This window comes from Lytechinus pictus, chromosome 6 (assembly GCF_037042905.1).
Source record: "Lytechinus pictus isolate F3 Inbred chromosome 6, Lp3.0, whole genome shotgun sequence".
Lineage (NCBI taxonomy): Eukaryota > Metazoa > Echinodermata > Echinoidea > Temnopleuroida > Toxopneustidae > Lytechinus > Lytechinus pictus.
The window spans coordinates 5,455,061-5,585,018 of record NC_087250.1 but is presented as its reverse complement, the minus strand read 5'-3'; the positions used below and the strand labels follow the sequence as shown (position 1 = coordinate 5,585,018).

General features: G+C 37.6%; 1 protein-coding gene across 1 annotated transcript; it reads left to right on the top strand.

The window, feature by feature from the left end:
* The first annotated feature begins 32,070 nt into the window (after nucleotides 1-32,070).
* Nucleotides 32,071-71,480, top strand: LOC135154478 (C4b-binding protein alpha chain-like). The gene is made up of 14 exons (XM_064100658.1): nucleotides 32,071-32,098; nucleotides 33,062-33,088; nucleotides 35,039-35,221; nucleotides 37,682-37,870; nucleotides 42,673-42,846; nucleotides 43,987-44,163; nucleotides 46,303-46,479; nucleotides 47,174-47,350; nucleotides 48,806-48,982; nucleotides 54,462-54,638; nucleotides 56,413-56,592; nucleotides 65,353-65,529; nucleotides 66,198-66,374; nucleotides 71,407-71,480. Exons 1-14 carry the CDS (start codon nucleotides 32,071-32,073, stop codon nucleotides 71,478-71,480), a joined length of 2,094 nt encoding a protein of 697 aa, XP_063956728.1.
* Nucleotides 71,481-129,958: the final 58,478 nt, after the last annotated feature.

The window sequence follows — 129,958 nt, the reverse complement described above, 5'->3', positions numbered from 1 at the left end:
ATTCTGATATAATTTTACAATTGATAGATTTCAACTGCAGCAAATGAGATTACACTCCTTGTGTCAAGAAGCAGATAATCAATGAATTGCAAATTTCGCACATATTTGCAAGACACAAGCTTGATTACGAGATCTAATCAGAAAGTAATAATGCCAATTACGATGTTTGAGTGTGATTGTTTAAAATATCAGGAAAATATAATTAAAATTCGGTTATTTTCGCGCCCCATTGGACCCTACTATCTATTAACTTAATTTCAAATATTGTAAGGTCAATTTGTTACTGACTGATAACTATCAGATAATTTTTGTTATACTTGAACCCTGCTTCCAGCTAATCACGGCAAGGATTCATTACAGTGCTTACTTAACAAAATGTCAAGTTATCAGTAAAACACTGCGTCTTCTACTTGTCACATGGACCAGTTGTCGTATTCTAAAGCTTTCGAATTCTTTATTAAAGTAAACACATTATTTCAGATTCCAAAGTTGAATCATTAAAAATCCTAATTTTTATTTAAAAAAGTACGCAAGCTTTCTTTCTTTTTCTTATTTCTTTCGGGGCGCTGCGAGAGGCGGGGGGGGGGGGGGGGGGGAAGTAGAGGGGGGGGGGCGGGGCGAAGCATTCGTTCTGGATCACCCTATTATATCTACAATGAATCCTTATTCATCTTTGATTTCTGTATTTTTTCATATTTTTTCTTTCTTCGGTTATTACAAGACAAATTATTTTCGTAAGGAGAGGAATGAAGTTCATTTCTGTTTGAAAATAGTTGTGTGTGTCTTGTTACGAGACTATCTAATGCTGCCATTTTTTCAAGGTGAAAGATGATGTAGATGAAATAATATAAAATCTCGTAATCCCGATAAAGTAGTTTGAGGCACTCAATACCTTCGAATAATTTATTTTCTGTTTTTTGATGAGAATTTTTTTTTTATCTGAATAGTGGAAAACGGTTTTTGTTTATATAGTTTTACAGCTTTCATGGCTTTAGTATAGGATGCTTATGACATGACAGCATTTACAAAACATTTTTTTCTTCAAATTTCAGGGGAGGGGGGCATAAATGCCCCCTTGCCGCCACTGTTTTCACAGACAGACAATTATTTTTCTTGTCCAATTTATCATCTATATCTCTTCATCGGAGATGTTCACGCTCTAATGTATGTTCTGTTATTAATTTCTGCTCTCCAAGTCATGCTTTGCAATATATGTATATATCATACCACTTGCCTTTCGTTGCCAATTATGAAAGAAAAGTATGTCGTAAGTAGTTGGTGTTAAAAAAAAAAAAAAAAAAAAACTATAAAGTCCTATAAACATGATAAACATTATAGTCCGATATACAGTGCGTCTCAGAAAAAACGAAACCGAGATTTAGCGATGATTTATCATAACTTAATCACAAATGCAATAGACAAATGACCTACCAAGGTAAAGCTTAGAATCTCCTCTTTCATGTGATATTACTTAGAATGTTCCTCATTCACGCATGAATGAGCAAAAACAATTTGAAGAAAGGATACCAAAAAGTCATTTGGAGGGGAGTATCTGAATTTCAAAAAGAAAATCACATGTCTTAAAAGTTCAATATCCGCTCTTTGATTTGATACCTCAATCACAGAAAATGGTCAAGAAATAACAAAGTTCTGGTTATTTGAAATAAGGCTTGAATTTCCATAATTTCATTAAATAAACTGTTTTCACCGGTTTCCCACATAAGCTATCGCACGGTTAACAAAAGACTTAATACATGGCTGATCGTAAACAAAACGGAGTGTCGAGTGAGTTTGAACGCTAGCCTGTAAAACCTCTTAATTTTATGAAATTATTGAAATTCAAGCCTTATTTCAAATAACCAGAACTTTGTTATTTCTTGACCATTTTCTGTAATTGAGGTATCAAATTAAAGGGCAGATATTGAATTCTTTAACAATGTGGTTTTCCTTTTGAAAGCCAGATACAACCAGCCAAATTACTTTTTGGTATCCCCTCTTCAAATTGTTTTTGCTCACTCATGCGTGAAGAAAAAATAATCTTAGTAATATCAGATGAAAGAGGAGATTCCAAGCTTTACATTGGTAGGTCATTTGTCTATTTCATTTGTGATTAAGTTATGATAAATCATCGCTAAATCTCGGTTTCGTTTTTTCTGGGACGCACTGTATAATAAAGAACTACATGTATAATTAAAACTACAGAAATCGTGTTACATGTTCGTACGTATATGCCTATAGGACCACTACAGGCCACCCCCCCCCCCCCACCAAGCCGCCATACTAATAGCGTAGACCTGTCCTTTGAGAGGTTGAAAGTTATAAGAGGTGTGAAGGAGTTTTCTTTAGAGACAAAACAAAGGAAGTATCACAACGGGTGCACCCCGTTGAATATCGATTGATAACTGATTGAAAAAGAAATGGGCTATTGTCATAAGAATTGGTGCCCCAATTTATTCATTCATGTGCCATTGATGAGTTGGGGGGGGGGGGGCATTTACAGAGTGGATATCCCTCCAAACCGTTTACATGTAAGTGTCAGAAATGGAAAAGGGTTTTTCTGTGCACCCCTTCCTCTCTCTCTGATATTTATTGGAGATTGCGCGCCTATGAATATCAATAATTTATATTTCGGATAACTATCTAATAAATAATGATTTTGTTCAGAGAAATATTTTATAAATTGACATTGCGGAACAAGGAAGGCGGAACAAACACGACTATATTAACCCGCATGTTTCAATGTATGCAGAAAGAATGCTTACTTTGAAACATCCGTGAAGATATATGGCATCTTATACATTATTATCATTATAATTATCATTATTAATATCGTTGAAAATATTATCGATAAATAATTTTTCTTTTCGATGACGCTATCACCTGATGGTGGATAAATACATGAAAAACCCATTTATTCATTTAAAAAAAAGATTTACTTGATTGTTTTAATCCAGGTGATTTGCAAAGACTGATTTTTCTGTAATAATTATGCCGTACCAACGTGATAAACGTATATATTTTTAGGCTTTCCTAACATCCGGAAAGCCCTGAATACTGTATCTCACTACCGCTTAATACGTATGTAAATAAAGAAACGTAACGTCACGATCGACCGCCCAGTGAACATTTTGAACACCTAATCAAGCAGAGCGGCATTTTGATTGGTTTTTCCACTCGAACAACGGACGTCCCCGTGTTGAGTATGGAAATGAGGACAACACATTCCGAGTTTGAGCGCAAGCTGCGCTTTGATTGGCTGATTATTCTTACATGAAACGCTGGTTACTAGGGGATGGTTTCGAGACAATTACTAGGGAAATAACATCTTTCCGAGGGCAAATTACACCTTTTGATAAAGGGACCACCTTGATTGATAATTAAAATATTTTAAATTTCGACTGATGTAAATATCATGACCAATCTCATAAGTAAGACTGTGTTAAAAATTTGTTAGAAAAAATCCTCAAAGTTATGCAACCGGTGCACGAGTTATCTCGTTCTTAGGCTGTAAGTGTGGAAAACTAGAACAAGTTATCATGTTCTTCGGGTGGAACGGGTCAAGTTAATTTAACATCCAGTTTTGATAAATTTATCAGTGTCATGTTTGTTAAATTTCAATTTTTTTTATGCATCTCAACTTTTTTGTTAAGATGGACTTGTCCTTTAAAACCCCACCCCCCAAATGCATAATTTAAGATAATACTTTTAAATGATCGTCGATTTTGTTTTGCGTTTTGATTAAAGCTTTCAAGTGAAAGCCACATACATTTAATATAAACTGTTATCTTATATTTTGAGCATTCAATATTTGTTCTGCTACAAACTGAGGGCGCTGTTTCCCTAGCGCAGAGAGCAATTTGTGTTGCTGAAATTTCTCTTCTTTCGTAGACGACTAAGAAAAGTGATTCTTTCAAGTACTAGTAAGTCTCGTTGCATGTGAATCTGTGATAATTATGAACTGACTTTTGTGCAATATTGAACTATGGCTGTTGTTGTATTTTCAAGTTTCATGAAACTCTGGATGCTTTTCATTTGTGTTGTTACCACGTATACCTGTTTGCAGTGTGTTAAACCGAAGAGTATTATCTTCTCAAACGGCTTTGAACTTGGAAGAAGATCGTTTGGTCATTGATGATAAAATGACCACTCTAATCGAGCAACGGACAATAGACTTACCTCGGCGCCTCACGTACTCAGGGAATGACCTTTATAGGTTACGTAACAAACAAAAGGTGCCGTTGCCGTCACAAACGAATTTGGTTGCTAATCAGTACGGGATTACAAGAACTCGAGGATGCAGAGGGGGCTCTCGTAAACTGCGAAAATACCCGTTCGCGTAAATTATCGAAACGATGGACTAAGAGATCTCTCCCAAAATAGATCATCTATTGATCGATCGAACTTGATATCCATAAAGAGGGGGGCCGATAACATAAATAATCATACACTCACTATAACTTACACACAATATACACCGGGAGAAAGCCTTACCTTATTCTTGTTATGCACAGCTCTCAGGACGTCTGTACCTCTCTGGGGTTGAGTATGGAGTGGAGTGTTTTAGTGGCGTGTGTACTGTATTGTGTTGTGGTTCCTCCCGCCGATGTGTCATGTGACTTGTGTCGCTTGGGTGCATGATGTCGTCTGCTTAACTATAACCCCCTTACACTATACTCCCCCCCACCCTAAAAAAATTGGGGGGCCTATTTCCAATACAACTTAACATAACTTAATATATTTAACATTCTTAACGTAAGGTATAACTCAACTTAACCTAACATAAAATATACATCAACATACATTTATTTTTCATTTATTTTTTTTTTTTTTTCTCAAGCATATCTTTTCTTTCTTTTTTCTTGTATTCTTTGATCTCTTTTTTCTTTCTGTAATATTTATTTTCTTCTTTTGTAATCTTTTTCTTTTCTTTATCTTTGATCTTTTTGTCCTTCTTTTTTTTTCTTCATCTTCTTCTGTGATCTTTTTATTTTCTTTTTTTGTGATCATTTTCTTTTCTTTATGTTCATAAACATAAATATAACACAAATACATAAATATATACATTGTACATCATTACCAATTGTAAAAAATATTCTTACCTTGTCTCTGCCTTGACATAAATTAAATAAGCTCACTGCTATGTACCTAAGTAAAAATAAACAAATTTTTAAATCAATGAATACATACATATATATATAAAATATTGTTGCTTATCTGATTTTCCAATTTCAACAAAAAGCATAACTAGTATATATAATAAGAATTGTAACTCATAGGCGTCCATTTTCTGTATGACATATATAAAGCATAATAAACACATATAAAATACAACTTTTGTATATAAAATAGCCTTACAATTAAGGTAAAAGGCAGAGACAGGTGCAAGGGAGCAGCATTGCCCCTTTATTTGAGGCAATACAGCTCCCTGGCGTTAATCGAGTAACTCTGGTAGAGGAACCCCTCGGATAGACGCCACCACCTGCCCGACATCGCCGATAAAGGCTTCTGTTTGCCAGCCGTGGCGAGGGCGGACGGGCAGGTAGGGGGCGTCTGTCTCGATCAGGAGACGATTTCCTGGAATGGACCGAATGCCAAGCCTCTTAAGCTTGGCATTCGCTCCATTGTAGTAAGAGGCACTGCCCGTGACACCAAAGTACGCATAACGGAACGCTGACGTCCATTCGTCGACGATGTCCGGCGAACCCATGAAACAGTGCAAATGGATGCGCTGAGCGGCCGGACACCGTCGGCGAATCGCGTCGCGCGCCAGCTTGTGCACAGCACGAGGGATCGGCTCATTGCCGGGACGAGAGCCATTGGCCCCCCGGAGATGGAGTACCAGGACTCTTCCGGTGGAGAGCCCTAGGAGCTGCTCAAAAAGCTGCTCCTGTGCCCCCCACTCGGAGTCATCCGTGGACCAATCGAGGCCCAACTCCGACAGGCCTCTGACTCTCGGGTCGGCGAGAGCCGATCGCAGCGCCTCAAGATAGTAACGCTTCAGGCCATAGGCCTGCTTCGGGTGGATGCCCACCGCCACTGCGTAGCCTTCAGGGAGTTCCTCGAATACCCTGTCGAGGAAGCCGGGGGCGGAGTATCTTACTGGATCACAGAAGTTCCATACCCCTCCGACTACCTCGACCGGGTGTAGAGGCTGTCCCTGAAGTTCAGTTTTTCCTTTTCTTATTTTTATGCGATCGGGATGAAAGTGTGCATCGAATGCACGCAGTGGCCGTGGGCTCTCCTCCAAAGCTTCCTCTAACATTTTTGGGGTGATTCCCCGCCCTCTTCCAATGGAGGAACACTCCACTGGATGGGGTGGTCTAGGCCAAGTGGACAGTAGTCCACGGCCACGACCAACCCCAACCGTAAGGCCTCCACTGGTCGAGGGACCGGCATTTGTTCCCGGAAGCGGGTCTTGCGCCAGCTTTTTTGTCTTTTTGGCACGCTTGGCCCGTTCTTTTCTACGCCTATTAAGCTCACGTTTTTTTTTAGCAAGCTCGGCCTCAGAGAACTCTTTCTTCCGAGCATCTGCCCCTGCTGGTGCAGGAGGCGGATTTTCGGAACGGGTCTCCGAGGCCTGCTGCATACATTCAATTTTTGTTGGTTCGGCTTCAGAGGGGGGCTCAGGAAGGGCCTCCTCTGGGGCCGAACCAACGTCTACCTCTATGTCGTTTAACTCCACCCCCGGTGGTAGCAGGATTTCCTCTCTCTCCTTTTTCTCTCTGTATGGGAAGAGAAGAATGATGCACAAATGGGGGGAGGGGGAGAGAATTTGGGGAAGGAAAAGAAATATAAACGTGGTTATTAGACGACTTATCATAGTACATGCATAATAATAGACGACACATTTGTTTCTAAATATTCTACCTCCTCTTAGTACAGGGGGGGCAAAACCATTTCACGTTTTCTAATCCTTCCGTCTCTGTGATACCAACGCACGCTCCGTGGTACCATTCATTGCATTCGTCGCAACATATCATCAGAGAGCCATCATCAGCCTTCCGGCAAAAACAATATAGTTTGTCTTTGCCAGGAGTCTCAATAACCGCCTTACTCTGATCCGTACACTTTTTCAAGCGGTCGTGATTGTAAGTGGCTATTGTTTTTCTGAAGGCCACTCTGTAAAGATATGGGGACCTCTTCTCTACGATGATCGCCGGCCCTTTCCAAGGGGGGTTTAACTTACGAGATTTCCCCTTGGCACAGGCCGTGTCTCTAATGTAGACACGATCATTTACCTCGAATTCCCGAGTGTATTGTTTGATATCGTAGTCTCGTTTCATCTTGCGCTGAGCAGATTTGATTGCAGCCCTAGCTGAAATATGAGCATTACGCATTGCACAAGTCAACTCGGCCACATATTCTTCTTTGGTCTGCTCTTGAGCGGGTTGAGGAACAGAGAATACGAGATCAGAGGGTAGATTAACCTCCCGACCCAGCATTAGCTTGTTAGGGGTAAATCCAGTTGTACGATTTACAGAGGAGCGAATAGCACCTGCGATCTGCTGGAGATGCCTGTCCCAGTCCCTTTGTGACTTTGAGACGTAGCATCGCACTGCATCCATCACGGTCCTATTCGCCCTCTCAACTTTTTGCTTGGGGGCGGAATGCGGTCGTTTTTGACTTGTGAATATCAAGGACACGGCACATGTCCTTGAAAAGTGTACTCTCAAAATTTCTGCCCTGATCCGTGAAGATTTGAAATGGATATCCAAACCGGCAGAAAAAACTGCTCACTGCTGCATGAGCTGTCATCTCTGCGGTTTGGGAAGGCAAAGGTACGCATTCCACCCATTTGGTAAATTGATCTACCATAACCAGGATGTTTTCATTACCATTTGTTGTCTTTGGTAGTGGGCCCATGAAGTCAAGATGGACACGTTCCATGGGGGCGCTCGCATGAAAACTTTTCATAGGATGCCTCCCAGGGCGGGTCGCTTTCTTGTTCTGATTGCAAGTTGTACACCTGGCTATGTAAATGCGAATATCTTCTGACATGCGATACCAATAATACTTGGACTTTAGCTTAGCCCGAGTGCGATTGATTCCAGCATGCCCTGCTGAAGGAGGGTCATGATTCAGCCGAATGATGTCATGCCGTAGTGATTCTGGAATCACTATAACATCACCTACATCCTTCTTCATCCAGATAACTCCTTCTTTGAAGTAGAAGAGTTCTCTGTTCGTCCACAAGAACTTTCCCTCTGGCGGGAGGAGAAACAGAGTCCCTTCATCCAGTTCTTTCTTGTTGGTTAACCACTCACGGAGGGGCACGAGAACCTGGTCTTTTTCTTGCTCTTGCTTGACTAAATTGTCAGAAGGCGGTTCCTCTGCCACCTCAGTTGGGTCAACTGAGATACTTCGGATCTCAAATGAGTTGGCCTTGTTGAACAATATTTCCATGTGCGTGACAGGGAAAGTTTCTTCAACAGCCACATTCGAGACCCTTTGGCTTTGACTTAATGGCACAACATCATCGACACAGTCGACAAAGTGTGCCCATTCTTTGTGTCTCTTGGTACAATATGAACACCCACCACACGGCAAATCCTGTAGTCGCACACCATGCTCATACCCTTCACACACTGATTCTGTATCAGGAATGCGCGAAAGAGAATCTGCATTAGAGTGGCGCCTACCGGGCCGGTGTTCGATTTTCATATTGTACTGCCCTAACTCCTCCAGCCAGCGAGACAGCTGTCCTGTCGGCGTTTTGAAGTTGAGCAGCCATGTTAGGCTGCCATGATCCGTTCTGACAGTAAATGGCCTACCTAAAAGGTAATGCCTATACTGTCTGCAAAATAACACCAACGCTAAGAGCTCGCGGCGAGTGACACAATAGTTCCTTTGTTGAGGAGAAAGAGACAAGCTGCCATAAGCTATGACCTTCTCCTCACCATTTTGAACCTGTAGCAGCTCTGCTCCAATCGCTGTGCTAGACGCATCCGTATCTAGGATGAACGGGTCATGTGCGTTTGGAAGTGTGAGCACAGGGGCTGAGGTTAATATAGCTTTGATTTGTTCGAATGCCTCCTGATGAAACTCTGTCCAACTGAAAGCATGATTGCCTGTAAGCTCATACAATGGCCCAGCCACCCGTGCATAATCTTTCATAAACACCCTGTGATAGTTGGCCAACCCTAAGAACTGCTCTACTTCTTTAGTGGAAGCAGGAGTAGGCCAATCCACTACCCTTTGGATGTTTTCCTCTGGTAGATGCAAGCCTGTAGCATCCACTTCCCTACCCAAGAACTCCACCTTTCGTTGAAACAAGGCACACTTCTTGGGTTTCAATTTGAGTCTGTAGTCCTTGAAACGCCTCAGGACTGCCCCTAGATTCTTGATGTGGTCTGGAAATAATTTACCCAATACCAGGATATCATCCAAGAATGCAAGAGCCACGTCCCATGTGAGACCTCTCAGGACTAAGTTCATCACACGTTGGAAGGTGGCCGGTGCATTGCACAGGCCAAATCCCATGCGGACGAACTCATACAGCCCATGTTTTGTAACGAAGGCTGTTTTGTCCCTATCTGCTTCATTTACCTTGATTTGCCAATAAGCTGCGTTGGCATCAAGTTTGGAAAACCACTTGTTGCCTGCTAAAATATCAAGGCATTCTTCAATACATGGTAAGGGGTAGACGTCCTTTTTGGTGACATTGTTTAACTTGCGGTAATCAATGCACCATCGGACTCCTCCATCTTTTTTCCTCACTAACACAGGGGGCGATGCCCATTCAGACATAGACGGCTGGATAACTCCAGCGGCGAGCATCTTGTCGAGATGTGCCTGCTCCTCCTGAATGAAATTCAGGGGGGTCCGCCTCATCTTTTGTTTTATGGGCCTCGCATCACCCGTGTCTATGCTATGAGTTACCTCGTTGAAACCACCAAGGTCAAACTCATCTTTTGCGAACACTGATTGATATTTTAGTAGCAGCCCTCTCAACTCCTCCTGTTCCTCTGGGGCCAGCCCCTCATTAGAGCGGCCCCAAAGGTCCAGAAGGTGAGGAGGTATGTCTGAGTCCGAAGCTTTTACAGTGTTAATACTCCTAACTGTGACATCCTCTGAGGGTTCTATTTCAGGTTCTATCACCGAGACTTGATAAGCTTTCCCAATCATATCACCCCTTCGTAACTTGTAGGTCATATCAGAGGAATTTATCAGGAAAACTTCTGTATCTTTCTTACTTTCATGAAGGCTCCGGGGTATAAGAACAGGTATGGGTAGGAAAGGCAAAGGTTCCACCAAGAATGGGCTAGAATTAAGTGCCACCGAACACTTAACCCTTCGAACTGAACACGGAGGAACACAGACGCCCTTATCTACACACACCTCTGCCGTACTCCCCGAATCTTCGCGTTGGATTATTGGTAGGTTTTCACCGTTCAAAGTTAGGATAGCATTTGGAATGCTAATATTGGCATTGTGTTTTCTTAATAGATCAACGCCAAACAACATCTCATCTGCTATCGGAGCTACGTGAATCTCCTCGTTGAGTATTTGGTTACCCAGCTGGAGCGTGATAGGTCCTATCACAATGCCGTCCATTGTCATGTCTCGGCCAGCCCCCTTAAGAACTACACGCTTAAGGATCGGCGGCCGAGGCTGGAGGCGATGGAAAAGCCTATCAGATATAATGGTGACAGCTGCCGCAGTGTCCAAAACGGATGTAATGGGCTCCTTGCTAACTGCCAACTCAACACTCAATGTTGAAGTAGACACAATTCTACAAATGACTTCTTCAACCTCTTGATCTTTAACATCACCAGAAATGTCTGGTGGCCATGGCGGGTTCCTCCAAGGGTGCTCAGTTACCTTAGAGAATTTCGGGCTCCCTGGGCTTGCTTGTGAGTCCGGTGCCCGTTGGTTCCCTTGGTCTTGTGGCATTAGGCTGCCCTTTAATGGAATGGGGATGGCGGGGGAGGGGATCTCTGATCGGATCGGGGACTCCCCATCTCCGCCGATCCCTGTCCATTTCCCTCCTCCTCGAAGGTTACAGCCCTTACTTGTCTACTGTTCACAGGCGATCTTCCCATGGGGCAGGCCCTGCTGAAATGGCCTTCTTCCCCACAGTTGAAACAGCCTGTGAAGTTTCGCTGACGATCAGTTGTAGTTGGCGAAGGGCCAAAAAATGGCCTTCGGCCTCCTACTGACCGATCTGGTGTCAAATTTGAGTTAAACCTCGGCCTGTCTGGCGTACCTGGAGCCCGACCATAGGTATACTTTGGTCTGTCCGGGGTACCAGGAACTCGGCCGGAGGTGTATTTCTGCCTGTCAGGTGTAACAGGGGCACGGCCTGAGGGGTACCTCGACCGGCCTCCCGACACCGACAAGAGTTCCTTTGTGCTTCTAGATAGATCCGTGATCGCAGCGACCATCGAATCCATCTTGGATGCCCATACTGCATTTTGGGCTTCCAGAGCACTTAGTCTAGCCTCAAGGCTAGAATTTCCCTTCTTGGCAGCCTCTGGGGGAGACAACTTTTGCACCCTTAGGTCACTATCGCCATCTCCCATCGAGAGCTGCCTTACCTCTTTTCTCGACCTAGGGCCATGCGTGTGCATGGTCTTCTGGGTAAACTGAAACCATTTGTACTTAGTCATGGCTTCATCTAAGGTCCCAGGCCGAGAAGTCAGGACATGATGCCCTGCATCTTTGTCTTGGGCACCTTGGCAGAACCTTGCCACTACAAGTTCTTGAACGAACTTGTCGGGAAGGCCTACAAAGGCCTGACCTGCAAGGGTCATAAGCCTATCTGCCCACTTGATGATGTCTTCATCCGAGCGTTGAAAAGCCTATTGAAATTGCATCCGAGTAACTTCCGGCTTTATCCTGGAGAGCGAACCGCTTCTCCAACTTGGTAACCAAGTCAGAGAAGGCGATATTTGGGTTGCTCTCCTGAATGAGAGCCATGAACTTACTAGCTTCGGCCTCCAACGCCAGACACAGCTGATATTTCTTGTCTGCATCAGACATGCCGTGTCTTTCGGTGTATAGTTGGAACTTTGAATAGAAGGCCGCCCAACTTCCTTTGCCGTCGAACGAAATAGTCTTCGGCAAAGAGGTTGGTCTAGAAGGGGGCCTTCTGTCGTCATACTCCGGTACCACAGGTCTTGAGGCCGAAGTAAGTCTGGTGACGCGGGGCGGCTGATTTCTTGTTGACAGCCCCCTGTATCCAGGGCTTACTGATGGCCTTGTGGTGTTTCTATGTTCACTGTATACTGGGCCTCCATGTCCATCTCCTTGAGGTCCAGCGCCTTGATACACAGGGTTGCTACCCCCATATTGCAAGTCACATGGTCCTTGGGGAGAGGTTTGCGGGGCCACAGTGTTAGGATAGTGTGGCGGATATCTGCCTCCAGCCCATGGTGGGCAATACCCACCGTAGGCGGCAGCAGGGTTGCAGTATGGAGGAGCTGGCTGTCCAGTTCCTCCGAATGGCATCATCTGCATCATCCTAAACATCACGCCATACATTTCCTCGTACTGTGCTTGTGTAAAGTGTGGAACGGCCTGTGGATAGCTATGTGGAGGTGTCTGGGTTGTTTGATTGAACATTGCTGGTCGGCCACCCTGAGTACCGGGAGCCTGACCATGCAAATCTACTTGGGCATGAGGACCAAATTGGAACTGGGGTCCTGGTGGGGTAGCTACCTGGGCACGAGGACCACATTGGAACTGGGGTCCTGGTGGGGTAACTTGGTGGGGACCCTGTGGTGGGAACAGACCATCGTTCCATCCTGAAAACCCAAATTGATTAGCCCAGAGGGACTTAGCCCTATCTTCTGGAGAGGCCGAAGGCTGCTGAGTAAAAGCGCCACCTGGCCTCCCCCCTGTGAAAAATGAGGGGGCCTCCCCGGCCTGTGTCTGAGAAGATTGGCCTACAGCACCCTGTGCGCTATGTGCATGGGTGTGCTGTGGCCAAGCCTCAAACGCCTGGCTTACGGGGGGCTCCTTAGACGGAATAAGTGGAACGCTCGTAGAAGGCTCGTCTCCTTCGGAGCGCACTTCTCTGCGGTCCACATTATGAGCCGTTGTTGTTGGCTCATAATCAAAGGCGTAAACTAACAGTTCCGCCTTCGGTATATGAGGTATCGACAAGAATGTATCCGGAGTAAGGTCGGCCGCCTCCCTCGCATGTAGAATGCGGTTGGCGGTGGCCATACCCACTCCGGGCAGACTCATCAATTCCTCAGACGAACACAAGTTGATTTTGATTCTTGGTATGTTGCTCGCCATCTTGATGTAGAAATTAATCAGTAACAAAAATTAAATTCCAAAATTGAACTGTAATTAGCCAAAAATTATCCTGCAGACTACTTTGTCTTGCGGATAAAATCAAAATAAATCTGGGACAAAATTAACTTTTTGAAAAAAAAATGAAAGAGAATTAACAGAACTAACCTCACAATATCCTGAGAATGTAATCAAATTAAAATCCAGAGGCTACTTTCCTAAAAAATAAAATTCCTGTATGATTTAATTCTTAGGAAAGAAAAGAAAAAATGCAAACAATCGAACGCTCACTTGTTCAAAGAAAGATATGAAAAATATATAGAAATAATTTCAAATAAATAAATTATTATTATTTATTTATTTTTTTTCTGTTTTTTGAACAAAAGTTAATATTTACAAGTACAATTTATCTAAATATATACAAAATTTATTTAATTATACAATTTATAATTAATTGATTGAATATGAATTTAATACAAATGTCAGCAGCACAGCTCACATCAACGGCAGCACCAGCAACAAAATATATTATACAACAGCAGCAGCAACAATTCAATTACACAACGGCAGCAGCAATAAACAACAAAATATTCAATACAGCAGCAGCAGCAACAATACAACAGCAGAGCAACAGCAGCAAAATATTCAATACAGCAGCAGCAGCAACAACACAATAATTAATACAAGACTGAATTTCATTATCTCCTGAGACGCGTGACCAAAAATAATAAATTCCTAACAATTAACAGCAGCAGCAGCAGCAGCAGCAAATGTCTGGTGTTTTCTCCAAAAAACACCCAGAAATATAATTACAAAAAAAATACTAACAACAGCAGCAGCAGCAGCAGCGCGGCGGTCAAAGGAGAAAAGCAAATTCAGGCTTGTAATAAAATAATCAACTCACAACATCAATAATATTCAGCAATCCATTCACACCACATCAGTAAACACAGTCAAACGCAATCAAAATTTCATCAAAGTCAATCACACTCCGTGGCCACAAAAATATATCCTAACGAGGGAAGATTTAAATATATGGTCAACAAAATGAGTGGATATTTACCCTAAATAGTACAACGTATAATGTTTTGTCCAAAAAAATCCGATTAGCTCCTGTCGAGCTAGCCACTGAATTCCTTCAAGGCCAGCACGGCAGTGCCGATCGGTAAAAAAATAGAGTATATTTACGGAACTAAAAATCAAACTTTTCCCACCAAAAAATGAAATCTCAAACTAAAATAATATGTTACTTTTTGTTTTATTTAATATTATGGACGAAACAGAGTCAAACAGCTCAAATTAATAAAAAGCCTAAAATTTTCAAGATGGCGGCGGCTTTTTTATATTCGGCCACGGCCAACGCAGATTCTGCAACGGCGTTGGCTGTGGCGAAGTAAAGAAAATGTTTTGCCGAAAATAAAATAAAAATCGCTTTAATCCTCGTCGCCAGTAAAGAGGGGGGCCGATAACATAAATAATCATACACTCACTATAACTTACACACAATATACACCGGGAGAAAGCCTTACCTTATTCTTGTTATGCACAGCTCTCAGGACGTCTGTACCTCTCGGGGGTTGAGTATGGAGTGGAGTGTTTTAGTGGCGTGTGTACTGTATTGTGTTGTGGTTCCTCCCGCCGATGTGTCATGTGACTTGTGTCACTTGGGTGCATGATGTCGTCTGCTTAACTATAACCCCCTTACACTATATCCATCTCACCCTTACATGTGACAAATGAGAAAGAGGTGAAACATGAAAAATAAGATTTCCCCCGTATTTTCATGTCTAATATCAGGTCTCTATCGAACAAGTTTGACGAATTTGAAACTTTTATCCAAATAAACAAACTGGAAGTGTGCGCCATTACCGAGACATGGTTCACAGCGTATACAGCAAACTCTTTCAATGTGGATGGATTCTTACATTTCTCAAAATGCCGTACTAATCGCAAAGGAGGGGGTGTCTCTCAGTACATTAGTGACGGCATGCAGCCGAGAACTGTTTCCATACCCGTCCCAGAAGACTTAGAGGTTGTGTGAGAGAATCCATGAATGCTAGATAAAAAGACAATCTGTTTGTTATGATCTGTATTATGACCTCTTCCTCAATCTTTTTTTTTCATATCTCCTCTCTCTCTCTCTCTCTCTCTCTCTTTCTTCCTTTTCTATCTCACCCTCCATTTCTTTATCTCTCTCTCTCTCTTTCCCTCGTCCATCATTCTTTCCAATTATTTCTCTATCTCACCATGCAATGTGACTTTTTATTATTATTATAGAATTAGAATAATCAGCGACTATCTGTAATGTTTCAGTAGAACGAAATAAGTATACAAAACTCTCTGGCCCGTATTCTGATAGCGTGGTTTAACTTAACCCTAGTCTAAGTGTGGTAATAAACTGCCATATTTAAACCTAGGTTTAAGTTTCGTATTCCGATAGCAAGGTTTAAGTTAACCCTGGTCTAAGTGTGGTAATAAATCCTTCTTTGGTCTGCTCTTGAGCGGGTTGAGGAACAGAGCATACGAGATCAGAGGGTAGATTAACCTCCCGACCCAGCATTAGCTTGTTAGGGGTAAATCCAGTTGTACGATTTACAGAGGAGCGAATAGCACCTGCGATCTGCTGGAGATGCCTGTCCCAGTCCCTTTGTGACTTTGAGACGTAGCATCGCACTGCATCCATCACGGTCCTATTCGCCCTCTCAACTTTTTGCTTGGGGGCGGAATGCGGTCGTTTTTGACTTGTGAATATCAAGGACACGGCACATGTCCTTGAAAAGTGTACTCTCAAAATTTCTGCCCTGATCCGTGAAGATTTGAAATGGATATCCAAACCGGCAGAAAAAACTGCTCACTGCTGCATGAGCTGTCATCTCTGCGGTTTGGGAAGGCAAAGGTACGCATTCCACCCATTTGGTAAATTGATCTACCATAACCAGGATGTTTTCATTACCATTTGTTGTCTTTGGTAGTGGGCCCATGAAGTCAAGATGGACACGTTCCATGGGGGCGCTCGCATGAAAACTTTTCATAGGATGCCTCCCAGGGCGGGTCGCTTTCTTGTTCTGATTGCAAGTTGTACACCTGGCTATGTAAATGCGAATATCTTCTGACATGCGATACCAATAATACTTGGACTTTAGCTTAGCCCGAGTGCGATTGATTCCAGCATGCCCTGCTGAAGGAGGGTCATGATTCAGCCGAATGATGTCATGCCGTAGTGATTCTGGAATCACTATAACATCACCTACATCCTTCTTCATCCAGATAACTCCTTCTTTGAAGTAGAAGAGTTCTCTGTTCGTCCACAAGAACTTTCCCTCTGGCGGGAGGAGAAACAGAGTCCCTTCATCCAGTTCTTTCTTGTTGGTTAACCACTCACGGAGGGGCACGAGAACCTGGTCTTTTTCTTGCTCTTGCTTGACTAAATTGTCAGAAGGCGGTTCCTCTGCCACCTCAGTTGGGTCAACTGAGATACTTCGGATCTCAAATGAGTTGGCCTTGTTGAACAATATTTCCATGTGCGTGACAGGGAAAGTTTCTTCAACAGCCACATTCGAGACCCTTTGGCTTTGACTTAATGGCACAACATCATCGACACAGTCGACAAAGTGTGCCCATTCTTTGTGTCTCTTGGTACAATATGAACACCCACCACACGGCAAATCCTGTAGTCGCACACCATGCTCATACCCTTCACACACTGATTCTGTATCAGGAATGCGCGAAAGAGAATCTGCATTAGAGTGGCGCCTACCGGGCCGGTGTTCGATTTTCATATTGTACTGCCCTAACTCCTCCAGCCAGCGAGACAGCTGTCCTGTCGGCGTTTTGAAGTTGAGCAGCCATGTTAGGCTGCCATGATCCGTTCTGACAGTAAATGGCCTACCTAAAAGGTAATGCCTATACTGTCTGCAAAATAACACCAACGCTAAGAGCTCGCGGCGAGTGACACAATAGTTCCTTTGTTGAGGAGAAAGAGACAAGCTGCCATAAGCTATGACCTTCTCCTCACCATTTTGAACCTGTAGCAGCTCTGCTCCAATCGCTGTGCTAGACGCATCCGTATCTAGGATGAACGGGTCATGTGCGTTTGGAAGTGTGAGCACAGGGGCTGAGGTTAATATAGCTTTGATTTGTTCGAATGCCTCCTGATGAAACTCTGTCCAACTGAAAGCATGATTGCCTGTAAGCTCATACAATGGCCCAGCCACCCGTGCATAATCTTTCATAAACACCCTGTGATAGTTGGCCAACCCTAAGAACTGCTCTACTTCTTTAGTGGAAGCAGGAGTAGGCCAATCCACTACCCTTTGGATGTTTTCCTCTGGTAGATGCAAGCCTGTAGCATCCACTTCCCTACCCAAGAACTCCACCTTTCGTTGAAACAAGGCACACTTCTTGGGTTTCAATTTGAGTCTGTAGTCCTTGAAACGCCTCAGGACTGCCCCTAGATTCTTGATGTGGTCTGGAAATAATTTACCCAATACCAGGATATCATCCAAGAATGCAAGAGCCACGTCCCATGTGAGACCTCTCAGGACTAAGTTCATCACACGTTGGAAGGTGGCCGGTGCATTGCACAGGCCAAATCCCATGCGGACGAACTCATACAGCCCATGTTTTGTAACGAAGGCTGTTTTGTCCCTATCTGCTTCATTTACCTTGATTTGCCAATAAGCTGCGTTGGCATCAAGTTTGGAAAACCACTTGTTGCCTGCTAAAATATCAAGGCATTCTTCAATACATGGTAAGGGGTAGACGTCCTTTTTGGTGACATTGTTTAACTTGCGGTAATCAATGCACCATCGGACTCCTCCATCTTTTTTCCTCACTAACACAGGGGGCGATGCCCATTCAGACATAGACGGCTGGATAACTCCAGCGGCGAGCATCTTGTCGAGATGTGCCTGCTCCTCCTGAATGAAATTCAGGGGGGTCCGCCTCATCTTTTGTTTTATGGGCCTCGCATCACCCGTGTCTATGCTATGAGTTACCTCGTTGAAACCACCAAGGTCAAACTCATCTTTTGCGAACACTGATTGATATTTTAGTAGCAGCCCTCTCAACTCCTCCTGTTCCTCTGGGGCCAGCCCCTCATTAGAGCGGCCCCAAAGGTCCAGAAGGTGAGGAGGTATGTCTGAGTCCGAAGCTTTTACAGTGTTAATACTCCTAACTGTGACATCCTCTGAGGGTTCTATTTCAGGTTCTATCACCGAGACTTGATAAGCTTTCCCAATCATATCACCCCTTCGTAACTTGTAGGTCATATCAGAGGAATTTATCAGGAAAACTTCTGTATCTTTCTTACTTTCATGAAGGCTCCGGGGTATAAGAACAGGTATGGGTAGGAAAGGCAAAGGTTCCACCAAGAATGGGCTAGAATTAAGTGCCACCGAACACTTAACCCTTCGAACCGAACACGGAGGAACACAGACGCCCTTATCTACACACACCTCTGCCGTACTCCCCGAATCTTCGCGTTGGATTATTGGTAGGTTTTCACCGTTCAAAGTTAGGATAGCATTTGGAATGCTAATATTGGCATTGTGTTTTCTTAATAGATCAACGCCAAACAACATCTCATCTGCTATCGGAGCTACGTGAATCTCCTCGTTGAGTATTTGGTTACCCAGCTGGAGCGTGATAGGTCCTATCACAATGCCGTCCATTGTCATGTCTCGGCCAGCCCCCTTAAGAACTACACGCTTAAGGATCGGCGGCCGAGGCTGGAGGCGATGGAAAAGCCTATCAGATATAATGGTGACAGCTGCCGCAGTGTCCAAAACGGATGTAATGGGCTCCTTGCTAACTGCCAACTCAACACTCAATGTTGAAGTAGACACAATTCTACAAATGACTTCTTCAACCTCTTGATCTTTAACATCACCAGAAATGTCTGGTGGCCATGGCGGGTTCCTCCAAGGGTGCTCAGTTACCTTAGAGAATTTCGGGCTCCCTGGGCTTGCTTGTGAGTCCGGTGCCCGTTGGTTCCCTTGGTCTTGTGGCATTAGGCTGCCCTTTAATGGAATGGGGATGGCGGGGGAGGGGATCTCTGATCGGATCGGGGACTCCCCATCTCCGCCGATCCCTGTCCATTTCCCTCCTCCTCGAAGGTTACAGCCCTTACTTGTCTACTGTTCACAGGCGATCTTCCCATGGGGCAGGCCCTGCTGAAATGGCCTTCTTCCCCACAGTTGAAACAGCCTGTGAAGTTTCGCTGACGATCAGTTGTAGTTGGCGAAGGGCCAAAAAATGGCCTTCGGCCTCCTACTGACCGATCTGGTGTCAAATTTGAGTTAAACCTCGGCCTGTCTGGCGTACCTGGAGCCCGACCATAGGTATACTTTGGTCTGTCCGGGGTACCAGGAACTCGGCCGGAGGTGTATTTCTGCCTGTCAGGTGTAACAGGGGCACGGCCTGAGGGGTACCTCGACCGGCCTCCCGACACCGACAAGAGTTCCTTTGTGCTTCTAGATAGATCCGTGATCGCAGCGACCATCGAATCCATCTTGGATGCCCATACTGCATTTTGGGCTTCCAGAGCACTTAGTCTAGCCTCAAGGCTAGAATTTCCCTTCTTGGCAGCCTCTGGGGGAGACAACTTTTGCACCCTTAGGTCACTATCGCCATCTCCCATCGAGAGCTGCCTTACCTCTTTTCTCGACCTAGGGCCATGCGTGTGCATGGTCTTCTGGGTAAACTGAAACCATTTGTACTTAGTCATGGCTTCATCTAAGGTCCCAGGCCGAGAAGTCAGGACATGATGCCCTGCATCTTTGTCTTGGGCACCTTGGCAGAACCTTGCCACTACAAGTTCTTGAACGAACTTGTCGGGAAGGCCTACAAAGGCCTGACCTGCAAGGGTCATAAGCCTATCTGCCCACTTGATGATGTCTTCATCCGAGCGTTGAAAAGCCTATTGAAATTGCATCCGAGTAACTTCCGGCTTTATCCTGGAGAGCGAACCGCTTCTCCAACTTGGTAACCAAGTCAGAGAAGGCGATATTTGGGTTGCTCTCCTGAATGAGAGCCATGAACTTACTAGCTTCGGCCTCCAACGCCAGACACAGCTGATATTTCTTGTCTGCATCAGACATGCCGTGTCTTTCGGTGTATAGTTGGAACTTTGAATAGAAGGCCGCCCAACTTCCTTTGCCGTCGAACGAAATAGTCTTCGGCAAAGAGGTTGGTCTAGAAGGGGGCCTTCTGTCGTCATACTCCGGTACCACAGGTCTTGAGGCCGAAGTAAGTCTGGTGACGCGGGGCGGCTGATTTCTTGTTGACAGCCCCCTGTATCCAGGGCTTACTGATGGCCTTGTGGTGTTTCTATGTTCACTGTATACTGGGCCTCCATGTCCATCTCCTTGAGGTCCAGCGCCTTGATACACAGGGTTGCTACCCCCATATTGCAAGTCACATGGTCCTTGGGGAGAGGTTTGCGGGGCCACAGTGTTAGGATAGTGTGGCGGATATCTGCCTCCAGCCCATGGTGGGCAATACCCACCGTAGGCGGCAGCAGGGTTGCAGTATGGAGGAGCTGGCTGTCCAGTTCCTCCGAATGGCATCATCTGCATCATCCTAAACATCACGCCATACATTTCCTCGTACTGTGCTTGTGTAAAGTGTGGAACGGCCTGTGGATAGCTATGTGGAGGTGTCTGGGTTGTTTGATTGAACATTGCTGGTCGGCCACCCTGAGTACCGGGAGCCTGACCATGCAAATCTACTTGGGCATGAGGACCAAATTGGAACTGGGGTCCTGGTGGGGTAGCTACCTGGGCACGAGGACCACATTGGAACTGGGGTCCTGGTGGGGTAACTTGGTGGGGACCCTGTGGTGGGAACAGACCATCGTTCCATCCTGAAAACCCAAATTGATTAGCCCAGAGGGACTTAGCCCTATCTTCTGGAGAGGCCGAAGGCTGCTGAGTAAAAGCGCCACCTGGCCTCCCCCCTGTGAAAAATGAGGGGGCCTCCCCGGCCTGTGTCTGAGAAGATTGGCCTACAGCACCCTGTGCGCTATGTGCATGGGTGTGCTGTGGCCAAGCCTCAAACGCCTGGCTTACGGGGGGCTCCTTAGACGGAATAAGTGGAACGCTCGTAGAAGGCTCGTCTCCTTCGGAGCGCACTTCTCTGCGGTCCACATTATGAGCCGTTGTTGTTGGCTCATAATCAAAGGCGTAAACTAACAGTTCCGCCTTCGGTATATGAGGTATCGACAAGAATGTATCCGGAGTAAGGTCGGCCGCCTCCCTCGCATGTAGAATGCGGTTGGCGGTGGCCATACCCACTCCGGGCAGACTCATCAATTCCTCAGACGAACACAAGTTGATTTTGATTCTTGGTATGTTGCTCGCCATCTTGATGTAGAAATTAATCAGTAACAAAAATTAAATTCCAAAATTGAACTGTAATTAGCCAAAAATTATCCTGCAGACTACTTTGTCTTGCGGATAAAATCAAAATAAATCTGGGACAAAATTAACTTTTTGAAAAAAAAATGAAAGAGAATTAACAGAACTAACCTCACAATATCCTGAGAATGTAATCAAATTAAAATCCAGAGGCTACTTTCCTAAAAAATAAAATTCCTGTATGATTTAATTCTTAGGAAAGAAAAGAAAAAATGCAAACAATCGAACGCTCACTTGTTCAAAGAAAGATATGAAAAATATATAGAAATAATTTCAAATAAATAAATTATTATTATTTATTTATTTTTTTTCTGTTTTTTGAACAAAAGTTAATATTTACAAGTACAATTTATCTAAATATATACAAAATTTATTTAATTATACAATTTATAATTAATTGATTGAATATGAATTTAATACAAATGTCAGCAGCACAGCTCACATCAACGGCAGCACCAGCAACAAAATATATTATACAACAGCAGCAGCAACAATTCAATTACACAACGGCAGCAGCAATAAACAACAAAATATTCAATACAGCAGCAGCAGCAACAATACAACAGCAGAGCAACAGCAGCAAAATATTCAATACAGCAGCAGCAGCAACAACACAATAATTAATACAAGACTGAATTTCATTATCTCCTGAGACGCGTGACCAAAAATAATAAATTCCTAACAATTAACAGCAGCAGCAGCAGCAGCAGCAAATGTCTGGTGTTTTCTCCAAAAAACACCCAGAAATATAATTACAAAAAAAATACTAACAACAGCAGCAGCAGCAGCAGCGCGGCGGTCAAAGGAGAAAAGCAAATTCAGGCTTGTAATAAAATAATCAACTCACAACATCAATAATATTCAGCAATCCATTCACACCACATCAGTAAACACAGTCAAACGCAATCAAAATTTCATCAAAGTCAATCACACTCCGTGGCCACAAAAATATATCCTAACGAGGGAAGATTTAAATATATGGTCAACAAAATGAGTGGATATTTACCCTAAATAGTACAACGTATAATGTTTTGTCCAAAAAAATCCGATTAGCTCCTGTCGAGCTAGCCACTGAATTCCTTCAAGGCCAGCACGGCAGTGCCGATCGGTAAAAAAATAGAGTATATTTACGGAACTAAAAATCAAACTTTTCCCACCAAAAAATGAAATCTCAAACTAAAATAATATGTTACTTTTTGTTTTATTTAATATTATGGACGAAACAGAGTCAAACAGCTCAAATTAATAAAAAGCCTAAAATTTTCAAGATGGCGGCGGCTTTTTTATATTCGGCCACGGCCAACGCAGATTCTGCAACGGCGTTGGCTGTGGCGAAGTAAAGAAAATGTTTTGCCGAAAATAAAATAAAAATCGCTTTAATCCTCGTCGCCAGTAAAGAGGGGGGCCGATAACATAAATAATCATACACTCACTATAACTTACACACAATATACACCGGGAGAAAGCCTTACCTTATTCTTGTTATGCACAGCTCTCAGGACGTCTGTACCTCTCGGGGGTTGAGTATGGAGTGGAGTGTTTTAGTGGCGTGTGTACTGTATTGTGTTGTGGTTCCTCCCGCCGATGTGTCATGTGACTTGTGTCACTTGGGTGCATGATGTCGTCTGCTTAACTATAACCCCCTTACACTATATCCATCTCACCCTTACATGTGACAAATGAGAAAGAGGTGAAACATGAAAAATAAGATTTCCCCCGTATTTTCATGTCTAATATCAGGTCTCTATCGAACAAGTTTGACGAATTTGAAACTTTTATCCAAATAAACAAACTGGAAGTGTGCGCCATTACCGAGACATGGTTCACAGCGTATACAGCAAACTCTTTCAATGTGGATGGATTCTTACATTTCTCAAAATGCCGTACTAATCGCAAAGGAGGGGGTGTCTCTCAGTACATTAGTGACGGCATGCAGCCGAGAACTGTTTCCATACCCGTCCCAGAAGACTTAGAGGTTGTGTGAGAGAATCCATGAATGCTAGATAAAAAGACAATCTGTTTGTTATGATCTGTATTATGACCTCTTCCTCAATCTTTTTTTTTCATATCTCCTCTCTCTCTCTCTCTCTCTCTCTCTTTCTTCCTTTTCTATCTCACCCTCCATTTCTTTATCTCTCTCTCTCTCTTTCCCTCGTCCATCATTCTTTCCAATTATTTCTCTATCTCACCATGCAATGTGACTTTTTATTATTATTATAGAATTAGAATAATCAGCGACTATCTGTAATGTTTCAGTAGAACGAAATAAGTATACAAAACTCTCTGGCCCGTATTCTGATAGCGTGGTTTAACTTAACCCTAGTCTAAGTGTGGTAATAAACTGCCATATTTAAACCTAGGTTTAAGTTTCGTATTCCGATAGCAAGGTTTAAGTTAACCCTGGTCTAAGTGTGGTAATAAATCCTCAAAAAGTTAAACTCGCGCAGGGGGTAGTTTGAGCCTGGTTTAAATCCAACAAATCATGGCCAACAATTTTTTAGAATTTATGCCTATATTGCATTACAAGCTACTTCCTCAGTTTGTAACCGATTTTCATGATATTTGGAACACACATTGGTCTCAAGGTAAGGAGGTGTAAGAATTTTTTCCCCCTTTTTTGGAAATTGTGTTGCCATGGTAACAGTATATTATGGCCAAAATTTTGCCGTTTTAATTACTTTCATCACTTTTCTACCAATTCTCAAGAAAGTTGGCTCACACATTGGTTTTGAGGTAAAGATGTGCAAGACACATTTTTTCATGTGTCGGAAATTGTGTTGCCATGGTAACGGTATATTATGGCAAAAACTATGTATAAATCTTGCTGTTCCAACTACTTCCTCAGTTTTTAACGAATTCTCATGAAATTTGGCACATACATTAGTCTTATTGTGAAGATGTGCAAAACATATTCTATGCCTAAAGTATATAATTGCGTTGCCATGATAACAACATATTAAATATCGAAAATTAGGTGAAAAAATTGTGGTATTAATTACTTTATAATTTTTAAACCATTTCTCATGATATTTGGCACATACATAAGTCTTGAGGTGAAGATTTGCAAGACGCATTTTTGCATGTGTCGGAAATTGTGTTGCCATGGTAACGGTATATTATGGCAAAAACTATTTAAAATCTTGCAATTCCAACTATTTTCTCAGTTTTAACCAATAATCATGAAATGTGGCACAAACATTAGTCTTGATGTGAAGATGTGCAAAATATATTTTATGACTTAATAAAAAAATCAAGTTGCCATGGTAACAAATCAAATATCAAAGTTAGATGAAAATCTAGTGATTTGAACTACTTTATCAATTTCCAACTGGTCGATTCTCTTTAAAAATTGGCACATACATTAATGTTGAGGTGAAGATGTCTAAGACATATTTTTGCCTGTATCAGAAATTATGTTGCCATGGCAACAACATATTAAATAACGAAAATAAGGTGAAAATTTTGTAGTTCGAACTCCTTCATCTTTTTTCAACCAATGCTCATAAAAATTGGCCCACACATTAGTCTTGAGTTGAAGATGTGCCATGGTAACAACATATTACATAAAGAAATTAGGTGAAAATCTGAACTCCGCCATTAGTTTTCAACCAATTCTTATAAAAGTTGTCTCACACATTGGTTTTGAGGTATAGATCTGCAAGACATATATTTGTGTGTGTTGGAAACTGTGTTGCCATGGTGACAGCATATTATGTGTAAATACATCTAATGGATTGAACTACTTCATTTTATGACATAGGCCTATGCTCACGAAATTTAGAACACATACATGTAGGTTTTGACTGAGGTAAACTAATCTGCAAGACACATTTTCTCATTCATCACAATATGTGTTTGTATGGTAACTACACACACCAAAATAAGATTAAGACAATGGTCAATGCTAACTTTTGTTTGGCTACACAGAGAACTACATGTAGCTGTAGGCTTAGTTCTAGTTTTAAGGGGGTGGGGGTGCTAGACCTCTAGATCTCGAACTACAGTCCCTAGCTTTAGATCTAGGCCTACATGTAGATCTAGATCCTTTAGATCTAGCAATATAAATAATCCAACGTTAGATCTCTAGCCTAACGTTACTTCCTTTAAAAGCCTAACGTTAGATGAGTAACGTTAAGATCTACTGTAGACTAGCCTACATTTACTATTTTTTTGATTTAGGAATCTACATTGAGCATGTTGAGAGTCTACAAATCTCTAGATCTAGACCTATTACATGTAGACCTAGATTGATATAGATCTAGTTCTAGGTCTAGATAGGGTCTAACTTTTAGTCTAAGTTATTTAGTCTAGATCTAGCCTAGGCCAGCGTTAGAGATTCTAGATCATACAGTAGGCTAGACTAGATCAGCCAGTCCTAACGTTAGGGCTACCGGCTAGGCTAGAAATAGAATCTAGAATGAATAGATATCACAGACTAACGTTAGGCCTAGATCTAAATTCTTACATAAATCTAGGTCAGGCCTAGTCTAGTCAAGACTGAGCCGTTGGTCTAGGTTGAGGCCTGTTTTCTAGTCCTGGACCTGGAAACCTAAATAATCGAGTCCCCAAAAATGTTTAAATAAAAAAAACTTCAAAGAAACAGATATGGACCTAAAACAGGAGTAGAGAGATGTCTAGGACTAATTCTAAATTTTGCCAGGCCTAGTTACTTGGCAAGCAATGCAGCGATAGTCAGATCTAACGGGATTTATTTTAAAAATTCTGACATTTTACTGTCACATCACATTGCCTTGGTGAGAGAGGCCAACGTAGACTGTCATAGTTCAGCGGAACAACCAATGCAGAGACTGTTCAAAGCTTTTTGTCTATGTAAGACAAATCAGATCTATTCCACTAGATCTAAGGTTAGAAAAGCAATCTATATCTATCCCTGTCCCAAGGCTAAGCCAGCCGAAGTCCTGAATGTTGTTCTTAGCCTAGACCAATATGTAGCTTCAGTCTTGGTTGCTCCACTAAATAAAATAAACTACGGTACGTTTTGCTTCAGGAAAGTAAAAAAGTCAAAACAATGTTCAATTCTCCTCCAAACAATTGACCTAGGCTAGATCTAACTATAGGCCTAATGTTAGACCCAAGACTACTCTCAAAAGTTACAAAAACAATTCCCTTACTTAAAGTTAGAATAAAGATGTCGACCATTTAACTTATTGTTTTAGATCTAGGACTAGAGTCTAGACTCTAGTCTAGAGTGGGTGAGGGGAATCTAGTCAATTTAGATTTTGAAAAACATGAAAAGCAATAAATGGGACTGATACACACAAAACTGTGCATATCACTCGGTTTGGGGTTGAAATGTTTTAGTAATTAAAAAAAATTAAGATAAAGTGAATGGAAATTTCTTACCATATATGGATGATGGATGCTTTTCTTTCACTACAATAGTTGTAATTAGTTTCCATAAAAATCCAAATTTTTAAGAAAAAACAACTTTAGTGACATTTTTTCAACTTTGTTGCAGTCATCCCTGCAGCAGTAATTTACCAAAAAAGTGCTAGTGTTGGTTAAAAGAGGGTTATTATTTCCCAAAAGAATTTTAAACCTGGGTTTAACCCAGGTTTAGTTAAACCTGGCTATCAGAATACCAAAATAATTAAACTACACTTAGACCAGAGGTGAGGTTTAGAGGAGGTTTAGTTAAACCAGGGTTAACTTTAGACTAGGGTTAAATTAAACCTGCTATCAGAATACGGGCCTCTGTATATAAATTTTTATTCTAATTATTTACCCCTTGTTACCCACTTCCATTTCTCCTTATACTCTAAATACGTCACTAATTCAAAATCTCGATATCCTCAAGTCAAATTTATCCAATCCAATTCACCTACATCATAAATCCTTCCAATCCGCTTTCTCGTATACATGTACTATATCTTAAGCACATTTTGAAACCTCTGCAATTGCTTATATTTGAAAATATTCTGTTGATTCATATTAACCCCCAAAGTATTAATGATAGTTCATTTTTTCATGCTTTGTATATTTTTATAATTCTATTTTGATACTGTTATGTTTTATGTTGTGTTTTTATGTAAAAGTTCTGTACAATTCAGCTCTTGCTTGCGAACAGTCTTTGAATAAAATACCATTATTATTATTATTATTATTATTATTATAAACTGCTTTCATCAGTAGCGTAATGACCCTTACATTGTGAGGGTGCTAGATATGACGCATCGGGCAAATTTATTTAAAAAGTTTTGAGAAAGCAAAGCGAGCAAGCAAAGATTTCAACATTTTCATTACAGATTTCCAATTTGTGATAGATTCTGACTTAATATTGAGAAAATAATATCATACTTCAACTTTCTCTCTTTCCTTTTCTGTGGTGTTCTCCTTTTGGCATAGTCGTGTTTTTTGGAGGGGGGGGGTAGGGAAAGCGCCCTCAAGCCCTCCTCCATCTGTAAGCCACTGGCTTTCATAGAATGACCACAATAACTACCCAATAATAGCTCCAAAATGAATGAATCCTGATGAGTGTTTCATGAAAGGGCTTGTCTGATTTATCCGACAGTTACTATAATAATGGTGGATCGATTGTGCCTCTACGCCAATCAAAACCAACGAATATCAAATCTTATAAAGTTTCGGTTAACAAAGGTTCATGAAATGCTTCCCAGACGGGAGTTAAACCAAAATCTAGAAGAACTGCAGTACAATATATCATAAAATACATATAATAATTACATCAATACCTTAGAATATTAATACCAACGAGAATTAAATCTAATATGCCAATATATATATATATATATATATATATATATATACGGTTTAATGCAACTTACATTGGATTACAGTATGATGTCATGGACATAATTTATCATATTCATTACAGTCATGCCTTACTTGAGATGCGACTTTGGGGATTTTTTTTTTACATCAAAAAAATTAAATGTCTCTTGACATTCAAAGCATGAACACCTGGGCCCGTATTCCATAAACGAGATAAGCTTTTTGCTTAAGTCTTAGCAATTTGTCTTAGCATTTTGCTTGTCTAAGAAATCTTCCCTAACGATATTCTATAAACTTTAAGACATTTGTCTCAAGTCAGACGATATGGCTAAGCCAAAGTCTCAAAGTCAAATTCTATGACCTTCTAAACTGCTGCAGGGGTGACTGCAACAAAATAGCAAAAATGTCATTGAAGTTGTTTTTTCTTAACAAGTTTGATTTTATTGAAACTAATTACAACTATTGTAGTAAAAGAAGAGCATTCATCACCCATATATGGTAAGAATTCTTTATTCAGATTATTCTATATTTTGTTAATTACCAAAACATTTCAATCCCAAACCGAGTGACTTGCACAGTTTTTTATGTATCAGTCCCATTCATTACTTTTCATGTATTGTTTGTCAAAATCTAAATGGGATAGGGTAGATTCCTCTCGACATCTTTATTCTACTTCAGTTGAAGTAGACCTAGGGTCTAAGGGAAAACATTTGTAACATTTGAGACAAGTCTTGGGTCTAACATTAGGCCTAGATCTAGCCTAGGCCCAAGATCTACAACTAATATCCGTCTGTTTGGAGGAGAATTGAACATTGTTTTTACTTTTTACTTTCCTGAAGGCTGAAGCAAAACGTAACTTTGTTAGTCTAGTGCCGTAGTGGAGCAACTGAGACTGAAGCTACATACTAGGCCTAGATCTAACGATAGACCTATATTAGTATTGGTCTAGGCCTAGAACATGCAGGACTTAGCCTGGCTTAGCCTTAAGACAGGGATAGATCTATCTAGATTTACATGTAGGTCTAGAAATGTAGAAATATAGATCTGACTTAGGCCTAGACCAAAAGCTTCAGTCTCCGACTGTATTTTGGTTGTTCCGCTATTTTAGTATTACGAGTACGACACTAAACAGTCTAACGTTACGTTGGCCTAGACTCACCAATGTGATATGACAGTAAATGTCAGAAACTTTTAAATAAATCCCCAGAAACGACGGTTATTCCTGTCAACAGTGCTAGATATATCACTATGCATTGCTTGCCAACTATGCCTAAAGTTAGATCTAGTCCTAGTAGTAGTCTAGACATCTATCTAGATCTACTCCTGCTTTAGGTCCATCTGTTTGTTTGGAGTTTTTATTTTATACATTTTGAGGACTTGTTTAGATCTAGGTTTCCAGGACTAGAAAACAGGCCTAAACCTAGACCAACACTGGCAACAGCTCAGTCTAGACTAGGGCCTAGATTTATATAAGAATTTAGATCTAGGGCCTAGGCGGCCTAGCCTGTGCTTTCTTCTATTCATTCTAGATTTTATTTCTAGCCTATCCGGTAGCCCTAACGTTAGGACTGGCTGATCTAGTCTACTGTTTGATCTAGAAATCTCTAACCTAGGCCTAGATCTAGACTAAATGACTTACTCACTTAGACTAAAAGTTAGACCCTATCTAGATCTAGAACTATACCAATCTAGGTGTACATAGGGTCATAGTAATAGGTGTAGATCTAGAGACTTGTAGACTCTATCTCAATGTAGATTCTAGATCTAAAAATAGTAAATGTAGGCTAGATCTAGTCTAGTTCTTCTCATCTAACGTTAGGCCTGAGAAAGGAAGTAGGCTAGGGATCTAGCATTGGGTTATTTCTAGGACTAAAGAATCTTGATCTAGGCTTAGATCTAAACTAGGGGCTGTAGTTCGAAATCTTGAGGTCTAGCCCCCCCCCCCCCAAAAAAAAAAAAAAAAAAAAAAAACTAGAACTAAGCCCTCAGCTACATGTAGTTCTCTATGTAGCCAAACAAAAGTTAGCATTGACCATTGTCTTAATCTTTTTTGGCGTATACATGTAGTTATCATACAAACACATATTTTGATGAATGAGAAAATGTGTCTTGCAGATTATTTTAGCTCAAAACCTACATTTCATGGACATATAGGCCAATGTCATAAAATGAAGAAGTAGTTCAATACACATCATGCTGTTTACACATTTATTGATCTGATATGCTGTTACCATGGCAACAAATTTTCAAATATATGTCTTGCAGATCTACACCTCAAAATCAATGTGTTAGCCAACTTGTATAAGAATTGGTAAAACTAATAAACGGATTCAAACCACAAGATTTTCACCTAATTTCTTTATATAATATGTTGTTACCATATAGCAACACGAATTCTGATACAGGCAAAAGTATATCTTAGACATCTTCAACTCAAGACTATTGTGTGCGCCAACATTTTAGGAGAATTGACCAGTTGAAAACTGATAAAGTAATTCAAATTACAAGATTTTCATCTAGTTTTTGTTATTTTATTTGTTGCCATGGCAACGCAATTTTTTATAAAGGCATAAAATATACTTTGCACATCTTTACATCAAGACTAACGTTTGTGCCACATTTCATGAGAATTGATTAAAAACTGAAGAAGTCGTTGGAAATTCTGCAAGATTTTTACATAATTTTTGCCCTAATATACCGTTACCTTGGCAACACAATTTCCGACACATGCGAAAATGTGTCTTGCACATCTTTACCTCAAGACTTATGTCTGTGGCAAACATCATGAGAAGTGGTTGAAATATTGTAAACTTGTTAAAACCACAAATTTTTCACCTAATTTTCGTTATTTAATATGTTGTTACCATGGCAACGCAATTTTTGTATATAGGCATAAAATATGTTTTGCACATCTTCACATCAAGACTAATGTTTGTGCCACATTTCAGGAGAATTGGTTAAAAACTGAGGAAGCTAGTAGTTGGAATAGCAAGATTTATACATAATTTTTGCCATAATATACTGTTACCATGGCAACACAATTTCCGACACATGCAAAATTGTGTCTTGCACATCTTTTCCTCAAATCCAATGTGTGAGCCAACTTTCATGAGAATTGGTAGAAAACCGATGAAGTAATTTAAATTTTAAATTTTGGCCATAATATACTGTTACCATGGCAACACAATTTCTGAAAAAGCAAAAAAAAAATTCTTACACCTCCTTACCTTAAGACCAATGTGTGTTCCAAATTTCATGAAAATTGGTTAAAAACTGAGGAAGTAGCTCGAAATGCAATATAGGTATGAATTCTAAAAAAAAATTGGCCATGATTTGTTGGATTTAAACGTTGTCTTAAAGCAATTAAGACAACTCACCACTGTCTAAAAGTTAGGGCAAAATTCTTAGCCATGTAGAATTTATGAAATACAGACTCTGCATATTTAAGAAAAGTTACTTAGCCATTCATCCTAAATCTGTCTTAGTCGCGCAAAAATTCTTAGCCAAATTCTTAGACAAAATTCTTAGCCAATTCTTTATGGAATACGCGTTTTGGCTAAGAATTTTGTCTTAGACAGAAAACTAAGACAAAATGCTTAGATGTTTGACTTAAGCATGCTTATCTCGTTTATGGAATACGGGCCCTGGTCTCTAAATAATGTCGAAGAAGATATTTCTTCATGACAGTGAGTTCATGAATGTTATTTTTCTATACATATTTCATATTTCGTTTGTGTCTCTGATTTATTTCACTGTTTGTCTGGCTTTCCTTCCCTTTTCCTTTCGAGGCCTTTATCAATTTTAAGCTCTAAGCTTAAATGGAGGTCTCTCACATTTCAAAATTTATTATTTCGATATATGTATTTATATATTTTTTCTGCTGTTTGTTTTAATAATTAAAAAAATAAATTTATCATGTGTAAATATATTTCAATTAGAGTGTTAGAATGTATGTATGCGTATGTTATTTATGATGTCATTTGCTTATTGTTATGTTATGCTGGGAGAAAAAAATGTATTACACTTGTATATACTTTTGTTATTGGAATGTGGAAATACACCCTCGCTCGCTCAAATTAGCTTGTAACTATGTTAAAAAAATCTATAACGAGCGTTTCACTATCTAGCCCTACATGCAGAAAGTAGCTTGTTCTCATGCAAGCTAATACACGAGCTATAACACAGGTTAAACCTTTTTGTGAGCTTGATGTAAGCTAATTTTGTATCTAAAATTATCTAAATATCTAAAATTTAAATATTTTTTGCAAACTAGCTTATCGCAAGCTAGTACGTTGCAAGATTATTATGTCCCAAGTTAGTTTTACGGTGGCAGCTATACTGCAGAACGAAGGCCTATTAGTTTCTCAACAAAACACACGCTTTATAAGACTGTGATAAGCTAGTAAATCCAGGCGCTTGTTGGAAGAAAAGTCAGGCCTACGTTATAAACGCTGGAACGGTCGCTTTTGATTAGATGAAAATTAAGTTTCGTAAAATATAGAGAGTATCGTTTAATCAGCCTTCTCTCCAACAGGTCCCGCATGTGACGAATAATAGTTAGTTTTCAAAGGCGATTATAAAAATTTCCAAGCATGAATATTAACTGATTGTATACATAAATAATTTAATTTTTTTTTTTATCTCTGCAGCATTTGCCTCACAATGTAGCCCCAATGGTAAGTGTTATTCTTTTTTTTCTCGTAATTACAATAGTTTTATATATATATATATATATATATATATATAACGCTTAGTGGGAGTTATTTATCAGAGGTTGGTCTGGCAATTTATACTTTCCCAGAGGAAAAAAAAAAGTTATATTGCCAGACCAACCGAGGATTGATAATCCCACTATGCATTCGCAGGAAACGCCTGATATATTTGTTTTATATCCCTCTTTAACTTGTTCACCTAGTCATTGCTGATGTGTAACCAATCTCGAGCAATTATAACGTTGCCGGACCTAGTCCTAACGTTAGACCTGTTGAGTTCCTGCTAACCAGTTCCCGGGGAGGCTGCGCGGAGCCTGTACCTGACACAGTTAATGCATAGAGCTATATAGCTCCATGGTTAATGAGAGGTCCGCTGCCCTGAGCAGGCCACTGTAGTTTTACTCTAGATGTAAATTGTAAACGTGAAGGCTAACTTTACTCTATAGTTTCGGATCTCGACTAACCCCTTTGGTATAAGTCACAATTATGAATCCTTCATGAATGGCCGTACGGAATTATATTTAGAGCATGATAATGTAGACCCAATTCCACACTAACTTTTCAGATTATCGGTAGGAAATTTGAGGGAGAGCTTGTCTTTTTTTTAAATTTCTTAGCGCGGATAACGATACGGTACTGGATCCGATCAAATCAGGGACTATGCGCAGTTCAACGTTGAGAGAACATATCGAGTATGAGCGTGCGCAGTTCTCATCATGAAACTATATCGAAAAATATACGGAGCTATTTTGAGCGATGTGTTTTTCTATTGAAATGATACTTTGTCACATGATTGCGTATTGACCGATCCCTCTATGGATATTGTGAAATAAATAAATGAAGAGAACAATAGTAGGCGTAGCTTAAATCAAGGTTCCCCAGAGCTATATGTCCTTTGGAAAAATTGGCGATGCCGAAAAAATGTCTCTGCCGGAAATCGAACCCGGGCCCCAGCTATGAACACCGGTGCCTTAACCACTAGACTCTTCACTCGGTAGAATACTTGCCCAATGTTCCCTCTTTTACAAAATCCACTGCCAGCATGTCTTCAAAACTCATCCACCTTTCGTCACCCCAGCAACATTTGTTTTACAAGACATGATCGCAACTTGAAGTACATTACACTTAAAGCTACAAATCGATCACTTCAAGTTCTCCTTCTATCCAAGAACAATAAGGAACTGGAACAACCTACCCAGCTAAGCTGTGAACACCAAAGGAATGTCCAGTTTCAAGAAGGCTGCTCTCCTTCAGTTGGATCCCAAATAATTTAAAGTAAAGAGATCAATTTCTTCTGGCACTCTGCATAGCATGTTTTAGTGTATATACAAACGCTTTGTCTATCTTCATGGCACTTCTGGCATTCCTTCCAGTGGCTCGTTTTATTCATCATCCCAGTATAGCTTCTTGCAAGAGCCGCAAAAGGGATGACTACATTAATTTTCAAGTATTGCCTTTCATATTTATGTTACAACATACACCGATTCAGTAATATAATGCTTTCGCTCATCGTCACTGGGAGACATCTGCGGCATCATTTTTAATACCCAAATTACGATTTCTTCAAAGAGAGGAGGTTAGAACTAAAGGTTAACAACAGCTTGTCTAGCTCGGTTCCTAGCTGACCAGGCTCTCTTTGGGGATGACATCCCTAGCTGTGAAGGGAAAACTCTGTTTCAGTCACAGGAACAAGTTGCTTCGGCCCCTGCCTATATTTGGTGTAGTCTGACTGCCCATTCCATCTAGTTACTACTTTCACATTACTTGATTATGGTTTATTATGTGGCAGTCATGGACCACTTTTCATCATTTTTCCTCAATCTTTAGAAAAGGAATTAACTTATCTCCTATAACCCCCCTGCGCGCGCACACATGACAATGTTTGACCATTATGTTTTGTCCATTTCGTTACAGAGTGCAGCTACGAAACTTTACCTGCCATCGGAGGTGACGGCCAAACCACATATGATCCAGTAAAGGAATGCTACCTAAATGGGGAACTTGTGGATATCGTGTGTTCTGGAGGTCTTATTGGGCCACCAGAGAATGTGTGTGTTTCAGGGGCTTGGCTGTATAGTTTTGGATCAACTTGTGAAGGTATGCTTTAGAGGTTCTCCTTGACAATAAATTGGTTTCAATAAAAGCAGAACAATATTTGCGAAGGTTTGAAGAAATCCATTAAAGAATTATATATATTTTTTATTGCATTGACGCTATCAATGGCGACAATGCCTTGTTGTTCTTCTGTATTCCTATTCCGTCGTCTTTTCTGTCTGCTTCTTTTTCCACAAAATCCCATTCGTTTAACACATGGTTCTCCCAAATTTGGAACACATTTTGTCCATGACCCATGATTGTTGTGCACCTCCTATTTCATTTTCTATAATCACTCATGCATGACCGTGCAGATGCCATTTTGTCCATTTCAAGTCCATTTGCATACCATTCTTTATTATTTCATATCTCCGTTATCCCGGATGCTACAGACTTCTAACAAATTGTTATAGATAGGCAAAGAGTTGCTCCGTCACCCTTCATGCCCTAAATTTAAATCCGAAATTGTCTTTCTTCTAAAACTAGATATTTATTGAAATGTAAAGTCAGAAAATCGTAAAATGGCCCTAACTTTCTTGTGTTTATTCATTTCGATCTCATATTTACATAAATTGTTTATTGCATTATATTATACATGCTAGTTAGTTTTTTACGCATCAGTAACCATTATCTTGAGAAATAGCGCCCTCTATAACAACGTTGGAAATAGTAAAATGGACATAATTTCCTTGTTTTCACTCATAATCGAATTATATTTTCGCATCAGTGACCATTGCCTTTAGAAAAAGCGCCCTCTATTGCAAAGTTGGAAAATAGTGAAATGGCCATAACTTTCTTGTTTTCATTAATTTTGGTCTCAAAATTTCAGGGTTTGCTAATGGTATCATTCCTCATATGCCAAATGTTTTTTACGCATCAGTAACGATTACCTTTAGAAATAGCGCCCTCTATGCAAAGTCGGAAAATAGTAAAATGGCCAGGACTTCCTTGTTTTCATTCATCTTGGTGTCACATTTTCAGGGTTTGCTTATGGTATCATCCCTCAAATGCCAAATGTTTTTGTACGCATCAGTGACCATTACCTTTAGAAAAAGCGCCCTCTATTGCAAAATCGGAAAATAGTAAAATAGCCATAACTTCCTTGTTTTTTGGTATTTTGGTTTCATATTTTCAGGGTTTGCCAAATGTATCATTTAACATAATCCAACAGCATTTTACGCATCAGTGACCATTACTTTAAGAAATGGCGCCCTCTAATATTTTGAAAATGTAACTCATCTATATACATTTATTTATGTATCTCCTGTCAGTTTCTTGCCCTTTATTAAATCACAATGCATGCACATCGTTCTGATACGATTCCAGTTCTATTTTAATTTGTTTTTGTTTCTGTTAAAGTAATACAGCTTTTCGCTGCATCAACCAAGCAGGGTATTACCTTGGGATGTCTAAAGTTTACCCCTATTCATTGTCGTGGCTGACTTTCGTGACGTCATAATTGAGCGGCTTTCCCATATATCATGAAACGCACATGCACTATTCAATTCAAATCATTTATTTATTTTTTGATGCTACAATAGAGAATGTACAAACATGACAAAAGTGATAACACGGATAGCACCTCGAGAAGCTAACAATTCAACATAAAATAGATAAAATAATGAATGACCGTAGATACATGAGACATGCATAATCATGATGGGAATAATAAAATCATACATACAATGAAATGCATAGGTTCATCATGTTCATACTGCGTCATATAATATGTATAAGTAAACAAAATGTACATGTATGTTTACAATTCAAACTGAAAATCAATATGAATATATACATCCATATGGTAAAAATATATTTCAAAAATTGAATGAACTACGGCAAGTATGACATCAGGAAAGATTTCTTGAGGTTTCTCTTGAATCCTGAAAATCATAAAACTTTACTCGAGTTATTAATTTATTTCCGAACGTTTATACCATTTTTAATGATCAACTGATTTCGTAAAGAGGTAAATTGAAATAGCTCAGTTCTGTATTCATTATTTTCCCTTGTGTTTATGGAATGGGTAAGATTTTGTTTTATGAAAAAGAAAATCATATAAGTTTTTGGTATAAGACCCGCGATAGCTTATACATGAATAAAACGGTGTTAAAGTACAACATTTTTTTACTTCGAGGGCATTCAATCCATTTGGAGAACTTCCTCAAATATATTGAAAATTGGGAATTCCGTGCCTGTGAATTTATCTGATTTCAGACCTTTCTCGTTTCCAAGAGGAAATGTAGGACAGTCTGTTGTTGACTGAGTGTGCGGGCGATCGAATTATGCAGCAATAAGTCGGGCGAGCATACTTCACGACGTGGAAAGAAGTGATGCGAGAACCAGTGGTAACCTAGTCTGGCCTCAAAGTCGTGAAAACGTCATGCCATTATTTATTAGAATGCCGTTCATTCAAGTCGGAATTTTATTAGTCTGTGTCATCTGTTCTTGTATCTCTTTCAGATCAAGTGACACAATGCAATACAACGGGCATCCCAGAGCATGGGAGCATGTATCCAGATAAACCTATTTTTGACTATACCGACAAGGTCTACTACTCTTGTAACGAAAACTACACCCTAGTTGGGCCATCGGAGGCAGTATGTGAGTTAGGAGGATCGTGGAATCCACCGACACCTCCAACGTGCAATGGTAAATAGGAGAAAGTTTTGATTTGAATAAAAAAATTGGTGCTAGTTGACAGTAAATGAAAATTTCATGTTCCCTTTCTTATTACAAATGGATAAAAAATAAAAAAATATTATATAACCGTGAATATATCAATGTTGAATCTTAAGAGGTATGCCATTGCGTATTCCATACATTCAATATGTTCGCTTGAAACAAGTTGTGGTCGTGAACGTCATTCTTTATTTACAACAACTTTTTGCAATATATGCAAGATTCGGGTGGAATTGTGTGTGTTGATTCAAGGGTAAGTGTGTAACCTTTAAAAGAACTCCAGGTTGCTTTGCAATGACTGAAAAAAAGTGACAAGACCCATTTTTTCTCTATGCCCATTCTTCAGATTTTTTGCGAAAACATTTTGATATTTTGATAATATATTTTTGAAATTAAGATGCATTTTTAATTGCTATGTAAACATTCATTCAAATGAAGGTTTATAACGAATTCAGGTTTTGAAAAAAAAATTAATCTGATAATCATCACCACCTCAGTATAAAATCCTAACAATGCAAAACAATTTGAAATTTAATGTCCATTTTAGGGTGAATTATCGGATGGTCTAATACCGCTTGGTCTACTTATAAGTTCGTCCGACTTCACATAGTCTAAACTCATTTCGTCTACAACCAGTTTGGCTAATATCCAATTCGTCTAATTCTCACTTGGTCTAATATCCAATTCGTCTAATTCCCCACTTGGTCTAATATCCAATTCGTCTAATGAGCAGTTTGGCTAAAACCATCAATTCTAATTTCCAGTTGGTCTAACACCACTTGGTCTAATTTCAACTTCGGGTAATTACCACTTGGTCTAATTTTCCATTTGGTCATATATCCAATTGGTCTAATGACCACTTGGCCTAATAGCCAAATGGTCTAATTCACACTTGCTCTAATCGCCAATTGGACTAATGCCCAGTTGGGATAATCGTCACTCGGTCTAATTTCTATTTGGTCTAATTCACACTTGGTCTAATGTCCATTTATTCTAATAAAATATCATTCCTTATTATTTATTTTATCTAGAATTAACAAATAAGGTACGTAATGGATAAATACCATGCATCAGTTAATACTGTCGCCAGGATCCAGAGGGGTAGAGCCGGGGGGTAGGGCTGCTGAGCGCAAAACCCCACCATGAAGGACTATCGATGACGAGATAATTCTTATAATTAGGCCTATATATCGATTATATAGATGATGATGAAAACTATATCACACTCATAATCATTACATCATTGCATGCATATTTACAAAACAAGGTGGGGACATTGTAGCTTATAATGGTCGAATTTCATCAGAGTAACATTATTATGAAGAAAGGAACGAAAATATAATATACTTGATTGTGTGGATACGTATATGGTAAACATTTTTATGTCTCGTTTAAATCATTGTTTTGCACCATTATGGACGAAAATAAGCAATAGTTATGCAGTTTGGGAATTCCAAAAGCTACAAAGCCATTAGATCATGTAATTTGTTATGAATATTTTGTTTAGCTATTTCAATAGTCAGTTTGGAGGCAAAAACAGACCAGTTCGAAATAGTTTGATAACACTATACAGGTTTTGGGGGTTAGCTGCGACATCACGTCGACCATCTTGGTAGCAGCCATGACTCATTCTGACGTGTAAGTTACGCTTGCAGACCTTATCAGCAGACCCGCACACCTTATCACCTTTATCAGCACTTTCACGCATTTTCTTTCAGAGCTATTTGGCGAATATTTCTATCCATACAAACACTTTGGTGGTACATGTAATTTCATTGAATTCTGTTCGAACTCTTTTTTATTTTGTTACCACAACTGGTATTCATTTTTAATTCCGAACTTTACGTTTACTTATGTTAAACTAATGAGAGAAAGTTAATGCCCTCGCCTACGCTTAGCCACAGCCTTGCATAGCATTTTGTCTTGTCATTTATGGCAATTCGATAAGTATTTATGAAATGGATCTAGATATAGATCTAAGCCTAAGGCCTAGTAGAAGGGTACCGGAAATTTAGTACACCATTTAGTATTCCACGCGCATGCGTACTCTGATTCCGATGAAGCAAGTCATGAATATTCATATCGGGGTCCAGAAATCGTGTGGAAAAATAATTTCACTCACGGGGTTGCTCAGTTGAGCAGTCGTACTTGAAAGGGTAAATTGCCAATCCTTCCATTGCCAACTCGTCCACTCACCATATGAACTACCTTCATTTAGTCTAATGCCATTCCGTCCATCAACACTAACTACCATTTGGTCCAATAACCATTTGGCCCAATCATCACTTCGTCTAATCACAAGTTCGTCTATTACCATTTTGTCTAATAACCAGTTGGCCTTATACCCATTTCCCCCCTTCATTTAGCACAATTAACACTTTAGTTCGACCAAATGGTATACAGACTAAATGACTATTGGACCAACTGGTTATAGACGGAATGGCATTAGACTAAATGAAAGTAGACCATATGGTGAGTGGACGAACTGATGCTAGACCAAGTGATAGTAAAAGAGATGGCAATTGACATTAGACGAATTACTTACTTTGCACAATTTGCGAAATGGTTAAGGCAAGGTGACGCTTGTGTTGATCTTCATAGCTTAAAGACATAATTTAACATTGTAGCCATGCAATAAAAAAAGAAGGGATGAAATATGTAGGTTTTTATTTCAACCTTAAAACTTTAAGACCAACCCCCCCCCCAAAAAAAAAAATCAATATGAGAGAAAGCAGTTGCCCACCCCTACAAAGTCACTGTCCCAAAGTAAAATACTTCTTTTCATCAATCTTCATACATTCCAAGGGCGGCTCGGCTGTGCAATTCACTTCCTGCCAACACATACCCTTTAGCTCCCAAAACGGACAGATTTAAGAATAGTGTTAATTCATGTTTAATTAGCTTGATGTAAAATTTAGTACTTTTCATGTAATTATGGTTTTTACGTGGCAGTCACGGACCACTTTTCATCATTTTATGATGGCAACATCAGACCCTAAGAACAATCTAAAAACAATTAAAAGTTTTTGACACGTTATAATCGCAGATTTTGTGTAATTCCTATCGCGTCGATAATATTAGAACACATACGTGCATGGGATAAAATTAAGTTTGTGTTTCCAGTCACCTTATATTTAACTTTTTGGAAGCACTAAATTATGATTTTTGGACGCAAGTTTTCTAGGCATATTTTTTTAACATATCACAGACACAGGTGACAGATGGGACCTCGCAGCTCAGATTATTTAAAAGTCAAATTAAAGTTAGCTAATGCCTTTAAATTCCGTCTGAATTTGTTCTCTCTCTTGTCATTTGCCTCCTCCTACACACATCATGTAAAAGCCATGTGCAATGTGGTTATTATATTCTAATTCCTCCCAAATTGGGGGGGGGGGGGGTGATTTCTAAATATTCGAACAGTGTTCGGAAACTGAACAGAATTGGTGAGGATTACTAGATTCTATTGATTTTCAAAACCTGAATCCATTATATAACTATATTCTGAGGAAATATGTGACCTGCCACCCCAAACCAACAATTAGTCGACCCAAATGAAAATTGAGATTTTTTTTTTAGCATGGAAATTATTTTTTAAGCTTTAAAAGGATATGTAATGTGTTAAAATTGACCAACAATAACCATTACAAGCACTTGATTGAAGCAAAGGAAATTCAGCAATTGCTCAAAAAATAGGAAGAAAAGTTTATGGTTTGGGGCTCACTCAAGCATGAGATGTGTGTACTGTTTAATCTCAGTGAAACTGAGCAGTCCGAAAAAGTAGTGTCCAAGAAACTCTTGTATCTTTTCTTTAATTCAATTTTTTTTTATTGTTGGTTTTTGGAGACTAAATTACTATTTCGGCTATTTATTATAGAGAACCTTACCTCGCGACTTATTGGTGGTTTGGGGGTGGTAGGTCACATATTGTTTGAATGGAAAAAAAATATCATTTTTGGGCATAGGTTTCCTGTACAGAGTGTAAGAATATAAAACCTATTAATGCAGGCGACTCGACTGACCATCGTTTCCATATAACAGAGGCGCTGTCGAGCTCTACGACGAGTTCCACGCATGCAAAAAATAAAATCACCCCAAATCGGAGATGGCTGTTACCATAGTAGCAACAAAAATTTTGCACAGGGATCGCAGATCTAACGCGTAACGTTCCATTGTTGTGGATGCGAAAGCTCGGATCAAATATCCAGATGCTGAATTCAGTACTAGGTCAATCCGTTATCATCCACAGTGATCCCTTCACTTTTCTTTTTTAGATGTTATTTTCAAATCTTCCCTCGGTAGTTTATTGAGGAATCCACACTCAACAAGCCCTGCTTTTAATAAGATCCCTCCATTTCCTCAACATTTATTTAAATAGTAAAGATGAATAAAAGAAGTTATATGCAAAATGCTTTATCATGAATATTCTACAGTAATTATTATCATGAATATCTAGTTCATTGTAAATATCATTATTGATATAATCATCATATTGTTTAGTGTCTTTTGTAAATATGTATTTATCTGTGTCATATTGTCATACTGTATATATTTGTATATTCATTTATATCTTTGTAATTATTTCTTTTACTGTTAAATTGGTTTGAGTTGAAATGAAAATAAACTAAACTGAAACTATCCAGAGTTTTGCCTGATTAAAAAACAGTAAAAATGTTGTTAATGTTGGTACAAATGTTATCGTTATTTCATTTGACTACCACCTACTAATGAACGTTTTCTGTATCAATATTGTTTGTTCTTTTACTTATTTTCAGCGGGTTGTATCACTCCTAACATTGAGGATGGTATCATTGTTCCTGATACCAACACCGTCACAGATGGCCAAGTGATTACTTTCGATTGCCACGAAAATTTTACTATAGGAGGACCCTCACTTATCACGTGTCGTAATGGGGTATTTGATCCAACAGAAATTACATTTTGCTACGGTGATTGTTCTCTTGTAAATTAAGGACAACTTGTTACGTTAACTCACGTAATCACGTCACGGCGTGCGATCACGCTATTGGTACATTCGTCGTAAACAAAATTCCAAAAAACATACCCCTATTCTACGAAAAGTTGGGTTATGTGGCCCAACAATTCGGTGAACTGCTACAAGCAAATACGAATTATCACGTTACGTTCACAAAGTAAATGTAAATTGTCATCGAGAGCAGACCAACACCCTCGCACGGTATATACGGGTGACCGCCGGGCAGAGGTGATTTTGTGAATCGAATCTAAGAACCGCCAGAATTTCTCTCGTTTTTATGCAAGTGCAAAAACTTACCGAAAACGAATGGCAGGTTATGATTACGGATTAAGCTGCTTCATAGGTTATTACTTTTGGAAATTGAAATGAATAGGAAAAAGTTTTTTTGAAAGGATGACACTTTCGGACTTGCATGTTCTGTTTAACACATAAATTGCAATCAGTGTGCGAGTGCATTTTGCCTTCTGACGTCATGGTTAATCTTGCTAACAAGCACTTGCAATTACAGAAAAATCGTAAAAATTGAAGTCACGCATTGAAGTCACGCATGTCACGCATTGCAGAACGGCGACTTTTCGTGATTTATTGGCGTTCAAAATAACAAAGTGTAGACGTTATATTCTGTAGATTAGAGTACGTGTTTTTTACGAAAGTACTCTAAATGTGATAGCGCGCCGTGACGGGATTACGAGAGTTCATGTTGCAAGCCACTTAAGACTAACTTCCCTACTCAGTATTCAACTGTGATTAAATTGAGATATGTCAATTTTCCACCTTCACAATCAACATAATAAATTTTAGGAATAAACAAAACAACTTCGTAAAAGTACACACAATATGTGGACAAATACGTCATAGAAGGTAAATTTAGGTTTCCAGTCCTCATTTTCTTAAACAAAGCTACAAATTTGAAAAAAAAAAACCTAGAATTTTTAAAAGGCCCCCTTGGTGTATAATGCAGCCTATTTTATTATAGCAAATTAAATGAAACAGGTAACGGAATGAAACAATAAAGCTTTGTCATTGACAAAGAGAGCAGATAATTTCATTTGTATTTCTCGAAATGAATTATTCCCAATCCTATGCTCTACAGCCAACTGTCCATTGGTCAGCGAAAGCATTGATAACGGGAATGTTTTTGGAGAAGGTCCACCATATACCAACGGTCATCAACTGCTGTACGAATGCAATGCAAACTTCACCTTAGTCGGTCCGATTAAAATCACCTGTAATGATGGGATTTGGAGTGACTCCGAACCGACCTGCAAAGGTTAGTGATGAAAATGCATAATCATTTATAGTTGGTAATCCCTTAATTGAAGATGCTGATATTCCTAGGTTTTTGTTCTTATTGTGCATTCCGCCAATACGATATTGTGAATCTTGATGTTAATTTCCAATAGTCAACGCATACCTTGCCTGAGGAATAATGCTTAGTATACTTAATGTAGAATGCGTTAGATGTGCTCTTATATAAATTTGTATACGCCCTTCTTTTACTCAGATTCCAGAGGCGTCGATCCGGGGGGGGGGGGGATTGCCCCGCAAACATAAATATTGAGGGGCAAGCAAATCGTTTTGCCCCCACTTTCTCAGTAGGTGCAAACAGAAAATAAAACTATAAAGTTACACAGACATTGGCAAATTAACCAAATACAGAATAAAATTTGGTTCTTAAATCTATAGTATAATACAAAATTATGATTTTAAAATTGTAATAACAACAAAGTAAATAAAGGGTAACAAAAGGTGCAAAACAGAATGATAACAGTAAGATAACAACAAAAGAGGGGGTTATGAATTAAACAAGATGGTTGAGTACAATAGAAAACGATTTGGTTTTCCCTATATATTTATAAATGTACAACAGCTGTGTGTGTGTGTGTGTGTGTGAGGGTGTGTGTGTGTGTAAGTGAGAGAGGGGGAGAGTTTGTTTTATGTGATAGAGTGCCTTTGGAATGTTGATTTATGATTCCCCCCCCCCCCATCTGAAAAATGGATCGACGTCCCTGAAAGATTTGGGACCTTTCGCAATCCTCACGGACGCTAATATTAGGGTCCCCTAACACAAAAGTTAACGCTTAATCATACACTTGATTTTTAAGATTGATTGTGCATTATAGTCAATAGAATCAAACGTAGAAAACTGCTCTACAATCAATGCTAAGCTTTGTGTTACAGGGGGGTTACAGGCCCTACAGATCTGCTTTTCGTGTGCAAAATCCTTTTCCGCGACACCCACCATACATGCATGTATATTACGACTGATGGCTGGAGATATTCGAAATGCAGGACCTAAAATATATTATGACATGGATAAGAAATTGGTTTTTCAAACAAATTGAGTACATATTGAGTGAGGAAAAACTTACTGAATGAAGGCTTAGATATAGATCATTACAGTCCATCGAATCGATATTACATTTAATGTGGATTATTGGTGGATCACTGGCAATTGATTTCATGGGTCAGATCAACCTCTCCAGCCGAAAATTTCGCACGCGTTGATATGTGCACAGCATATGCAATACGTTTGAACTCGTTTCTTTTGTTTCTTTTGTTTCTTTTGTTTACTCCTTCTACACAAACGATATGCCTCTCGCACACGATGTAATGGGCATTATGTTTTACTTTCCCCAGAAATGGGGGATTAGATTCAAATTCCGGGGGGACCACTTCCATTGATGAGTGGATACCAGGCACGACCATGAGGTTTCGAAAAGGACCCTAAACAAGGGAAGCAATTCTTTTCCAGATTATGAAAATGCATCTCTTAACAAGTATTTGGCTGTGAAACCCTACAAGTATTGGATATATATCCCTTTTTTTTCAGCATTTTAAACATCGTTTTGACACCCTTATTACGTTACATAGGCCTATAAGTAACGTACCTGCCCACTCTGTCCCCTTTTACGTGTGTTCGCTCCTGGTATCCACTAATCAATGGAAGTGGGCCCCCCGGGCGGCCTCTCGAGCTCTAGGAGGAGTCAAATGTGGCTTTGGAAAGTCGTCCTCAATCGGATATATCGCTGTTACCATAGTAGCAACCAGAATTTTGCACACGAAACGCATATTGAATGTTTCCGTCGCAGATGCGAAACGAAAAAAATAATCTCATGTCACACAATTTGCATTGCAGGACAGAGTTTTACGACCATGATGACGGGCCCAAAAAGTCTCTTCCAAAATCAACTACCGTCGTAAATAAGCGTGCGCGTCCTCAAACGAAAGGTCGGGAATGTCATGTAGTGAAATGTTTGATTATAAAAATGAGTTTCATCTTTATTTATCAGTTATGAGCAGTATGAAATAACAAAGTAGTGTAGAGGGGGTTCCAGATTTTGCAGTGCTTCTATAACATGATCATTTGATTGAAATTGTTGGGGTATGTCTATTATTCTGTATCCAGCCCAGTGTTGGTTCAAATCAGTTCCGAATTCTGATTCTACATCGGGTCACACGTTGCCCCATGGTGAAACTTTGCGGATCACATGCGACTACGGGTATTCGACTGGAACAAGCCGGACAACAGACGTGACTTGTTCTGAAGGCGTATTATCTCCCCCTGAGCATCCTCAATGTTTAGGTAACGTAGCAATTCATGAGATTACTGTTGCTAAAGATGATTACACCGGTTGACAATTCTCCAGCAATCGGGATAAAGCTGGATTATTTTTCCCCCGAAATACGCCTATAATAAATAGATAACATTAATTACTCCTCTTTTGGGGCCATCCCTCTTCTCTGCAATATCCGTTCTTTAACCATTGGCCATTCTCCCTCCACGTTTAGATTGTTTCGATATCATGTAACTCTCTCTAATATAGTGTATACGAATATTAATTTCTGCATCTGCTGTGTAAAATTCCATTTTTTTCAACGTTTGATTGCAAGTAATACGGGTGGTGATCATTGGCTTTTTAGCAGCCTAAGCAACTTTATAAGAGACAGAAAAGGAACCACATTACTTTGTCCAACTTAAAATACATGAAGTTCACAAAAAATTATAGGCCTACTGCTAAAGTTGTAACTCTAAAAACACCTACAAATAGTGAGGTATCTTGCTTCAAGCAGCACAGGTAATTTTGACATGATTACTTGGTAGAAATACCCAATAGTTAGTTGTTTTATCTGCCGTCTTTGTCCATATTTTCATCTTGCTTGGGCATGGAATATTTGGAATGTAGACAACTGTATACCTTGCTGTATCCTAAATTATTTAATCAAATAAATCAAATTTCATAGAACAATAAAAATGCCTTGTTTTTCCTACATTTCAGCACAGTGTAACAGGCCGACAGTTCGAGCTTCAAACGCGACGTCCCCTACTCCCTTAATCCACCATGGAGAAACGATTACTGTGACATGCAATGAGGGATATTCAAATGGCGAATCACAAAGCATGTCGGCTGTATGCAAGGAAGGAACCCTCGAACCACCGGTTTTATTTTGCTACGGTGAGCGTAAAACTAAATTGTTATGAAAAACTCCCATACAAACATAGGATTGGGTATAAAAGAAATGTGCTTGTCTTCACATTATTAAAAATATTTTCCCCACAAAATAACCTTTGTAGATCTAGCCTCTTTTGCAAACAAACTGGAGAGGACCTATACCCTTTTGAAAAAATTGGATTCACAATTTTCTTTGTCATTTTTGTTAACTTCTTAATAGGAATTTTAACTTTCCTTTTTTTTTATGTTGATGTTATTTTCAGGATTTCATGCACACTGAGGAGCATGAAATAAGGTTCAATCAGCTCAATCTTAAAGTAACACCTAACACAACTTTATATAGTGAAAATTGTCGTTATTTTTCACTTCACATATAGGTTATAAGAAGCCAATCAAAATTAAGTATCAAGGTGACGTGAACTCGTTTTAAATCATGTTCATTTTCTAATACCGTGTCCAAAAGCGTAATAAATGACCACCTGATTAGCATTTTTTTTTGGATGGTCAGCCAACACTTTTAGCTCCTCCCCCACCACTTTCAACCTCTGTTCTACAGCCCCTGTACAGCCATGCCACTCTTACACCGAGATATGAGCTGAAAGGCAACATGCTCTTTAAAGGACAAGTCCACCCCAACCATTAGTTGAATTGAATAAAAGAGAAAATCCAACAAGCATAACACTGAAAATTTCATCAAAATCGGATGTAAAATAAGAAAGCTATCACATTTTAAAGTTTTGCATAATTTCACAAAACAGTTATTTGTACATCCTGGTCAGTATGCAAATGAGGAGACTGATTACGTCATCCACTCACTATTTCATTTATATTTCATTATATGAAATATGAAATATTCTAATTTCCTCCTCATTGTCAAGTGAAAAAAAGATTAATTCCACCCTGAACATGTGGAATTAGCATTGTTTTAATACTATATGGTTCAGTCAAGTTGGTCCTTATTGTCAAATCTGTAAAAAATGAAATATTGTAGAATTCAAACAATAAAAAACAAATAAATAGCGAGTGATGGACATCATCGACTGTCTTATTTGCATGTCACTGTTTTGTAAAAAATAAGCGAAACTTTATAATGTCATAACTTTCTTATTTTACATCCGATTTTGATGAAATTTTTAGCGTTTTGCTTGTTGAACTTTTATCTATTTATTCAAATCATCATTTTCTGGGATAGACTTTACCTTTAATCATGCCAATCCAAATCCTTGTCCAAAGAAATTAAGATGACGTCTGTATTTTCCTCACAAGATATTTTTGAGTGAAATGAATTTGGGATTTTCAGTCCCTAGAAAGAGAGACCATGCATTTTGAATTTAAAAAAATACATGTAGTGGTCCAACTCCGAGCCAAATTTCTAAAAGCAGGCTTATTTCCGCCAGCCTTCTTGTCATCAATATTTCATTTCTCTGGTTTCTGATTGCGTTTTCTTACATACTGTAGCCTCATGTGATCAACCGAGTATACCGAATTCAACTACGTCTTCAAACAGTACGTTGATTCATCACGATAAAATCATTACAGTTACATGCGATACCGACTTCTCGAATGGACGATCAGAGAGCTCTTCATCTAAGTGCAGTGACGGAATTTTTATTCCAACAATTCCTTTATGCTATGGTAAGATAATATTGGAAAAGAAACACATCTATAGAAGATGTACTTCTTAAATAAATAATTGGAGCTCCCAGCGGGAAGTTATTTTTTGTGGGCTTATCTCACTGAAATGCTGAGAGGTTTAAGCGATATTTAATAAAATGATGAATACATACATAGTTCACTAAATAAATAATTTGAGCACCAAACAGTGTTTTTTTTTAATTATTATACGTAAATGAGCAAATTGTAAGAACCATTTGTTACCTTAAATGATGCACATTTGTCTAGACAATTAACGAGAGCGTGAGACGTGAGATGAAATATGTAATAGCTTGACCTGAAATGATAATTTTTAGGACGGTTTATAGGAATTTAAAAAAAGAGAAAACGCAACACACTACTAAAATGTTCAGGAGCCCGGTCTGATAATTTGTCTACATGTAGACCTCAGAAAGACGCATTTTAAAGAACCATTTTTTACCTTGAATGATGCACATTTGTCTAGACAATTAACGAGAGCGCGAGACGTGAGATGAAATATTGAATAGTTTGACCTGAAATAATATTTTTTAGGATGGTTTATAGGAATAAAAAAAAAGAAAACGCAACACACTACTCAAATGTTCAGGAGCCCGGTCTGATAATTTGTCTACATGTAGACCTCAGAAAGACGCATTAAAAAAAAAATGTGTGTATGTAATCCGTAGTTCGCTATACAAAATAATCTGCGACCTCAGGTCGTTTTTTTATTTAGAATTGGAAAAAGGATATCTAAAATACGGAATGAATTCTTGTTATGCATCATGATTATGCATCACATTGAGTAGCCAATGCGAGCACGGATCACTAATGGACTTTTCTATTAGTCTTATACTGACCTGAACGTATTTCCTATTCTTACTTTACTTTACTTTACTTTATTTACAAGCTCTTTCATTACTTCTTTCTCTTGTCCTATATCTTTCTTTTGGTCGTCCCTTCTTTCTTACTCTTGTCAAACCTTTTTTTGTTGCACATGCAGTGGGGGGGGGGGGGGGCATCCTACATTCGATTATGCAGATTGCCATATGATTCTGTATACTGCCTCTGCTAACATGAGTAGAATTATCCATTGGGCATATTTACATCGTTCTCAGATCCTTTGTCATAAACATGATAAATAAATAAAGACACACAACTTTTGGTATAGTCGCCAGGCGTGGGCCAAGGGAGTGGTGGAAGATGCGAGCACACCCTGTAAAAATTAAAATATAGTGGTGCACCCCTTAGAATGAATTCATTGCACATCCCTTAAAATAGAGCGCTAACCGTCATTTGACCTCTAGGAAGAACAGACCCATTATATAAATGGCTCTGAATTTAGTGATCCATTCGTGTCTTCTAAATTATTCATGTATTTAATCGTAACATCTTGTATTATGTATTTTGTTGTGATATTTATACGGTGAATAAAACCCAAACCAAACATTGCATAATACAAATTCATGTATATCAATTTATTTTGACAATTTCGCACCTCACAAAAGTCCGAATTGGTATGAGGCGCCGAATGTACCAATATTATATAGAACAATTATTTGTTATATAATCATTATTTATTAAATAATAACTATTATTTATATATAATTTACATTTTATTTGTAAATAACTACTATTATATAAAATATCATTTCTAATTATTTATATATAATTCCAAGTAATACTTCATTATTTGTAAATAATAATAGTTCGACATTCCATTATTTATAAATAATGATTATTTGTTTTTCATTATTTATAAATAATGATTATTTGTTTTTCATTATTTATAAATAATGATTATTTGTTTTTCATTATTTACAAATAATGATTATTTGTTTTTCATTATTTATAAATAATGATTATTTGTTTTTCATTATTTATAAATAATGATTATTTGTTTTTCATTATTTACAAATAATTATTATTTGTTTTTCATTATTTATAAATAATGATTATTTGTTTTTCATTATTTATAAATAATGATTATTTGTTTTTCATTATTTACAAATAATGATTATTTGTTTTTCATTATTTATAAATAATGATTATTTGTTTTTCATTATTTACAAATAATGATTATTTGTTTTTCATTATTCATAAATAATGATTATTTGTTTTTCATTATTTATAAATAATTTGTTGAGTTTTCCATTATTTATAAATAATGATTATTTGTTAAATAATGAAAACGTCTACTTCATTATTTATAAATAATTTTTTCGAGTGCACCATTATTCTCATTATTTATAAATAATCATTATTTAATGTTCGAGTTTTCCATTATTTATAAATAAAGATTATTTGTTAAATAATGAAATATCTACTTCATTATTTATAAATAATAATTTAGTTTCAATATCCCATTATTTATAAATAATCATTATTTATAAACAATTTTTACAGTTTGCCATTATATACAAATAATCATTATTTATATACAAATAACCATTATTTATTAAATAATGCCATTATTTATTAAATAATGGAAAACTCGCTATAACATGCAAATGTGGGACCGCCCATGATATGAATATTCATGATGCGATTTCCTTTTTCGTGATTTTTCTTCACAAATTTTTGTCCATTTCCTCTTCATAATGACATTTCTTGAAGCAATTTTCTAGGGATATGGTCTGATTGTGATATTCTTCATTTTCTATATAACTTCGTCTTCGTAGAAATATCAAAAAGTGTAATTTTATACGATTTTTCCCACAGTTCACAATCCCCATAGGCGCGCGTGTATCGTAGGGACAACCGGTGAATCGACGGAGTGCTCTTCATCGAAATACTACGTTGGTTGGTCCCCGGAAGTGGCGGGCGGAATTTAGCCCGAATCCTCGATGGAAGTCGATCAAGTGCATATGAGCTGAGAGAGTGAAATATCAGTGTACTTGTACAGGCCCTTCTACTTTTTATAAATATTTCTTGTTGCTTTTTTTGTTAAGTTAATTTTTCCTGGTGTAGAGATAAGTTTCAGTTCTAATAATGCACTTCAAATACATTTTGGAGTGTCTGTTTGAGGCGTTTGGGGCGATTTCACCTAGCTGGCCCCAAAATGCTCGCAACGACAATACGGGGGCATGATGACCCCTACATTTTTAAAAACTTATTTTTCTATTGAAAAATATCACAAAATTCACCAAAAGTGTGCACGAAAGCCTTCGTATTTCACTTTTAAAACTCCAAAAAGTGCCCAAATGACAAGCTTGGTCGCTTCGCTGTGTCGCTTTCAACTTGAGAAAGTTTACGCGTCTGCTTCTCCCCCCCCCCCCCTCCTCCGAAAGAAATTCTGTGAACGGCCATGCTCAAAAGAGCATATGGCACATTGATTTATGTATACTTTCATTTTCATTATTTTTATCTCATTATCAACATGGCCTTACGCAGAATTTTTTCCAGGGGGGCCGGGGCCGGAGCATGACGCGCGTAAAGTTTCTCAAAAAAATCTTGAAAGCGAGACAGCGACGCGACCAAGCTCAAATGACAAGCTTGGTCGCTTCGCTTTTTCAAGATTTTTATGAGAAAGTTTACGCGCGTCCTGCTCCCCCCACCCCCCCCCCCGGAAAAAATTCTGCGTAAGGCCATGATGATAATGAGATAAAAATAATGAAAATAAAGTATACATAAATCAATGTGCCAGGCTCTTTAGAGCATGGCCGTATACAGAATTTCTTTCAGAGGGGGGTGGGAAGCAGACGCGTAAACTTTCTCAAGTTGAAAGCGACACAGCGAAGCGACCAAGCTTGTCATTTGGGCACTTTTTGGAGTTTTAAAAGAGAAATACGAAGGCTTTTGTGCACACTTTTGGTGAATTTTGTGATAATTTTCAATAGAAAAATAAGTTTTTAAAAATGTAGGGGTCATCATGCCCCCGTATTGTCGTTGCGAGCATTTTGGGGCCAGGGTGAAATCGCCCCAAACGCCTCAAACAGACACTCCAAAATGTATTTGAACTGCATTAGAACTGAAACTTATCTCTACACCAGGAAAAATTAACTTAACAAAAAAAGCAACAAGAAATATTTATAAAAAGTAGAAGGGCCTGTACAAGTACACTGATATTTCACTCTCTCAGCTCATATGCACTTGATCGACTTCCATCGAGGATTCGGGCTAAATTCCGCCCGCCACTTCCGGGGACCAACCAACGTAGTATTTCGATGAAGAGCACTCCGTCGATTCACCGGTTGTCCCTACGATACACGCGCGCCTATGGGGATTGTGAACTGTGGGAAAAATCGTATAAAATTACACTTTTTGATATTTCTACGAAGACGAAGTTATATAGAAAATGAAGAATATCACAATCAGACCATATCCCTAGAAAATTGCTTCAAGAAATGTCATTATGAAGAGGAAATGGACAAAAATTTGTGAAGAAAAATCACGAAAAAGGAAATCGCATCATGAATATTCATATCATGGGCGGTCCCACTTTTGCATGTTATAGCGAGTTTTCCATTATTTAATAAATAATGGCATTATTTAATAAATAATGGTTATTTGTATATAAATAATGATTATTTGTATATAATGGCAAACTGTAAAAATTGTTTATAAATAATGATTATTTATAAATAATGGGATATTGAAACTAAATTATTATTTACAAATAATGAAGTAGATATTTCATTATTTATAAATAATGATTATTTATAAATAATGAAAATAATGGTGCACTCGAAAAAATTATTCATAAATAATGAAGTAGACTTTTTCATTATTTAACAAATAATCATTATTTATAAATAATGGAAAACTCAACAAATTATTTATAAATAATGAGAAACAAATAATCATTATTTATAAATAATGAGAAACAAATAATCATTGTTTGTATATAATGAAAAACAAATAATCATTATTTATAAATAATGAAAAACAAATAATCATTATTTGTAAATAATGAAAAACAAATAATCATTATTTATAAATAATGAAAAACAAATAATCATTATTTATAAATAATGAAAAACAAATAATCATTATTTGTAAATAATGAAAAACAAATAATCATTATTTATAAATAATGAAAAACAAATAATCATTATTTGTAAATAATGAAAAACAAATAATCATTATTTATAAATAATGAAAAACAAATAATCATTATTTATAAATAATGAAAAACAAATAATCATTATTTATAAATAATGGAATGTCGAACTATTATTATTTACAAATAATGAAGTATTACTTGGAATTATATATAAATAATTAGAAATGATATTTTATATAATAGTAGTTATTTACAAATAAAATGTAAATTATATATAAATAATAGTTATTATTTAATAAATAATGATTATATAACAAATAATTGTTCTATATAATATTGGTGCATTCGGCGCCTCATAAATTGGTCACTATGGCCATGTGCCTGGTCTAAAAGACTAAAAGTCTAAATCTTTGCAATTACTGCGATTCATAATCGTGATAAGAGTGACTTTCAGACAACCGTTGATTTTTTTTCCAGCGAACTGTAGACGAATCACTATTCCACATTCTGACGCTGCTGTACCAGGCCCTAATATTCGTCATGGACACTCCTTAACTGTAACTTGTGACCAAGGATTTTCAAACGGATTATCGTATAAATCAACATCGGTCTGTAGTCACGGAATATTCTCCCCTTCCCTGCCGTCATGCTACAGTAAGACACTCATTTTAGACTCATTTGGTATAAATGTAACCCTTGTCGGTTGGAGATGAATGGGATGGGGATGATTGCTATATATCTATAATATATATATATATATATATATATATATATATATATATATATATATATATATATATATATACATGTATATATATATATATATCATACATGTCGAACGTCTGCTAACGGCGGTTTCACGCCCAAACTTGAGGCGATCTTCAGCATGTTCAGGGCAGACTGACGTTATTGACTATTTGAGTGATGTGGCGGGTCAATTTGATGCTTCGGTGGTCTCCGGTTTGGTCTCGTTCGGTGCCTGCATTTTGAAATCAGTTCCGACCTTTTGTTTAGTGAGTTTCTGAAACAGAAACTCACTTAACAAAAGGTCGGATCTTAGATGCATATATGCCGATGAAACCGCCGGTAGCAGATGCTCAGCAGGTATGATTATGCTTTGCTATAATATAGCATTGAGCACTTTGCATAATCATCGGCATCTACACATCTAAGGATATATATATATATATGACGATATTACGTTCCGCGTGTTGGACTTAGAAGGTATTAATGAGGCAAAGTGGTAATGCATTGTACTTAGTTCCAACAGTTTATTTGGAATTTAATATAAACTGTTGGAACTAAGTACAATGCATTACCACTTTGCCTCATTAATATATATATATATATATATATATATATATATATATATATATATATATATATAGATAGATATGAAGAGCTCACTTGCAAAAGGGGTTAGGTCCATTTTTCATCAAATTTGATTTTTATGTCTTACTGTATAGATTTTTAGTAGCTCTATAAGATGATACCAAAGAAAAGTTTAAATTCCTATCAAAAAGTGAACTAAAATGGCAAAGAAAAATCACTTTTCTTTCAAAAGGGGTTAGGTCCATCTCACTTTAGTTGCAAAAGGGGTTAGGTCCACACATAATTTCTTTTTAAGAATATCTTTAAAAATATGAAGACAAATAGATTTCTCTTATACCCAATTTCATGTTCTCATGGTAGGGTATCATGAAAATTCAGATTCGCATAAGAATATTGCAATATGGGAGATTAAAAAAAATGATTTTCTTTGAGTAGACTTAACCCCTTTTGCAACTAAACTCTTCTGAAGAACTCATTTGTCAAAAGGGGTTAAGTCCATTTTTCATAAATTTTATTGTTTTCTGTCTCTTAAACCTCTAAATTTTTAGTCACTCTGATGATACCAAAGACAATTTGAAATTCAAATGAAAACGTGAATAAAAGTGGCAAAGAAAAATCTCTTTTTTAATCAAAAGAGATTGGATTCATTTCAGTTTATTTGCAAAAGGGGTTAGGTCCACAATAATAATGTTTTTTTTTTAATATATAGAAAAAAATTGAAGTCGGGTAAATTTATTTTATGCCCAATTTTATGTTCACATGATAGGGTAGTACATCATGACAGTTTAGTTTCTCATAAGAATATTGCAATAAGTGAGAATAAAAATTTTTTTTTCTAGGAATGGTCCTAAGTGGACCTTTCCCCTTTTGCAACTAAACTCTTTAAACTCTTCATATATATATGTATATATATATATACATATATATATATATACATATGTATATCATACACGTATACGTATGTGGGGATTTTTCACCATTGACCATGGCATGCATGACAAATATAATTCTATATTGTAATAACTACTCTTACACTTGTAAATGATACAATAATGATGAATTATATTCTGCAACACATTCCTTACCTTTCTCATAGACCAATGCAGCCGGCCTATACTTGCTAACTCAGATGCTACTTCGTTGGATCCGCCCATTCTCGAAGGCGAATCGCTCATTGTGAGGTGTAATGCTGGTTTTTCCAATACACAATCACAGACATTCACAACAATTTGCCAAGACGATGGAAAACTCCGTCCTAATGTTCCAAGTTGTAACGGTGAGAATGGGTTGTATCCGGGGGGGGGGGGGGGGGGTGGCAACCGATGCAAATATTTTTCTCTGTTAATTATATTTAAAGGTCAAGTCCACCCCGGAAAAAATTTTGATTTGAATAAATAGAGAAAAATAAAACTAGCAAAACGCTGAAAATCTTATGAAATAGGATGTGAAATAATAAAAGATTGTGACATTTTATAGTTTTTCTTATTTGTCACAAAATAGTGATATGTACAACTCAAATGAGACAGTCGATGATGCCCCTCACTATTTTTATATTGTTTTATTGTTTGAATTATGCAATATTTCATTTTTGTTTTTTAATTTCTTCATATTTTTTTACTTGCTTGAACCATATAATATCAAACAATACTAATTCCACATGTTCAGGGAGAAATTAATTGTTAATTCATATGATAAAATACAAAAGAAATAGTGAGTGAGTGACGGCTTTAGTCTCAACATTTGCATACCGATCAGGATGTGCTATATAACTATTTTCTGAAATTAACCAAAACTTTAAAATGTCATAACTTTCTTATTTTACATCCGATTTCGATGAAATTTTCAGTGTTCTGCTTGTTGGATATTTCCCTTTTTATTAAAAAAAATACCTTATGTTGGGCTGGACTTGTCATTTATTTTCTTTTCAGTTAAAGATGGGGGGATATTATATACATTAGTATACATTTAGTAGGAGAGTAAAGGGAAACATTAAAAAGTCACGAGCGAGCGAAAGGATCGAACAATATGTTGACTTTATACAGTGCGTATAAAAAAAAGAACGGGAGAGTTTTGAAAAGTCTATACAAAATTTGTTTTAAATTATGATATATGTATTTTGATATTCATAGATGCTCTGAAATCCTATCTTTGAAATGCCATTTAAAAAAAGCAATTTTGTTCATGCTTGAGCAAACGCGGGGCGTTTTTGTGGGGGTTTTAAAAAGAGGCTTGCGCCAAAATGGCAGAAATTAGAAATTTGATGATCAGACTTCTTGCTAATCAGCAGACTTCCTCTTAACCTTTTCATTTCTTTGCCATGATTTTCGAATTATGCTGTCAAATTTTCAAATTTCATTTACAAAATTTATTTATTCATTTGAATTATTTTGTTTTTCATTCAAAACTATTTTACCTTTGAATTTTCCTTCATAAGTAAGAAAAGAAGACTTTTGTCAACCCAAGCAAGAAGATTTGCATTATTAATTGGGAGAACTTGTGTTTATTCAAATCCTTCTTGTGTGAAACGAGTTATGTCATGGTACCTTAAAAACATGAATCCTATTTTGAAGGGGTTATTAATTCCTTGACCAAGTTTAACTATGTGCTTGACAGGACAAGCAGAAAATATTTCATGTCTTTCGATGGCAATGGTGTATTAAAGTCAATTTTGAAAAAGCTAGATATGGCAGATCGGATAAAATATATTAAAAGGATGTGAGCGAGCGAAGCGAGCAGGAAAAAATTTCAACTTTTTAAATCAAAATATCAAATGTTGTGATAGATTTTGACATAATATTCAGAAAATAAATTATATTTCACTTTGCATATTTCCTTTTATTTCTTTTCCACTTTTTTTTATTGGGGGAACACCCCGAGCCACCACCCATCTGTACTCCACTGTTCAAAGGCACCATAACCATTGTAGCACACAATGAAATGTATTAAATAACAAATACACGCTCTCCCATATACTTCGGTTGAAAATTTGGTTAAAGAAGGAATATTAAAAAATAAAAGATAACATATCAAAAAGAAACAACAGAACAATTCAGCCATTAGGATTTATACAAATTAGATGTCTTTTTACTATTAAGATTTTTCTGGACTTTCAATATGTCATTTTGGGGAGTTCAAGGAAAGGCATTGAGCATGTTGAGGTAAAAAACAATTTGCAATTAGTAAGAGCGGGTTGACCCACAAAATCATTTGTTCCTGGACCATTATCAGAATGTGCAGTCATAACGTTAAGTCAGGCATGTGTCATGATTTACCTGCTACTTCGACAAATTAGACAAGTCTGATTTTTTCACTTTTATGTGATTGGTGACATCACCTTGAACAACTTTCAACTTGGTGATACATTTCTTATGGTCATCTTGACCATGTTAGGGGTCTATGGGCTCAATATTTCAAAATGCCCTTAGATTTAGATTTATATTTATTTATTTATTTCCGTTCAAACAAAAGATATAATCCAAGTAAAGTGTAAATACATGTTCAAAATAATACATACAGTTCTATAACATTTCATAACAAATATTGAGGATAAAATTATCTGAACGGAAGGACTTGCCAAGTGACACGTCAAATCATTTGTTGTATTATACTTAACAAAAAAGTGTACAAAACCATATACCCTTGAACTCCCGTTAAAAGGTTATGATCGGAAACGTCAAAAAGGACAATGAACTGGCAAATTACACTTTAAATGTTAAGAAAGCTAATTTTTTCGTTTATATTTTTTGCTGTGTGTACATTTTTATTTTCAATTTTGATAAGTAAATCTTTAGAAGTCCTTATCCAGATAATAAAAGGGTCAAGGCAAAGTCAATGAAAGGTCAAAAGGTCAACGAACATAGATTGGAAGGCAAAATGCACTCAAAGCAATTATTATCTTAGAAATCCTAATTTTTCGTGGGTCCTTTTCTTTTTGAAAAGTCTCCCTTATCCATTTGTAAAAAAAGTAGGTCAAATAAGCTCATTTAAAGGGGAATCCAGCCTTGGCCATAAAATATTGTGTTGGGAAGGAGAAACTAAATTAAACAGAATGGTGAAAGTTTGAAAGAAATCGGTCAAGCAATAAGAAAGTTATAGCTGCTTTATATTTGAGATCACTAATAATATGTAGATTTCAAATTGGCAACTGGGTAAGTAAATTATGACAAGGGGCAAGGACAACTTTCCCATAGGCCATGTACTTTATTATCAGGGATTTGTGGTTTTCTCCTAAGTACCCATTCCCCTGGGGACAGTAATCTAAATATAACCCAGGTAGTATACTGTTTTATGTCCCCATGAAAGAAAAATATAACTTAAAATAAAACTTTTGTGAAAAATTACATTTTAGCCATAGTATGTATTGGAGTACATCCAAGAGTAGTCCTTGCCTTACATCACTATGCCATCCCATATGCGGCCAATTTGAAGTCTCCATGGGTATAGTGATTACCAATATTTACAACTTTTAAAAATGTATAACTTTCTTGTTGTTTGTCCAATATTGTTCAAACTTTCACCTATCAACTTGTCTGATTTGTCTTTTCCTTATAAAAACAAGTTTTTATTTGGGTTGGATTCCCCTTTAAGAATAAAATATATAAACAGAGATAGACGTCGAATACATGGAGTATACATTCTGTATAGCAGGAATATCTCGAAATGACTTGACACACCCTTGCAGCAAATCATGCCCTTAAAATCATACCATCTTCACGATGTTTCAAGTAAAACCAACTCTTTTCGAGTTTCCGACTTTAAGAATTTAATTCAATTTAATTTCAATTTATTAGTCTTTGAAAGAAAGACAGAGGAGCATTTTTTAAAGTTTATTCTTAAGAACAATAAACCCCTCAAAAAGTTAGGAATCTGAGTTTGGCCATTCATTTCTCCCAACTCCCAATTTTACACAATGCTTATTTGATATCATTCAAAAGATCAATTGATTTTCTTTAAAATGGAACCATGCTTGTTATGATCATGCCATCACGAAAAGAGTAGGATTCAAAAGTGTTGGATGAGGTCTGAATTGAAAAGCTGCAAAACGAGCAGAAATAGTCATAAATGGTCAATAACAAACATTATTATTTTGTCTGCGTCACTCGAGATGAAAATCCACTCAAATCAAACCCCTGCTTCTTCATTTTTGTCTCGCCTGCATAGCAGAGCGAAACTATAGGCGCCGCTTTTCCGACGGCGCACAGTGGGCCGGGGCGAAACAAAAGTGCGCCAAAAGTCATTTTGGGCAATTTCAGATTTTTAATTTTTGTTATGCCTAGCTGAAAGACAACGTTTTGAAGAATACTTCAGCAAAATATTTCATTCCGGAATTTGCATAAAGGTTGTTAATTCCCTACCTCAAATCGTAAAATGTGACATTTTGCGAAATTTCGCGTATATGATAACCTAGTTGAAAAACATGCCATTTCACAGGAGGTTTTTCATGTAGGAATCTAAAATGGCTCCAACATAATCCTGAAATATTCTTTTTTCGTAGGAAAGGGTTCAAAGTAGATAAAAGACACTTTTCAGGCGGTTTATAGGATGATTATTTCTCGAAATAGGCTGAAAATCCATGTTTTTTGCATTTACATTAGAAACGTTTAGATCTCCGTGGATTTCCGTCTACATTCTATAAGCATCATTTTTCCCGATGTCTAAGCTTTAAGTCGATACCAAATTTAGCTGCCCGTTTTTGCCCGTTGTCATGTTAGAGCCGATTTTAATTGACACAACACCCCAAAAACCTGTTAAAAAACGGTCATTTTTATACCGCGCAGTCATTGTAGCGCACCCTATGGGTGTACATTGCCGTTCGCTTTTGCACGGCGAGGACAATTCCCCTTCTATTCCATGAAAATGACATGAATTCCGGGCATAATAAACAAAATAAAGGTTGCTAACGCAAATAAGGGCTATATCCACAACTCTTCTAGAGTTAAACTTACTTGTAGAATAATTTCAGCCAAAAACCCTCGTCATAGTGATACATTCGTGGTGTTATATACTCTGCGTTTTACACAAGTCAACACAGCTTGATTAAGCGCGGTTAATATTTTTCAGATTTTAAAGTTTTTTTTTATAAATCTAATTAATGATCATTTTGATGCCATATAATTATTTTCGGCATATCATACACACCTTTTAGGCATGTGAAAAGCATAAACCAACATTCACTCTGGTCAATCATAAAGTAGCACATAACACAAAATTTATATACCACATATTGTTTAGCGTAATTTGTCTTTTCACAAATAGGTTTTAAGCAGCCAATCCAAATTTTGTATCAAGGTGACGTCATATCGGCTTTAGATTATGTTCAGTCGATTCTACGCCAAAAATTACCCAAAAACAACATGTTAAAGTAAAAATCTAACACGGAATATAATTTTGGCGCACTTTCAACTCATTCTGGCCCACTGTGCGGCGGCGGCGGCGGCGGCGACGGCGGCGTCGTCAACATTGAAATCTTAACAAAGGTTAAAGTTTTAAAATGTCATCATAACTTAAAAAGTATATGGACCTAGTTCATGAAACTTGGACAGAAGGGTAATCAAGTATTACTGAACACACTGCCTTAGTTTCAGGACACATGACTAAGGTCAAGGGTCATTTAGGGTCAATGAACTTAGACCATGTTTGGGGAATCAATATCGAAATCTTGACCAAGGTTAAGTTTTTGAAATGTCATCATAACTTCTAAAGTATATAGACCTAGTTCATGGAACTTGAACATAAAGTTGATAGTGTATCACTGAGGATGCTGCCTGAGTTTCAGGTCACATGACCAAGGTCAAAGGTCACTTAGGGTCAACGAACTTTGACCATGTTGTGGGTATTTGTAGAATTGTCATCATAACTTTGACATTTTATGGATCTAGTTCATGAAACTTAGACCTAAGAGCAATTAAGTATCCCTGAACATCTTGCGCAAGTTTCATGTCACATGATTTAGGTCAAAGGTCATTTAGGGTCAACGAAATTAGATAATGTTGGGGGTATTGGTGGAATTATCATAACTTTTATAGATCTAGTTCATAAAACTTGAGCCATAAGATTAACCATGTATCCCTGAATATCTTGTGCTTGCTTCTGGTCACATGACCAAAATCAAAGGTAATTTAGGGTCAATGAACTTTGGTCATGTTTGGGGTATTTGTTGAATTTGCATCAAAACTTGGAAAGTGTATGGATCTACACATGTAGTTCATGAAACATAGACATAAGGGTAATCAAGTATAAATGATTGTTTTGCACTTGTCTTAGGTCACATGATCATGGTCAAAGGTCATGTTGGGTCTATGGACATAGTATTCTTTTGTGAATAATTATGTAATAGCTGTTTTCAAAGCCAGCACTGCCGCTATATCGAATCGCCTAATGCAGGCGAGACTGCCAGAGGCGTTCCACTTGTTTATGTTTTGTTGTGGTTTATGTAGTGATGGTTCTGTGAGATAACATGGTTTGAAATGCCCATGCATGTTTGTTTGTTATGTGTTTGATTCCATGCCATTTTTTATGTTTAAGGTGCATTAAAACAAAATTAACCGATGAGATACTCACTCATCACCATGGAAAAAAATGAACAGTGACTTTCAATATTGTGTCATTTTGCAACTTTTGAATTTTGACCTTGCCCCACTTTTCAGGGCAATGCACCTCCATGTGAACCATAATCATATCATGTAGGCTATCATGTTAAAGGGTATTAAATTATATATCTTGTTTTATCAATCACATATTAATATTCACTAATATCGAGGAGGGATTATCGGTCAAAGTCAGATTTCCAAACTTTTTTGAGGAGTTTATTATATTTCAGGATAATACTATCCAATTGTATCTGTCGCTTTTAGCGTGCCTCTGGTTGCTTGCTTACGAGCATTCATGCTTTCTCTGTCTTGTAGCTGTATGTCCCCTCTCCCTCTCTATAGTCATCTCCCTTTTTTCTCCATGTTCACCCTTGGCTTTGGTCATAGGCCCAACATCATCATGATCATGGCGTGTTTACTTTACTTTGCGAGTTTCGTTTTGTTTTCAATACTTGTTAAGGGGTGCATTTTCAAAATATGGAAAATACATCGCTGAACTTGTTTAGGGGCTCAGTTCTGGGAATACTTATGATTCCAATACTTGTTAAGGGAAGGGTTTCACACTCCAATACTTGTTAAGGGGTGCATTTTCAGGATATGGAAATACGTGTTTAGGTTACTTTTCAAGACCCCGTGGTCACGCATGGTATCCAATCGTCAATGGAAGTGCCCCCTCCCCCCGGGCAAGAATCCTAGATATTACAAAGACTGGTGCCGAAGATTGTAAACTGAGAATGCAAGATTATTGTTAAGTCTACCATAAGCAATGGCGCAGATAAACGATGCCAACAGCATCAAACGAGTATACTTTGATGCACCTAGATGACCAACCTTACATATGCTCATGCCACATGTTTGACAAACCTCATGCCAACAACAATAATAACAATCATTTGACAAGATCTGACTCCTGATGACTGACATTACGTTTCTGACTCTGCGTAAGCTACTACACCTATCCATCATGTGTTTGCAACAATTCAGATATTACAAACCACAATAATCAAGCGTAGAGTTGGCCAGATAACAAGCAATCAAGCAACTTCATATTTGCACAATGTAAGATTGGTTTTAACCCCCCAAAATATCCTGTAAACTTATTATGTCCTGTTACACGTATACTGTGGGCATATACACCTAAAATAAAACAATACACATCGCCCTTATTCATCAATATTAACCCCAAAAAGCTCAATCCCCCCCCCCCCCCCATTACCTTGGCCCGACCGTTTATCTCTTCTGGATAAGGATCTCTGGTGATGACACTTAAAAAAAAAAAAAATACTATGCAAAAAGGGGGGCAGAAACAAAATAGATTTTTAACATATTAATTTAAAAGACAAGTCCACCCCAACAAAAGAATGTTTCGAATAAAAGAAAAAATCAAAAAGCTTAGCACAGAAAATTTTATCAAAATCGGACGTAAAATAAGAACTATGTAAGAAATCAAACAGAATACAATTCAAACAATAAACATGATACCAAAAAAAGAGAAAATAAATAGTAAGTGATGGACATCATCACCACTCCCATTTGCATATCCCTGAGATGTGCATATAACTGGTTTGAAAAAAATAAGCCAAAGGTTTAAAATGCCATGACTTTCTTATTTCGCATCCGACTTTGATGAAATTTTGGCCTGATTGATTATTGATTCAAATCAACAATTTTCCTGAGTGGACTTGACCTTTAATGGAAGTTCGTTTACCTTATGACCTTCCGGGCAAAACCTTTTAAGGGGAGGTCAAGAGTATACTGTTTTGTATGGGTTTTTGTTTAGTGTCACAAGACAAACAATTTGAGGTATCACTCGACAAAATCGGGGCATTTTCAGAAATTCAACCTTATGATCCGATTTTGATCCCTCACATGGTCATGGTGACCATTAGAAATTTGTCACCAAGTTGGAAGCTGTTCCTTGTTATGGTCTTCAATCACATAAAAATGAAAAAAAAAATGACTTGACCAATTTTTCGAAGTAGATGGTATATGCTGCCTACAAACTTTTGGCAATATGAGCATTTTGGTAACAAATTAAAAACGAGATTTAATAATGGAGTGAAATGATAATTATGGTACTGGTTTGAAATAAAATCAGGGGTATTATTTGTCTGTGTACGTGGGGATGACTTGCCTCTACGTCCATTGCAATTTCGTCCTATGACTATGTCATTTCATAGAGTTTGGTCCAATACAATTTCGTTCAATAGTCATTTTCGTCCTATAGCCACTTCCTCGAGTAGCCATTTCGTCCAATAGCATGTACGTCTAATTTTGTTGCCTGTATGTCCAATTGCCATTTTGGTCCAACACCCACTTGGTCCAATTGACAGTTGGTCGAATACCTACTGTAACATTGTTCAACAAGCACGATGAAAATCTTATTAATATATTTTCCAATGTGCAATCGTAATGTGGTTCTTCCGTGTCTCTTATACCAAGAACAGCTCAGTGCAGCAGACCAATAATTCAAAACTCAGATGCAACATCATCCTACCCAGCTATCAAACATGGTGAAATTGTTTTTGTTACGTGTAACAATGGATATTCAATTGGAAGTCCAGGACCAACCAAATCAGTCTGCGAACACGGAGCTCTGGATCCGACCCCACGTTTTTGTTATGGTAAGACAATAGAACAGATAAATAGACGGAAAAATATACACAGCAAAAAAAGTAAGTCCCCCTTTAACAAGCATCTATAATAACGGAACCAATGCGAGTTTTGAATATGAATTTTACATGAGCGTGTGGGTAATTTTATACGCTATCCTCTGAGTAAATGTTATGGACATATTTTACGTCATGCTTCAGTGAGCACTCTCAGAAGGCAAAAATGTCACTTTTCAAAAGTCAAAAGCCAAATATCATTACTTTGATTCCATTTTATTGGAACTAATTCCACATTCTCATCATGAAAAATAGTTAGAAGGCTTGTAAAAGGTACTTTCTAAAAGACGATACAATTTTTTTGGTTAAATTTCACGGTTGAATAAATACAAGTCCAAATTTGCAAATAAGTCTAACTTAATAAGTCATAGTGGTAGGCCGTTATAAACGACATAAATTACTCTATTACGTTTGTTGGGTAAAGGTGAGACATACGCCGATCTGAGATTCGATCTTTCAACCTTTCAACAATCAATCCAATGTTTTGTCCACTAGAGAAGACCCTTATTCCACCTACAACACCTGCTTATTTTTACTCTTTTGCTGTTTATTCAGCATTTCATGCACAATTTGACTAAAGTATTTTGCCTTCGACTCCTATTTGTTTGATCTTATTTGAACAGCCGACTGTTACAGACCGGTGATTTCCAACTCTGATTCCACCTCTCCCTATCCTGTTCTCCATCACGGCAGGACACTGCCTATTAATTGTGACGCAGGGTATTCCAATGGACAATCGACCAGTATGACAGCAATATGCATGGATGGAATCATTAACCTACCGATGCCCTATTGTAATGGTGAGATTATAAGTTTTCGCACTAATAGTTATAGTATAGAGCTCATACCAATTTGACCTTTGACCCGGTCATGACCTTTGACAACATGACCTTTGACCCGGTCATGACCTTTGACCACATGACCTTTAGTCCGGTCACCCACGCCCTTTGACCACATGACCTTTAGCCGGTCAGCCTTTGACCACATGACTTTTAGTCCGGTCACCCACGCCCTTTGACCACATGACCTTTACCCCGTTCAGCCTTTGACCAAATGACCCGACGGCAATAACCCAGACTTCCGGTCAGCCATGACGTCACCATGAAATGGTATTACGACACAGTTATGCAACCACCATGATGTCATCCCAGGGAATTACCCTTATTGCACCATCGATATTGCACCACCGTTGCGTCATTGCCACGTATTGGTGACTTTCGGTCGACCTTATCACACGATGCAGCGACGTTGCACGGGTATTTTTAGCATATGATACGATGCACAAAAAGACATCTATGCAGTTTCCTATTTAAAAGGTTATCTTTTTCCGCCTACCGGACACCGGTAGATATGTCAAGTGCCTCGCATGACGTCACCATGAAATGGTGTTAGCGACGCAAGCACCGTGATGTCATCCCAGGGAATTACCCTTATCGCACCGTATCGGTATTGCACCACCGTGGCGCAATCATCACGTATAGGATACGATGCACAAAACAGACGTATGATTTCTTCACAGTTTCCTATTAAAACAGTTATCTTTCTCTGCCTACCAGCAGATATGTCAAGTGCCTCGCGGTTCACGAATCGATCACCCCATGCACGGCCAACGCGCGTCATTGAACTTGGGATATCCTATTGGAAAGGAGAAAGCCGACCCTCTCTCTGCATCTTATTACAACAATTATTGGTAATCCAACATGTGATTATAATCATGATAATAGTGACATCTCAGGTTCTACTCATTCCAGACTTTTCCCCATCAAAACTTTATGACTTTTTCATACTGTTTCGTCATATTTCCATACTTTTTATTTTAACTCACATGACCTGCCCGGCTCTCTGACTCGCAAAAAGTATATTATATTGAAACCAGTAGATGACTCCTTTAAATCAACTTAATTCATCCGCAGTACAGATGGTGATAACATGAAACACTATACAGTCAAGGATGATTTTTTATTCTTATCATTTATTTTATTCCATTTCTATATAGATAGGTTCAGATATTGTATAAACAGCAGATTTTGATACAAAGGTAATGAAAGTTATGTTCTCAAATTATGTTGTAATAACAAAGTAATTGTTAACTGTTCATTGTTATTATTAAAGTGAAGTTCTCGTTTTTCTATTTCTTCGCTTAACTTAATGGATTGTAACACATGTCTTTGGATGGCATTCCGAAAATATGAACACAATGAAATTCAAACTGTAATTTATGTTGACGGCGTTTCCTTGGATTATTATTATTTGACAAGCTGATGTTTGTGCCTTTAGTTGTAGACTCCATCTTCACCCTCCGTTTCTTCTTCACCATCATCATTGTCGTCATCGTCACCTTGATACTGGAATAAACCATCGAATTGTGAACCATGGCTGGCTAACACTCTCTGTACGGCTTTCCGGAACTCCATGCCATTCTCTAATCTTTCCGTGAGATCGGACACGATTTCATGATTGATGTCAGCGTCTTCGAGGTACACGTTCTTCTGCAAGAACTGAGAGTAAAGATCGAAAAAGATGCGTTTGACTGCCCACAGTAGTTTCACGTGAGCCTTTGCTTTAGCGTATGCTTCTTCTATTCGTTCTGAGATGTATTTCTGATATTTTTCGTCTCTCAAGTCCTTGGTGGCTGGCATGGCTTGCTCTAATCATCCTCGATAAGCAATGTTGTCTTCAGTTTCTTCCATGTTTGCTGTCATTGACGAATCGTGTCCATCGCTTTCTGATAGGCTCGTTTCGGAATCATCGTTGGATTCTTCAACTCTTTGCATTTGAGAGGGTGGGTCGGAGTATTGGATACATTTGTATTAGACGTTGGCATGCAGATATTGAGCCTCAAGAGTGAGATTCCTAATTTCGCCTACCAATTTCAAATTGATAGATTGTGAATGGCTAAGTTCTACTTATTTGCTTTCTAGTATTCTGAGCTGATTGTTTTGAACTTCCTGAGTGGTTTTGGTCGTCATTTGAGACCTATTCAACTCTCTGCAAAGCTTTTCATTTTCTGCTAGCAAGACTACATTGGAGCTTGATAGAGTTTTGGGATCAGCCTTCAGCATGTTCAGCTTGTTTATTTCACATATCTTCTTTTTGCAAGAAACACACTCCTCGTTTTTTACATGAAGGTCAGTCTGTGTTTGTTTTTCTTCAGTATTAATACAGACATCATACTTCAATGATTCCCTGGGTTGAGGCTCTATTGGTAACACATTGAAAGATTTTCATTGCAAGCTGAGCTGATGGTAACATGTGAAGAGGGTGACAAGGGAGTACAGAATTCTTGCATGTCAGCTTTCCATTTCCTTATCTACACTTGGCTTAGATGCAGTCCCTGCTCCCAACCCTGAGCAAGATAGGCAGAGGAAGGGCGAATCATCTTCTACATCTTTGTTTGTGTTATCCAGATCCTTTACATACAGTGTAACACTTTTTGTGATACCAACATTCGCATAAATGGCATTTAGTAGGGGAGAGAGATAGGGTTCCCATGCACCCGAATGATATATTTTTTTAACCTACATTTTTGTAATCCGTAAGATATGTAGTGAATGAATTTTGATGTTCCCAAAACGAAATATTGTCCCATGGGGTTCAAATTCAAGATGGCGTCCAAAATGGCCGCCATATTCATGGGATTTGGTTTTTCGTACATAGATTCCGACACAAACATTCATTTGCCACAAAATTAGTGTCATATGAAAGATAAATAAATGTTCTACAAGTTGATACTATTCATGGGTGATGAAAAGCTAATTCGGCTGTGATTTTGATAAGAAAAGTGCAATTTTGAGAATTTTTTCCAAAAAATTGAAAATTTGCGAAATACATGATCTACCATAAAGCTAAAGAAAATAAAGGAATCGCCTCAAACATTTCTAGAAAACTTTTCTAATATACAACTATTAAGTGGACGAAATTCCAAATTGATATCGTTTTTAGTCGCAAACTTATAATGTCTCAAACTTGAAAATTCAATTTTCAGAAATTTAGCTTTCTTACTGCATATCGGAGACTTGGATACACTAATGTATATTATCACATTTTCAACCCAGAAAATTGAGATAGGCCTTAATTAAATGCGAAATTATCTATTATTTTGTTGGTAGAATTAACTACAATCCCTTTATTCTTCGATTTCAAGTCGGTTGATATAGTTTTTGAAAGAATTAAGACTTTTGGCCAAAATTTGTATGTTTTTGGTAAAAAAAATGCACATGCACTGTTATTGATCAGATTTATCATGAATGTTAGTAATAAATTCACAATCTCAACATTCGATATGAAAGAGGATGTATCAACGAGAATATTGGCAGGCTTCATGCCACCATAAGTATCTTCATTTGCTTCAGATAAAAGGAAAATATGCTGAATGTATTAAGCGATTTTGCGCTAAAGTGATGCCAAAAAGCAACCTCAGTGTGGCAGTCACACCCATGAAAACGATTGCAAAGTGATGAATGGTATGTCATTCAAATAATACAATAGCTTGGATCAGCCTCTCGCATCGATTGAGTTGGTATGACTAACACACCTTAATGTACAGTATGTAATGTGAATGGTAATAGAAATGTGATTCAGAAGGATGTAAAGGCAAAAAAGGTGTTTCTGTTACATTATATATACATTTATTTAATGAAGTCTCTTGGAAACAGTTATAAGATACACTTGCACTGCAGGTAATAGAGATGAAGTTCTTACACATCAATACACAACTCAAAGGAATATGTCGAAGCTACCCCCACTTTATCTGTATTTTGAATCTATGGCCTGTATTCCTAAATCAGGTTTATCTTCGAACACAAAATTAGTGTCATATGAAAGATGAATAAATTTTCTACAAGTTGATATTATTCATAAGTGATGAAAAGGTAATTCGGCTGAGATCTTAATAAGAAAAGTGCATTTTGAAATTGTTTCCCCCAGAAATGAAAATGTGCAAAATACTTGATTTACCATATATCTAAGGAAAATAAAGGAATTGTTTTGAAACTTTCTAGAAAATTTTCCTATATAATAATATACAATTAAGAAATTGAGTTGTTTTTTTTACTGCATTTTACAGACTTAAATGTACTATATTGTCATTATCTTGACCACCCTTTTCAACATATTGATTAGTTTTTCTAACCTACACCTTTTCAATCCTGGAGTCGTATACTGAATGAATTTATTTTGATCAACTGAAAACTTGAATATTGTCCCTTGGCCGCCACCTTGACGGCCATCTTGGATTCTGACAAAAAACTCTTAACAGAACTTTTCAATTCGACGTCATAGGAAAACAAATTACAAATGTTTTGAGGGTATTTTGATTATGAGAAATTAATTGAGTGGGTTATCTTTATTCTTTACGATTTGAATTAAACAATTCTGATACATTAAAGTGTCAAAAATGACAAAAACCTCTGTTGACCAATGTAAAGAAGGGGAAGGTCTTTTTGGAACATTGAGATATGTATGGTTGTGTTATTAATCTATTTAATATTTTCAAAAGTAGAAAATGTGGTGACGAATCAGTACCACGGAAAAGGCCTCCTGTAAATTGCATTTTGCAACTTGCAACAATTAACTTATAATATGTCAAAATGTAAGCTTTATGGTTCTTAGGGAGGACTTTGACAGACAGGCAGTCAATCTTAGAAGTCATTGGCAGGCTCATGTGCTAGATTTGGCGATCTTTTTTAACTAAAACTTTGTGCCAATGTGATCTTGGAAGATATATTCCTGATCCAAAAGTTGTAAACTTTGGACTGGAAAAGCAATTTTGCTTGCTGCAAAATTCAAGAGATTTTTATTCTCTTTGAGAAAAAAACCACGGAATTTTCTTAGTTGCCATCCGGGCAACCATGATGGCAGTTTTGGTTGCCAACGTCACCCCGGCAACCGCTAATTTCGAGCCCTAAGTTTGGAGTGGGGATGGTGGATGGAATTTCCCTCACGTGTGATCTGTTCCTTCTCAAGATTCCTCCGCTCGGCTTTGATACTTCGTAAGACCTGGGTTCCTCACAGACTTTGGATGCTTTAGCTGGTATCCAAGTGTGTGTCATCTTGGATGTATAACTCTCACTGGCTGTCCTACATGCAGAGGTGGTAGATTAGAACTTGCATGTCGATAATGCACTTCCTTCACCTTGTCTTGCCTATTCAAGAGAAAATCAGTGGTAGTAGAATCTCTCGAGAAATAGTAACTTGATAATGTGGTTCTGATGGGTCTACCAAATAACATTTCTGCTGGTGATCTCAAGTTACTTTCGACTGGTGTTGCTCTCAGGTTCATCATTGCTAGTTGACTGTCTTGGCCAGTCTGAGAACATTTTGTCAAATGATTCTTGACTGTACGAACCATCCTCTGGGCTAATCCGTTTGATCTTGGATAGTGTGGAGAAGAAGTAATGTGCTTGATATTCCACTTCTTCTCTTCTGCTGCCTTGCTTGATGTTTCTGGCATGTTTCACTCTGCTTTATCAACTGGTCGATGTCCTCGTTGATGTTTGACAAGAACTCTGTCTCACGAGCAAGTCGTCTGGTCCTTTCGATTCCCATGTGTCCTAGGTGAAGCTGTCCAAGGATATCATTCCTCAGTGACTTCGGTACGATGACTTGACTTCCCGTGAAGAGTACTCCATGTGATAATCCGATGTTATCTCTATACGACCAATACTGCCTAAGGGATTTTAATAACTCTTGGATTGTTTCAGGCCAACTCAGGCTAAATCTGCCATAATGATCTGGGAATTGGATCACTAGCCATTTTTTTTTTTTTCAGAACTTGTGTTTTTCGAAGAGTAATAAGTTGATCGCATATGCGAATATTTTTTCCTCAGAGCAGATGGATTTAACTCTGACACCTAACGGTACATCGCATGCTTCCTTGGGATTAGGAAGTCGACTCAACGAATCGGAAAGAATCATGTCGTTTCCAGGTCGGTAATTGATTTGACACCTGTTTCCTTGGACTTTGATTATAAGCGATCGCTGTAGATGCGGCGTTGCACTTGGAAGAGTTTTTTTTTCATATAATTTCCAGTGGTCTGTGATTGATTATGACTGTGAATTCTTTCGCGAACAGATATTATAGCAGCGTTTGATACCAAACATTAGGACTAAGATTTTCCTCTATGTTTGAGTAGTTGGAATGTGCAGTGGAAAGACTTCGGATGCAAACGCAACAGGTTACCTTCCTGAAGCAGGCATGCTCCTAGATCTTTCATTGATGTATCTATCTCGACAGTTCTCTCTCTCTCTGGGTCATAGAGCTGTAGACATGCACCTGATGATACTGCACATTTCAGGCTGTTCAAGGAATGTTCATGATCATCGTCCCAGATAAACGGTACTTCCTTGTGGAGAAGTTATCGAAGTGGTGCTGACTTTTCCCACAAATTAGAAACATATGCTGCTAGGTATTTGAACAATACTAGGCATTTCTGAACATCCTCTTTGTCCTTGGGTAATAGTACTTGGGTAATGTGTTGGCTTCTACCTTGCTAGGATCTGGGTAGATATCTGATCTAGTGCACTTGTAGCCAAAGAAGTTGATAGCTTCTTTCTTGATTGTGCACTTGGAGCTGTTGAACACCGAGTCTTCTTGCTTTGCCGTCTCCATGAACAAGTACATATTCTTGTTGTGTTCCACGTTGATCTTGATCTTGTCCTTCAATTAGTATGCTGCACTTGCGTGTTGCGTCTATGGTAGGTTTAGCGATGTCCTTGACATGAAGCATCGCTTTTCCTTTGAAACTACCAATAGCATCGAAGTGCTCTGGAAATGCTTGTTCGAGATTCTTATCACTCGTGATAGGTGTTTGTTTAGGTTTAGGGTTAGGTGTAGGTGTGTCATAATTGTACATTGAGTGAATTGTGATAATTACAGAGTCAGTGCAACCTAACAACCCAAGGATAGCTGAAACCTTGACATCTGGTACATATAATGTCTGTGTTGACCATTTCAGACTGTAACATTTTATGTCAAGTGTACCTTTACATTTAATTGGAATCTCACCATAAGCTTCAAGTTTTACTGGTGTTTGTTTCACTAGTGATTCCCACTTTTAATCAGGTCGTGTGGTCCAGTGGTTAGAGCATTGGACTCATAATCGCAAGGTTGTGAGTTCGAATCCCAACTCTGCCATTGTCTCCACTTTGATAAAAAGGCCCAAGAGTGATATCTGTCGTCTATAACGTCAGCCACTATGACTGATAAACCTAGACGTAAAATGTTTCATAGGCAATTGGTTACAAACCAGCCTGGCGTTTACCCGCAAAAATGCTGTCCTGCCGAGTTCCTACGGGAGTTACCACAAACAGAAACTTTGAACTTTATATTTCCTTGGCGTACGTACTATGATAGTCTTAGTACTTGCACGTGAGTCAACTCTTAGGTAGAGCTTATGTTAACCGACTCTGTGGGCATATGTAAATGTTAGCAAATGCTACTGTACCTTCTGAATTTACAACTCTGTGTGGCCCATTGGTGTGTATTGTGTCAAATCACTGGCGTAAATCCCGGGGGGGATATATCCCCCCCACTTTTCGAGGAGGGGGGGATGGCCTGTACAAACATCCCCCCCACTTTTTACGAAAGAAATGAAGAAAAAAATCACAAGAGATGATTGTTTTATTGGTGAAAATTCTTCCTGAAATACCGCTTAACCCAAATAAAACAATATTATTGAATCATAAAATGCAAATAAAGAGCCAGTTCACCATTTCCAAACGAAATACTTATGTCCTTATTATAACATTGAAGAGAAATCCCCGTTTCTTCCAATTCATCAATGTTGGGGTCTTTGGAAAGGAATTAAGATGGAATGTCACAAATGTTTGAATGTAATCTCTAATAAAACCATTAAACCATCATGGGGTAAAAAAGATAATAATATTGGAGGGGTATTTGCCATATGGACATACAGTGGCGTAACTACGGGGGGGGGGGCATGGGGGGCACGTGCCCCCCCCCCCCCCCCCCAATCGGCTGACAAAAAAAAACCGGGGAAAAGGAGAAAAAGGGGGAGAAAGGAAGAGAAACGTAGTGGGAAAGAAGTAATATTATTCATTATAATGTTATAATATATTATAACTATGTTATGTTACATTACATAAGAAACATTTTGATCATAACTTTATGAAACATAATTTGCCCAGGGCCTACGTCTTCATTGTTCCTGGTGCTCGCATTGTCTGTTTAACGAGATATATAATCCTGTTGTACTAAAACATCCCGTTTTCAAGTCAATATAAACCAAATATATTTCCTAGCACTTGAGTTATCATTGTTTTATGTAGTGACATATGCTTCTTTTTCATGAATCAATAAGTGATTGCCCCATGTTAAGGTCTTCCTATATATATGAAACATTTACTGTCCGTGATTACGTTCGCATTAGTGGATTGGTGAGATATGTCTGCTCAACACGAATTCCTAAAATCAGTCCTTAAAATGTCCCTTCTTCTGATCTGATTATCAAAAATTTTCAGCTTGCGCTTCGCGCTCGCATCATTTGGTTAATGAAATACGTAGGGTCCTAGTTAATTCCTACAAAGAAACCTAAGAATGCCCCACTTCAGGTCTGAATTATCTAAATTTTCAGCTCGCGCTTCGCGCTCGCAATATTTGATTAGTGAGATGCGTCATGATAATCATTATTGTAATGACTACAAAAAGTGTTTCATGTGTTTTTAGGTGTGAATATAAACAAATTTCAGCTCGCGCTTCGCGCTCGCATTATTTGATCAGTGAGATACATACCTGTTTAATGACATTGTCCTTAAAATGTCTCTATTAGGTCAGAATAACTGGCAACTGAGCGCGCTCACTCAGTGATTAAAAATTTTTGCTGGTGCCCCCCCCCCATGCCGTGACCCACGGTACGCCACTGTGGACATATCAATGACAATTCCTTGCATATCTAAAAACATGATTGCAAAAAAAATGCCAAAATATTTCAGTCATCCCCCCCACCCATCAACACGGATTTACGCCAGTGTGTCAAATTATGCAAAGTTGGATAGACTGTCTTTAGACTGATAATGATCATGATCTGTGATAGTATCGTGTGCTGTGTCCATTACGCTGATTGGTTAGTTCTTTCGACATTTTGATTTTGATCGTGATTTCTTTTGTTTTGGTAAACGATCATCAGATATCATGTCAGATCTTCAGTCATCTGAACTAAGTTATGGTTTTCTAATTATGATCACTTTTTGACTGGCGACAGAATTACCCCCAATTACTTTTACTGACGCGGAGAGCCAATTTCATTAATATTGACCCCCAAACGGTTCATAGTTGTCTGAGAATGATAATTGAGGTTTTTTCCTTCATTATGAAAGCAAACGGAACAGAGTTGTAAACATAAGAGATATACAATAAACATAATTTTGGCTCTTCATAAATTTAGAAAAGAGTTAGAACGTGTTGGAAAATAAACCTGATTTTGGAATACAGGCCATAAATTCAAAATACAGATAAGGTGGAGGTAGCTTGGACATGTTCCTTTCAGTTGTGTATTGATGTGTCAGAACTTCATCTTTATTACCTGCAGTGCTAGTGTATCTTATAACTGTTTTCAAAAGACTCAATTAAATGAATTCTTTATGATGTAACAGAAACACTTTTTTTGCCTTTACATCCTTCTGAATCAGATACATTTCTATTACGATGCACACTACATACTGTACATTAAGGTGAGGTATAGTGTATGATTGGTTGATCTCAGACAAGGTCAGTGAATCAATTGTAAAGATATTATTTTCATTAAATATCTATATCAATGCTCTACTTTATCACTCAAAATAAATTGGTATAACTCTTCTGTTTTCATGATATTGAGGGGTGAAATATATATTATAATATATCGTTTAACCGATATATTTTGTTTCCGCCCTCTCGAGTTAACAAATAAATTGATATTAGAACACCGTTCGAATCATGCATATTCATTACAACCTCATGCATATTGATGAAATACGTCATGGCGCATGCGCCGTATCAAGAAATCCCCGTATCAACAAAGTGCAGCGCTGTGTGCAGAAGTAGCTGAGTAGAAGCAAACACCGAACGTTGCGTGCAAGCTCAATGAGCCCATGCTAGCCGGCTAGCGATTAGTCCACGTCCTGGACGATTTTTATTGATTGGGCAAACCAGGGGCAAACCATACTACCGTACCGGTACCCCCACGCGCACACATAACCAACACACACACGCCCTCCACTGATTCACTTACCCCCAGTGATTCACCTAACCCACTGATTCACTTTCCCCGAAAAAAAATGTTGTTTCGTGTGACTATTCAGGGGGTGTGTGTATGCGTGTTATGGGGATGTAGTGTGTTGTGTTTGGTAGTCGTATCGTACAAAATACCAACAGTCCAGGAGGTGGACTAGCTAGCGATATGCTTGCGCTCTGCATGCACGTTTACTTTAGACATAATCCACTATTAGCGATAACACACACTGGACAAGCATATTATATGGAGCTATAGCTCCATGATTGTATCGTACGTGAATAAGGATTCAGACACTTGGATTATCGAACGTGAATGACGAAGCAAAGGATTGCCCAATACGGCTTACTTTCGGAATCTAATGTCATGAATCTGAAAGTACTCTAAGACTAAAAGAGATACGAGAATCCCAAAGAAGGGCAAGGGCCGAGTTTGATTTGATGGCCACCTCGCTCTTTGCGCTCGCATCAATATTGTTAGGTAGATGACAATCAGAGATATCTATGATGACAATCCATTTTCATGATTACCAAAAGTGCTTAGAATGTCAGAATTTTAGTTCAGAATATCAATCACTTTTTAAGCCCAAGTGATTGATATTCTGACCTAAAATTTTGACATTCTAAGCACATGTGGTAATCATGAACAGGATTGTCATCTAATTTTAACTAAACAATATTGAAGCGAGCGCAAAGAGCGAGATGAAAATTTTTCATATGTATATATATATATATAGACATCCCCATTCTGTCTAGGGCCGAGTATGAAGAAAGGGAAGGGCAAAGACAGTCAGACGGCAGGTCCCAAGAAAGTGGCTTCTTTCATCCAAGTGATATTCATGACTTGAGATGTTTTGCATATTTAATGAGCCTGATGCGGACCAAAACACCTCTTTTCATTCGGTCATTGCTGCTCTAATTGTGCATCGAATTTCATGAATTTGGTGTCATTGTAAAGAAGAAGAATCATTCTTTCAGGTCATGTGTTTGAATTTATTCAAAGATTTTGTAATATAGGTTAAAATTTTGATCTAAAATATGCTACAAAATTATTATTTTCACCTGACAAAAGCTGTTTTTTTCACACTTTATTTTTGTTTGAGCCCAAATGATTTTTAGATCATGATAAAGCTGAATATGTATGCTTTAAAATGATATAGGTTTCAAAATAAGAATTGGTTTAATCGGGTCAAGATCACACTTTTCATTTGCCAAGTACATAAAGCAGCTTGAAAACAAGAATACTGCACTCTGATTGGTCAAAGAGACCACACAGTGGCAAATTCCAACGGTTCCAGTGCCTGTGTTCATGGGAAGGTCAAACTTCCCATGTGGTAATCTCCTCAAATACCCTGCGCCTGTTGTTCTGTGAACCTTATCCAGCCAATCAGAACTCTGGATTTTATGCAAGTACAAAATTTCAGAAATCTCGTCTTGTACCTTGGTGGGAAAAGTGTGATCTTGACCCGATTAAAAGGTGCCGCATATCAAGAGTGGCATTGTGAGAAAGTACAGAAGTTCAGCTTTATGGTGATATAGATATCATTGAGGCTCAAAATAAAAAGTTTTGCACAATTTGCAAAAGAAAACAGAGGAAGAAAATTCAGTTTTGAGGCACATTTTCAGGCCAGAAATTTACTTTTTTAACGAAATATTGTATACAAAATAAATGACCAATATGAAAGAGTAACATTTACTCTATCTGATGGTGCAATAATATTTCATTTAACTTGAGGTTAAAACAGGTAAATTCTTAGAGAAAGAAAATCTCACGAATCACGAGATTTTGCAAGGAGGAGGATTCAGCCACGAGATGATTTGGATGAATCTGGCCTTTTTGCTCATTAGCATAGGGACCTGCGGTCTGCCTGAAGAGAAAAACGATTATTTTCAGGGATACAAAATAGTAAAACATAAAAGGAAGATAAAAGTTTATGGGACCATGGAGGACACACAGTATTGACATGAAAGTAGGATTATTCTTCGTTGTTTAGACTGAACTTGCGAGGTCAAAAGGTGAGCTGAGAAACCTGTTGATGCGAAGTATGTAGCGTAGTCTACATCGTGTAGACCGTGACAGTGTGTGTATGCGACCATAATGCATCAAATTGCAAATTTAGAATAGTGTTATTTGGTCAATCTTTACAAGCAGAGCAGAGGCGTCATGAGCGAAAGCAAAAAAAATTAGGGGGGGGTAGACGTAAGGGGCAAGATTTCTCAGAAAACTCTTATTCTTGCAGCCACACAAGAAAGCTTGTAGCTAGATGTGGAGTAATGAGAAGTTGAGTATATTCAATATTGCGCGGCGCTATGGTCTATGGTAGAACCGTTGCGCTCTAGGTATGCAGAGGGGTGAATTTCGGAGCCGACCCCGGGGGCCGACCGGCATGTTTTACAACAGAACTTTACAAGTCATGCCGTTTGAAACATGGCAACGAAGTACGTGAAAGAAGACTAAGCAAACTTGGAGAAGCAACGTCCGAGGGGATAGTAATTTACGTCTGCTTTGAAACGTGTATCAATAAGGATTTCCAGATAATGGGTCGCAGAGTATTTCTCCAGTATGGGGAGGGTGGGGGTAGCCTATAGGCCTAATCAATCCATCAGTGGATGGATGGATGGATGACTGAAATAATGAATAGATGGATGAATAGGCATATATATGAATGGATCATCCGATGAATGTATAGGCCTAACCCCAAGAATGGATGGACAAAGACAAATGGATACCAATGACGAATAATAGATAGGGGCGCCCCATGGGAGCTGTTGTTGAATGGGCCACCCCTTATTAAATAAACAATAAACAATTAAAAATAGATGGAAAGATGAACTTTCATTGCAACAAATGAGAGGAAGATAGGCCTCCGGGATACACGCATACAGTGTGTGCACGAGCAGTTCAACTGTTGAAAAAATGTGAATGGTGCGTGGCGACGTGAGCAGGACAAAGACATCACTCACATCTTGATTGGCATAACGTAGACTTATTTAGCAATGAAAATGGAACCGGGAATTGGGACTCCCATTTTCCTGCTATAAATATAGGAAAAATGAATGATAACTGTTGTTTTATAGCCGAGGAAATGTATTCTTCATATTGGGATTGGGACCAAGGAGATCCCGGCGTGTCAAAATTTCACAACTCATGGGGAAAATAATATAATAATCATTTTTTATGATTGAAAAAAAATGTGCTCAGTTCACACTGTCACGATTTTTTTTTGGTGGGGTTACCTGCAGAAAAAAATTTGACAAAGCAAAAGAAAAACATCGTTGGTCATTCCATACATTTCTCAAATTTGACACCTATCAGAATTCCAGGGGGTGCTGCCATGGAAAATAATACATGCCGCATCCCCAGCTCCCCCCCCCCCCCCCCGCTTCCAAGAGGCATATAATCGCGGAATAATTAATCGTATCAGAAAGTATCAGATCAGTCAAGGCGATCGTATTGATCGTAGAAAGTGTTGGAATATGGTTCAACTATTTTGGAGATCAGTTATGAAAGGCCAATCGTGCATGGTGTTCGTGACGGATTGCACTATTGTAGGAATAAGAATATTTTGGGGCGGGAAAGTCGCCTACTTCCGAGCGGTGATGACTTTCGGGGAAAAAAAGAAATTTGTGTTTGAAATTTTTGGGCAAGCCCATTCTGGCGAGGTTCAATGGGTATACGCCTATTCTGATGTATTTAATTTATGGTGATGTGATGCAAATATGTTGCCGATAAAAATATAATGTTTTGCCTTTATGGGTGTTTTACCCGGGTGTTTTACAACTCACAGGGGGGGGGGGGGGGTCAAGGAGAATACAGTAATAGCTCTGAATACTGATTGAGAGACACCCCGATCTGCAAAAGTGAAGGCAAAGCTGTCATGGGGCAAGCAAACAAGTAATACTTTCTTGAATAGGCATACCATAATAAAGTTTGTGAGAATAATATTGAAATAAAGAGAAAATAACATTGAGAATGCGAACATAAGGAATACACACAACCTAAGGTTAGGAATTGTATAAACAGCGAAAAATACAGAAAGATGTTATGAACATGCTTTCACTATTCATGAATGTATAATGCAATGATAAAGGGAAAATGTTTTAAGTTAAATTTAATTTTAACCAGTGGCGTAAATAATGAACATAACAAATATGAAGGGGCCAGATATACATATAGGGCACAAATCTTGATTTTTTTGGTAATCTATGATAGATTTTGACATGATATTCAGATAATAGTTTCCCTTCTCTCTTTCCTTTTTTTCTTGGCCGTGACAAATTTGGGAATCCATACAGCCCCAAGCCTTATTTTGAACGCCACTGATTTCAACTGAATATCATCAGAAAAATATTTACAAGGTAGTCAATTGGCAGCCGACGCAGCGTGTAAAAACAGTATGAATTTCATTGCATGATAATAATAAAATGATAAATAATGTCATGTGTGGTTAGCGGAAACGAGGATAGGACGTTTTGTAATTCGCTATGCAGTAAAATAATGAGAATGACTGAAACGATATATATTCAAAATATAAATTTCATGAGAGAGAAACGATTCAAACAATAACAGAGTATAATATTATGTTGCGTTCAAATTCCCTTTTGATCGTTCTTTTGATTCCCTTTCAACAATCTATTTCTTTCTTCCTTTCTTCTCTCTCCTCCTTCCCTTTAGGATGGAGGGGGTATCGGATATAAGGAAGCAGTTTAGGTGTTATGGCACATGACAAGTTCAATTCAGTGGCCTAGTACTAGTAGGTCCATTGGTAAATTGCCAATTCGTCAACTGCCAACTCATCCATTCACCACATGGTCTACTTTCATTTAGTCCATGCAATGCCAATCCGTCCATCAACATTTCATCGAACAACCATTTGGTCCAGTTAGTCCAGTATCCAATTCATTTTCATTCATTTTGCACAAACACGTCCAATAACCAAATTGTATATGGACTAAATGACTATTGGATCAGATGGTTATTAGACGGAATGCATGCATGTGGATAGTGAACGAACTGATGGTAGACCAAATAATGATAGTAGACGAGTTGGCATCATGACGAAATGGAAGTAAACCGATCCGATCCATGGACTAGCGCCTAGTATCACGCCGGTATAGATAAGGAGGTACAATGTTGGAAACGATGCCCAACGGACATGCGCGTATCCAGGATCCATGATTGAGCCCGACTATTTTGGCGCCCCTGTGAACTTTTCGGAAAATGGCACCCCGACCCGCCCAGCACGGCAATCATAGGTGCCTTAAATGCAGTTTGAATTATCGTATTTCATAATCACGTGAAAAAGGCATCGAACACCACTTTTTAATGTGTTCATGAAAAAAAAACATCCATGAATATGTTTTAACCACCTTTTGAAAAAAATAAATGCGACCAGAAAGCACAGAATTTTAAGCATTTTTGGGTTTCAATTTAGTTCAACTTCTCATCAGAGTGGTAGACCATACTAAAATTATGTGCGGGAGCTGTAATTTCTTAACCGGGGGCGGATCCAGCTTTCGCCAATAGGGGAGGGGATATTTTCATCTCTTTTCCGATCGAACATTCTGAGTTTTATTGCAACCGTGAACATGATGGGTATATGTATTATCTAAACAATATTGATGCGAGCGAAAAGAGCGATATGAAAATTGTTCATATTCTTACCTAGAATTTGGAAAAATCTATGAGCACTTTTGGTAATCAAGAACAGGGTGGGTATCTATCAACATTTTATGCGATCGCGAAGTGGAAGCTGACAATTTTTGAATTTCCAACCCAACACTGGACATTATAAGCACTTTTCACATTTGTTTTATAATCATGAACAGGATGGGTATCTAACTAAATAATTAATGCGAGCGCGAAGCGCGAGTTGAAATTTTTTGATTTTCTGACATAAAATTTGGACATTCTAAGCACTATTGGGTAATCATGAACAGGATGGGTATCTAACAAATCATCTAATACGAGCGCGAGGCGCGAGCTTAATTTTTTTGATATTCCAACACAAAACTGGACATTCTAATTTGTAATCATGGAAAGGATGGGTATCTATTTAAACAATTGTTTGTGCGAGCGCGAGGCGCGAGCTTAAAAGTGATTGATATTCTGAACTAAAATTTTGACATTGACTAAGCACTTTTGGTAATCATGAACAGGATTGTCATCTAACTAAACAATATTGATGCGAGCGCAAAGAGCGAGATGAAAATTTTTCATATTCTTACCTAAAATTTTGAAAAATCTATAAGCACTTTTGGTAATCAAGAACAGGGTGGGTATCTGTCAACATTTTATGCGATCGCGAAGTGCGAGCTGACAATTTTTGAATTTCCAACCCAACACTGGACATGATAAGCACTTTTTATAACCATGAACAGAATAGGTATCTAGCTAAATAATTAATGCGAGCGCGAAGTGTGCGTTAACTTTTTTTTGATATTCTGACCTAAAATTTGGACATTCTAAGCATTATTGGGTAATCATGAAAAGGATGGGTATCTAACAAATCATTTAATGCGAGCGAGAGGCGCGAGCGTAAAATTTTTGGTATTCCGACCCAAAACTGGAAATTCTAAGCATATTTTATAGCTATGGAAAGGATGGGTATCTATTTAAACAATTGTGCGAGCGCGGAGCGCGAGCTTAAAAAGTTATTGATATTCTGGCCTAAAATTTTGACATCGACTAAGCACTTTCGGTAATCATGAACAGGATTGTCATCTAACTAAACAATATTGATGAGAGCGCAAAGAGCGAGATGAAAATTTTTCATATTCTTACCTAATATTTGGACATTCGAGTAAGCATTTTCGATTATCATGAACAAGATGAGCACTAACAAAACAGTTTATGCGAGCGTGAAGCGCGAGCTGATTTTTTTTTTATATTTCGATCCAAAGTCGGACATTCTAAGCACTTATCTAACCATGAACAGGATCGTCACCTTACTAAACAATTAATGCGAGAACGTAGAGTAGGATGATTTTTTTTTGTATTCTGATCTAAAATTATAGGCACTTTTGATAATCATGAACAGGATGAGTATTTGATGCGAGCAAACATGAATTTGGCGCCCACCCCCCTCCCTTGGTTAATTGAACCTGAATTTGGCGCACCGGGACAAACATCAAATAGGCGCCCTCGTGTGGTGAACATCCATTAGGCACCCCATAGGTTGAACATCAATTCGGCACCCCCCCTATGTCAAACATCGATTCGGCAACCCTATGAAAAATATCAATTCGGCGCCCCAGCCACTAGGTTGAACATCAATTCGGTGCCCCCTCGGTGCCCCTATGTCGAACTTCAATTCGGTCCCCTCTTATGTCGAACATCTATACGGCGCCCTGAGGTAAAACATTAATTCGCCCCCCCCCCCCCTCCACCTAGGTTGAACATCAATTTGCCACCCCCTATGTTGAACATCAATTCGGCGCCCCCCTATGTCAAACATCAATTCGGCAACACTATGGAAAATATCGATTCGGCGCCCCAGCCCCTAGTTTGAACATCAATTCGGCGCCCCTTCGGTGCCCCTATGCCGAACTTCAATGCAGCCCCTCCTATGTGGAACATCTATACGGCGCCCCGAGGTAAAACATTAATTCGCCCCCCCCCCCACCTAGGCTGAACATCAATTGGCACCCCCTAGGTCGAACATCAATTCGACGCCTCCCTAATTCGGACATCAAGTCGATGCCCCCAATGTCAAACATCAATTCGGCTCCCCTATCTACATGTATGTTGGACTTAAATTCGGCGCCCCTATAGGTCGATTATCAATTGGGCACAAAGATGTAATGAAAATATAAGAACTCTTGAAATATTTACATTTTCTAGGCAAACAAGAATCCAAAGCGTATAAATAATGCCCGGCTGAATAGACCTCCATTTGCATCCTGTTTGATATGCTCGCGTTTAAATAAAATTTCCTGCAAGTTCCATTGCAGGCTAAATAAAGGGCAAAATTATAAGTTTTTTCTTTGAGAGGGGGGAATGACGATAAATAAAAATACCAGCAAGTCCGATGGGTGATAATCAGGGGCGGCGGCGGAACGTATTTTCATTTGGGGGGCAAAAGAGGGCATTAATATGTAATTTTTATGCAATTGAAATTTTCACCATGAGATTATCATCTGCGTTAAGTAGTTGTGCGTTTTATACTAATTAAGTTGAGCAAAGCCTTTTTGAAGTCTTTTCTGATTGATTAAATATGTAATCAGGCTTTATTTTTCCGGGAGCGAGCGTAACAAGCAAGCGGTTTGGAAACATTTTTAAATCTGAAGTTGTGAAACTCGCTTTTTGGTCAATTATTACCGCGCAAATTATTGTTAAAAGAGCATCCTTGCGAGATGTTGTGAGCGCAAATCGCGGGCTCAAAATTTTGGACATTGCATGTACTAATAAGACCTGAAAATCAAGCATTCCGAGCTATTGTTTTTGTTGTCATGAAAAAGATGATATATCTAACTGAATAATGGACGCGAGTGCGATATTCCAACCTGAAAACTGGACAATCTAAGCACTTTTTGAAACCAATAAATAATAATTGATGCGAGTGCGAGCCGAAAATTTGTGATATTTCAACCTGATGGACATTCTAAGTTTTGAAACCAAGAATAAACAATAATTGATGCAAGCGGAAAGCGCGAGCTGAAAATTTGTGATATTCAAACTTGAAAATTGAACATTGTAAGCAGAAGTTGTAACCAAAACACTTGCACCCCTCTCCCAAAAAAAATCCCAGTAGGGAAAAAAAGGAAAGTGCCCTTCTTTCAAAATGATGTGAGTGCGAAGCGCGATCCAAAATTTTTGTGATTTTCTAACCTAAAATGTATTGTTTGACTTCAAGAAAAGGTATTTTATTTTGAAAAGGGGCACACATCATTTTGAAAGAAGGGCACTTTCCATTTTGAAAAAAAAAGATTTTTTTCCTACTGAGATTTTTTTTTGGGGGGTGCAAGTGATCTCTGCCCCCCCCCCTCCCCCCCCCCCCCGGTGCTAATATGGCCTCGGGTTATAATTTTTAATGTAAGTTGAAACTGGTATTAACAAAACATGTTGGTTTGACTGCATCAAATTTTGATAACGATGGTTTTCTTTAAAATATATATTTTTTACCATTTCGATCCATGACATGTTTGCATTGATTTTGTTATTGTCCGTTGACATGCCCAGCGCTTAGAAATCGTGCCAAAACGTGATTTTGCATAGAGCACATTCGCTGAACCATCATCGGAACTTCGGAATAACAAAGAAATGGAAGACCCCTTCCCCAAATAATTCCGCCTAGCTGTATGTCCTCGATATATCTCTCCATGATACGTACGCAATTTTATTCGCCAAGCCCAGAGGACCAAGGAGGAGTGGGGTGAAGGGGGAGGCCCCCAGGAGACGTCATCATCAATTTCACTGAGAAAACCGTACTAAAGTTTTGGTCACAAAGTTGGACAAAGTCAAACGTGATACTTGTTTAGTATATACTACCATAATAAGTTGAAAAGAAAAATACAAAGAGAAACTTTCGGGGGGGGGGGGTAATCGATGTTACATAAACATCAATTGCTTATAATATACAGGCCTGACGTACCGGTATCATAGGCGGATCCAGGAGGCCAACGGGGCGCCCCCACCCTATTGGCGGTGCATAATAGGGGGAAAGAAAGGGAAACAAGTAATAGAATGGAAAGCAGAGGGTGGGGGGAGAAGAAAAAATATAAGGAGGAAGAATGAATAAAATAATGTGAGGGTAATTCAGACTTGGGGGGGGGGACCATGTCACTGCATAAAACAATTTAGCCCGCGCTTCGTGTTCGCATTGCCTCAGGTTCGATGGAATATCTATTTATCAATACCAATTAATTTATTTATTCATTCAGTCATATTTAAAAAGGTTCACAAGATCAGAGTTGTAATTACTGTTTTTTTTTTCATCTTGGTCCTTGTACAATAAAACATAGTAAAATAGCGATTACAATAAAAAGGTATTATTCATATCAAATTAAAGAAATATCAGCTAATCGATATAAACAAAAACAGGCCTTAGTAAAACAAACAAGGGAACTACCATTTACTAATTCAAATGCTTGAGCGCAGTTAGCCCAGCTAAAGCCGGGGTATTAGCATGGCCCGCTGGGAGAACAGTTTACGGAACTGAAGTCGCTACCCGGTGCACCATAGGCCCTACGTACCGTTATGATTATTTTGTTTTATTATGATTAATCTTCAGAGGCAGATCTAGGATTTTTCAAAGGGGGGGGGGGCACATTTTCCCGAGGAAAATTTGACAAGCAAAAAAAAATGATTATATCGATAGATTTTTACATAAGAAATATTGATTGTGCCTCTGAAGGGGGGGGGGGGGGCACAGCCGGCCCGTGCTGCATGGATCCGTCAAGTTTCAGGACACAATACACGATTTCCGAAAATTTTACCTCGCGCTCGCATTTTTTATAGGGCTTATGAGTAACTGTTACGACTATATAGATACCAAAAAAAATAGCTTTGAGTGCGGATCGATCGGGGAAAATATTTTTCAACCCCCCTCCCTCTTTATCAGTGAAAGCTGGATCCGCCCCTGGATATTGTAAAAAAAAAAAACACTAGGCCACGTGGTATTTGTCCAATTTAATTGATAAATACGTTGAGGCAGTATATTGACGAATTCAGTGGTGGAGAGCTATAGGACACACAAAGCCAATAACGAAATTGGCGGCCAAGCTAGTTCAATACAAAATGATTTCTAATTTGTCCTTTTAAAAAAATGTAGCATAGGGCTATTATTTAAACAATTAAGAAATTACAACGTATATTACTACACGTGATAATAATGAACACATCAAAATACAGAACCTGAAGAAAATGATAACAATTCAGTGAATCGGAAACAAAACAAAAATACATATAAAGAACTAGAAAAAATATAATAAATAAGAATATAGCCCTTTCTCTCCCTTTCACAAGCACCTTTCTCCCTCCCTCCCTCCCTTCATACCCTGGAGAAATAGAGAAACAATACAGATCAACGAAGCAAAGATGAAAGCAAGGAAAAAGCCGTCAGACTTTGTTTTCAATGTACACGCTTTCTACGAAATAGAAACCGGGAAAGAAACCCGTGCATTCACGGTGTACAGACTCCGTACCCGCCCATGCGTCCGTACCGTGCATCGGCACTTGATTGAGACTCGCGCAGAGGCGAGAGCTAGAGATATGAATATTCATGAGCAGGTATTGATGTCATTTGGTCTCAAGGTGGCGCTCTTCATTTTTTATGTTAGTTTTAAAAATAAATATAAAAAAAGCTCACTCGGCAAATCTTCTCATCTTTATATATTTTTTTGAGAATAAAAACAGTTCTTTCTGGCCAATGCAATACATTGTATGGACTCAGAACTTGTTTATGAATATCGTGGAAAGCAAAGAGTGAAATTTAAAAGAAAGTTTTGAAATAAACCAATGACACAATTTACCTTTAAGGTGTGTTAGTCATACCAACACAATCGATGCGAGAGGCTGATCCAAGCTATTGTATTATTTGAATGGCATACCATTCATCACTTTGCAATAGTTTTCATGGGTGTGACTGCCACACCGAGGTTGCTTTTTGGCATCACTTTAGCGCAAAATCGCTTAATACATTCAGCATATTTTCCTTCTTTCTAAAGCAAATGAAGATACTCATGGTGGCATGAAGCCTGCCAATATTCTCGTTGATACATCCTCTTTCATATCATGTTGAGATTGTGCATTTATTACTGATATTCATGATAAATCTGATTAATAACAGTGCATGTGCATTTTTTTTTACCAAAAACATACAAATTTGGGCCAAAAGTCTTAATTCTTTCAAAAACTAAATCAACCGACTTTATATTGTAGAATAAAGGGATTGTAGTAAATTATAACAACAAAATAATAGACAATTTCGCATTTTATTAAGGCCTATATCAATTTTCTGGGTTGAAAATGTGACAATATACATTAGTGTATCCAAGTCTCCGATATGCAGTAAAAAAGCTAAATTTCTGAAAATTGAATTTTCAAGTTTGAGACATTATAAGTTTGTGACTAAAAACGATATCAATTTGGAATTTCGTCCACTTAATAGTTGTATATTAGGAAAGTTTTCTAGAAATTTTTTTAGGCAATTCCTTTATTTTCTTTAGCTTTATGGTAAATCATGTATTTCGCAAATTTTCAATTTTTTGGAAAAATTATCAAAATTGCACTTTTCTTATCAAAATCTCAGCCGAATTAGCTTTTCATCACTCATGAATAGTATCAACTTGTAGAAAATTTATTTATCTTTCATATGACACTAATTTTGTGGCAAATGAATGCTTGTGTCAGAATCTATGTACGAAAAACCAAATCCCATGAATATGGCGGCCATTTTGGACGCCATCTTGAATTTGAACCCCATGGGACAATATTTCGTTTTGGGAACATCAAAATTCATTTACTACACATCTTACGGATTACAAAAATGTAGGTTAAAAAATATATCATTCGGGTGCATGGGAACCCTATCTCCCTACCAGACTAATTGTATAGAACCTTGAGATGCATGTTCATGGCATAGAAGACAGGCCATATATATATTTGAGCCAGAGTCAATATCACTTGTATCTAAAACGAGATGACTTTGTTCTTGCCTGAGTTTACATGATGAACAGCAGTATGGTTGTTGGTCATCGGCAATCATGTCTTCGATTTCTTTGCCTTGGATGTGGGTACATGAGAAGTGATACCACTTCATACATACACAACATTCAACGGTGTCTTGGCATGCATGATCGAGACACGAAGGGCAGACCGATCCTTTGTCCAATGGTTTACAGAGACTTTCGCCTACATACACTTGGGGTGGGCAGCGATTACTATTTTCAAAAGCTTCTGGAATTTCTATTGAGAAAAGTCTGATTAGAGCATTGGCAAGAGGTCCATCAGGCATGTCACGTACTTTCATTAGGATCTGTGGAAGCATGATTTCTTCAAACAGCCTGACCCGCAGTCCCGCTATTGAAATTTGATTGGAACTTTCATCCAGCTCAATCGTGAATTCTTTCGTCATATTTCTCTTTTTACTCTTAGATTTCTTTTGGGCACAAATCTTTTCCTTGTATGAGCCTTTGTCTTTATTTGGCTTTCAGAGAGTTATAACTGAGGAGCCTTTTACAAGAGGATCTTTTAAGGCATAATAGCATCTCTGACAGAATGAAAAGCTTAATGATTGGTCATCACTATTTAAAATTTTCACTCGCGCTTCGCGCTCGCATTGCTTTTTCGGTGATTTACATATCTTGTTCAATTTGGAACTTAAAATATAAAATTTTGAAGTCAATATTCAAAACATATTTCAGCTCGGAAATCGAACTTTCATTATTTTGTTTGATTTACAAATTTTTTTTTTTTTAAGTGCTCTGTAAAAATTTATGTTTTATGGTCTAAAAATTTTCTGCGCGCTCCCAAAATTTGATTTGTCAGGTACCTATTACTTTCCTGTATTCCATAAAGCTCTCAAAAGTATATCCCTATTCAGGTCAGATTGTCAATACGTATCAGTTAGCGTTGCACGCTCGCATTTTGATTGGTGAGTTATGTATATATCAATATTAATTCTGTAACAAACTACTTAAATCCCCATTTCATGACAGTTTATCACAAATTTTGGCTCGCAATTTGCGCTCGCATTGATTGTTGAAAATATAAGTGCTTTAAATGTCCAGTTTTCAGGCCATAATATTAATTGATTTCGCGCTGTCATTAGGCTTGTTAAATTAATAAATATTAATGTAATGATCAAACTTTCCCTTTTTTCAGAATGGAATATCGACAAGTTTCATCTCGCGCTTAGGAAGAGAAATAGGAAGTTAGAGTCATCATTTTCATACGATGACACAATGTTCTTAGAATGTCCCGGTCCTATGTCAAAGCTCAAAGTATTAAGAATGAAACATATCAGCTCTTTTTAAACTGTGATCCATATCCACCTCACAATTTTCCTACAAAGTGCTTGAAATACAGAGCTTAAATGGACCCCCTTTCAGATCGGAATATCAAATATTTTAAGCTCGCTATATTAATTTTCATGATTAAAAAATGCCAATGACAAGCGAGTTTAGAATGCTCAGATTCTAGGTCGAAATCTGAAACGCGCGCGCATGTTAATTCAGATACGCATCTTGTTCTCTATTTAAACTATTATCCAGTTTTATATAAAAAAATCTGCTCGCGCTTTGCGCTCGCATTATTAATGTAGGAAGACTTCTAATTACTCATTATATTCATGATTTACAAAACATGAATAGAGTGTCGCATTTTTAGGTGTAAATATCGACTTTTTCCGCTCGAGCTTCGCGCTCGCATCAATTGTTTAGTTATATATTTATCCGTTTTACGATTACAAAAAGTGCTTAGAATATACGTTCTTCCTGTAGAAATGTCAAACTTTTTACCTCGCACTTCATGCTCGCATTATTTAATTGTTGTAATATGTAACGTCTTCATTGCTTACTGCAAGCAGCTGTTAAAAGATCTTTTTTTATGATCAAAAGGTATAATAAAAATTTCTGCTCGCGCTTCGCGGTCGCAGTAATTATTTAGTTTAGGAAAAGAAATTGGGCCGCGCTTTGCGTTCGCATTATGTAAATAAGGCTTTTGAGATTATATATTTATGATGATTTATAGGAATAACGCTTTGAAATGATTATTAGGACTACCTCTTCAAAGAAACAAACAAAAATCGACTTCGAGCGGCCGATCGGGGAAAATATGGCTGATAAAAATTCCGCCCCCCCCCCCTATTGACGAAGGCTTGATCCGCCCCTGTACTACAACATACAAATTTATCCCATGGGTACGCTACAAGATATAAATCTATATCATGGGTACGCTGCAAGATGTCAATTTATCCCACGGGTATGCTACAAGATCACATGAGTATTGTAAAAGTTGGTTATCTATTGTCGAGTATTGATGTGTTTCCACAACGCGGCTTTTCTCAGAGTCTCACACAATCCTAGGTCAGCATAAAGCCTTTAAATGCCTATTTTTAGCCACTAGCCCACACACTACAGCCTATAGAGATGCACTTTCAGCACATTATGGAGTATCTATTAAAGCTTTATTTCTCACTATTTATGAAATTTTGAGATAAGTTTTGGGCAATGTCTGTGATAATAATGCTAATTAAAAAGATATTAAGGTAATGCTTTTTAATAGAAATACTGTTTTTTAAGATATCGTTGTACTTGTTTAGGGTTCAATTCAGGGAATACTTGTCAGTGGTACCATTTTGGTTCCAATTCTTGTTAAGGGTAGGGCTTCACACGACAATACTTGTTAAGGGTTGCATTTTCAGAATATGGAAAATACTTGTATAGGGTACTTTTCGAGACCCCATGGTCACGTGTGGTTCGAAAACCCCATGGTCACGTGTGGTTTCCACTCGTCAATGGAAGTGCCCCCCCCCCGGGGGGGGGGGGAGGCGTGGTCCAGTAAAAAAAAGCTTCCGGTAAATTTGATTTACCAGAAACATGGATTCGGTAAAGTTTTATTTTTTTGTTTATTTTGATAATAACATTTCTCCATTCTATATAGCAGATTATGCAAGGATTTATTTCGTGCCTCAGTGGAAATGCGTGCTCCCGGTGACTTTGGCATTACGGTCTAAACCGAATCGGCTGCGCCTCATGAGTAGTAACCAGGGACAAATCTACCCTGTGAACTCAGTTCTCACTTACCCACTCCTACCCATGCATCAATCATTTACAATTGCATGGTTCAATCATGAAGCTATTAACACATAGCTCCATGGTTCAATACTTGACGTCACAATACGATTCATTTCTTATTTTGCACGTGATGCAAATGCCATGCGAGTTCTGGTACCATCGCACTCATGCCCAGTCGTATAGTATTTTTATACCACTATTCATCCCGGTAACATTTCCCTCCCATTACGGCATCATTGAAGTGATATCGATATTCGTTCTGATGCTCAATATCAACAGCTATAGTAGGCCTATTTGAAGTAACAATCGATAAAATCTTACTTTTATATGATTTTCTTAGCCCAGTGCAGTCGGAAGGTTATTCCGAATTCCGACGCAACCTCGAACTCTCCTCCTGTGCATCATGGTGAAAGTCTTGTTGTGACATGTAATGTAGGGTATTCACATGGGGACGGGAGAACGAGAAGCTCAGTTTGTAGCCACGGATTATTCTCCCCAACTTTGCCTGATTGTTACGGTAAGTGCTATTATTGTTTCAATCCTAGTCGATAATCGTCAGCAAATTATCGCAGATTACATTATAATTTTTACATATTATAATATTACAATTCATTATAACGCTTTAAATATGATCCACAATTTCGTAAGATCATGGACCAACTAACTGGTGAGAGAGCACGTAAATGCGAAATGAAGGTAAGAGTTTCATTCACACTTATACATGAAAAGCAGGCATTTTTTTGGTGCCAACTTACCTAGTTCTGGATTGGTTTAAAGCAATGCCACAGAGCATAATTTGTGGTCAATAAATAGTGGTTAACTTTTTTATAAATGACAATTTTTGGGTCATATCGTGTTACCGCGATCTATAAACATCATCTTAAAACCATTATCGAATATTACATATTTTTCAATACCGCATAATTTCGATATTGCAGAAATATCACCAATCAAGTAAGCGACGTTATTTATAAATTTTCCCGCTCAATTTCACATTTAAACCATTCAGTTTCATATTATGACCATACGATTTCGCGATAGCCATGATCGCCTCGGCTGTTTGTCATTATGATTTGGTATTTTTCACTTTAATGTATTTTGTGCACAAAATAATTCAAACAATTCAAATCAAACAAGTCGCTGGAACTTGTTGAGACGGATCTGAGTATCTATGAATTTGGTGGAGAAAATGTTGTTATGCTTCTCTTTAAAAACAAAGACAAATCAAACACTCCAATCAATCAGACTAGGAAAAAAGGAAAAAACTTAACAACAAAAAGCACGGCGACTCAACATCCCAACTTTTTAGCTACGTGATCATTCAAGAAAAATAAGCACTTGTAAACAAAATAATTACGGTTCAATGACTTCAATTTATAATTAAAATGATTCAAATGCTTTCTTTGAAAATTTTACAGAGTGTTTACAACTCAAATAAATGCCTGTATGATTTATCCAATAAATTGACGACAGTAAATAAAGTTATGTCGAATATTCAAAGAAATAGGAGCCTATCAGTTTATAACAGAGTAATTGATTAAGTAATAAAATAGGATATCAACTTTAAGATTCTGTGAAGACAAGCAGCTAGGCAAAAGCGTTGAGAAGTTGACTTGTCCGCAAAAGTTTGATTTACTTGGCGAATTGAGTTGTTCGACCTGAACTTGGAAATTGGAATGATGAAATAGGCCTGCCGTGTACATCGAAGAGTGGAAAACTCGTCGTCTGGATGAATCATCGATGTCAGGACAAAAACTCGTCAATGGTGAGGGTCTCAGTTGTGCCTGATAATTATCAAAATAAGACAAACAGTGTCCTAATACACTTATCGTCGTCGAACACAGATAAACGGCCTCAAAACGTGTAACAAGATATAATTTTACATCTCATAATAATGACAATGAGAATCGTCTATTTAGCAGCATTTCTAAACAAAAAATACAAGTACATCATGTACAACCAGGCTATATGCCTTTAAGAAATTCGACGAGAATGACTTTCACAATGTCAAGGTCAAATAACATTGTTCACTACCAAGTATAGCATACATCTAAAAAAATCTCCATAATACCAACTGAAGATCGCTTAAATAATAAGCTGCCTACAATGATATATAAATCAACGTAAATAATTTCAAAGCTGTATTCTTTTTGTTTATAATATTCGACATTTAATGTAGATGATACTTTATACCAAAAGATATAAAGTCGTCTACAAACGTACTCAGCATAATTTCTTCAGTACAAATACTTTGTCAAGAAATTAGTTATATCAAATATCTCTTTTCTCTTCTTACTAGGAAGATTATTATAAATATTAGAATACATACCCGATAAATATCAGGAAAATGAAGTAAGTAAAAAGTCAGCTAAAACAGGAGTCCATTTCTCCTCTACAAATATTACATATTATTACTCAGTCCGTGTCTCTTAGGGTTCAACACGTATTGCAAATGCTTTCTTTTGAAATTCATCTGCTGTTCGGGAAATACTGTCTTTAATAATAACAGGTGGAAATTTCTTTGCGTCCAACTAAAAAAAATCCATATTGCTTTTGATTCTTTTTTTTTTTACAGTATCACAAATGTATTTCAGGCTTCTTTGATATCCTAAAATAAACTCAGAAATTGTCACTACAAACTTTTAAACAGCATGCACTTAAATGAATTTGCAACCATAACCATTTTTCCGCACGTGGGTTCATTATCTCTACAAAACATTTTTCAAGTGAATCACCGGATTCTTTATAAAGAGCATTCAATTTAAGGAATAAGTATTCAAAGTATTCTTAGCATATGTGAATTCATAATGTTTTGCAACATCTTTTATTTGTTAAGTAGGTGCATGGAAATCAGGAAATTGGCAATCAATATTGCATGGCGTGGCAGCTGTTTAGTAAAAAAAAAATATTGTATAGGCAAGCATATTTAACTGCAAAGACGTTAAGCAACAATGCACTCAAAATATATTTATCAATCGGCGATTCTATTTCATGAATAGGCCTATTTAACCTATTAGTAATACTAGTACTTGAAATAATATAATAAAGTGTATGTTTTTAGGCTAAATGCAGAATAAAGGCACCAGTAAATGGAATGGAGTCACCCCTTTCAAATCCGCCATGCTTGACAAACAGAGTATCTATCTCCTATGGAATTAGACAAAGTTGGAAATATGTATAAAAGAGACATGTCAGTGGAGGATTTACTTTTGAAAGGCTCAAAAATATAGATTTTAGCGGAATGTGCCACGAATAGGCACTTGGGGATTTTTTTTGTGCTTGTCATTATTTTCTTTGAACAACTGTCCTCGATTTTGAAGTGAGGACCTTTTTTCTTTTCAAAATTTCCTGTACAAAATGCCCCCCCCCCGGCAATCCTGGATCCTCCCCTGGGACATGTAATACAGTTGAAAAGAACAAAAACAAAAAAGAAAGTAATGAAAATGCCTACACAGTCAGCGTTGCAGGGTGAAAAGAAAAAAAAAAAAAAAAAAAAAAAAAAAAAAAAAAACCTTTGTTAACGAAACCCAAAAGCCTTTGCAAAAGATGCAACATGAATTATGCTTGGGACCCATTGCATAAAAACGTCGACATAAGAAACTCTGGCAACAAAATGGTGACATTAAAAGTTACAAATTAAAATACTGTGGCAATTGTTTGCCACAGTGTTTTTATTGCAATGACATTTTTATGAATCGGTCTCTGATTTGTTCTTAATATGGTGAAAAAGAAGGCCATTGTGGACATTCAAATTTGACCTAAACAAATATCTAATTTAGTAACATGCAAAGCAATTTTAATTTTATTACAAATATGTTTATACATTTAGGTATTAGACTAATTATTAATTTTTAGATATGGAATATGTTGATGATGATGAAAAAATCTGTACCAAATTTACGCATCGAAAAAGATGACCATAACCTAAACCTGAAATTTTGATGATACAAAAATGTTATGCTTATGAGATCTGAATGATGATGTTTTTCCCCCATTTCCCTTAGCCGACTGTAAAGCTCTGACACACCCTGATAATGGCGTAGTTCAATTCAAGGGTGAAAATCCTAATGCTCATAGGCAAGTGGCCGTCTTCAAATGCAACGATTGTTTCACTTTGGTGGGATACCAAGAAATCTATTGTTACGACGGATCGTGGGACAGAGATTCTCCTATGTGCTTGGGTAAGTGATTTTATTACACCTGCTATTAAATTAAGCTCATATTCTGTCCCTTTCATCAAGACGAGGGTGGGGTAATGAATGTTACCAAATACACCCCCTCTACGATGTGTTTGGGTGGTATTCTAAAGTCATTTTAATTTTAAAGTAATATATTATATGTCCTAAAATGATACTGGTATTCTAAGACGACATTTTATCTCTCAGATATTATTACATTTGTGGGCGATCAAAAATTATTACATTTGTGGGTAAAGTGCATTATTACATTTGTGGGTGAAATTATTACATTTGTGGGTAAAATGTTATTACATTTGTGGGCGTTATTACATTTGTGGGTAAAGTGTTATTACATTTGTGGGTGTAACAGGGTGATAATTTATCTCGGGTCCATGTTACTTTGAAGAAAAAAAAATATGGTGGAATTTTTTTCTCTGCGACTCTCATTTGAGGAACATTTGTAAATGAATTGGCTCCAAATTTTGAAGAAAAAAAAATGATGTAGTCTTTGAGTTTAGCTTATTGTTGTATAATAGGCAATTATTCAATAAAACGTAATATTTTCTTTAAAAGATGCGTGTAATGATTTCCTATTGACTTCAAAACAAATATGAGAATATTGCCATTTTTTGTCTCGTCTGCATACCAGAGCGAAAATATAGGCGCCGCTTTTGCGACGGTGGCATCATCAACATGAAATCTTTAATAACCAAAGTTAAGTTTTTAAAATGTCATCATAAATAAGAAAGTATTATGAACCTATAGTTCATAAAACTTGGACATAGGGGTAATCAAGTTTTGAATTTCAGGTAACATGGTCAAGGTCAAATGCCATTTGGTTTCAATGAACCTTATGTTCAGGTTCAATGTTTATTGATAACAACAATTTACATTTTCAACATCAATAACTCAATACAAAAAATACAGAAAACATGAAGGAGGCAAAGTCCATGCTCCTTCGCGCACGTGTATTGTACACACTTGAACGCTTTCACACGAGTATGATATGAGCCCCGTCTTCGGTCTTCGTTTTCCAGACACCCGGCACTAGGGCGTAACTTCCAAAGAAATGACCACTCATGCGCAAAGATAAAAAAGGAGCAATAAGGAGATACAAAATATATTGAATTAGAAATAAACCATGCAGTAAAGCGAATGGACTATTCCTATAACTGATATAAAGATACGCAATGGTGGATTTTATCGATGCGGTTTTCATGCTATTCGTCCCTGACAAGATGGTTTATTGAATGAAGCTTTTAATAAAGTAGGCTCAAACCTACAAACAAGCTCAAGTTCCAACACAGTAGATGGTGATTTTAACGATTTACAAATGTTAAATCAAACTAATTACTCTTTTGAGTTTCAAGAAATCAAATCTGAATTTGTAAAAAATGAACTACGCAATATTGATTGTAAAAATGCTGTAGGAATGGACGGTCTACATCCTAAGTTACTAAAAGTAAGTGCTGATATAATTGCGGAACCACTTTCTAAATTGTTTAACTTATCATTAAAAACTTCACAATTTCGATCTGATTTCAAAGTCGCAAAAATCACGCCAATTCACAAGGGTGGCTCGCTCAGTGTTGACAATTTCAGACCCATTTCAATACTGCCCTCTATGTCAAAAATCCTTGAGAAAGCAGTACACAAACAGTTGTATTCGTATCTTAACCAAAATAGTTTATTATCGGAACGTCAATCTGGATTCAGACCACTCCATTCCACAGCCACGTGCCTTACATAAATTACTGACTACCTGTTCGAAAATATGAATCATGGTCAGATTACGGGAGCTATATTTTATGATCTAAAAAAAGCATTTGACGCAATTCCACACGAAATAATACTTGATAAACTGATTTTCTATAGTATGAATAATAAGGTACGTGAATGGTTTAAATCGTACTTGGTCGGAAGACAACAATGTGTTAATATAGATAATTATTGTAGTGAGTTTTTAATTGTGAAATTCGGGGTGCCCCAGGGGTCAATCCTGGGCCCCTTTATCTTTTGTTTATTTATTAACGATATTAACAACTTAAGAATTCATAAAAATTCCAAGATTTCACTTTATGCAGATGATACCGTTATTTTTAACAATTCTCATAACTTTTCTGAAGTTCAATTGAATTTACAAAATGACTTTGATTTAAAAAGCAAGTGGTTTGATATTAATAAGATGTATATTCATCCACAGAAAACCATGGTCATACCTTTCGGCACTAAAAGAAAGCTAGATAATCACCAATTCAAGATCAAATTATACGATAACTACCTGCAGTGTGTTGATAAAATGAAATATCTTGGGGTTATACTTGACTCACAACTGACCTGGTATGAGCATATAAGATTTATAAGTACTAAAATATCACGTACAATTGGATGTATTCGCCGCATAAAGCAATAAAACCTCATAAAACTCTTGTAACCTTATATTTTGCTTTAATATCACCACATATTGATTATTGTTGCACTGCATGGGGAAGTTGTTCAAAAACAAATCTATCCAAACTACAAAAAATTACAAAATAGATATGCGAGATTAATATTAAAATAAGGATTATAACATACCGCAGTGTACACTTCTTACAACCCTAAATTGGCAATCCCTTGAACAAAGACTAAAATATCACTACTGTTTATTAGTATTCAAAATAATTAATATAAAAGCCCCTAATTATTTGAAATCGCTTATTACTTACCGCACTTTTAAATATTGTACCCGCTATGCACTAAATTCTCTCCTCGACATTCCATTCCCCAAAACAGAATTTAAAAGAAAGTCCTTCTCTTATAAAGCAAGTTCCCTATTCAATAAACTCCCATTTTTAGTTCAATCCACCAATTATATAAATTCTTTTAAACGATGTTACCAATTGGCCAAACATTTATTATAACAAAGTATCTACTAGTATTCCTTCCTTCCAATAGCAGGGGATATGTCATTGGTGTTTTCCTGATACATTAATATTTCTAAGTTATAGATATAAAGATAAAATATTAGAAAGGGTTTGTTTATAATGGATATTTATGAGAGAGGTAACCAGTATTGTTAACATTTCTAATTGCATGTTTCTGAAGTAATAAAATCCTGTCAAACAGGAATTTTGCCCCGTTGCCCCAAGCTAAAATATCATATTTCCTTGTACCACTCTTCACAAATAATGATAATGAAAAAAGATTTGCTAAAGACCCAGCACAATTATTAACGCTGGAACCACCCCCCCCCCTTAAAGGGGGGGGGGGGGGAATAAAGATGGACTTGTGTTAGTATTTGTGTTACTCCATACGCTTTACTCTATACGTAATTGGATTACCCTAAAGCAACAACAAAAAAGGGTTAGTTTTCCTCCAGTGGGCTTTTTTTCAACGAGGTCAGTCGGATATTTTTTTCAACAAAGAAATACAGGAGGTTTAACCCCCCTCCCCCCCCAAAAAAAGGTATATATCAATACAAAGGTTTACATTTAAACAGCCTTTTTATTCCAATACTTTAGTTCAACTTATTCAGTTACCAGGAGAACTATTCCCACGGTACCAAATCTTAACTTAAGTTTAATCTGAAGTTGAAAAAGTCTCAAAATGTTTATTATCCCTTTTGCCGATGTTGTTGTGTTTGTTACTATAACCTTTTTTTTTTCTGTTTATGTTTCACCCCTTTTCTTTTGGTGTTGTTTTTAGGTTTCTGTTTTATTTAGTTTACCTTGCTATAATTCATTATTCTTTGTATTATATATACACGGCCTCTCTGAAAACCAGCCATTGACTTATCGGGGGCTATTTACCGAGTTTGAATAAAATATATTCGACTTTTTTTTCGATCCCAACACATGTATGTGCACGTTAATTTCAATTTAGAGTTTGATTCCTTAAGGTGAGTTTATATTGTTGTTACTTTCTATTTCAAAGCATTTGTTTTATGTAATGATCTTTTGGTCTCTTGTTTAAAGCATCATGTAACCGTCCGGTAGTCCCGAACTCAGATGCGATTTCAACAGTCCCTTGCGTACAACACGGAAGAGCGGTAACAGTGACGTGCAATGCTCACTATGCGGACGGTGATAGGGGTAGGACTGTCTTGTTCTGTGATGACGGAATTCTTTATCCCGACGTTCCATCCTGTGAAAGTAAGCTTCTTTTTTTTTTAAACAATACATCCGCTTATCATAGCATTCTAAAGTCCATGATGGCCGCCATGGAAAATCATTTTCTTGAGTTTTACATGGCATGTGACACTGACATTTGGCATAAAGGAGTATTTTGAGGCACTGATTTCAGTTGTTGCCACCCCCCCCCCCCCGAAATTTGACCATTTGGTCGGCGGCAAAATGACAGCCATCTTGAAATCCAAGAGGGCCGCCATGAAATATCATTTTAATAATTTTCTCTAGTTTTGTATAAACTTTGGTATTGAAAATTAGCATAATTATGCAGTGTAAGTGTAGTTCAGGGCACTTATTTCAAAAAGTCTCACCACCAGGTCAGCCACAATCTTGAATTCGAAGATGGCCGCCATTTAATCATTCAAAATTATTTTCTTGAATTTTACATATACTGTATTTGCTCTGAACTTTGGCAAAAATACCAATATTGGGTTGCTGATTTCAAAATTGCCGGCCACAAGTGATGTGACCATCAGTTCAGCGGCAAGATGGCTGCCATGAGAAACCATATTTTTTTTAAATATGAAATATCAAAATGATTTTATTGGATTTACATTATTTATGACACCAAAATTTGGCATACAGAGATACTTAGCACTGAATTTTGCCGTCACCAGGAATGTGACCACCGGGTTTCGGCAAAATGACCGCCTTGAATTAACAGCAATGATAATTTTCTTGAGTTCTATATGAACTCAGCCCCAGAAAGTTGTCATATAGGCATATATTTAAGCACTGATTAATGTAATACCCCTGTTTGGTTGCCATTTTGAAATACAAGATGGCCGCTATGAAAGGTAATTTGCTCAGAAAAGTTTAACGTATGGCCTGTAACACTGTACATTTGAAGGAAAATGGATCTTTGTACCCTTATTCAATGAAGAAAACCAGGACAAATTAGCTGCTATTTTGAATTTTAATATGGTTACCAAGTTTGAATGATGTACAATATCATAATGGTGAGTACAACCCATTGTAATGGCACTGAAAACAAATCCAACACAGCCACATCGTTGTCCGTTGCAAGGATTATAATACTTTGGCACCCTTAATTGCTGATATAGATGTTACGTAAGTATGAAGCACCATAATACACAAACCAGCTAGTTTCTACGCGTTTGAATATTCTGCAGTAACACATTTGAAGTGGGCTTTGGTTGAATAATAACCATCCGAAACAATAATTTTCTGTTGAGAGGCTGTAATAAAATTACAATTAATTCTTTGTGTTTATATAATCTGCAGTATTGCACCTTAACATACCGCCAGTGTGTGGGGTGCTTATTTCAAATATAGCTGGCCCTCAGCGATATGATCCCCTGAATCAGCTGCAAAATGGCAGCCATCTTAAAATCCACGATGGATTCCATGAAGAAAAAAATCAATGAAAAAAAAATCATTTTATCTAGTATCACATAACGTAGGTATTATTTTGAAATTTGGCTTCTTGGGGTATTCATGGATATAAAGATAAAATGTAAGCAATTTTGGAGGAAGGCCACCATCCTGAAATCTAGAGAGGATCGGCTGTTGTGAATATTCATTAAAATCATTTTCTTGAGTTTGGAATAATTTGAGGAAATGTATTTTAGACATACAGGTAGGTTTTTGGTCTGCTGGTTTTAGAATATTGCTGCAATAATTGTAATAATTCAAGATGGCTGCCATTTTGCAGCTGATGTATCACGGGCCTAAACCATTTCCCTTAGACTCGTGTTTTCAAGAGGCGCTTTAAAAAGAAATCATTAAAATTAGGATGAAATTTAAGGGTTGAATGATTACTACCAGTGGATAGGATATATGTTTGACATTCCATATCTGAGAAGAAAAGGATACCTCAACCGACTCATTTTTAAAATACGGCATTGATCAAATTCGACACTTGAGACAGTAAATGACCCTACTTCTTCCGCCAGTTAGAAAACAGTTCCAAAGTGGTGATATATCTTCCCAATTTTGAAAAAAGGAAGTTCGGTATATTCTATCTTTACCCTCCCTAGAATCAGTGTTAGATTGTCAATCATATTCATTCCTTTTTGACAATTTTAATAGATGAGAATGGGTTGGCTTGATGAACATATTTAGCCTGTCAGATTAATTATGCCCGTGTAACCCTGACTTGGGATCCGATCGCTGAGGGCCAGCAATATTTTAAATAAGCACCCCACACTACGTCTACGTCAAAATGCAATGCCGCAGATCATATAAAACTCAAAGAAATACTTGTAATAATTCATGTCAGCCAGCTTGAAATTCAAGATGTCGGCCAATTTTTCCGCCGACCAATTGTCAGATTGCTTGGAGCCGGCAATCTATTTTAAAATGAACGGAACTAAATACCCATATACTACAAATTTCAGTGCCACATATTATGTAAAATTCAAGAAAACAAGTTTCAATGAATTTTCAGGGCGGCAATCTTGGATTTCAAAATGGCAGCTGACCCCCTGGTCAGATCGCTGGCAGTTGGAAAAATTTGAAATCACTACCCCAAATTACTCATATAGGCCGAATTTTAATACCGTAGTTCATATAAAATTCCAGCAAATGATTGCAATAATATACCAAGGCGGCCATCTTGGAATTTCAAAATGGCGGCCATTTTGCCGCCGACAAAATGGTCAAATTGCTGGCACCGGCAATTTTTTAAATTAGTGCCTCAAAAATTTTGCTGGTGCCCCCCCCCCCCTCATGCTGTGACCCACGGCACGCCACTGCCTCTGTATGCTAAATTTCACACTTTTTGCCAGATCCGAGCATCTTGGACATTTTTTTGAGAGCAGAGACCTTCAAATAAAATACGTAAAAGTAATGCAATCTGATTTTATGGTAATTTAACCTTCATCTGATAATGATATCTTACCTCTGTATTATTGATATCAAACTTTGATCAACATTTTTCTAGAACTTTGCAAAATGATCGTGCAAAAAATGATGGTCATACTTTTTATGACACTCCTCTAACCAACCTCGCGCTATAAAAAAAAAACGTCAATTGCAATAGAATGTTGAGATCGTGATACCATGGAGGTAGAAAGACACTTGACCGAATTTATATTTACGTCTAGGGATTTTTACTCCTTATGATCTTGCCTTCTGTTTTGTATTTCTTATTTTTGGGGGGTATGAACTGACAGAAATTATTGATTGAAGATCAAGTTCACGATATTTTGTTTTATTGTGCACAAATAATCGTTACCATATACGTTAGCAAATAAGAGGCTGAATGTTTAGCATGGATCATGAGGGATAGTGGCACTCGGAAACAAATGTGAGATTTCAGACCCAAAAAACGAGACACTCTAAGGACTTTTCTAATCATCAACAAGGAAGATGTATCCCTATTATAATTGAAGCGAGGGCGAAGCGCGAGCTGAAAAAAAATTGAAATTTCAGACCTAAAACGGAACATTATAAGCTCTATTCTAATCATGAACAGGATAAGTATATAACTTTACAATTGATACGAGCGCGAAGCGCGAGCGGAAACAAATTTGATTTTTCAGACCCCAAAACGAGACACTCTAAGGACTTGTCTAATCATCAACAGGAAAAATGTATACAATTCAATTCAAGAATTCAAGAATTCAATTCAATTCAATTCAATTCAAGATAATTTATTGTCATGTATAAAAATACACAAAATTCACTTTCGGGCATAGTTACAAACATGAATACGATAAACAATGACATAAATAATACATTAAACAAACAATCATAACTTTTAAAATATGTATTGCACAATTGTACGAGAAGAAAAGAGAGAGAAGGTAAGGGGGAGAATGAGATCATAGAGGATAGATGAGAAAAATAGAAGAGAAGTTAGAGAGAAATAGGACAATGCAATTGTGCAACCTACTTGCACAGTACCAGTCACACATCTCAACACCCGTGTACCCGTCCTACCAGAGAACGATAGATTATCTAATGCTCTCTGACCGAAACAGGCAAACAGGTGCCGAGGACGTACGACTGGCACTGTACCTCCACCCAGCAACCCCCACACCAGAGTACCCTTCTGTCGCGACCGCAATCACCATACAACAACTACCCAGTGTTCAAAAGAACCACGCACATTTCCTCACATTCTACACACAACCCCCCCCCCCCCCCCCCCCATGTACACTCCTCTACAAATATGTTAATCATACGCTCAGACAGTACACCGTACATCCACTCAAACATAAGTCAATATGAAGGGCACCCTGATGTGAGGATGCTTAGATGGAGACATGGAGACAATAAATCATCCATTATATAGCAATAAAAACACCTATGTAATACTGTAGTAAAAAAAAGTTAAAAGCTGCGCGGCTGAGGTAGGAGAGCAAGGAAGTGAGAGAGAGAGAGGGGGTATTTATGACATTGTAACTTCCTATACTTTGTAATAAATAATAAATAACATATATGAATTGGTAAATCAATAAGTAATGTGCATGCATACAAATAGATCTACATAAAGTATATATAAAAAGTGGTAATGATCAAGTATGGTGGACCAAGCCATACGTACAATGTACTGTGCAATAATCTAAACCAGGGGGCAATACATTCCTCCGCGGTTAACGGCTCCGATGCGCCAGGTACGGAGACCAGAGCGCTACTTAGGCAAGCCCGGTCCGCAAAGTACCACGTCCAACAGCCCACCCCGACCACCGCCTCCACAAGACCAACACCGCACCCCCAGCCGACCGAACAGAACCCCCAACAACGACACACTCCCGGACGGACCCCAGACCCCACCGACAACCGTAGGTATACATCGCCCACAGCCCTCGGCAAGCATCGGGACTCCGAAAAAGAATTATCGCCGCGGGGGACCCTGCAAAGCCGGACGAGAGGGCGACGCCGAACCGGTCAATTGAAGCGAGGGCGAAGCGCGAGCTGAAACAAAATTAAGATTTCAGACCTAAAAAAGGACATCCTAAGCGAGTTTGTAATCTTAAACAGCATTGGTATATAACTATACAATTATGCAAGCGGGAAGCGCGAACAATAACAAAATTAAGATTTCAGACCTGAAAACGGGACATTCTCTTCATGCTTTATAAATCAGGAAAAGGATGGGTAATTAGATGTTTTTTTTACATTAATAATGTTAGCGTGAAGCGCGAACGCAATTTTCTTTTTTTTTATATTCTGATCTGAAAACTTCATGATTTAAGAACGTTCCACAGTAATGTTTGTGCGCATCAAGACCTGTGCATATTTACCATTATTCACGCTGGCGTCACAATGAACTGGTGATTTAATCAGCTGTAGGTAATGTGAGCTGATTTTTCTCCTTATCTGCAGATCTGATGTGTTATTTTATGAAGCTAATAAACTGGAATTATTCCATTTTTTTATGTTATTCCTCTTCAATTTCAAAATAGTTTCTCTGTAGTGCTGCAAAGTATTATGAATATGACCCCGAGTTTGAAAAAATGGAAAAGTGGCTCGGAATTTTTCCTCACATAAATCCTGCTTTGTGCTCGTTATCGCGTGTTTTAACCCTTATCCTCCGGGGGGGGGGGGCATAATGCCCCCTCGACAATTTTCGTGATATATCTGCTGCGCACAATTTTTTGACCTTGCCGCTCATTGGCTTTTTACTTTCAAGTCTTCTGCAAATTTTGAGACCCTATTTGTGACGCCCGGGTACGCGGTTACGACATTACGCAACATTATGTAAGTGCATGTCAGACCCCAAATTGCTCATAAAAGTGATTTCATGTACAAATCCAATGCAGATTGCGATAAGCCCACATTAATGAATATATCATTATTTCTACTTTTACTGATTGAACTTTATGAATTTTGCCTTGTTTATGATCAGAATTAAGTCTGGAACGATTTCCATTGAAAAACAATAAAAGAGGAAAAGTAAACAAACAAAGAAATACATAAGAAATTTAGAAAAACCAATAAAATCGGTCTTGGTACCAGAATTTTATTTTCATTCAAAATTGTTAAGAATGCTAAAAGAAGAAATAATATTTTCATCAAAAAAGAGCATTCTTTGAGCTTTATTTAGTGAATCAGAGCAAAAAAGTATGATTTCAAGAATGAATGAGCATAATTAATTCATATGAAATAACAATGCAACTGGTAAAATGTAATCTATGCAGTCTGCATAGATTACATGTACGTCATACTCTACCATCATGCAAATTTTCGTTGTGATCGCGCTATCCGCGGCTGAGATGCTAAAGGGAGTGGCATAGTGCCCCCCCCCCCCCGAATAACAAGAATCGAAATACGCCGGCAGATTTAGGGTTAAGAAGCAAATTTGCTGTAATAAGAGTGCTGATAGTTTGAAAACAAGCAAATGAGCCCATATTTTGTTTAACGTTTGCGTCTCTTAGATATACCTTTCTCTACAGCTTTGCAAAGTTTGGTGAAAGTGACATGGGTTTTGAATAAAGTGCAGTATTTCTTTGTTTGTTATTGAAAATTGAATTTTTGAGGTTGAGTATCTTCCCGCAATTTCTAAGAACTGAGAGTGTTTCCTGGCGAAGGCAGTCTTGAACGAGCAAACAATTAGCAGCAATGTAGATAGATTATCCATCTTACCGATACAATTATCAATCATAATGCAATATTTGATTAAATTCTCTTCGATTTTGACTAAGTAATAGGGCTTTAAACTCATTGTTGTGATCTCGTGAGTTCTAATAATGGTAAAGCTTTGTTTTCTCTGAAAAAAAAAACTGATTAAAAAAACGTTGTAGGATATGATTTATCTTCAATTTCCCCTATTTTTACAGTGCTAAACAAAGATATTTTGGTTGCTAAATGTATAAGTTACATTTCAAGCTATTGCCATGGCACCCAAATAACATCCACACCTCAGAACATGTTTGATACCATAGGTAGTTAGTATCGACCCTCTAGATCACTGCTAGGTAGGTAGTAGTCTCAAACTGTGGTATCACTTTTTTACTACCGTTGAATATAAAGAGCAATGTAAAATAGCCAAAAATGCAAACAAAAGAAAAAAGAAACAATAATTTGTAAGTGGAAGGTGAGATGTAACAAGATAAAATATATTTATACAAGATACAAGATTTTTCTTTTTGTCTTCGCAAACATGATTACAAAGAAATTTGTTTTCCACTTGTGTATTATTACATTAGACATGCATGAACAAACTAAACAAAGAAACAGATAATTTACTCAGGAATGAAGAAGATGCAATAAAACATTTACAAAGCTCGAGTCGTCCACAATAATTATCATGATTATTATCATTCAAATACTGTAATGATTATTATTAACATTTTTATTATTATTATTGTTATTATAGGTCCTTGCTTCTGGACCATTTTACTGAACAACCAAAAAAGAACAGCCTCTGTATGATAGCAAAATATAAACATACCCATGATTAACATAATTACCAGACATTACATAATACAATATCAGTATCAAAAGTAATACAAATCTAACAATAACAAATACAGATATAGATTATCAATCAAGTCAATAAACTATATTTTCTTCATTAACAAAGACAAAGTAAATTAAGAATAATATATCTTTCATTATCAAACATAAATCGTATCGACAATATCTTTAAATTCAGAAAACCACAATTAAAATAGCATATGATAAAAAAAAATCAACTTTCCCTAGATCATGCACTCACCGGTCAGAACACTAATTCCGCATTTGCTCAACATCTTCAGCCTACTGTCTATTTAACATTAAGGAAAGTCCTTGCAGGAATTGAAAGGCGTTCCCTGGCGGATGATGCTTGATAGTGCTTTGCCATCAAATATCAAGCCGAGTGTTATGCTAAAACAGTCAGACAAGGCATATATTTCCATATAAAAGTTTATTTACTGTATCTAATTTGATTAGGAGTTCAAGACCATGTCAACTCCTCAAATAGACCAAAGATTTTGATTTATCCCCTTATACAGAATATTGATATGATAAACGGCTTTAAAGCACAAATCACCCTAAGACGCTTTCTTCAAAATGGCTGCCTGCGAATACTTTCAACGAAATTGTCCAGCATCGAAATTAGAGTTTCGGGAATTCATTTGAACCAAAAAAGTCTGATATGATTAGATTGCAGTATCACAAATGAAGAGACCCAAGGGGGGGGGGCGGCGCTCAATATATAAAGCATAGTGTGTATGTGCCGCGGAGGGGACCCCAATTTTTATACTCAAATTTCCGTTCCAAGGCATAGCATTTTTGCCATTTTGAGAAAAAGAACAAAGAAAGCCGCTCCAAAACTTCGCATATTTTCCGTTACGCCGTTCCGGCCGTATTGATCTGCTACAAGGAGCCGCAATTTTGGCGAAAAGCAGCCGCAAAGCGCTGTCCGACCATTGCCTCTGCGCTAGCTTCATGCACGTATGCCTGTTCTTCGACCCGTTCCATAGGAATGAATACGCACTCACACGCAGGCAACCCGTTCCAAGGACCCCCGTTTTCACAAACATTTGCAGTTCTGAAGCCAGTTCCGAGAACACTCCTTTTTACAATAAGCCCGCTCCAAGGCCCCCGTTATTTGTCTCGCCCGCGGCACAGACCTACTACTTTTTTGGTCGAGTGCCCCCCCCCCCCCCCGGTGAAGAGATAAATATGCCAGGTTATCGTGTTTTGAGAAAAGATAGAACTAGATCGGGAAGGGGAGTAATTGTATACATTCAAGAGTCTGCCGATTTCACTCTCCGTAACGATCTTCGGTCTAAATCTCTTGAAATGATGCGTATTCAAATTAATCTCACATCCGCTCACATCAAATGCCTTTCATACTTATTCCATGGTATAGACCTCCCGATTAAAGTATTCATGTTTTTGATTTCCTTGAAATTGTCTAGAAAATGTGGAAGCTACATCACTTGATTATATGTTTTGGTGATATTAATTGTGACTTGTCAAAAAAATTCCCAGTTGTCATACTAAACGTTTGTTACAGATAGCAACAAGAAGCCAACGAGTGTTACCCAGTTAACGAGTACTTTGATTGACTGTGCATTTAGCTCTAACAATTACAAAATAAAGTAGTGTAGTCCATAATAGAAGAGGCATAACCTTGTTTGCTTATATATACAATATTTTTTATGGTATCTTGTCAATTCGAGGGTGCCGATTACGAATCTGAATGATGCCACTCCTGTAACCTTTAATATTTTCCGCAAATTCGCAAAATCCAAAATGGCCGTCAAAATATGCAAATTACCCATGAAAATCATAAAATTGTCCGCACATTGGCTATGAAGTGCATGAAATTGTATGGCAAGAGTGAAATACTCTCTGAAAAAAATAATTTTTGACAAAATATTTATTTTCCTGATATTCAAAATGGCCGCCATAGGCCCTTGTATACTCTATTATGTACAATATGAATAGGGAAACTAATTTTCACAGAAATGAGCACTAAACTGCAAAAAATCGCGATGTATGAACGAAGTAATAAATGCAAATCATCATTCTAACGAGATATATCATTTATTATGTCATATATGGGAACATTGCTGTATTTCGGTATTTAAAGTAGCAGCCAATGGCCCAAACTGTATTGCGTACAATGGCAATGGGGCCAAAAATTCACAAGAGTGATCACTAAGATGCATGTTATTAAGATTAAACGAAAGGAATACTGACTAAAAACACAATTGTTCTCGAAATATCTTATTAATATGCCATGTATTTGATGAATATTGTATTTTGATATTCAAAATGGCCGCCAAAGGCCCTAGAAATATTATGCACAATGAGAAAGAGGAGCAAAGAAATCACAAGTGTGAGCACTAAAATGCATATACATGTGATAAATTAATGGGATACTCTCTAGAAACGTATTTTCTAATAAAATATATCGCTCAGGTTTCATGTTTGTGTTAAACATTGTATTTTGACTTTCAAAATGGCCGCCATCGACATTAACTGTATTATGTACATTGCAAAGAAGTAAGCACCATAAACAGAAGTAAGCACCATAAATGCACGTAATAGTGATCTATGAGTAAAATATTGTCTGAAAGCATAATTTATATTAAGATATATCATTTATTCGGCCAGTTAGGTGAAATATATTGTTATTTTAAAGTAAAAATGGCCCGCGCTACAGGCCCTTACGCTATTATGCACGTTGTGAATGTGAACAAATCATTTCAACAAAATTTGGCTTTGCTTTGCTTGGCAAAATGCCGGCGCCAAATGGTGATGTATGAGTGAAATGTTGTCTGAAAACATGATTTATAACAAAATATATCATATCTTGTGTAATTTAGGTGTTGAATACTGCATTTCAACATTTAAAACGGCTGCCATATGCCCTTTTTGTGAACATTATTGTCTCCACTCAAATTGTATATTATACGATAAGGGCCTATGGTGGCCATTTTCAATTTAGAAATGCAGCATTTATCACCTTAATTACACAACATTGTGATGTATCTCGTTAGAAACCATGGCTTTAGACAATAATTCACCCTTACATCACAATTCACAATTATATGCAATATTTAGAGTCAAGCAAAGCCAAACTGTCAAAATTATATGTTCCATGTTTAATACACAATACTTTTAGGACATATGGCAGCCATTTTGGATTTCAAAGTACAGCATTTATTACCTCCACGACCAATATATGATGTATTTAGTTAGAAATCATGTTTAAGACAATATTTTTACTCGTACACCACAGTTATATGCAATTTATGATTCTCTCTCTTGCGAAAATTAGTTTCCCTATTTGCATGTTACATAATTTAGTTAGGGCTTGTAGAGGATATTTTGAATGTCAAAATACAGTATTTATCACTTATATCATGTATATGGCAAAAGAAATGCTATATTAAAAAATATGTTTTCAAATAACATTTTACTCATACAGCAGGATAATATGGATGTGTCATAGTCAAGCAAATCAAAATTCTTACAAAATTATATGTACCCATTCACATTGTAAATAATACTGTCAGGGCCTACAAGGGCCATTTTGAATTTTATATTACAGCATTTATTTCATGCATGACAAAAGAAATTACATGTCTTGCTATAAAACATGTTGTCAGACAATATTTTACTTGTAAATCACAATTACATGCATTTTATGTTTCTTACTCGTGTGAAAATTAGTTTCTCCATTCGCATTGTACATGATAAATATAGGGCCCATGGCGGCCATTTTGGATTTCAAAATAGAGCATTTATCACATAAGTGGCATACTAATGATAATGTTTTTAGTCCGTATACTCTTGCCATTTTTGCCCCCCCCCCCCCCCGGCCGCTGGCATTGTACATTATACCCTTTGGGCCAGTGGCGGCTGTTTTAGACATCAAAATACAGCAGGGTCATTCTCACAAAAAATGCTACAATTGATGGGGGGGGGGGGGGGGGGATCGTAAAACTGAAGTCTACGTAATGGGTTGAATGAATGAGAAAGTGGCAACAGAAAAAGGACAAGTCACTGTTGCGTCAATTTGAAGTACTGAACGGATTAACTCAAGTACTGTATATCAATTTTACGTAGGTTAATCGTTAGCATTGCTCACTTATGTTACTCAATTAAATCACTTTTGAAATGATTGAAATAGAAATGCACACCATTTAGTTTCAGTGTGGTATCGACAATTGTATTTACTGAAGCCAAAATGTTTGCAGAAAAAATATTCAATATTGTTTTTCAGAAGCAGGATTTTACCAAATAACATTTAACAAACAGTACCATAAAAATCATTGCACATCTTTCGTTCAGTTTAATGTTCATAATTAGAATGAGGCAACCTTAATATAACTTTCATCCATAACCTGAGATCCTAAGCAATGCATGACCAATGCTGGGAATCCAAAGATAATTTACCATTAAATCCTCTCGATGGCATTTAACCTTGTCAACATTCATTACGGAAGTTAAAATCAAGTTACAAATTGCAACCCTTTTTTTTCAGCTTAGGAACATCCATATTAAGGTATTGGTATAACATTTTTTATTCATTCATTGAAGATGAATGTGGAACGCATTGCTTAATTTTCCCACCCACCCCCCAAAAAAATAAAAAATGTTAAAACAGAACAGGAAACGGACAACTGTCATATTTTGTTGTTGTTCTTGTTCACATTTGGAATGAGAAAACCGAATAATCGGGCCACAGAATTGTAGTTCATCTTAAAACTTTCTTGCCCTAAGTAATTCTAAGCAAGGTCCTAAGCAATGCATGACCAATTCTGGGAATCCCAAGATACTTTACCATCAAATCCTCGAGTGGCATTTATCCTTGTCAATCTTCGTTACGGAAGTTAAATCAAGTTACAAATTGTAGTATTTATTTGTTAGCTTAGGAAAATCCATATATAGGTATTCGTTTAACCTTTTTTTAATAAATAAAGATGAATGTGGAACACATAGCTTAATTTGCCCCCCCCCCCAAAAAAAAAAAAAAAAAAAAAAAAAAAATGTTAAAACAGAACAGGAAACGGAAACTGTAATTTTATTGTCGTTCTTGTTCAAAGTTGGAATGAGAAAACTGAATAACCGGGCCACAGAATTGCAGTTCATCTTTAAAGTTTGTGGCAATAAACAAAATATAACAATCGCAGTCTCGTAACCAGGATGAGTTATCTGGTTTACAAGGAATCCCGCCGCTTGCCAATAGCCAAAAAAGATAGAAAAAAGAAGAAAAAAAATAAAAAAGGACATGGGGAAATGAATAATAAAAAAGTAAGGTGAAGGAAACAAGAGGCAAAAATTTCACAAATACATAAATTATTAACGGAATCTATATGATCTAATCGCGATTTTTTTCATTATTTGGTTTCATCGAGACACGCAATTACGCATCCTGTTCGTGATTTAAAAAAATGATGAATAGCCAAAATGTTTGATTATCGAAATACGTGTTTCATTTATAAATTCCAACAAACCGTGAGTGTTTGAAATACCCCTTTCCATGATTTCATGTCAGTAGGCCTATATCGATTATTTCAGCGTTTTTTTATGCGCATTAAAGGTGTCATCCAGGCTGAAAAATATGATCTGAACAGATAATTATCAGACAAACAAAATACTGCAAATATGATCAAAATCGAACAAGGAATAACGAAGCTATGCCATTTTAAAGATTTGCATTATTTTAGTGAAACAGTTTGGTCTATGCACATCTTCATGAAGATTAAGAGTTGATTGATGGTGTACATACATGTAATCCCCACTTGTTCTTTTGCATTCTATTGCATAAAATTATTTTTTATTCAATTGATGTCCTCTTTATTTGAAAGCGTGCTTAAAATGTCTGGTTTTCATATTGGAATGACACATATTTTCAGCTCCCGCTTCGCACTCGCTGCGCATCATTTCCTTAGCAAGACACCCATCCTTTTTATGATTACAAAAAGTTAGTAGAATGTCCCGTTTTGGGGACTAAACCTCAAAAGGCGCGCGTTTTACCTTTGCAATAATTGTTTATTGGATATATATCTTGTTCTAAAATTAAAACGTCCAAAAATTATTGTTTTCAGATAAAAAAAATAAAAAAAATCACAGTCGCTTCAACTAAGATACCCATCCTTGTAATTGGTGCAAAGAGTGTTTAGAATGTCAAGCTTTCAGTGAGAATACGAAAAAATCAGCTAGCACTTTGTACTCGCATTAATAGTTTATTCAGATAACATCCTGATAATTTTTACAAAAAATGCTAGAATTTCAATTTTTCAGGTTAGACTATACACAAGTTTTAGCTCGCGCTTTGAGCTCACATTTTTGATCGGTGATACATTAATCCTCCTCATGAGTCATTGCAAACAGTTTTTCTTTCTCTTTCCTTGTCCATGAAATCTTAATTTTTCTCCTTCTTCCCTTTCTCTACACCATTTCTGCCGACTTCAGCATTAGACAAAGCCATGTCACCTATTCTTGAACTAGAGTCGTACTATCAATCTCAGCAAATTACAGCAGAGAAGTGTATTAACTTCCGTAACAGTAATTGTTACGGAAGTTAATGCACTTTACATAGCAAAGGAAGTTAGAAATTTTTTGGTCTAAAGAAGATGCCAATATTCAAAATTTGTAGTATGAATTATTTAAAATTCCAAAAGCATTAAATATCATATATAATTCTCGGGAAATTGTTTTCGCTGGCAATTTTCCCTATTTTCAAAGTGATGTTGAAAAAAGGTGTGCAATAATAATTTGACAAGGATGTATAGCTATTATTTTTATGGGTAAGTAGGTGGAGGGTACCTTATATGATTTATATCTGTATGATCCGGAGTGATTCAGTGTAGCACAAATTTGTAGCATATTCAATAAAAAAAGTTACGGAAGTTAATGCGTTACGGAAGTTAATGTCTTTATGCTTTATGGTCCAACGTGGCCCTTATTTAGCAGCCCTACCTTTGAAAATTGTATTTATTATGAAAGGTGTCTCTTATCCTATATAATACTGAATCCTTAACAGAACTGCCAAAGTGCATATTTTCTTAAGGTGCGTTACGGATGTTAAAGCTGTTTAGTCATACATTTCATTTTTAGGGTAGTCCTTTATTTTCGTGTAATACTGGAAACACATATGACAATTCCACAGCAATTATTTATTAATGAATATCACTCTACTTGCAGACACATTATCACATAATATGATTTAGTTTGAAAGGGAGAAAAACTTGTGGCAGTATTCGTTACGGAGGTTAAAATGAAATTGGGACAAAGTTAAAAGTGAAATTAATCACAAAGGGATCATCAAATACTAGGATAAGCGCAGTATGTAAGACGTTTACACCAAGCTGCCCTCACCAGACATTAAAGTAGGTAAGAAATACAGACTACTTAGGAAAGAGAATGATAGTAAAATCTAAAACTGACCCGAGACAGTGTCGATTCTAACAAAAAACACAAATAAAAGGCTTTTGTAATAAAATTAGAGCTTTACTAGTCACTGGTCGTATATGTTTTGTGGAGCTAGTCTATTATTGTCATTTTCTTGATAATATTTTTGTAGAAAATGTTCAGGGTTGTGAAGCTAGCAGCCATAAGATAGTCGAGACACGTTTTTGTGAATTGTAACATTTTTTTTAGAATGACCCAGCAATGTTCCCATATATGACATAATAAATGATATATCTCGTTAGTAATGATGATTTGCATGTATTACTTTGTTCATACATCGCGATTTTTTGCAGTTTAGTGCTCATTTTTGTGAAAATTAGTTTTCCCTATTCATATTGTACATAATAGAATATACAATGGCCTATGGGGGCCATTTTGAATATCAGGAAAATAAATATTTGTCAAAAATTATTTTTTCAGAGAGTATTACACTCCTGCCACACAATTTCATGCACTTCATAGCCAATGGGCGGACAATTTTATGATTTTCATTGGTAATTTGCATATTTTGGCGGCCATATTGGATTTTGCCTATTTGCGGAAAATGCTCAAGGTTACACGAGTGTCATCATCCTCGAATTGACAAGAAACCATAAAAAAATATTGTATATATGAAAAAACAAGGTTTGGTCAATTTTCTATGGGGCCTATCCTGGACTAGTGTGATGTTTTCAATGTTGCGTTGAATTACCATTACTTGGTATGTATTTCTTGGGGCAACATTAGACCATCTTCTAGCGATAATCATTGGTATACTTGTCAAAAATTACAAGGGATGATGTTTTAGATATTAACAATGTTCAAAAGGCCTACAGTACCTAAGAAGGCAAATTCAGTGTTATTCTGGATCGTTGCGCACCTATTACAAAGAAAAGAGTGCGTCAAATTAAATCACCGTGGATGAATAAAATCATTCTTGATAGTATATGTAAGCGAGACTTCAACTTCTTTAGCCATATTAGATTTAATTGACAATGTTAGGTCTGCCTTAGATCCAGGTCATGCTGTCGGTATGGTGTTACTCGATCTCGGAAAGGCTTTCGGTATGGTATCTCATGATATTTTAATTCGTAAACTGAAGTATTATGGTTTTCATGAAAATGCGATTCAATGGTTCAAGGATTATTTTCACCTACGAAGTCAGATTACTGTTGTCAATGGTAATAAATTAAATGTGTCATATATTAAACACGGTGTGGCTCTGGGTAGTATAATTGGTCCCCTTCTCTTTATTTTACACCTAAACGATTTGCCCAAAGTTATTCGAAGTTGTTCCTATCCATTTATGTTGATAATACTCCATTAGCGGATCCAGCGGGCCCGAGGGGCCTGCCCCTCCCCCCTATTGGCAGAACAAAAAAAAAAGAAAAAGGGGGAAAGAAAGAAAAAGAAAGCAAAAGAGAGGAGACAAAAATGGAAAACACAATAAGAGGAAGACGAGTGAATAAAATAAAATGAGGGGAAGACTAGGAAAATAATTTTTGAAATCTTTCATGTCACTTTAAGAAATTTCGCTCACGCTTCGCGCTCGCATTGCCTGTTAGATGATTTACATATCGATATGGAGCTTGAAATATCAAAATTTGGAGTTAACATAGAAAACATACTTCAGCTCGGAAATCGAACTTTCATTATTTTGTTTGTCTGTTAAAATCATTATCCAGTCTTATTTCACGATATCAAAAAATTTATGCTCGCGCTTTGCACTCGCAATATTAATGTAGGAAGATTTCCAATTACTCATCAAATTCATGATTTACAAAACAAGAATACAGTGTCCCGTTTTGGGGTTTAAATCTCGATTTTTTCCGCTCGCAATTCGCGCTCGCTTATTTACATTATTTTAGTCATATACCTATCCTGTTCACGATTAAAAAATTGATTAAAATTTTACATTCTTTACGAAGAAAAATGAAAAATTATCAGCTCGCGATTCGCGCTCGCATTATTTGATTGTTGAAATATGTAAAGTTTTCATGACTAAGTGCAATAGCAGTCCTTAACAGGTAAATTTTTGATAATGAGTTCTAAACCTATATAAAAACGTTCTGCTCTCGCTCTGCGCTCACATTATTAATGTAAGGAAGATCCCCACTAACTCATCCTTTTCATGATTTACAAAACTTGAATAGAGTGTTTTGTTTAGTAGGTCTAAATCTCAAAATTCGCGCTCGCATCAATTGTTTAGTGATATTCCTATTCTGTTTGAGTTACATAAAGTGCTTAGAATTTCCTTTCTTTCGGTAAAAATGAAAAAAAATTCAGCTTGCACTTTGCGCTCGCATTATTTTATTTTTAAGATATGTAGCGTCTTCATGGCTAACTGCAAGCAATCTTTATCAGGTACCTTTTCCATCAGTTCATTTCTGCTCGTGCTTCACGTTTGTAGTAGTTATTCATTTACATACACATCTTTTGCAGGATAACAAACATTGCCCAGAATGTTCAAAATTTTACGAAAAATTACATAAGATTTCCAAGAAAATTTGCTCGCGCTTCGCGCCTGCATTATTTAAATAAGGATGTTACACAGATATTGTCTGAAGGGGTGTGTAATATAAACATTCTTTGGACCGCCGGATTTATATTTTCCCGAAGCGCGCAGCGCTGATGGAAAATATGATCATTTTGAACATTCTGAACATTATTTGCAATGTTTTTTTATCCTGAAAAAGATGTGTATGTAAATGAATAACTACTACAAACGTAATTTGTATTCTGACAAACAATCAGGAATACCAATCACCAAATTAAATAGGGGATGAGATAAACATGTCTAAGTTAGATCCATGTCAGACTTCTGTTGGTGGTGGTCCTGATCTTTCTGTTGTCGAACAAGGTCCAGGAGTCAGGATCAAATCTAACTTATGTTTGGCTTACACTACTTACGTTGTCGTTAGCAAGATTTAACGTTACTTTTGGACTCTAACTTAGCCTTGGTCTATAACTAACGCGGTAAAAAGTTAGAACTAACTTAGATCTTGGCCTAGGCCTAAATCTAAATCTACTTACCCAATTTTATCGTCCAAAAGCTGATCTTATTCCTCATTGCTCATGAGACATCACCACAAATCTTTGACGTTAGACCAAATCCAAAACTAAAAAAAGTAAGCTAAGCTTCACTCTCTATCTGCAAAACTAACTGTTACTTCATTGGCTCCACTCATATCCAGAAATTGTTAAATCCTCATATTTCAGAAATGAAGTTTATTCCTGTCTAACGTTACACAAACAACTGGAGAAGGCCTTAAGTTAATATATACCTAACTCGTAGTAGGCTCCTCGTCGTCGGCGGACTCACTTAAATTCCGCGGTCCGGTACGTTCAAAGAGTGTTGATCGATTGCAAACGATCGCTACTTTAGTCCTACGTATGTTATATCCGTGTAATTTGTAACATCTAATCCACAAGAGGGCGCCATACACGTAGAAAATATATTCACGGACCGGCTCGTCAATATATTCATCGAAGGTGGACCGGCTGGGAAAATACTTTGATTTCGATCATATCACGTGACGCGCTATGGACCAATCGCGCTTGGCTATCTTTTGGCTATCTAATATTAATATTTATTCATAAGAATAAAGCTAAGAATTAACTATTGGGACTGCCCCTTCAAAGAAAATAAAAATCATCTCCATGCGGCCGATCGGGGAAAATATGGCTGAAAAAAATCTGGGCCTCCCCCCCCCCCCCTATTGGCGAAGGCTTGATCCACCCCTGTACTTGTGTACATTTTGTCTCCAGGGAATCATTACAGTTACAAAAATCCTGAATGAAGATATTGAAGCTGTGACAAATTGGTTTTCTCATGAGAAAATGATACTTAACGAAAGAAAATGTAAACTTATTCTGTTTGGCACAAGGAAAATATCTTGAGAAATTTCAACATATCTATTGTTAAAATATGTATTAATAATCATTCCCTTGAACTCACTAATGAACTGAAATATTCAGGTGTCATTTCAGACATGTCTTTGACAAGGTTCCATGACAGTGGAAATGTCGAATAAAAGATACTCCGTAATTTTTATGTGCTGCGACGAGCTAGACCCTATATAGATAAGGAAACTGCTGTTGTTTTGTATGACACAATGATACAGTCGTATTTTGATTATTGTCATGTTATTTGGATTAATCCTTCTTCCCATCACTTACTAAAATTGCAAATTTTACAGAATAGAGCGTTGAGAATAGTCTTAAATTTAAAATTGCAGTTATAGTAGAAAAGATATTTATAAAAATGTTAATATACAGTGCCTTACAAATAAAGTTAAAAGGGACTTTGATTTGGATTTTTTTACCTCCTCCATGATTTTAAAGAATGCGCCTATTAACTTCGAAGACATAGATGTATTCTTCAATTACCAACGCCTGCAACAAATTTTCTTCGTAATTTAGTTCACTTTATATTAGCCGTAAATTGTTTAATGAGCTCCCAGAGTCCGTACAATTAGAATCAAATTTAAATGCGTTTAACAGAATGATCTCTAACTTAAACCACCTGCCATTTTAGCTACATGTATATATTTTAACGTATATGTGATTCCATTTTTTATGTTCTCATACTTTGTAAATATAGTCATGTTTATTGTTTGTTGATTGGTATGATACTTTGATTTGCATTAAGCCCCTTTCACAATTGACGTATGTTACGGTCTTAAACTGTAAACTCTTGCTATAGTGTAACTCGCTCCCTAGCTTATTGAACATGTGTCCAGTGTGTGTGCGCGCACTGCCTCTGTGTTGTTTGGTACAATTTGTTTGTAAACCAACGCACCGGATGCACGCATAGGATCCACTGCATGCACACGTACACGATCGCATATGATTTGCTCTAAATGAAAAATATGCTGCAGTTTTTTTACCAGGTTACCATATGTCTAAAATCTCTTTTATTTTGTGATGAGAAAGATGTGTTTTTTCTAGAACGGACTACAACTCCCCACCCCAAAAGAAAAACGCAAGTAGTTGGAAATAAGAAACATACTGAGTGTTTGTGCGTGAATATTTTATTGAAGCGATATTTTCGCATAAACTCCCCATTCACTGTGCGCTCGTACATTATATTTGCAATAGAACACTTTTAAGCGAACTTACCCGGCGAGTTACACTACAAGCACGATTCGCTTATAAGATCGTAACAGACGTACGACCTGTTTACGACCGCCTGCAACAGTTTTGTCTTGTTGTTGCACGATCGATCCCTTGGTGTCTTGCGAGCACTCGCAGTCGTTGTAGACGATCGCACGAACTTGAGGTGGTCGGAGGTGGTCCTGACTGGTCGCATCTAAACTTAGAACATGTTCAAAATCCAAACGCGATCAAATACGATTGATTCACTCGCATCAGGTCGTACCATCGGTCGGGCGATCATCGTGTGAGTATTGTTCAACGTTGTACGACTTGGTGCGAGAGATGGCACAACTAAGTATAGTCGCATTTAGTCGACTGGAGGTCGTACAACACTTGCACATGTGCTAGAGATCTACAGAGACCAGTCTTGCGACTGGGTGCGATAATATACGACTGTGGCAAGACCGATCGAAATTACGGCTTACAACATTCCACTACCGTTGCATTCGCATGTATCAGACAGTTCAGCCCCTTTCACAATTGACGTCCGGCCAGTTTACGACTGCCTATAACAGTTTTTTTTTCTTGTTGTTGCACGATCGATCTCTTCGTGTCTTGCGAGCACTCGCAGTCGCACGAACTCGAGGTGGTCGTGACTGGTCACATCTGAACTTTGAACATGTTCAAAATCCGAACGCGATCAATTACGATCGATTCACTCGCATCAGGCCGTACCCGGGGTCGTACCATCGGTCGGGCGATCATCGTGCGAGTGTTGTTCAACGTGTACGACTTGGTGCGAGAGGTGGTACAACTAAGTAGTCGCATTTACTTGACTAGAGGTCGTACAACACTTGCACATGTGCTAGCGACCTACATGTACAGAGACCTGTCTTGCGACTGGATGGATAATATATGGGCCAAAAAGACTGTTGCAAGACCGATCGCAACGGCTTACAACATTGCGCTACCGTTTCATTCGCATGTATGCGACCGTTTCACTCGCAATCCCTCGTGCAACACTCGCATGTGATCGCACGAGCACAATAAGAGCATATGCGAATTAATCGTGCAACGGGGTTTACTGGTTGTTTTTGTTGTACGACAGCTGTTGCAACTATGAAAGCCTTTGTGTAATCTTATGAGATGACTAGCGATTGATGCCTGTTGCAGCCTGACGCACGACCAAAAGGTCGCAAATGGCCGTACACCATTAAATGATAAGACGTCAATCACAATAATCTTATGGTCTATATTTTTAATGACAATGTACCTCTACACAGAGCTGGTCGGATAAGGGCCGATGACAACGATCGCATGTGTAACATATACAACCCTGCCCAACAGAGGGCAGCAATCCACAATGGCGTGACCACTTTTTCTTTCCCTCTACTAACTTCTCCAACTTTCCCTTCAATCAACTTTCTAAATTACTGCAATTACTCATTTGACATCCGAATAGCTTGTTAACAATACAATCACGTTTAAACCATACGATCACATTTAAGCCATGAAAAATACAACTCAACTGTGAAAATATAAAGCAATACAACTATTTAAACAATAACAGTAACAGTAATGCAAACTGGCCTTCACATAAATTCCATTAAATTTAAATAAAGGAATGCTCAACAGTAACAATTTTGACTCTGCTAATAATCATTGCCTTATCAATCATTCAAAGTGCCTGTATCACTATTACCAACTATAGTGCATATACCAGTTCACTTACATAAATAATGATTGTCTTATTAATATACAAATTACCTGTATCACTATCATCAACTACAGTGTACATACCTGTGTACCAACATAAGATACATACAACTCAATTAAAATAACACAATTACTTTCTCCACCTATTAACCCATCGCAACATGTCGTAAACAGATAATAGCTTACCATGGCAACTTTTTTTTTCTTTTAACATAATAGGGAACTGAATAAAAGCCAACTTCTTTTAACAAGGAACAAGCTATGTAAACACAGCAACCATAATAAACATCAATTTCCACCTATGCGAAACATTGCCCATATAAAGCAGCCTAAGTTGTTTGTAAAAAGCAAAAAATAAGATATGTGTCTTAATCACCATGAACTAAAATAAAATAAAAAACCTTTCCTTTATACAAAGCCTTGGAATAAATACCGTGCAAGGGGCATGCAAACTGATACCCCTCAATCTCTGAATATGGTTACAGTAATAAGTCTAAAACTTACCACATGTTATAAGATATATACAAGTCAAATAAAATCATCCATAAATCATACATAAACTGCAACTTTTGATATATAAATATAATAAATGAGTACAAATTACCAAAACATACACATAGGCCTATTTGTACACAACTCCCTACCTCCAACATGAAAAGAATTACACCAAGAAATAATAAAACAACATTCCATCCAACCTGTACAGCTAATAAACAACATAAATAAAGGTATTAACTGATAAAGTAATATACAAAATGACCACTCTCAATAAAACCATCAGTCAAAAGGGAGATATTTAAAACTATAGTCCAAGCAATTCACAATAAACAATACATAAAAAGCTCACTTCATATAGCTGTAAAAGCCCGTGTAAAAGAGAGCAATCCTAATCATACCAAATAATCACAAACAATTAAGGGCAATAAACTGGGGGGGGGGGGGTACAACAATCAAAGCTTATCAATGCAAAATACATGTATCATACAACAATGTCATTGTCATGATATATAAAGTTCAAATAATTCCAGCAAAGGAACAACAGGCATGCATTAAAACAAAATCATACCTATGCACAACAAACATCTGTTAAAAATCACACTACATACAAGATCACACACGTCTCATAATTACGAGCAGACATCAAATCAGTTTCTGTAGTAAATCAATACATGAATTGCATAAAAAGCTTTATTCATATAGCGACTTTAATTATCAGGGTTATTCTAAACCCCCAAAAAAGTCCATACAAACTAAAGTATAAAAACATAAAAAATACATAAGGCAATCAATTATTTTAATATCAATAAAATCAGATTACAACCAAAAGCATGAATGTCCATAATGACATCAAAGTTAAAGGAAACCAATTAAGCAGTCCATTTTTCGCAAAAACAGAAGCAACCAAATCCTGGGTAAAGGCTAAGAGTTCATAGTTCATCCAGCATGGTACATGGGAATAACATGGTCCAAGTGTCTAGAGAATCAATCACGGGTAGCGATTATAGGTGTGATCCGGGGGGGGGGGGGCGTCCATGAGGGGGTCCCAATCTCAAGCTGAAAGGGAGACCTGGCCGAGTACGAGCGATCAATGGAAGGGGCAGGGCAAACCTTCTTACGTCAGACATCATGGGCGTGATAGAGACCATTCTGGAGTGCACATAGGCAGGGATGGAGGCAAACATTCCAAGGGTAGTAGGAGGAGTCCAATCAGGGGGGCGTCCTGGAGGGTACTCAACCTTCAAGGAACAGTGAAGGTTTGGTTCGCCATTGAGGTTGGTGACTAAGGAGCAATCCCCGGGCTCATGAGTAGGGGACGCATCTGCCAGAGAATCACCAAGGCGGCACTGGTCGGTATCTGATGATGGTACTTGGGAGGACTGAATACCGGATTGAGGTTTCGGTTGGACTATGGTGATCTCACTATCAGGATGGACTTCAAGAGCAGTGAAGGTAGCACCAAGGTTGTACGATCGGGGTATCTCAGAACAAACTGCATCCTGACGGGCATCCACGGTGACTTGGTTACTGGTAAGTTTAGGCTTGACGTGAACGTGAGACTCGTCATTGACGTTGCAGTTTGAGGAATTTGTCTCCACATTGGCCAGAGGATCAGTGCGAGGTATCCGAGATGTAATGCTATGATCGCTAATGGGAGGAACGACTGACGAGGCGACAACCGAATGCGCTGTATCGAAACGCGCAGGGGCCGGCGCTGGGCCATAGGTGTAAGAGGACCCATTAGCAATCGTGACCGAACGCCAAGAAGGACGAACAGAGATATCATTCACATCTAAGAAAGGGATACCAGCTCGGGCTAATTCCGTATCAGCCTCGACGACTAGGCATTCAAAGATGAATTCATTATCATCCCTTGTAAGTACGAACTGCGTCTCTTCAACAATTACATAAGGTAGGCTTGAACTATCGAGATGACACTTACCTGAGGACGTGTCAAAGATATCAACACCAAGACTCATAGCAGTTGAGTAACCTATGAAATTCTGTGATGACCCACTGACTAAGGTGACCCGGACACACTGCTGACCATGATACAGGTCAATAAATGGAAGTATCTTGGCCTGCTTAGGCCCCACGGATGAGTCAGCCACTGGACAATGTGGCAAATACTGGTATCCTTCGTGTAATCCATCGGTCTTCGATGAATCAACTTCATTAGTACCACCGAGAGCAACTTCAAGAACTAGAGGCGACTCGTCTGACTTCGACGTGTCGACAAGGCAACCAAGAGGACTATCACAATGAACATGTGACTGACGACTGATTCCAAAAATATCTGGATCTGCGGTTAGAGCACTACCAGGAACGTCGTCACAGTCAATATTGGACAAATTGTCAAAATCACTATCATAATCTAAATCACTGTCACAATCTGACAAATTGTCAGACTCACAATTATACTTTTCGTAACAATCATTCACTGCGAGTTTTCTAGTGTATCCTAGTATACTTGCTGCTTGCCGAGCTTGCGCAATGATATTATTCTCATGTTGAGGGAGGTATTCACAGTCACCGATGTGGTGGTGACTTGGGCGCTTAGCTCCTAAACATAAAGGGCAACTATCTAGATCTACTAGATCTATAGGACCTAGACTAACATTTGGCCTACTGTTGTGTATGTAAAACCTTAACTGAGGGAGGATGATTGTTAAGAATAGGATTGTCCCATATGGGCTCATCATCAAACTCAGACTCATTGTGATTGTAATCAAACTCAGACTCATTGTGATTGTAATCAAACTCAAACTCATTATGATTTTCAAACTCAACTAACTCAAACTCTGACTCTGAGATCTTTTCTCTACAATTACCATCATTTAACTTCTCAGCATTATCATCAAAATCATCATAATCAAGACTGTTACATTCATTCGCATTCTCAGTCACTCTTTCATTCTTCTGATTTGTATTAATGTGTAAGTTATAGTGATTAAAGAAATCTACGTGACGGCGGCCGCGGGTTGGGGCCTGGCACTGGGGGCGAGGTTGAGGGTGCAACCTCTGTGGGGGTAAAGCCATAGCTGAGGCTATACATGGGACTACAGCTACTGCGAGAGGTACGAGCCAAGACCGACAAATGAGGAAAGATTACCTATCACGACTAGTTTTGGCCGACCGACTGACTGCTAGTTTTAGCAAATGCCATCATAAACAGGCAATGGCAGGGTAGATCCCATCGCTGCCACCCCATTAAATGATTAGACGTCAATCACAATAATCTTATGGTCTATATTTTTAATGACAATGTACCTCTACACAGAGCTGGCCGGATAAGGGCCGATGACAACGATCGCATGTGTAACATATACAACCCTGCCCAACAGAGGGCAGCAATCCACAATGGCGGTACGTCAATTGTGAAAGGGGCTTTATATACTACCACTCGCCGTCTTTTTAGACGGGTCAATATACGACCAAAAATAGCCTTACCCGGAACAAATTGCAACAAATGATTTTTCAACGGTATTTTGTACTATTTGACCTCAGGAATAACATACTAAAAATCTACCAAAATCCGCATCCGGGAAAGTGGTTATTTTCAAGATGGCGTCCAAGATAGCCGCCATTCACTGAAAATTGATACAACTGACACATTATCCACCCTAGAATCCTATTTCGTTCTATATTCCATGGTCTGGGGTACAAAAGTTGATTTAGGCTAGAAAGAATTATAAGCCCTCCAGTGTACCAGGCAAATCCAAGATGGCGCCCAAAATGGCTGCCGTAGGCTGAAACTCCACAATTCATCTAAATTAGTTTTTCATTCAATGGTTTTAAGAGTGAAATAATACATTGAAACAAGTTACAAGGACAGCCAGTGGTCTGGTGTGTCCAAAAATCCAAGATTGCTTCCAAAAACGGAGTTTAAAATGGCTGTTGATAATTAAAATGGACATAGTTCATTTCATATCCGCCTGGGACATAATGATTTTGGTGTCTAGACCACGATTTCAATGGTCAAATAAGACATTGGGACAAGTTACAAGGACAGTCAGTGGTCCAGTATGTTCAAAAATCCAAGATGGCTTCCAAAAAATGGAGTCGAAAACTGCTGTTGCTACTTAAAAAACCCGACATAGTTTGCTTTATATCCAGAAATATGATTTTTTTTTTCTATACCATGGTTCAATGGGTCAAATAATACATTGGGACAAGTTACAAGGAAAGTCAGTGGGCTGGTATGTGCAAAAATCCTCGATGGATTCTAAAAATTGATTCTGAAATGGCTGCTTATACTTAAAGCGGATATAGCTCATTTCATTTTGGACTGGGATATGTGATTTTGATGTCTAAACCACTGGTTTCAAGGGTAAAAAAATATATTAGGATAAGTTACAAGGACAGTCAATGGTCTGGTATGTCCAAAAATCGAAGATGGTGTCCAAAAATTGGTCTTAAAAATATGCTGCTGATACTTAAAACGGACAAAGCTCATTTCATATCGGCCTGGAAAGGTGATTTTGGTGTCTAAACCACTAGTTTCAAGGATCAATTAATACATTAGGGCAAGTTACAAGGACAGTCAGTGGCCTGGTCGGTCAAAAAACCTAAGTTGGCTTCCAAAACTTGATTCTAAAATGGCGGTTGATACTTAAAAGTGGCATAGCTCGTTTTAAATCAGCCTGTGAGTTATGATTTCGGTGTCTAAACTATGGTTTCAAGGGTCAAATAATAAATTAGGACAAGACAATGGCAGTCAGTGGCTTAGTATGTCCAAAATTACAAGATGGCTTCCAAAAATGGAGTAAGAAAATGTCTGATGTTACTTACATAAGGACATAGTTTGTTTAACATCTGTCTGGGGAATATGAGTTTGGTGTTAAAAGCATGGTTTAAAAGGGTCAAGTAATACACTAGGGTAAGTTACAAGACCAGTCAGTTGTCTGTATGTTAACAAATCCAAGATTACTTCAAAAAATGGGGTGTAAATTGACTGTTGCTGTTTAAAAGTATGCATAGTTTATTATAAATACACCTTGGAGGTATGATTTTGCTGTCTATAGTAGAGTTTACAGGGTCAAGCAATACATTGGGATAAGTTCAAAGGACAGTCAGGTGTCAGGTATGTCTAAAAATCAAAGATGGCTTTAAAAAGGGGGGTCTTAAAGACTGCTGTTACTTAAAAGTGGATGTAGAACATTATCAATACACCTTGGGGATATTATTTTGGTGTCTACACTAGGGTTTCAAGGGCCAAACAATACTTTGGGACTGGTTACCATGATATGCAGCAATCCATTTTGCCTTGAAATCCAAGTTGGCTTAAGAATGGGTTCTAAAGTGACTACCGTTACATAAGAATAATATCTACCTGTTAGAAATAATCATGGGGCCTACACTTAAATGCATGGGGACAAGTTATCATATTGTTTCATGAGTTGGTAACAGCACCCATTTTGATGAAATTTTAGAATCCATCATGGATTCTTTGACAAAATGGGGTACTAACCATCCTTGTAACTTTTCCGAATGTATTATTTGACCCTTCATACCACAATTTGGACACCAACATTATTTCTTGCAGATGAATATTGTAGAACTCTGACCACTATTGAATGATATGAGTCGTTTTAGATTCCTTTTTTAAAAACCCTCTTGTGTTTTAGGCAAACTGGACAACTGCATATCAATGTAACCAGTCCAAACGTATTATTTTAATCATGAAACCATAGTGTGGACACCGAAATCATATCTCCTAGGTTGATTTTAAAGGACCTATGTCCATTTTTAAAGTAACAGCAGTCATTTTAGACTCCGATTTTTGGAAGCTTTCTTAGATTTTCGACATACTGGACCACTGACTGTCCTTGTAACTAATTTTCTGCCTTTTGAAACCATGATATAGGCAACAAAATCATATGCCCTTGACGAATAAAAGATAACTATGTCCATTTCTAAATACCATAGCGGCTAATTGATACTATTTTTTAAGCCACCGTGGACTATTGGACATACTTGACCACCAAACGTCCTTGTAACCTATCCCAATTTATTATTTGACCCATTTAACCATGGTATAGGCACAAAAAATCATATTCCCGGATATTTAACAAACTATGTTGGGTTTTTTTTAAGTAGAAACAGCCCTTTTTACTCCATTTTTGGAAGCCATCTTGGATTTTTTAACATACCGGACCACTGACTGTCCTTGAAACTTGTCACAATGTATTATTTGACCATTGGAACCATGGTCTAGACATCAAAATCTTATCTCTCAGGTGGATGTGATATGAGCTATGTCCATTTTAAGGATTAACAGCCATTTTAAACTCAATTTTTGGAAGCCATCTTGTATTTTCCGGCACACCAGACCACTGGCTGCCCTTGTAACTTGTCCCGACGTACTACTTCATCATTAAAACAATCGAATGGAAACCAAATTAAAGACACTTAAGTAAGTAATAGATGAATTGTGGATTTTTTTAGACTACGGCAACCATTTTGGGCGCCATCTTGGATTTTCCTGGTACCCTGGAGTGCTAATATTCACTCTAACTTGTATAAATAAATTATTTTACCCATTGGATCATGGAATATGAATCCAAATAGGATTCTAGGGTGGATAATGAGTGAGTTATATCCATTTTTAGTGAATGACGGCCATCTTGGACGCCATCTTGAAAATAACCACTTTCTCGGATGCGGATTTTGGTAGATTTTTAGTATGTTATTCCTGAGGTCAAATAGTACAAAATACCGTTGAAAAATCATTTGTTGCAATTTGCTCCGGGTCAAACCATATATTGACCCGTCTATTTGCTCACTTCTGCACTGTGGAAGCGGGGAATGTTAGATTCGGTCCACTAGATCTGTCGTTCTCTGCTTTTATAGTGCAACGGTGGGTTGCGGAGGGCCGACTGATGGTGTTCTCGTTTGTTTATTTATATTTATTGTTGAATGTTACATGTATATAGGGACATGCTGAAAAA

Excerpts from the sequence above, each read along its gene's own strand:
- LOC135154478 (XM_064100658.1), top strand. The coding sequence starts at position 32,071 with ATGTCGAAGAAGATATTTCTTCATGACA. Across the intron at positions 33,089-35,038 it reads CTCACAATGTAGCCCCAATG|AGTGCAGCTACGAAACTTTA; the intron begins GTAAGTGTTATT and ends ATTTCGTTACAG. Across the intron at positions 56,593-65,352 it reads TAATGTTCCAAGTTGTAACG|CTCAGTGCAGCAGACCAATA; the intron begins GTGAGAATGGGT and ends TACCAAGAACAG.